Consider the following 137718-nt stretch of genomic DNA (forward strand, 5'->3'; position numbering starts at 1 on the left):
CCGACCTAGATTACCCCTGTTTGAAGTCTCAGGGTAGTCTTATTATTGTTTTTCTAGAACAAACAAAACAGGGTATGAGGTAGGATACCTCAATGTTACATCTAAGGAGTCTATGACTAATCTCTCTTCTGCATTGCAGCCCGAGGATTTTAGGGATCAAAACCAGGCCCGCGCTGACATCTGGTGGTTGTGTGGTGGTAACAGACTGTGGCCCAAGCTCCATGCGAATTGGACTGGAACCAGTGCGTTAGGCAATGCCTTTCACTCTCATCAAACAATCTCACATGTCAAAGACTGGTGGGTTGTCGCGTAGAAAGCGAGACCTCCTCCCGGGATCCTTTGATGAGAGGGTGGATATCGATGGGATAGGAGTACCTCAAGGGGTTCCAGAAGAATTCAAAGCTAGGAATCAGATCGCAGCTGGGTTTGAGTCAAGTATTTTCTGGTGGTCAACAATTAAGAAGAATGTGGATTGGATAAATTACATCTACTACAACCAGCAGAAATGTATTAACCACACTCGTGATGCGATAAAGGGATTGGCTGAGCAGACAGCGGCAACTAGCTTAATGGCATAGCAGAATATGATAGCTTTAGATATGCTCTTGGCTGAGAAGGGTGGGGTTTGTGTGATGTTTGGATCTATGTGCTGTACTTTTTTCTCCAATAATACAGCACCTGATGGGTCAGTGACCAAGGCTCTTCCGGGACTCACCACGCTGGCGAACGAACTGGCTGAGAATTCTGGCATTGACAACTCACTAACTGGTTGGTTTGATAACATGTTTGGAAAATGGAAAACTATTGTAGTGACTGTGTTGGCGGCGGCTCTGGCTGGGATGTTCATGTTGATGTTATGTGGATGTTGCTTAATTCCGTGTGTGAGAGGTCTTGTGTTTAGGTCACTGGAGAAAGCAGTGACCCAACAGATGGTGAGGTATGGACCCGTTCCAGACTCAGACCAATGGAATGACGACCTATATCCTCCCGCTCCGGTGGACGATGCAGAAGATTTCAATCCTGATTAACCGGAATTGGATGAGACAATTATTAATGTTTAGTATACTATCTTTTCAATGAAGATCATAACGAAAATCCTAACAAGAAGTGTTATGATTGGAAGTAAAATTTGGTAGTATGCCAGGCAAATTGTGTTATTATAGTGTGTTTTGTACTAGTGATTCATTTTATATGCAAACAAGTTATATGCTTCGATGTGTGTGTTTCATTTTATAACAATGTATATTTTGAGTGTATGTGTGTAATTTTTAGTGAAAGGGTGGATTGATAGAAGAATTTGGTAATGACTAATTATTACACCCCAAAACTATGTGAAATGTGTTAGAATCATAACACTATAATCTGATAATGTGTGTAGCTTAGAAGTACAATGAGGCAGTTGTCTTATTTTTGCATCTATGTAAGCAGAGTGCAGTTGTGAAACCAGTAAAGGAAGACTGTGTATGTGTGACCTGATAATCAAGAAAACAGAAGATAACTACATGAGCTAAACCCAGGTGTGAGCTTACAAGATGTGTACAGTGGAAAAATACAGCCCGCCTGAAGCGGGGTGGGATTTTTCCTCTGACGTGTGTGTATAAAAAGACTGTGCGCCCATTTTGGGGCAGAGATCTCATGAATAAAGACTGATCATTGCAGAAAGGGGACTTTGTTTAATTCATTATTTAACTAGAGATTTACAACCTCTGGGAATGATTCAAAGATTTGAGAAGTAGTTGACTTTAACCATTGAGATAACAAAATGCTTGTGACAACAAGCTTGGGACTGGCATTAGGGAGTTCAAAAATACAGGCCATAAACATGAATAAAACGGCGGTAGAAATCCTGAGTGCTAGTGTAGTGTATTAGGATTATGTCTTTGTTAATGGTTTTTAAGTGGAACTGAAAGAATGTTTATTCTAGTTCAAAAGTAGCCATTTGTAGGGTGACGCCCCAGGGGAGACAGGTGATTGGACAGCAGAGGGAGCAACCCATATTTTTGCATTGTTTATAAGTATATGCTGGAGGAAGAAGAGGTTAGAGCAGCCATTGCAATCTGGGACGTTGCTCTCCGGGTGATCTTGACACCTGTAAAACTTATGCTGAAAGCTTGTGATATGAATAAACTTATGATCAAGGTTCAGTATGAGCGGACTCCTTTGTTTATCAGCAATGACTAGCAACTTTTACTCGATACCACACTAGGTATCCCCTACACAAGGGAGAAATAATAGAAACATCTAAAAAATGGGGAAAACGCACCAGGAAGATGGGCACCAAATGGCCAGAAGGAGGAACGTTTGACGTCACAGTGTGTGAGGAAATGGATAAAAAACTATAAAACAAAAGACACAGGAAAGAAGAGAATGGCCAAAAGAGAAAGAGAAAAATAAGTACTCAACATGTTTAAAATAGAGGGAGAAGGACTGCTAAAGAACATACAAGAAGCTAGAAACATGTTGAGAAAGGATGATGAGAAAACAAACAGAAAGAAAGTGGACTGGTCCACGGGACCTCCGCCATACACCGGTGGACAATATCCACAGGTGTCCGGAGTAGTATCAATAAAAGGAGAAATAGAAATAGAAGAAGAAAAAACTCCTTTACATCTTCCCAAAGGAGAGAAAAGGACCCGAAAGAATCAGGAAGAATCAAACAAAGGGCAGAAACAAAGCCAAACAGATTGGACTGCTATGGAGAGCTAAGGGAGGCCTTGGGAAGAATGAAGATGACAAAAGAAGACGATGGGAATCTCCGGATGAAGATATGACAAATATCGAAGCAACAAACGAACTAATAGGAAGAGAAATAGACAAAATGACGAGAAAATTGAGGGAAAAGGAAGAAAGGGAGAGAGAACAGAGCTGGGTTAGACAACAGACTGACAAGGAACTAGAGGAGGAGGAAGAAGGAGCAGCGGCTGAAATATGGGGGGGAGCCTGCGACCAAGAAGTAAGGGAGGAAAGAGTGCGGACTAGGAGAACACTGAAAAAACCTGAAAAATATGAGGGGCAATATCCAATTTTAATAAAAGGTACACAGGCACATTATGTTCCATCGGGGTCGCAGGACCTGGAAGGATTGGTTGCCCGTCTGGCAGATTTGCATGATGGGGCAGGAAAATTAATAAGGACCTTTGAGGAATAAACCATGGGGAAACTGCTGGCTGTGGGGGATCTGAAGGCACTGTTGGCAAGGGTGGTAGGAAAGGCAAAAATTGAGGATATACTGGGGAACAGTGACCTGAGGAGAGAAGTGACAGACCCGCAAGGAGATGGGATGGACTTTGACTCACATCGCCCTGAAGTCTGGCGAGCACTGAGACTGGAATATCCGGCGAGAATTGACCCCTAGAAGTCACTAAAAGGGGGGACACTGGGGAAACTGAGAATCCAGCTGCCTATCTACACGAACAGATGAAACGATTGAGACTGGAAACAGAACGAGACCCAGAAGGGGACCCACTAATGAAACGAAACTCAGTGATAGAGGCCATGCCCCAGCCAGTGAAAAGCAGGCTGGAGGATGTGGTAGGACTAACCTCAAAGTCACACAAAGAATTCTGTGACCATGTGATACATGCAGTAGAAAAACACAGAAAAGATTAACAGAGACTCACAGAACAGGGGAGAGACATTCAGAGAAAGCTAACTCAACTCCAACTGGAAGAACTGACAAACAGACGGAAGAAGAAAATCCAGGCTCCAGTAACAGCACCTATGACTGAGACAGGAATGGTGGCTGCAGTCTCCTCCAGAGGGCCACATCTGCTTCCCGTGCCACAGGCTCAAGTGCAACCCACACCACCAGTAGTGAATGTGTATGCACAACAACCCCAGCAATGGAACAATAGACAACAAAAACCTCTGCAAAATAATCAAAAAGGAGGAAACCGGGGCCCATAAGGGCCACCTGGAATCTGCTGGGGATGCCAACAGTCAGGGCATACCAGACAAAACTGCCCCACAAACCCCTGGCAACAACAGGGGAACAGAAACCAAAGTAATTGGAAACAAACTGGCGGCTGGCAACAAAATCAGAAACAATTCCAAGGTCCTGTGAACCCATGGGCGGGGCCCAATCAGGTGTATTAGGGGTGCCCAGAGAATCCTACAGGGGAGGGTCAGTTTCCAGTGTTAACTACGCGAGCTGATCAAGAACCTATGCTGCAGGTTCAAACAGAAAACAGAGGCACACCCATGATGATAGATACTGGAGCCACTTACACTTGTGTAAATCCAAATTATGCCTCTCACCTCCCCATGTCTGGCAAATACGCCAAAACTGTAGGATTCTCGGGACAAACGCAGTTAATTCCAATGACAGCTCCAGTTCGCCTGAAAGCGGATGATAAATCCACAACCCTCCCTATACTCGTATCAGAACACACCCCTGTCAACTTATTAGGAAGAGATGCCCTATGCAAAATGGGTATACAAATTCAGTGTTCCTCTGAAGGGGTAATTATAGATAAAGCAGGGTTAAACTTACAAATGGTAATGACACAGGATACAGAAAATGTATATTGGTTAGGGGGCATTGATACAGAAGTAGATAAGACAGTCAAGAAGTGGGGTAGGTTTATTCAGGCTCAGATACCAGAAGCAGATAGAGGAAAATCAGAATATCATCGCACAATGCAATACGATCCCTATCGTGATGATCTTTTAGAACAGCTATGGTTGTTAAACACAAATGGGAAATCAGTACCAATTATGTCTCAGTACATAGTCATAGGAAAACAGGGAGGAGCAATGGAGGTAACAGACAGGGACGGCTCAGACTTTGTGGCAAAATGGTATAATGTTTATGGTGCTGCCCAACACATTATTTACCAGTAATCAAGGGAATGGAGGCCAAGGATTTGGGCCCCATGATGAAGCGAGCAAAAACAAGTCAATGGAACAAAACAGAAAACCTGCTGATTTATCACTCAAAAGATAAAGCTCTCATTAAGATATTAACTACCACAGTAATGACTGGAGACCCAAGGGAGGTGGAAGTTACAGCCCAACAGCTAATACAGCTAGGGGAAGTAACAGAACCAGAGAACCAGCAAAAACAGGAAATGGAGAGAAACATACCAGATGAGGTATGGTCACAACATACTACAGATGTTGGATTGGTAAAATCAGCAAGTCCTGTATGCGTCAAGACAAAACCAGATGCCAAGCCCCCTTGGAAGGCTCAATACCATATGAAACCTGAGGCAGAAGAGGGTATCAACATGACAATCGAGGGACTAATAAAAGCAGGAGTGCTGATAGAAACACAAAGTTGTTGCAACACAACTCTGTTGTCGGTTCTTAAAGCAGATGGGAAGAAGTGGAGGCTAGTCCATGATTTAAGGGCCATAAATGACAGAGTACAAGACTGGCCTGCTGACGTTCCAAACCCTCACACGCTGCTGACCAACGTTCCCCCAGAAGCCAAGTATTTTACAGTAATTGATCTATGTGGAGCATTTTTTTGTGTGCCCCTGGCGGAAGAATGCAGACATTTGTTTGCATTTACGTACAAAGGTAAACGGTACACATATACCCGCACTCCACAGGGATTTAAGCACTCTCCTCATGTGTTCAATCAAGTGTTAAGAGCAGACCTGGAAGATCTGATACTTGAAGGAACATTGATTCAGTATGTGGATGATCTGTTGATCTGTTCCCCCTCCTTGGAACAATGCCCTGCTGATTCTATGAAGGTTTTAAAGTGATTGGCAGAAGGAGGACACAAGGTGTCAAAAACAAAACTTCAGTACTGCCAATCCCAAGTTGAATACCTATGATGAACAATTGCGCATGGAACTAAGGCAATAGCGCCAGAACAACTAGAAGGAATTAGCAAAGCGTCGCTTCCTCAAACAGTTGCTCAGATGATGACGTTTTTAGGGATGACTGGATTCAGCTCAGACTGGATTGAGGAGTATGCGGTTAAAACAGCTCCTCTGCGAGAAATCATGAAAGAAGCAGGACAGCTAGACCTTAGAGCAAGTCTTGAATGGAACAGTGATGCCCTAATTGCATTTGAAACAATGAACAAAGAGATGCAATCCGCTCCGGTTCTAGCAGCCCCAGATTATAAAAAACCATTCTTGTTGTATGTGGCAAACAGATGTGATAGGTATGCGTCGGCGGTACTTATGCAAGAAACATGCAGTGGAAGACAAAAACAGCCCATTGCATATTATAGTACTAAATTGGACTCTGTTTCCCAGGGATACCCACCCTGCTATCAAGGCTTAGCTGCGTTACAATATGCATATGACAAGACATCCACCATCACCATGGCATATCCAGTAACAATAAACACACACCATAAAATAGTGGAACTGATAGAGAAAGGAACGTTTGTTCTTACCAATGCCAGAACTTTAGAATACATGACTCTACTGACCTATCCAGATGTTTCCATTAAACGGTGCAGTACAGTAAACCCAGCTGAGAGAATTCCTTTGGAATTTGAGGGACAGGCACATGATTGTGTAGCAGACTCCTTGACGTTTACCAGAATTAGACCAGACCTAGAGTCAACCCTGTTGTTTAATGTAGGGGAAGAGTACATAGAATAATATTTTGTGGATGGGTCCTGTTATAAAGATCATATGGGAAATCATGCAGGCTATGCAGTAGTACAAAAACAAGAAAAGGAGTTTAAAGAAGTGATAGCAGAATACTGTCCACAGCCATGCTCAGCCCAATAAGCTGAACTAGGAAAAAGAAAGACAGTTAACATTTATACTGATTCAGCATATGCTCATGGGGTACAACACCACGAGCAGATTGTAAAATTAATGACAGCGTTAATGTACCCCACAAAATTGGCAATAATAAAGTGTCAGGCGCATAAGAAAGGAAATTGACTTATAATCAAAGGAAAAATGTGGCTGATGAACCTGCCAAGAAGGCATCTTAATGCATCATCCCAGTGTTAATGGCACCAATGGTCATTATTGAATCTATACCGCAACCAGATGACATCATTAGGATGCAGGAAAGGGCAGGACTTTATGAACAAACAATGTGGCACCAAAGAGGGGCCACCAAAGATGCGACAGGACTATGGAGGTCTCATGAAGGAACCATAGTAGCACTCACTATGTTGCTCAATCTACTGATAACTGATGCACATGGTTTTGACCACTGCGCAAGGGGGGACGTGAGAAGGAAAATTAAAAAACAGGAAAATTAAAAAACAGGGATACTGGTCACCATACCTACAGGCAATCGTAGATGAAGCACTAACAAAATGTGAGGTGTGTGCACAAAACAATGTACGAAAAGGAATAACCACGCCTGTAGGTCACATACCAGTCCCAGAAGGACCATTTCGACACCTAGTCATGGACTATGTAGATATGATAAAAAATGTGAATGGCAAAAGATACATGCTAGTGATCATAGATAGATTTAGCAGATGGGTAGAGGTGGTACCATCAGTAGACCTAGGATCAGCGACAGTAATCACATTTCTAACCACATAAGTAATACCCAGATTTGGAATACCGACAGAAATCAGTTCAGACAATGGATCAGCATTTATTCAGAAAACTGTGAAACAAGTACTACAGCAGTTAAAGATTAAGCAAAGACTGGGATGTGTATATCACCCGCAGTCTCAAGGAATGGTTGAGAGAATAAATGGAACCCTCAAGGCTAAACTAAATCAAATCTGTACCAGTGCAAAGCTCAATTGGGTGGATGCACTGCCACTAGCTTTAATGAGCTATCGCATGCAAACTAACAGAAATACGCAGCTAACCCCACATGAAATGCTTACAGGTCAACCCATGCCAGTGCCTGTTCTGAGAGGGCCATACAAAGGACCCTCATTGGAACAGTTATAGATGGAGCTTAAAGCATATGTAAGACAACCAACTGCTATACATAAAGTGATCTATCTCCAGGAAAAAAGGCGAGAACCGGAACCCGGACCAGAGGAACCAGGACCGGTGATTCCAGGAGACCAAGTTTACATCCGAGTGTTTCACAGAAAGTGGAACGAGCCCAGGAGAGAAGGACCATACACAGTGATCTGAGCGACGCCCACGGCGATACAGGTGGAAGGAAGTACAACGTGGTACCATCTGAATCCCTCCACCAGGGTCTCGAAGTGAACCGGCCTGCCACCGGCGAGCCATTAGGAAGCTGAGGATGTCGAGGAACCAGGCGGTGTCCAAGAAGAAGAGGAAGCAAGCACGAGCCTTTGCACCAACATCGAAGGCCAGCAAGCACTCCCTACTGAGAATCCGGAGAGTCAGGAGATGGGGCCTGATGAGGTGGGGAATACTGCTGATAGGATACCTGCTATGGCAGATGCCCCAAGCACAAGCAAACGCCCAGGCAATGGAGGGACAACAGGAGATGGAGGGGAGAGTGACTTCCCCGCCATTGAAGAAAGGGACTCCCCTGCCATTGAAGAAGGTGACTTCCCAACAATTGACTTCTCTGCCCTATTATGCACCCCAACAACTGAAGAGCTGTGGAATTGCTCTGACACTAATAGCAGTTAATCTAGGAAAGATGGTAGTGAGTCTGCCCACAACTATACAGTATTCTAGAGCCTTACTGAGCCAGGAAGAGTATCTGTTGTGAACAGAAACCAAATATTGTACACAGGCTGGCCTAGACTAGGTAGATGTCAGATAGAGTATCTGCACTGTTTAAAATAAAATACCTAAAAAATCATTGTGTGGAAGTTAAGCCAGCAATAAATAAAAATGGAAAACGTGTAGGGAATAGGTATGTAAAGATAATGGATATAAAACAAGCCAAACATCTTATGATCTCAACAGTACTTAAGGAAATATAATAAAAATGCAGGTACCATTGGAAACAGCTCGAACTAGTATTTTTATTCCAGCCCAAGAAATGACAGTTACAGAAACTCAAAGAGGATCAAACCTCTGCCAGAACTATCACTTTGTGGGTGGGCTAATCATCAAACAATGGGAGAAGCAATCTGGGATGAATATGGCTGTAAAATAGAAATTGACAAGGGAAACACTACTTGGGAAATTACCTTAGAGGAGTTGACACAAGAGAATGATGCAAAATATTTTTTGGATATAGTCAGCACTAAATGGTCAGAAGGGAACAATATAACAACGATTGATATTACTCCTAATTCCACACGTCAGCCTAGACAGGAAAGAAAAATAGGGACAGATAATGCAACCATGGCAATCACCCAAGGACCGTCAATTATTGTAACAACTAAACCAATAAAGACAGCATTAGAAACAACAGAATCAACTGGGTTCTTTCAAAATGTATGGGAGTCTTTGACTAATTGGGGAAACCAGGAAAATAAACAATTTTAGCTCAGCCCCAGCAGTAATACTGGAAATAATGAAAGCACCTACAAAACTAAGGAGACTATGGGAGGGAGCATTACAAAATGATTGGTACAGATGGGCACAGTATTCAGCCAAAATAATTAATAAGAACACAGATTGTCTAGTATGCTCCCCCTCCCCATTAAAGGAACTGATGGTAATACCAAGTCCACATAGCCACAGGGACTGTGCTGACTTTAAACGAAAATTCTGTCATCTCAAAAGATCAGAGAGACCCTACTGCCCTGTAGAATGCTTATCCTTCTTAGGAAGTCCTGACCATCACAAATACTATAATCAAACAGGGGGGAGTGGTGCAAGAAATTAGATGTCAGAATAGAACCAAGAAAAATGGAAACACCAGAGAAATATCGAATAGATTATGAGCAGAAGTATGAATGCTACAACAAAACAAACGGGGAACATGATTTGGGGAAATGTATGGGAAAGTGTGAGACCACATGGCATTTAGATAATTATATCTCTTGGAATGCAGACACTCCTCGAAGAGCAATCTATCAGGCGGCAGGGTCAAGCACTGGAGTGATAGTTACTAATGGAGGGCCTGATGACCCTGGGGAATGCGAGAAGCAGACACTATCACTGCCACTGATCTCTCCTTATGAGGAGCAATCGGTGGCAGTGGCAGATTTCTTTTGGGTATGTGGAGAACAAAGAATTAGAGCCACTTTGCCTAGAGGATGGATGGGAATATGTGCTAGAGTACAAATGCTTCAGGAAGTAGTTATATCAGAATGGGAGTTAGTAAAAACAACAAATCGGGACGCACAGAATAATGATAAAAGGGTAAAAAGAGCGAATGAACATGACCCCAATGTATATTTGGATTCAATAGGTCAGCCTAGAGGAATTCCAAATGAATATAAGGCAAGAGATTAAATTAAAGCAGGATTTGAATCAATATTTGTCTGGATATCACCTAACAAAAACCTAGAATGGATCAATTATATTTACTATAATCAACAAATGTTTATTAATTACACAGACTCTGCGTTAACAGCTCTGGGAGAGCAAGTACAGGCTACAAGTAGAATGACATGGCAGAATAGGCAGGCTTTAAACTGGCTGTTGGCAGAAAAAGGTGGAGTTTGTGTTATGTTTGGGGATGAATGTTGTACCTTCATTCCCAATAATACTGCTCCGGATGGTTCATTCACTGAAGCAATGACTAAGCTCAAAAGACTACGAAAAGAAGTTAAGGACAATGCTGGGCATGATGCTCACACTTGGGATTGGATGGATTTAACTTTGGGAAAGTGGGGAGCAATGTTTACAAAAATGGCAATCATGATAGGAATAGCACTGGTGGTAATGGGAATGGTATTTTGTTGTGTACTGCCTTTGTTGAAATCACTTTTGATCCAAACCACAGTAAAGCAAATGACTGTACAGACAATTGTTAATAAGTCAACCAAAGAAATATACCCTGTTCAGGGAGCTCCAGGACAGTATGTTAATGAATATGGAAAGCCCTGTAATATTAAAGGAGGACCAATGGACTGCCCATTTGGGAATCCTGAATGTCTGTATGGTGTTGTCCCTGGGGGTGGATGGGCCTGTCATGGTTACAAAGCTCAACAGCAACAATTGGAGGTTAGCTTAGAGGGAAACCTTCCGGATTTGTACCCAGTACCTGACTGGGCTCCTCATCCTCATCGTGATGGGTCAGACAATGAGGAAGATACATTGGTCTGAATATATATTCTTATAAAATGAAATCACAAATGGCAAGGCTAAGAATAAGTATATGCACATGCTTACACTCATTTTATGTTAACTTTTGTTTTATTGGTTGGGACTTAGAAAGTCCCAAAGGGGGAATATATGGATGATTTTCTAGTACATATGTTGTAGAATGAAACACCTATATGCCTTAAATGTTTATGGATTAATAACCAATTAAAGGGTTAAAACAGAGCAGATACATTTCTTTAGTGCAAATGCTGTGCTTCTGATAAAGAATGGTTCCCTCTAACTCCCCGCAGCTGGTCTGGGTAGGTCAATGACATGTGACAGAGATAAAACTTCTCGTTGTGGCTGTGTGGAGATTGGAGTAACAATGGAACTAGTGTTATCACTTGTTTGTGCTTATGACCTGACACGCATAGCCACATGCACATAATCACAAGGAAAAACCATAGTGGCTCAGGGTCCTTGGAGGATGGCTGTTGGGAAAGGCTTAAATGTATGTTATGGATATGACATGTGTAAACCATGTTTAAGTATTAATTGATATGTTTTATAATGTGTTATGAAATGATAAGGGTAAAACAGAATGAACATGATTGATACTTTGTACTCCAGATGCATGCCTGGATAGTGAATATAGTCAATACAGAGTGTGATTGTTCTTTAACGTATGTACAGTGGGGGAAAAAAGTATTTAGTCAGCCACCAATTGTACAAGTTCTCCCACTTAAAAAGATGAGAGTGGCCTGTAATTTTCATCATAGGTACACGTCAACTATGACAGACAAATTGAGAAAAAAATTCCAGAAAATCACATTGTAGGATTTTTTATGAATTTATTTGCAAATTATGGTGGAAAATAAGTATTTGGTCACCTACAAACAAGCAAGAGATCTGGCTCTCACAGACCTGTAACTTCTTCTTTAAGAGGCTCGTCTGTCCTCCACTCGTTACCTGTATTAATGGCACCTGTTTGAACTTGTTATCAGTATAAAAGACACCTGTCCACAACCTCAAACAGTCACACTCCAAACTCCACTATGGCCAAGACCAAAGAGCTGTCAAAGGACACCAGAAACAAAATTGTAGACCTGCACCAGGCTGGGAAGACTGAATCTGCAATAGGTAAGCAGCTTGGTTTGAAGAAATCAACTGTGGGAGCAATTATTAGGAAATGGAAGACATACAAGACCACTGATAATCTCCCTCGATCTGGGGCTCCACGCAAGATCTCACCCCGTGTGGTCAAAATGATCACAAGAACGGTGAGCAAAAATCCCAGAACCACACGGGGGGACCTAGTGAATGACCTGCAGAGAGCTGGGACCAAAGTAACAAAGCCTACCATCAGTAACACACTACGCCGCCAGGGACTCAAATCCTGCAGTGCCAGACGTGTCCCCCTGCTTAAGCCAGTACATGTCCAGGCCCGTCTGAAGTTTGCTAGAGTGCATTTGGATGATCCAGAAGAGGATTGGGAGAATGTCATATGGTCAGATGAAACCAAATACTTATTTTCCACCATAATTTGCAAATAAATTCATAAAAAATCCTACAATGTGATTTTCTGGATTTTTTTTTCTCATTTTGTCTGTCATAGTTGACGTGTACCTATGATGAAAATTACAGGCCTCTCTCATCTTTTTAAGTGGGAGAACTTGCACAACTGGTGGCTGACTAAATACTTTTTTCCCCCACTGTATATAATTTATTTAGTCACGCCACTAATATAATGAGATAAGTGACAGAGGCCCCATTTAGAGAAGCGCACATAGCCCTCGTGAATAAACAACATGTGACACCGAAGGTTGTTAATCATGTACATATAATGGAGTAACTGTGTAGGTTGTATAAGCATGACTATGCATTTGTGTCTGTTTAAAAGGAGTTGCTCCATGGACCAGTTCGGCTTTGTTACGCTTTAATAAATTAAGTATATTCTGAATTCACAAGCTCTGGTTTTTTGAGAGATATTTTTTAGTTAAATATTTCTACCACACCCACCACTTCACGGCTGAGCCGTTGTTGCTCCTAGACATTTCCACTTCACAATAACAGCACTTACAGTTGACCGGGGAAGCTCTACCAGGGCAGAAATTTGACTAACTTACTTGTTGGAAAGGTAGCATCCTATGATGGTGCCACGTTGAAAGTCACTGAGCTCTTTTGTAAGGCCATTCTACTGCCAATGTTTGTCTATGGAGATTGCATGGCTGTGTGCTCGATTTTATACACCTGTCAGCAACGGGTGTGGCTGAAATAGCCGAATCCACTAATTTGAAGGGGTGTCCACATACTTTTGTATATATAGTGTATAAGGATATTCTGGTCCATTTACAAATATTATGTGTAATGGAGGGCTAAAGGACTAAGTATTATTCTTAGGTTTCTGGTTTGGTTTGATTCGCCACTGGGAGTCGTCAAAACACAATGATGGCAAGACACAGCGAACAGTTGGCTAGTAGTTTACTGAAGGAATATGTACAGGGCTATGGCTTGATCACTAGGAAGGCTACTGCCTGTACCACTGATCCATAACTGTGGATGGGGAAAGGTGATAGTGCTTGTGTGTGGTTGTCCTATCAGAAGAAGTAGAATGCAGAGTGCAATTAATATCATGAATAATATACAGCAATTATACAATGACATTACTTACAATATAAACTATAAAGGGATCACTATAACAGTTTACTACACATAAAGGGTCTAATCTAAAGCACCACTAGGTGGAAGTAGTAACACATTAATGACTTGGGCATTACAACATAACTGAATGGTGGAATCTCACTGAATCCCATATGAAACCGGAAAGGGTGGGGCATAATACTGAAGTAACATGCACTGTCGCCATTTTAGGCTTAACTATCTAATAATCACTTACTCTCATAACAGGCCTAATACACTAAAAAAGCCCACTTCAGTGCTATAATAACCAAAATAGTCTACATAAGCATCCACAAACATAATACGCTGGGTGTACTTTGTTAATTCCCTGACCAAGAAGACAACTAGACACCGGTTCACTGCACAAGGCATCAATGCGTTACAGGTAATGATTACTGTAATATTGTATGGTACAAACTTGTAGCTGACAAACCTGCTGCCCCCCTTCTACCCGTACCAGCCCCTGGAGTGCATCGTGAAAGAGACGGAGGGCAAGCTGAATGAACTGGGCCAGAGGATCTCAGCCATAGAGAAGGCCCAGCAGCAGAATAAGAAGATGATCCTCAATGAGCAGTTCACCAAAGAGTACATTAAGGCCAAAGGCCTGAAGGATGACCCGGGGCAGCACCTGCAGACCAGCTTCATACCTTGGCAACCCAGCAGTCTTTAATATGGCAGACTACCCAGACAGCTCCTGCCCTGACCTGCTGAGGCTGATGGTGAGCCAGCAGGAGATGTTGGGGCAGCAGTTGACAGGCTTGGGACCGGGACATCTCACCCAGGCCCCCGACAAACTCATAGTGGCCTTCTCTGCACAGGACGACATCATGGCATACTCTTAGAAAAAAGGATTCCAAAAGGGTTCTTCGGTTGTCGAGATAGCGCCTTTTTTTTCTAAGAGTGCAGGTATATGAGCAGTTTCGGTAGAAGCTGCTTCTTCACTTTCCTTAATTATTCTAATAACAAAAAATAGGGAAAGTGTTCTGTCCCCCATTATTTTCCTTAATGCTGAAAATGGTTTCATTACATTTTCAACATAATTCACAAATCTTAAATTCTAATGTAATATGATGTATACTGAACAAAATTATTAACGCAACACATAAAGTGTTGGTCCCATGTTTCATGAGCTGAAATAAAAGATCCCAGAAATTTTCCAAACGCACAAAAAGCATATTTCTCAAAAACTAATTGCACAAATTTGTTTACATCCCTGTTAGAGAGCATTTCTCTTTTGCAAAGATAATCCACCCACCTGATAGGTGTGGCATATCAAGAAGCTGATTCAACAGCATGATCATTACACAGTTGCACCTTGTGCTGGGGACAATAAAAGGCCACTCTAAAATGGGAAGTTTTGTCACACAACACAATGCCACAGACATGCTGACTGCAGAAATGTCCACCAGAGCTGTTGCCAGAGAATTGAATGTTAATTTTTCTACCATAAGCTGCCTCCAACGTTGTTTTAGAGAACTTGTCAGTACGTCCAACCGGCCTCACAACCGCAGATCACTTATGACGACGCTAGCCCAGGACCTCCACATCCGGTTTCTTCACCTACGGGATTGTCTGAGACCAGCCACCCAGACAGCTGATGAAACTGTGGGTTTGCACAACCAAAGAATTCTGCACAAACTGTCAGAAACTGTCTCAGGGAAGCTCATCTGCGTGCTCGTCATCTTCATTTGACCTGGCATCATAACCGACTTCAGTGGGCAAATGCTCACCTTCGATAGCCATTGGCACGCTGGAGAAGTGTGCTCTTCATGGGTAGATGGCAGACAGTGTGTATGGCGTCGTGTGGGCGAGCGGTTTGCTTATGTCAATGTTGTGAACAGAGTGCCCCATGGTAGCAGTGGGGTTATGGTATGGGCAGGCATAAGCAAGGTAATGATTACATTTTCTCGATGGCAATTTGAATGCACAGAGATACCGTGACGAGATCCTGAGGCCCATTGTCATGCCATTCATCCGCCGCCATCACCTCATGTTTCAGCATGATAATGCACAGCCCCATGTCGCAAGGATCTGTATACAATTCCTCGAAGCTGAAAATGTCCCAGTTCTTCCATGGCCTGTATACTCATCAGACACGTCACCCATTGAGCATGTTTGGGATGCTCTAGATAGACGTGTACTACAGCATGTTCCAGCTCCCGCCAATATCCAGCAACTTCGCACAGCCATTGAAGTGGAGAGGGACAACATTCCACAGGCCACAATCAACAGCCTGATCAACTCTATGTGAAGGAGATGTGTCGTGCTGAATGAGGCAAATGGTGGTGACACCAGATACTGACTGTTTTCTACCCCTCTGTGGACATCGATGCATGTATACTGTACGTTACACTGCATAGTTATATTTTTATTAGGGCTGTCAAAAATAGCGCGTTAACGACGTTAATTAGTTGTTTGCTGTTAATTACGTCAATTTTTTTAACGCATTTCACGCATGCGCAGTGTGACAAATTATTCAGGTCAGGAAAGTGGTTGGGAGCTAGAGGCGAGATGGAGCAAGGTGAGCAAAGTGGGCCTATTGACGGATTCAAATATAAAAAGAATGATGATGGTACAGTTACCAAGTACAAGGTTATTTGCAAGATTTGTAAGAAGGAGTTTCAATTTCACCGGAGCTGTTCAAGCTTGAAGTACCATGTCAACGCCAAACATGCGTTTGCTGGGCCGTCAGATTCAGCAAGTGGTTTGCGCCAGACCACGCTGAATGTTTGCAGGCAATTAACAAAATCAACCTCAGATAATTTGACCAACACAATAGCAAAATGGATTGCAAAGGATTGTAGACCCATTAGCATTGTAGAAGACTCAGGTTTCCTTGATGTTTTGCAAGTGGCGTCTCAAGACTCATTCTATAAGCCACCGTCAAGAGCCACAGCCAAAGACAAATATTATGGTGTGTAGTATGTTTCAGCTTGATTTAAAACACCATTATTTGGCTGTGTTAATAAACAGACATAATATGAAAATTATGTATCTGTGTCCTGTTATTTATCTTTTGGTATGCATTTCAGAAAAAAAATGGTTAGGATTCAGGTGTAATTGCAAATAGTGATTAATCATGATTAATCCACTGAAAATTCTGATTAATTTGATTAAAAATTTTAATCATTTGACAGCCCTAATTTTTATATGTTCATTTTTCAGGGAACTTCACAATTTATGTGTAGAAGTGAGAGTCTGTATCTGTGTATAATGTAATCTGTCTGTCCCCAGGTTCCATTCCTCTAATCCTGGCTGCTACAGCAGTTCATGTTGAGGTGGAGATCCTGCTGGATAAAGGAGGGGAGTTCGAAGCCCAGTCTGAGAGAACCAAAAACACAATATTGTTGATGCTCTCAGTATCACTGAAGGTCTGTCACGCCCTGGCCTTGAGAGCCCGGGTTTCTTTAGTTGGTTTGGTCAGGGTGTGAATTTCTATGTGTAGATCTAGTTATTGTAGTTCTATGTTGGCCGGGTGTGGTTCCCAATCAGAGGCAACTGTCGATCGTTGTCTCTGATTGGGGATCATACTTAGGCAGCCATGTTGCCTACCTATGTTGTGGGATCTTGTTTCTGTGTGTTTGGCTTGTTTGATGTTTAGCCTGTAGAACTTCACGTTACGTTGCTTTTGTTGTTTTGTCTGTGTTTAATGAATAAACGAACATGTACGCATACCACGCTGCACCTTGGTCCAATCCTGTTCTCAACGAACGTGACAGAAGATCCCACCACCAACGGACCAAGCAGCGTGCCCAGGAGGAGCAAACACCCTGGACACAGCGGGAAGCAACATTGGTAGATGTCCTCCTCGGTTGGGGGAAAATTACAGAGGAGGAATCCGTCCGTTACGGTGAGGTAATGGAGGAGGGCTGGAGTCCGGATCAACGGCGACACCAACGGTGCCGACGACGAATGAAGCCCGAGAGACAGCCCCAAGAAAAAAATAATCCTCGCACCAGACCAGTGGTGCGTGTTCCCAGCCCGGCGCGGCCCGTGCCTGCTCCTCGCACTAAACCAGTGGTGCGTGTCTCCAGTCCGGCGCGGCCCGTGCCTGCTCCTCGCACCAGACCAGTGGTGCGTGTCCCCAGCCCGGTACGTCTGGTGCCAGAGCAGTCCGCTCCACCGGTGCATGGTCCAGCTCCGGTCAGCTGCTCCACTCCAGTGCCAGAGCAGTCCGCTCCACCGGTGCCTAGTCCAGCTCCGGTCAGCTGCTCCAGTCCAGAGCCAGAGCAGTCCGCTCCACCGAGGTCCAGTTCAGCTCCGGTCAGCGGCTCCACTCCTGTGCCAGAGCAGTCCGCTCCACCGGTGCCCAGTCCAGCTCTGGTCAGCTGCTCCAGTCCAGAGCCAGAGCAGTCCGCTCCACCGAGGTCCAGTTCAGCTCCGGTCAGCGGCTCCACAACAGAACCAGACATCAGTCCCTCTCCAAGGTCGGGGCCTCCCACACCAGCATTACATGTTGACTACATATTTTGTTATCCTTTCCTGATATGATTTAATAAATCCTGACTGCTGTCTCTAGGTTAGTCTTGTCTGGCAAAAACACTTGTTGCTGAATACATTGCTAACACTGCCCCTAAAGCATCACCATTACCTTGCTATTTCATTATGTGTATCTCATTAATCATTTACATAAACGTCTGGGTGCTGCGTTGTGGTATTTGTTCCTGTGTTGATTGTTGCAAAGGTCAAAATAACAAGCATTACAAATGTACTTATACCTTTTTTTTCCTTTGATTTTGGCTTAGGTGCCAATTCCCACATAAGTTGTGTACTCTGAAGGGTTTTCTCTATATATAATATTACTTTTTGATGAAAAGGAAATCATATGTATATGTAAAATATATCTATGTAGCTGTAGAGGGATACATGTGTTGACCTATGCCACTCCAGGTTTAAACAAGAGCATGGGGAGCTTGCCTATTAATACAGTACAATGCAGGTTCTTAGATCTGGTGGGAGCTCACACTGTTTCACCCAAGGAAGAGGCTGAGACTGGAATAACTTTGTGGAATTTATTTCAGACATTGTCACCTTTAAAAGGTAGAGTCAGCAATATGACATAGATGACATAGATGTGTCCATTCTGGTCAAAGGCAACTTAACATGAGTTGAGCTAACACAAACAAAGGGGTGGGTTACTAGCATGACATTGTGTATTAATGTTATGTGATTTCCCATTTCAAAATAAGAGTCCCTCGATTTGTCATGCTAAAATAAGTCCTGCAATTTCCTATTTCAAAATAAATCCCTCAGTTTGTCATGCCAAAATAAAAATCCTGCAATTTCCAATTTCAAAATAAGAGTCCCACAATTTGTCATGTATGTTTTTTTATTTCTATTTTATTTCATTTCAAGAGTAATATAAAGCCCCAGAGGGGAATGTCATAAAATTAATTGTCAAGGCACAGATATGCCTTGACAATTAATTTTATGACATTCCCCTGCTGCGGCTAGTCTCTGGCTGCATGGAGATTAACCCACGGATACTCTGTGCCACAAAATGAGTGACAAAACGTTACAAAACCTGGCCAGATCATTTCAAGTCATCAGTCTCAAGTCAAAGTTGAGTCCCGAGTCTTGAGGCTCCAAGTCCAAGTCAAGTCATTTTATTTTCTATTAAGTTCAGTCTCAAGTCATCAAATGTGTAACTCCAGTCAGACTTGAGTCCAAGTCATGTGACTCAAGTCCACAACTGTTAATATGCATGTTTATTTATATTATTCTATAGAAACCACAAAAATCATTTCTGATGCAAATGTGTGTGTGTGTGTGTGGAACAGTGTGGTGATGACTAAGTGGATAAAACTCTGGATATGGACACATCTGCCTGGTTCTTGCCAGACCGCCTGTAGTGGGTCAGACCAAAGTAGAATCAGCATTAAGTCACTAGCGGGTGAGGGCTCAGAAGCCAACCAATCAGACGGCTCCAGTTGGCCGTTTTAACACAGGTACACAGCGGGAGCGACACCAGTAGCTAGCTACAGTAGATAGGACAACAGGAGTGTCCTTCGCCCCAGCCTGCCGAACACTGCTTTCCCGCAGTTCTGTTAACGTTACGGCAAGGGCAGGTGCTCGGCAGGCGGGGGCGAATGACACTGTGAGCTAGCTAGTATTTCGGTAACGTTACACAGGCGTTCTGTTAACGTTATGGGTAGGGCGTCTGTGTCTGTTTATCACAGCTTTTAATCACAGCTGATAAAGAGAGGGGTGGAGTGGCTGGTATATCTGTTACATCTGCTATCCAACGCATCAGCAGATTGCACATTAAAGGTAGACTCAGCAAATAAACAGCATAGTGGGTCAATTTCCGCAACAACTAAGAGCGTTGAAACGCGAGGCTCAATTTCTACGCTGTGAAGCGAACCCGTGCACATGTGCAGATACTGTGTGACTGTGTGAGCGAAGTCTTGCATCTCACTCATCTCAATATCTGCAGTGTTGCTCATGGCAGTCATTTTCTCTGTCTACCTTTAATTATACTACAATGATGGCATAGCCTAAACAAAAAACTCAGATAATATTTTTATTTCCCTTTTGACCCACATTTTAATCACATAGACAATCAGGGGAAATCCAGAATGCAGGAATACCGAAATGCTGGAACACCCCAAATTGCGGGCCGCAATCACACACTATTGACTCTGCAACACACTATCACAGATTATTATGAAATAGACACAAATTACTTATTAAATTGTTTTAACAGTCACACAAAAAAAGTATAGCCTACTGCCTTCATCTGTGATTGAAAGCACTGAATTAAAACATTTAGGTGAACATTGTTTTTTAAAAACTTTTTCCTGTGTATTTCAAAATAATTTGTGATAGTGGGTTGACATTTCCCAAGGGAAAAGTACATTCATATTCAAGAAAACAATATTATCTAATGAGATTGACCATATGACTGGATTCTGATCACTGAATATGATAATTGACTGTTAAATGTTACCTTTCAGATATTTTAAATGTCTGTAATGTCTACTTGTCAATGTTTTTGTAATGTCTGTAAGGTATTTTTCCTTATGTGTCAGACCCCAGGAAGAGTAGCTGTTGTCATGGCGTCAGCTAATGTGGAGCCTAATAAAATCAAGTAAAATCAACATACTGACATACTGTGCCTCAAGGCATCATAGATTATGGGAATAAAAGCAAGATCAGGCTGTACATGCACATCCTCAAACATTTTGTTCAAAAATGCAAGTACTTTCTGTTGTGTGCCAGCACTATTTAGGGTGGGTACCGCTTTGTGGCACTATGCCACCTAGTGAATAACTGTCAAGACAACCGTTTTGAATAATGAAATACTTATTAAGGGAAGTTGTGAATATACTGTAGGTGATTATGTTGGAACTTGCAACCCTATTGACAGAGCTGAGTCATATTTACTCACCTAAGGCATCATTTCATCAGACCTTTCAGTTTTTTTGATCTTTGCATTCTGTGTAGGCCAATGGCACCTTGTGTCCCTAGTAGGCCTTGACCTGGGTAGGGCACAACGGATGTGTGTGTGGGGTTAGACAAGAATAGGGATATACAGTCACAATGTTAGAGATTGGGCCAATTGCAACCACTATTGACCGGTGTATTACAGTGAGGTGATCCATTAATATGGGCTAAGAGCACCCACACAGCTGATCTCAATGATTCTAAAATGTTCACTGCTCCAAAGCCCCCTTTATAGCTTACCTGATGCTATCATGCGTCCTTTGTCCTGATCTCGTCCATATTCTGATTGTGCCCACATTTTTAGACAGGTGTAAATTATAAAAATACTCATTGTGATCCTAACCACCTCTGGGGGTAGTCAGGCACACATGGTCTGGATATCTTTACAAGTGTAGACCGATCTGGACAGAGAAACCATTTAAATCATAATTATCCCTCCCTCTAAAATCATGGGCAGGTGGCACCATTGACTTATGGCATCAATGTGTGTCTTAAAATAAATAAAAACATTATTATGAAAGAATAGTATTCAAATATTTGGATACAGGGAGGGACCAGGAAAAACTGTGCAGACAGTGGATGGTTGAGACACATTTTAATACCATGCGTAGATACATTTCTGAAAATGTGGACAGGGATAAACCAGGTATAAACAGGGCTCAAAACCTTTTTACCCCCCTTTCTTCCAAATCATTTTCGCTCTAAAACAAACCCTAGTCTAGATGATGGGAATAACAGCTAAACAGGCTGTACATGAACATCCTCAAACTAGAGTAAGAACATCTAGTTCCAAAATCGATCCTTGATACCTCATTGTATGCAAAACTCCCCCTCACATGTCATGACAATGATCTTGGCATGCCAACTCCTTAATCTCCTCCTTGAGGATAATTTCATAGTTTCAATTTAATTAAACATGAACACAAATGAACACAGATCATGATCTGTGATTTTTACTTCCGTGAGGATCATTGTTGAAGACATCATGTGTAGAGAGAGATGTAGGCCGACTGTATGACACATGGCACCAGGACAATGGATATAATGGGGAGTTTTGTTATAAAGCTGATATGACATCCTATCTTCAACCCTGTAGAATTACCATTACTCTTCAAAAAGGCAAAACAGCATAGCCAATTGAATCAAGAGGAACTACAATGCTACCAGTAACTATGAATGTATGCTGATGTGAAGTGATCCTACTAGATGTTATGAGGAACATAAAAGCCTTACATACAGTGTATGAAAGTTATCTGATAAGAAATCAGACAATGATTAACCATTAACTAATAAAGAATACACTTTCTAAAATGGACTGCTACACACATTCCTAAACTACCCCCTAAAGGAAATAAGGAAGGACATTACTTCTTATTACGGTACCAATAGTATGCTCCATATTGTCACGTAATAAAGCTGAACTAAACCAGAAAACACTATGGACAATAAATAGACTACATTTTGTTTAAAATAACAATTTCTATAGAAAAATATCAGGAACTGGAACAGAATGACTGATGATACATTTATTACAAATTTCTTGGACACATCAATGATGTTCAGTGACAAAAAAACAAAATAATAACAAATCCTCTGATAAACAAACCAAAAACATGTGACAATAACATAGGCCTATAAAACAATTAAAACTGTGGGTCAGCTTGTTTTCTTCATACTGCATTGAGCTGACAGTAGCAACCCATTTTCATTGGTAAAGCAGTCAAACCAAAACCAAAAAGATTGTCTAAAACCGTTCAAACATTACTCAGTTATCAGTGAAAACAGTGACAGTCGGCTTAAATAGCACAATCATTTGTATTGATCATTTAGCGCATCATTCTTACAAACACACAACGCTTTGTCATTACATTAAATTGTATCTACGCTTACATGGCACCTAAATCATCTGTTTAAAAACACAGATCAGCAAGAGACACTATGCTGGCTGATTCTTGAATTTGATAGGCTTATGGCTGATAATGCACAGCGGAATGTACTGTTGTCCATTGGCATGGCATCCGATGTGTTCCGAGGGTTATAGCTACAGCAAGTGAGCCATTTCAGCATGCTTTGAGAAGCATAATTTTACATTTTAGTCATTTAGCAGACGCTCTTATCCATAGCGGAATCGAACCCACAACCCTGGCATTGCAAATGCCATGCTCTACCAACTGAGCTACACGGGGCCATAATAACTGGACTTATTTACGCTCTTATCCAGAGTGCATACATTATTTTTTATACTGGCCCCCCGTGGGAATCAAACCCACAACCCTGGCGTTGCAAATGCCATGCTCTACCAACTGAGCTACATCCCTGCCGGCCATTCCCTCCCCTACCCTGGACGACGCTGGGCCAATTGTGCGCCGCCCCATGGGTCTCCCGGTCGCGGCCGGCTACGACAGAGCCTGGATTCGAACCAGGATCTCTAGTGGCACAGCTAGCACTATCGCAGTGCCTTAGACCACTGTGCCACTCGGGAGACTTATGCATTATCATAGTAACCATACACCAATGTATTATTGAACCACTGCATATAAAGTTATAGGATATACATTATCTATCTCATTGTCATTTTGGACCACTACAGTTGAAGTAGAAAGACACATAAGCGGCAATATAATCAATTTAATATTAACAATATGACATACCTTTTTTTTCTTAACATTATCAGATCAGCAGGTGCCACTCTGACAGCAGGTAAGTTAAGTGTGATCCTGTAATGATTATGTACACTATACACCAGTGTTGGGCTCGGTTGAATTTCAATTCAGGCAATGCAGGAAGTAAACTGAAATTCCCATTCCAATTAAAAATGTTCTCAATGCTTTTCAATGAGAATAAAATAGTGAATTGGAATCTACTTCCTGAATTGACTGAATTGAAATGGAATTGGCCCCAATCCTGCTACTAAACACCCCGTCTCTTATAATGACCTGTGGTAAGGCAGCAGAATTTGACTTAGGGCTAGTGCTACAGAACAGCGTAAAAGAGCTCAGCACAGAGACAATAATCAAAGGATAAATAATATAGAGAAAGATTGTGTAAGAGAGAGCAACAGTTCACATTCCCACCCAGAGAGACACTCAAACACTTAGAAATTGTCATAGGGGACAAGTGGCATTTAAGTCCCCAAAGCCCCATGAGACTTTGGTTCGTTTAAATGCACAGTTCAGTCAAAAACTAGATTTTCCTGTGTTTTATATATATTTCCAGGTTGGAATAATACTGTGAAAATGATGATAATGCTCTTTTAGTGTTTGAAAAGACTGCCTGACATTTCTGCCTGTTTTGGTGGGATGGAGTTTTGGCCTGCCTGGTGACATCACCAGATGGTAAATTAGTTAATAGACGAATAAGAAAGAGTTCCAAACCTCTCTGCCAATAACAGCTAGTTCAGTTTTCCCCACCCCAAAAACCACTCCCAGACAATCCTAGACAATTATTTGCTAAGAAGCTTTTTTTTCTTCTTTTTGACAATTTTGATGAAAACAATCACCCAGAAATGATTTGATATTGAGATTAAAATGGCTGCATTGGTCCTTTAAATCCATGCTTCATTATTAGCCTAGGCCTGGGCCTTCCAGTCTACTGGTCGAAGACAGATCCTACTCACTATAGTATATAGTTTGATGCTCTCTCGCACCTTTTAGTTGTTAGAAACTAATGAGGATTTGTCTTTCCAGCAGTTTCATGAAGCTTTCCATTCCTGGGAAGACTGCCAGACAGACCACACAGACAAACATCCCTCTCGTCACATCTCAGAGGAATCCTCATGTGAAACCCTTTGAGGGTCTGTGCACTCAGAAGTGCAGTGAGCAGGAATATAATGGCCAGTTACAATGGCATTAATGTTGGTGGGACACCATAACTAAAGTTCCCTATTGAGACAGTTCGGCCCATTCTCTCCCCAACTATTGGCCAGTTAGCACATTCTCTCCCCAACCATTGGCCAGCTAGCACATTCTCTCCATGACTATTGGTGAGCTAGTTTTGGGATCTTGGGCTGGGCTGGGCCGTCAGACAGCCACTGGTACCCCATAGGTCAGCTATCACACTAAGACACTAGCATGGTTCAGATCGACCACTCAGGGGCAATGACACTGAAACAATATGGCAACCAACAGAGCGAATATGACATGATGTAGCTAGAAGGCGACAAATTAACAAAAACGACAAAAAGACAAGAAAAATATAAAAAGTAGTTCCCTTGTCAGGGTTGCTATGGCAACAACACAGCAGGGCCAGTGTCCGTTCATATGCATTCCGTGCAGCGGGGGAACTGTGTTACCGTAGCGGGGTATTGTATCATAAAACCAGACAGTTTACAGCTTATACAGTCAGTCTATGGACAAGGTTAGGGTAGGGATCTTCCCCAGCCCCAGCCCAAACATTGTGCTTAGTGGTGTGGACAGCAGCAGGCCAGTGCAGAGCGAGTGTCTGTGTGCTTCGCAGCACTACATCATACACATGGCCTTTCTCTCACCCCACCCTCACCCTCCTCCTCTTCCTCTTCCTCTTCCTCATGGGTCAGTAATCAGTACAGGCTCCAGGCCCGCTGATGCTGGTTGTACGATGAAGAAGAGAGAGGTGAAGTGGAGGAGGAGAAGTCTGTGGGGCGTAGCTGCTTTCCACACGCACACATTCAGTCCATCTTCTCCTTCTGGACCAGCTTGGGCGCGTCTACGAACTCCCGACCGTTGAAGAGGATGACGCCGGCCGTCACGAAGCTAGCTGTGCCCCAGAACAGCACATAAGCCAGAGTCTCCGTCCAAGTGTCACCTGAGGGGGGACACTGAGGGTCACTATGGGTAATAACTAAGTACCGAAAAAGTACCATTGATATCACATACTTGCCTAGTCAATACCAGTTTAGTACCAGTGGAAACAGTACAAATTAAGTGCTGCAAAATGTCTTTACGGACCAAATCCTAACTTGAGATCGGTGCAGGTGTAACTAGAATTTTCATACAAATTCGATGCATAATTTACAAGGGAGTCCACTGCTGTCTTACCAGCCATGAGGAGGCAGATGATACACATGGAGAATGCCACAACCATGATAATGGGCAACTAGAGGGGGAGAGGGGAAACAGGAGATTAAATAAGATACAACGGAATCTCAATGTACCGCCTGTGACTGAAACCAACACATAATGTAGCCAATCAATATACATAGCACTGGTCAAGCCTAGCCAATCAGATCTCACCGTGAGGAACTTCCAGTCTTTGGGCTCGTGAAGGGGTGTGGTCATGTCTGCCTCGTCAATGGCATAGTTACCCAGGAACAGATCAATGGAGTCCTGGGGATCAGGAGAGAGGTCTCAATTATCAGTTACCACACACACTTCAAGGATTGTTATTAGTCACATTTACAAAAAACATGACTAATAACTGGCACACATGCACACACCTGTCTGAAGCCGTCTGAGAAGTTGTTCTTGTAGTATCTGATCATGGAGTTCCAGCCGTCCATCACCAGCCCCCATTGTGTCCTCTTCCCTGTTCTGAGACATGAGCACCGCTTCAGTCATCATTGTCATAATCATCTCTCTCTCACACACACTACAAATAATCATCGTCGTCATCCTCCACCCTTTCCTGAGCACGCTCTTGCTCAGAGTTTTCATCCTGGTTATCACAAAGGTCACTAGCAAAACATCCTAATCCTCCATGTTCTAAGATAAGGGCAGCAGTCCATTCAATATGCATCACCAAAACCAGTACAATGTTTTGATGTAGTGCACAGACAATTATGCATGGCCAACTTCACGGTTGTGTGGGGTGTGACTGACAGTGGGATGGGTACCGTGCCAGCAGAAAGACATCTAGTTAATTTCATGGGTGTGTGTGGGGTGTGACTGACAGTGGGATGGGTAATGTGCCAGCAGAAAGACAACTAGTTAACTTCATGGGTGTGTGTGGGGTGTGACTGACAGTGGCATGGGTACTGTGCCAGCAGAAAGACAACTAGTTCTCTGTCATTGTATAATGGACAAGTTCTATTCGAATCCATAATATCCTCCTACAGCCAGATGAACTCAGTGACTTCCTGATGGAATGGAGTGTGTTTCTATGAAGAGAGCCAGTCCTGTGCCCTAGCTGGCTAATCACCAGATTAGCAAGAAGCACGTGAGCCCCTCTCTCTCACCTTGTGAAGTCTGTCTTCAAGGCCCCTGTGCCGGCGTACTGCTTGGCACACGCATTGGCATTGTCTGCCCACGCTGCAGAGAGCAGGGGTGAGAGAGGGAAAGGGAGAGATGGGGGGGAGGGGGGGGTGGAAGAAAGAGAAAACAGATTTAGTCAGTGGAAAAAGGGGAGGATTTCAATCATGTTTAAACCATAGTGTTGGAATAATCTCATAAGGAAGAGAATGATGTGCTCATTCTGGCACAGGGGTAGGAAAGTGTTCAGATTTCAGCTGAGGTTCACCATTTTTGTAGATCTTCTCGAAGTCGGCCTGATCTTCAATCCTCTGGCCCATGTGGAGAACTCCAAGTCGCTGCAGATAAACAAAGAAGTGTGGTGAGATACTGCAGTGGCCTGACCATAGGGGGCAAGGCGGAACCAAGATGGTCGCAATCAGATTCAGGGGAGTGGCTAGGTCTACACCTTTATTGAACAGTAAAACTCCTGATGGTGGGACAGAGAGGTCCACGACATTGCTCATTATGTCAAAGACAGATAGAGTGAGTCTAGATGTGGTGGAAGTGTATAGATCAGGGATGTCAAACTCATTCCATGGAGGGCCTAGTGTTTGCTGGGTTTTGGTTTTTCCTTTCAATTAAGACCTAGACAACCAGATGAGGGGAGTTCATTACTAATTAGTGACCTTAATTCATCAATCAAATACAAGGGAAGAGAAAACCCACTGCCACTTGGCCCTTCATGGAATGAGTTTGACACCAGTGGTCTAGATGGATGTGGTAAGAGTGTCTAGAACTAGTGGGAGTGTCTATATGTAATGGGCGTGTCTAGTCAGTGTGGGCGTGTCTGATTGGTGGTTCCCACCTCCAGCTGTGACTGCAGTGAGCGTCGTGCCAGCAGACTCTGGATGACGTTGGTACGGTCCAGACAGTCCATGCAGTTACTGCGGAACATCCCTTCCTGTTGCACCAGAACGTTCCCATCCACATCAACCAGGAAGTACCTGACCAACCAATCAACTCAGCCAATCAAACAATTTGATTCCTAAATATAGCTCTTTTTACAATAACATTTGTCACAAAAACAAAACAAATCAGCAAACCACAGACAGAGATGAACACCCCCCAAAAAACAAAGTACACAAACACAGAATAACATAGACTAAATACTTACCCATACTCATCTTGCATCTCTGTCACCATATCGACTAAGATCTGCAGGCGATGCCACCTCATCCGACTGCATTCCTTGTGGAAGTCAAACGCTATGTACCTAGAGGTGCACAGTACAGGGAGAAAAGTTATGTAAAATCCAACTAAATAATTTTCTTTAAGGGGTTATATGGAGTTCCATGCCTTTAGACAGAACGTTAACCCCTAAAAAAAGACATGGATGATGTTAGAAGAAGACGTGCATAGTGGGATCAGAATGAACGATGGGGAAAAGCTATAGTCCTTACTTAACCATGCCGTTGCCCAAGCTGGACACCATTTTGTCAAAGGCCTGTTCCAACTGCTTCTCTGAGCCTTTCTGGTCGATCAGATTTAAAATCACTTGCTTTCCATAAATGATGATCTGCGAGTCAAAATGCCTTTGGAAGCCATCCAGCTGTGAAAGCAGGACAGTAAAGGTAAGAAAGAATTTATGACTCAGTATAGTAATACTCAATATCACATACCTCTACTGTAATTAAATTACTACTACTGTGCATTAAAATGTTTTTACATTTGAATATGAAATATCATTTAAAATTATATGAATATTGTAACAGGTAGCTTACATGGTCGATGGTTTTGCTGATCTGAGGTTTTGGTTTGTACTTGAGGTTCGGTCTTTGGGACCAGTAGAAGGGGATGGAGCCTCGGGTCTGTACGAATGAGGCCTTGCCCCCGTTGTACTGGACAATCTGCTCTGTCTCCACAAAGTTAGCTGCATGACCCTCTGAGTCGATGCCTGAGGGACCAAATAGACATTATGTAATCATCCGTCTGAGTGGTCAGAGTGAGGAATGTTTGACAGTAAACATATAAGAAGTGGACAGGCCAATATTATCTGCAAAGGGCTGGTGTGTGTGCAGGGTTTCGTTCCAACCAGCTGTAAAACACCTGATTCCACTAATCAAAATATTGATTGAAGACCCAGCTAGCATATAAGGTTCTGAGAATCATATTTCTTAGAGCTTGATGAGAGTGTGGTTGTCCTATGGTTATTTTGCAAACAACCTTCCCACAACTTTCTGGGAATGGTGCAGGATAGTCGCTTGGCTTTGGAACATTCTCAGCACATTTAAGGAACTTGACAAAAAAACAAAACCTTCTTTACTTGGTATTTCATTACTTTAACAGAACATTTCCTAAAAGTTCAAACATGGTTACATTGCATTTTAATGTTTGTAATGTCCTAGGAATGTTCTCCAAGTGGTTTGACATTGCGAATAATATTAATTATAGACTAAAATGAACAGCTCTGTATTTGTAAAAAAATATATGGCACACTAGCTCCATCCTGGTGGCGCAGTGGACTAATTACATGGATCGAGAACGGAACAGCATAGGTTCAAATCTCCCTGACACCATGCCACAATAAAAAAAGAAAAGTGTTTGCATAATTAATGCCTAAGCATATTAATTTCCATGTGTCCTATGTGTGCTAAAAACAGTTAACCCAAACTAAGATCGCAGTGTTAAAAGTCTTATTGAAACATTTGCTCAGAACCTTATTTAATTACCTTCAAATAACCTATAATTTCCATTCTCATCACGTTAATAAAACCTCCCAGGAAAACTTTCAGGGAACCATAGTAAAACGTTCGCAGAACCTCCCTGCAAACAAAAAATGTATCTTCCCATAACAGGCAACATTTTTACTTCCGTTCTCAGAACGTAAAAAAAAAAACGCTCAGTTTTACCGATCAGGAAACGTATGGCTTCGTTCCCAGAACCAATGGGAAACCAAAAACGTATGTTCCCACAACTTCAACAGGAACCAAATGTACTAGCCGGGGACTGACTAGTTGACTAAGGCTGTGTTTACACAGGCAGCCCAATTCTGATATTTTTTACACTAACTGATCTTTTGACCAATCACATCAGATCTTTTCGCATCAGATCTTTTTCAGAGCTGATGTGATTGGTCAAAAGGCCAATTAGTGACAAAAATAACAGAATTGGGCTGCTTGTGTAAACTGAGCATATTTGACTCAGATGTATGTATTACTGTTTGGCTGGAACAAAAACCTCTGCACCCACACCGGTCCACTATGGAAAAGATTGTCCATCATCCCTGCTCTAGTCAGAAAGCTCCAGTTAGACATGCTGGTGGATGTGGAGTCAGTCACCTCTGACGTAGTAGCGTACTCCAGCCCTGAAGCAGCTCCGCCTGGAGATGATGTTCCAGTCAAAGATCTTCCCATTGATGCAGCAGGACTTCATAATGATGACTGGACAACACGTGGTTAGGGATAGCACAGTCTTAACCTTTAAAGCCTAACTTTACCTTCTGAATTCAACCTTTCTCTGCCTCCTTTTCAGAAAATGCTTTGGAGTTGGGAGTGTTGTGATGCTTAGAAATGTGGGCTTCATCATATTATGTCAATGGATCCACTTTACATTGTCTGTAAATACAATATCCCTAATTTCCCAATTTTAATACGACCTATATGAATCTCTAGCTCCCCCTTGTGGCTTAAGGAGCAAACCGCAAGTTCACTTCTACTGATATACATGGTCTGTCAAACAGTTTTCCAAGTTTTTCTCAGGGAAAAGAATGACAAGACTAATCCAGTGTAATCAATAGCTGCTTTACATCCAAGCCACTCAGACAGCTAAACCCCAAGGATCAAGGGGAAATATGAATGTGAAAATGACCATGTGATCTAGTGTGTTGTGCACACGTGCAACTGATCACATCAAGGGTAGATTTCCAACCAATTACAGATTACAGGGTTTAAACTGCAATGCTGTTTAACAGTTCAGTCACTCTAAACAACCGCCACGTGAATTACATATCTCACATGGGCAATATTTGTTGTCTTACAAGAAGTGGTAATGAGGTCTTCCTGTTTATGAGAACTGAAGAGCGGGAAAAGTCTTCATCTGGAGTTTGCAACAACAACAAAAACATGAAAGGATACAGCCATGGACAACTGGGTAAGCAAACCTGTGCAGCTGTCAAGAGAAGATCAGAGACAATGCAGTTTAGAAAGATCATAAGACCTGTACTGGAGCGCATTCATTTTATATTTACCAAAAGTGGTTAACATGTGTCATTTCTGTCCTTACCTCTGGCTGTGCCATGAATTCTCTCAACAGGTGACCATTCCACACAAACCGTTGGTCTGCCTAGAAACGAGGGCAAGAAAACAACACATCTTTATAATACCATTCGACGTGTTTCCGCATGCCCTGCATAGGAAATGTCTGCATCTGTATAGGACACAAGTACAAACACATTACTCGTGTTTTAATGAGTATCTTCAAATGGAAACAAGTTTTTACACTATTTTCCTCCCTCTATATCTCTCTTTCCATCCACTCATTCTCTCACCCTTTCCAGCAGGCTCATCTCCTGGAACTCAGGGCTGGTGTTGGCCAGTCTCTGCAGAGTGTGGGTCAGGTCGTAGTCTGTGGCAAAGTAGAAGCCGTCTGTGAGCAGAACACTGTTGATCATGGACAAGAAGGCTTTGTTGTCCTGCATCTGATGGGGTCAGAGGTCAAAGATAGGTCAGGAGGCAGATTGAAGAAGGAAAGAAAAGAGGTCGAAGGTGAGTGCTCAGGAGGCAGGTTGAAGAAGGAAAGCAAAACAGAAATTAGGTGGACCCATGGTTAGACAGTATCGGATTACCACTATTTGTATAAAATAATATATACAAGGAATCTAAATTGATATATATATATATATATATAAAATAACATCTCCTCCACCAGTATTGCAACTAGAAGCCAACATAGAGATGCCCACTAATAGAGACACACTTGTCTAGACTTGGGGACAGAACAGAGTGTTCTTGTAACAGCTACATGATGATGACACTGTCTGAAAGCAGTACTTGTTCTGTCTGTGAGAAGAGGTCTCGTTCTCTGACTGACAGACAGCTTTGCCCTTCACATACACTTGACTGTCTACAGACACACTGTCTGTCGTTGACCGGCTCCATAGCCAATTCAACACAGGGCATCTATGTCAGCTCAGATGCCTAGCATTCTCAGTTCATTATGCTTCTTTCGTTTTGGTCACATACAGTAGCGAAGGCAAGTGACTTCAGCAGCTAGCTAATCTTAGAAAAATAACCCAGAGTATCAGGCTAGGGTTTCGACTCGTCAGCATCCACATCAAAACAACCCACTGTCATTAACAAGGAATCATTGTGAAACGCCCTTGGCCTGAAATGCACCCAGGCTCTACATGACTGTGGACTTGTGGGCTGGCACTGGGGCCCCAACTCACACCTCCCTACCTGGTTGTCTGTCAGGTGCAGCACAGTCTTCTTGTAGGAGATAACGTCAAAGTCCATAGCCTTCCACATGGCATGGCCCAACAGGTCACCCACCTTCTTCTTCTTTGTGATAATGATGAGGTACGTGCCTGGGGAGGGTAGGCAGAGGGGCACAGGTGTCACTAAAGTAAACACTCACCCTGTTGAGAACAGTTGTGTGTAACACAGGTAAAGTCTTCTCAATGGACAATTTTACTGGAGAGTCTGAACTGACTCTTGTTGACAGAGTGTAAGACTGAACCTACCTGCCACCAAACGGATAGTTCCCATGATGCCACATATTGGCCTGGTGACCGCATGGGGAGGAATGTCCTTCCTCACTAGAGGGACAAATCATCATCATTTTTTACATTTTAGTCATATAGCAGACACTCTTATCCAGAGCGACTTAGTGAGTGCATACATTTTCATACTGGTCCCCCATGGGAATCAAACCCACAACCCTGCCGTTGCAAGCACCATGCTCTACCAACTGAGCCACATCATTTTTTTATTGCCTTTATGATCACAAACCACCATTGACTTTGGTCAGCATAAGACAGCATCATGCCACGATAACACACACAGTCTAACATAGGCCTACTCAACATACCGGTGAGGATCATTTCTGTGGACACCCTGTCAATGGACAGGACATCATTGGAGCCGTCATCACAAGCCTCAATGTAAAACTTCTCTGGGGTAGTATGCCTATGGGGGGAGAGTGGGCACAGAGGATGGAGATACAAAATCAGTGACCTTGGTAGACGAACATCTGGCATTGTGAACCGCGCCTTATACATAGGGAAAACATTGGCTTGATTTGGCAAAGCTCAACTTAGTTAGTGGCTAACGTCACCACCAGCTCACACATACTAGCTACTCGCTAGCTGGCTCAGGCTAACTAACGTTAACAGCTAAGCTAACTGTATTTTCTAGCTATTTAGCTGCTTCATCAACCAGATCGATTGCATTCTACCACTCATTCAATCGAAAGGCAGATAGCTCGATAAGTACTGTTACAGACAACACAACTACACATCCTTGACATAACTGTAAGCTAGTTACAGTACTGTAAACTGAAACAAATCCCGCATACGAATGACTGCAGCCAGTAATTGCAGTTGAATGTTAGCTAGCTAGCTTATCATATGCTAGCTAACGCTAGTCTTACACCTACGACAATATGGCATTTTTTCCAGAAAAGTTGTAGTAGCTAGCTTTTGAAAATAAAAGACTGAAAACGATATATATTTTCAAGACTTACAGGTTGAAGCTCTCGTAGGCGGTCGCCATCTTTAGAGGAGGTCTGACCTAGTGACGTGTCAATGAACGTGCACATCATTGTATATGGCTGGACCGGAGTTCGCGTCCAGGGTCGGACATTTAGATCGTAGTAAATTAGGAAACTATGATAAACTATAGGCAGCAACATATTATGTAGCACACAAAAATACATTATTTGATCAAAGTTACAGTTCATTAATCGTACTATTACTGTACGATTCCTCATATCACAGCATGAAAACTTTATACAACGACAGTCCCTGTGCTGTTTTCAGCGGGCTAGTGGCGCAATGGATAACGCGTCTGACTACGGATCAGAAGATTCTAGGTTCGACTCCTGGCTAGCTCGGCTTGTTTTTCTCTCCGGATCTTCTCGGATTTTTATTTATTTATCCTAAGATTAACACATAGGTTGTTTGTTGTCATGAGAAAGGCATGGTTCTCTGTTTCGATGGGATCATGAGTTGTTTGATTGAGTTCAACTCTTGGCTGACTCGGTTCCTCTGATTCGGACCTTTTCCTCGTCTAGGGGCTACTGAAAAAAAATCTGCCCTGCCGCGAGTTTGTTGAAAAAACATTGCTGATTGGCCTAACGTTACTGCACATATTACAGTTGATCAAACTTTTGTATTCTATATGTTTTTGTGTGTCCTAATAGCCTTAAAGGGGCAATCAGCAGTTGCTATATCCATAAACTAATGCTCTGTACCCATTGATTCTTGAATAATATAATTTATAAATGCCTCGTGAACTTAGTTTAACTGTCGGACCCCATCAGAACCCAAAATATAAGCTTGTTTTACTCAATGTTTGTAAACAAAGTAAATGTGAACAAACACTGTATAGCCTCAAAACATGGATAAAACTATCATTTTCCATCCATAGCTATGAATATGAGAGGGATTACATTTCTCCAGCCCAATCCCTCATCTTTTTACTGAAACAGTGGTGAGGAGGCGCTTTGTTATCGTTGTAACTGCTGATTGGCCCTTTAAGGCTACACTTATTTGGATTATCCTAAATACCTATGTAAAGATATACCTACTACAGGTGTGCAAAAGCTTTTGTTGTACATAGGCTACTTGATCATGAAGAAGAGACAGACAATTTGACAATCTATTACAATGAATTTTTTTTGTTTTATATATTTCATTTGGACATCTCTCAAATAATTTTTAAATACAGTAAGCTACTGGAATACTTCACATACTTCATGTACTTTGAACAAGTGATTAATGATCATTGCATTTTTTTTTAAACAAGCATAAATATAATAAAGCATGAAATATGATAGACTAAGCCTACTGAAACTTAATCATTTAGAGTCACTTTTTTTATCACTGCAAACCAAAATGGGTTATCAGGGGTTGTTCATAGATATTTCATTCAGGGGTTTATTGGAATAGAATAAACCTAGCTATCTACCTACTTAGGTGGTAATTGTGTGCAGGGATTTTGGAAACACTGTTGGCTTTGGGTGCAGCACTCAGACATAACATAACTGACATATTTGGGTTAATAATGCAATAGAAAGTATATTCTAGGAGTGGACAGAGGACATTAGGAATATTAACCCAGTATCAGTGTTGGGAACAGAACATCCAGGGTTAATTTAACAATAGAAATGTAATACTAATACAACATGATTCCCACTGACATGGAATGATAAAGGACCCTGTACAGTTTGTGTTTTAAAATGCTAACTTTGACTTTCTAGACACTGCCTGTATATTAACTAAAATGAGGAAGGAAAGTATTTCTAGTATAAAATGTAATGTCATAACCCACACACAGAGACATACAACAAAATTGGGACATTTCTCTATTAAGCTATGCAAACTATTGCTACTGTATCAGTATCTACAAATACATTGATTAAAACTGAGCAACTGAAATTGATGGCACATAAAGGGGAAAATGAAGATCAAGATATTTACACAAGCACATGAAATGTATACTTATTTACACAAAATGCACCTAATTGAGACTATAAATTGTATTGTTATAATTCCATGCTTAATTGTTTTGGTATCAGTCATCAAAATATAACTGTGCTTTGGCATTGGTATTTAAATATATATATATATATATTTAGGATAAAAAGTTAGTTATTTCCAGATTATTAACATTCGTGTCAGATGAAAGTTCAACACCTTACAACTAATAAACACTGTCTTCAATAGAGAAATAGATTTTTACATCAAAAATAATAACAGGTCTATCTCAATTACATGCACACTCCCACACACGCACACACACACGCAATCAATCAATCAATCAATCAATCAACCAATCGCACAATTAACCCTAACAGAGACCTCACTTACATCAGAGATGTACAGTAAAGGCATACATTATCATTCCAACCATTATAGACAGCTTTTTTTGGCAGATTGGTTGTGGTAGATTATTGGCAGTTAGTTCAGAGGGCCACCTGGTGGCACCATGCACTAGATCCTAGGACTAGAACTGGTGCTGGTAGGAGGCAGCGGTGGGCGAGGCGCAGCCCGGCTCAATGTGCTTCAGGTGGCAGGCATGGCAGAGGAGGTGGCCGTCTAGCGGGTAGCAGCGGTGCCCCTCCTCGTCATTCAGCTCCATCTGACAGTCCTACAGACCAACACAAGGGGATGAGATGTGAAAAGCCTTTAAATAAATCTAATAACACTTGAACATTACCCCAAAAGGTTTTTGTTTATTTACATAACATTTACATAGAATTACATCTATGTGATTCCATCTACATCTATCCGATTCTATGGGATCTGAACTGCTACATTTGTATTCAAAATGCTGGTTTAAAATACATACAGTACCAGTCAAAAGTTTGGACACACCTACTCATTCCAGGGTTTTTCTTTATTTTTACTATTTTCTACATTGTAGAATAATAGTGAAGACATCAAAACTATGAAATAACATATATGGAATCATGTAGTAACCAAAACAGTGTTAAACAAATCAAAATATATGTTATACAGTGGGGAGAACAAGTATTTGATACACTGCCGATATTGCAGGTTTTCCTACTTACAAAGCATGTAGAGGTCTGTAATTTTTATCATAGGTACACTTCAACTGTTAGAGACGGAATCTAAAACAAAAATCCAGAAAATCACATTGTATGATTTTTTAGTAATTAGTTTGCATTTTATTGCATGACATAAGTATTTGATACATCAGAAAAGCAGAACTTAATATTTGGTACAGAAACCTTTGTTTGCAATTACAGAGATCATACGTTTCCTGTAGGTCTTGACCAGGTTTGCACACACTGCAGCAGGCATTTTGGCCCACTCCTCCATACAGACCTTCTCCAGATCCTTCAGGTTTCGGGGCTGTCGCTGGGCAATACGGACTTTCAGCTCCCTCCAAAGATTTTCTATTGGGTTCAGGTCTGGAGACTGGCTAGGCCACTCCAGGAACATGAGATGCTTCTTACGGAGCCACTCCTTAGTTGCCCTGGCTGTGTGTTTCGCATTGGAGATGGGTCGTGGCTGGGTCTTCCAACATGACAACGACCCATCTCCAATGCTCTTACTGAGGGAAGGAGGTTGCTGGCCAAGATCTCGCGATACATGGCCCCATCCATCCTCCCCTCAATACGGTTTAGTCGTCCTGTCCCCTTTGCAGAAAAGCATCCCCAAAGAATGATGTTTCCACCTCTATGCTTCACGGTTGGGATGGTGTTCTTGGGGTTGTACTCATCCTTCTTCTTCCTCCAAACACGGCGAGTGGAGTTTAGACCAAAAAGCTCTATTTTTGTCTCATCAGACCACATGACCTTCTCCCATTCCTCCTCTGGATCATCCAGATGGTCATTGGAAAACTTCAGATGGGCCTGGACATGCGCTGGCTTGAGCAGGGGGACCTTGCGTGCGCTGCAGGATTTTAATCCATGACGGCGTAGTGTGTTACTAATGGTTTTCTTTGAGACTGTGGTCCCAGCTCTCTTCAGGCCATTGACCAGGTCCTACCGTGTAGTTCTGGGCTGATCCCTCACCTTCCTCATGATCATTGATGCCCCACGAGGTGAGATCTTGCTTGGAGCCCCAGACGAGGGTGATTGAGCGTCATCTTGAACTTCTTCCATTTTCTAATAATTGCGCCAACAGTTGTTGCCTTCTCACCAAGCTGCTTGCCTATTGTCCTGTAGCCCATCCAAGCCTTGTGCAGGTCTACAATTTTATCCCTGATGTCCTTACACAGCTCTCTGGTATTGGACATTGTGGAGAGGTTGGAGTCTGTTTGATTGAGTGTGTGGACAGGTGTCTTTTATACAGGTAACGAGTTCAAACAGGTGCAGTTAATACAGGTAATGAGTGGAGAACAGGAGGGCTTCTTAAAGAAAAACTAACAGGTCTGTGAGAGCCGGAATTCTTACTGGTTGGTAGGTGATCAAATACTTATGTCATGCAATAAAATGTAAATTAATTACTTAAAAATCATACAATGTGATTTTCTGGATTTTTGTTTTAGATTCTGTCTCTCACAGTTGAAGTGTACCTATGCTTTGTAAGTAGGAAAACCTGCAAAATCGGCAGTGTATCAAATACTTGTTCTCCCCACTGTATTTGAGATTCTTCAAATAGCCACCCTTTGCCTTGATGACAGCTTTGCACACTCTTGGCATGCTCTCCACTCTTATTAATTGTTTATCTGGCTTCCACAGTGGAGCTATTCAGAGAGAGAGATCCCTCAAAAGCTCTCGTCTCCACACGGCTCACTGCTGTTTGTTTTCAAGTGCTCTCAGAACTCCATATGCCAATCAAATGCTATTGAGGTGGGAGTCAGGAGAAGAGGCACTTGAGAAGAATCATCAGACAGTATTGAAGAGCGAAGCAAATTAGCATGTGCTTGAGCTCCTCTTTCTAGCTCGCAATTAGTACCAAGACTGTAATTAAGCACTGGGACCACCTTGTCTATGGTCTGTGTGCAGTAAATAGCTTTCCAGAATATGTGACCATGCGAAGTGAGACTATTCTCCCGACACTTTTTCCTTTTAAATTCTGTTTACTTTATGACAACTAATCTCAGAACCCCGAACCAAATCTCTCTAACATGTATTTTAAAAGACTAAATGATGACTGAAATATGGAGTTCTTGATATGATGAGAAGGCTGACATATGGTATAGGATCTACCCCCTGGTATTTAAGCGCATTCATGTAGAGAAATAATGAGGCGTTTTATAGTGGATATACTTACTAAGATGACAGCTTTAACATTTAGTCTTGTCACCAACAACACAGAACACCCAGTCTCTACAAGGATATAGGAAAACAACAAGCGAATCTGTATCTTAATGTTTACCCACCTCACAGTGATAGCACTCCACGTGGTAGTCTTTATCCATGGATACCACTCGGATGGTTTCATCAGAGCCCTGTGGAGACAAACAGACAGCCTTTTCAGTGTCCACTGAACCCCAGTGTCTATCAGTATAGGCTGGATCGGTTCATTTAAAACAATTAAACATGGCGTGCTTGGCCCGGACAACTCTCACATTTTTGATACGGCCAATGTCAGGTATGGGAGAAACATGTGACAGGTGGCTCTGTTCAGTGGACTTTTTAAAGTAAAAAATATATAATAATGTCTTGACATTTAGCAGCCTCTCTTATCCAGAGCCATTTATAGTTAGTGCATCTTAAGATAGCTAAGTGAGACCATAAAGATCCTATTAAATGATTATATGGGTGAGACAAACACATATCACAGTCATAGTAAGTACATTTTTCCTCAGTAGTTGTCAGCAAAGTTTTTTGTATTCTTTTTAATGGACAAAACCATAAGTCGATTTTGGCAGTAACAGAGTGCATTCAAATCAGTGCACTGTTCATCTTGTGCAGGTGCAGGTGACAGTGGGAAATGTGTCAGACAATCAGAGTCCTGTAACCAAAGAGATCCTATTCAAATGGGATTCTATAGGTTGTTATCAATAAAACGTCACAAGGTGCAGAGCGTTCAATTTGCCTGCTAAAACCATTGACAACTGCATGCCGTTTTCAAGGGATTGTTAAATAAATGTTATAACTATTTGGTTTTAATATCACCTCTTGAAGAGCATAGTCAGAACTACACATTTCAGATTATTCCACATGTAGTTCTATCATCAGAGTTATACAGCAAGTAACTGCATGCTTTTCATGATCAGTAAACATCAATTGATCATGTATTTTCAGATACGTAAGGGTAGCCTATCATTTGGCATGTAGCCAGCTGTTGAAGAGGGGATAATGTTAGCTAACTTCACTAGTAGGCCTACATTGGTTGGAGAAAAAATTACATTAGGTAATTACCCCTATGTTTCGCCAACTGTACAAAGTTTCTACCGGTAGCTTGCAAAGTAAACATTATCAGTTAACAGTACATCGGCAAATGCACCCTTCTGCTGTTTGACAGGCAGAGCCCACAAAGGACGGGAAATTAACTTAAACCACTCATCCTTGTCAGGTATAATTCACTTTTATTTCAGATCACCCAAATATCCAATTAATGGTGGCCAATATTGAGAGATATCATGAGGCTACCCTCACGTATCTGAAATGACTCCTTGCCCCCCAGCAGACAAATCAAACACTCTACATCTTATTGTGATGTTCTATTGACAACGACCTATATGTAATGCTGTGCCTGTAATAGCATGTATTATGATGTCACAACACCAAAATTATGGAATCCATCAGTGACATAATCATAACAATGACATAAGTCAACACTCAAATCTCCACCTTCAGAGAGGACTGTTGAGCTCCTTAGATAGCCTACAGTACATTTGTTTTTACATGCTGAGCGTCCATTGATAAAATGATCCCTTTCCGTTATAGGCCTGTCCATTGCTTTGTCATTTAGCCTCATTTTTTTTGGGGGGGGGCTATAGTTAGCTGTGATTGCTAACAGGTACAGTAAGCTAATTACTGCTGATATATCAACCAGCAGGCTAGCTAACTAGGCTTTATCCTGACATCCATTTGTGTCCTTTTACTTCCAACGTTTACAAACTACAGCATTTGAAATAGGCCTACTAATAGGCCAAGATTGGCAAGATGGTAGTTCTGTAGAAACGTGTCCTTTGGCCAACACCAGCATTCTGGACAGTACTGTGAACCTTCACCTGAGAAAACAGCCAGGTGTCAAAGACCAAGGCTAAACCAACAGTCAGCTTCTGATAGACAGTCTGGGTTCAGCCTGCTACAGCTTCAGAGGGCAGGTACTACAGCTGGAATGTCCAGTATGTATCAGACTTTCACCAATTATTACCATCATCACACAAGCTATTCATCATGGTCATGTGGTTATATATAATTATTAAGTGATAATAAAGTAAGGCTTGTCAGAATTGACATTATGATAGAATTAACTATTCAGTTAACTGACTTCTTATATTCTATATCAGCCAAAGGATCAGCAGGAGGGTATATGGAAGATGTTCTGCTATCTATCAACTCATTTAAAACTAGTTATACACGTTAAATAAAAGATATTCTAAACTCTCCCCCTTGTACTGTACTGTGGTCCCTTCTACAAACCACCTGCTAGTAGGCAGGAATTTATCTGGCCTTTTTCATGACAACGTACATGCAGGTGTAACACAAACTACCCCCTGCTCTGAATTCTACCCTTCCAGCCTCAGTGAGGAGGGGCAACATTCCTGTAGAGTCAACTCTAATTTTGGAGAAAAACAATTTGAGGGAGGGATAACGTTAAGGGCAAAAGTAATGCACTGAGTGAGGCGTAGGGTGCAGTGCCTGCATCTGAATCACACACCGAAAAATGCAACTAACACCGCTCCCAAAACCACCCCATGTAGGCCTACACACAGAGGTCTCAAATAGAAGCCCAGCCCTGAATCTAGACCTCAGTGGCTGGTGTCATAGTCTGGCCTCTGGTTCAAATAGTGCTCTTTCAGATACGTTGATAGTTTGATTGAGCCTGAATGGAGTGCCAGATCAGCTGAGTTTGCTCTTTTGGGACAATTCCATTGGTTCCATTGCGCCAGCTCAATCAAGCACTAAATAAATAAACATTTTGGGGGGGGGGGGGGCGGCTGACCTGCGTGTAACTATGGCAGCCATTACAACAAGAGATGTTCCCAGGTCTGCTATCAGGTTGGTTTATTGCTTCAGCCCAGACCTTAGACTGAGTAAATAGCTGTGAAAATTGATGTCTTCCTGAATCGTGACTGCAGCTTGCTTGGCTCAGGAGAGAGCGAGACTTCAGAAATGAGTTCCAAATGTTTAAAGAGGGAAAGCTGATCATCATGCCTGCGATCCCTTTCAAGTCCCTCTACATCCAAACAGTTGCTTAAAGGGATACCTGCTCATGTGCAACATGTTAAAACACAGCACAGCCCTTCCCCCTCCTCCTCCTGCACTAGAGCCTGACCTAGGATAGTAGCATACTTGATCGTTTGCTACTGCCTCAGTAGGATACTTGATCGTTTGCTACTGCCTCAGTAGGATACTTGATCGTTTGCTACTGCCTTAGTAGGATACTTGATCGTTTGCTATGCCCGAGAAACTCTCTCCTCACATCTGGCTCCAGTCTCAGTTCAACACTGGGGTTGGTAATCAATCTTTACCCTGAGGGAATCAGGTCAGGGGTTGCAATGTGACTGTCCATATCGGCATTGGACGGGAATGGATGTGTTTGTATCGTAAACCATAATATAGGAAATGCCTGAAGATTTTGATTATCATTCATTACTAGGGACAGGAGTTCTTCCTGTTGAAGTCACTTTGCAGACAGGAACCATTCCAAGCCTTGTTCATTATATTATTAGTCAACCGATCAACTTGGTATTTTTGTCATACATGACATGAAGATGATCAGAAAAACACATATTTTATGGTTTTAAGTCCTTAGTCTATTACTTGAAGATGCTGTGTTCAAAGAGAGATTACCTCTGAAGGCAGGATGGGCTGGTTACATGCTGCACATTTGGGGGCCAAGACCCTGAGAAAACGAGAGAACAAGATAAATCAATTGATAGAAATAGTAACAGTTTCAGACGGAAAATGTATGTCTGGTTTATATTGGTTCCCCACAGAAAGACCATCATGCTTGATATAGATACAGCACTTGCATCTGTTACTCTTTTCTGGTTAATACTTCTTCCTCTCATTCACCAGCCCCCTTTTCTCTCCTCCTTTCCCCCTCTCTCCCTTCAGTGTGTGTGTGTATGACAGCGTTGAGACTGCTAAGGAGAGATGGTGAGTCGCCAGGTCTGCAGATGTGCTGGCTCAGCCTCACACGTGATTCAACCAATCCAGAAAAATACATTCATTCTTTCCCCCCACATACACACAGACCCACACACAGCTGGCAGCTGACTGGCACCTGAATGTCTGAGTCTGTAAAACAAAGGCCCTCTCAGCGTAGTGGGCATGACTAGGTCTGATTAAGAAACCACACACATTTCTTATCCTAGATATATGTTAGCATGTGGAAGCAGTGCCAGGGAAATTAAACCAAAGCATTGATTGATGTCATACCTTGTTCATAGACTGCCTATAGGTTAAGGAAACCAATGTGTCATTTTGTAATTTGGGTGAAGTATCCCTTAACTCAAAGCAACCTACAAATCAAATCCAATTTTATTTGTCACATACACGTGTTTAGCAGATGTTATTGCAGTATGCTAGTGAATGAATGCTAGTGACGATTCACCATGATTAGGTGGGAAAAGACATCTGGTGGTTTCAGTACAGTGAGCTCTGATTGCTCTAACATAAGGCCCATGGCTCATAGTTCCCCCTGGTTCTGTCAGTATACTGGGCTGTTGCCCTGGTCTGGCCTGGCCGGGTGCTGTGGATTCCATTGTGACCAGATTCCTGATTCAGTGTGTTTGTTGTGCTTGGCTGAGGTGACCCCTGCTGCTCCTCCCTTTGCTCTTCCACAGGACACTCATCCCTTCCTACCTAACATCTCCTCTCTCCTCTCTTCCCCTTCCTCTCCAGTGTCAGAAACTCCTCTCCACGTGGCAAAAACCTGATCCTGCTATGTCCAAATGGAACTGCCGCTGACTTCTGTTATAGCAACATGACTTCAATCAGGCCTTATTGCTAGCGCAAGTTAAACTAATATATTTATGTTTTGCAGTGTTCATAATGGTTGTACCCACGTACCTGTGGTAGTCTTTGACACAGTAAATCTTGTTCTCTGTGTCCACAGTGAAGGGCACTCCGTCCAGACTGTCGTTGCAGATGACACAACGGAAACAGCCAGGGTGGTAGGACTTCCCAAGGGCCTGCAGGATCTATAGAGGTGGAAGGAGGGAGAGAGAGAAAGAGAGAGGGGTAGAGAGAGAGAGAGAGAGAGAGAGAGAGAGAGAGAGAGAGAGAGAGAGAGAGAGAGAGAGAGAGAGAGAGAGAGAGAGAGAGAGAGAGAGAGAGAGAGAGAGAGAGAGAGAGAGAGAGAGGGAGAGGGAGAGAGAGAGAGAGAGAGAGAGAGAGAGAGAGAGAGAGAGAGAGAGAGAGAGAGAGAGAATTTCAATGCTTTATCATATCTAACAAGTAGTGGATCACTGATCACTCATCCATGGAGCATAGAGTTGACTTAGTAGCTGAGGGAAGCAGTGTGTTGGAGAGCGAGACAGTGATAATAATAGGAAAACAGATCTGTCCCCCCTGCTACAGCTCTGAATAATAGGAAAACAGATCTGTCCCCCCTGCTACAGCTCTGTATGGTTAACATGTATAAAGCCATGTCATGGTAAATCCTTCATGTGTTACTACACCTGCTGATGACTACTGGACTTGGGTTTTACATTATCTCTATGTGTCCTGGTTTTACCCTAGTGTGTGTGTGTGAGTGTGTGTGTGTGTGTCCTGAAACCACCACTTCCTCCTAAGCTTTCTCCAGATGTGCCCACAGGAAGTTCTATGAGGGAGGAGTGACTCCATGTTTCTGCTGCTCAACACACTGATGGAGAGCACACACACACACACACACAAACACACACACACACAGGCAGCAGAAACACTCACCATGTCCATGATCAGATGTCCGCATGCGTTACACTTGTCTGCAGACTGCTGGAATCCAGAATACTGGAACAGACAGAGGAGAGGGGAGAACAGTGAGGTTACTGCTGCTACATCATCTCATAGGAAACTGGTGGCATCTTAGACTGACTCATAGTCTTCTTCTCATATGAGCCCAGTCTACCTCATATGATACATGGGGGAATTCTCCCACATCAATTTAATGTTTAATTAATGATAAATGTCCAGAAATAGCCCTCTAATACCAGGCGAGGTAAGTTAGACTCATTAGCAGCACAGAGACTGTTCGCTGCTCTGGCACCCCAATGGTGGAACAAGCTCCCTCACGACGCCAGGACAGCGGAGTCACTCACCACCTTCCGGAGACATTTGAAACCCCACCTCTTTAAGGAATACCTGGGATAGGATAAAGTAATCCTTCTACCCCCCCCCCCAAAAAAAAAAAAAAAACATTGTAAAGTGGTTATCCCACTGGCTATAAGGTGAATGCACCTATTTGTAAGTCGCTCTGGATAAGAGCGTCTGCTAAATGACGTAAATGTAAAAATGTAAAATGAGACAGTAGGACAACTGATTTAATCGACTAATTACAGACAAACTGTAATGTAATGGAGCGTGTTGTTGTGACAGGGCAGCTGAGGTTAACATGGGGCGTCCTGCTGGTCCTGCTTTATACAAGGTGTCACTGTGCAATGCCCAGTGGCGTATGCCTCTAAAATAAGTACTATCTCCAGTTACCCGACCCCCCCTCCCTAATGCCCCTACGGGAGTAAACTGATCCAGAATCCCTTAGAAACCTGAACTTGGGCCACGAGGTGAAGAAATTAAACTCAAACTATAATCTGGAGTCCAGAGGTCACATATAGTCACGGTAGCACACAGTGGAAGGCACATACATGCTGCCAAACATTTAGAAAAATAGATAATACCCTATTCACATACTGCTAAACTATGTAGGGTTCTAGATACAGTATCCAGATGGACTACTTACCAGAAAGTCCTCTTCACAGAACACCTTCCCACCGACGTAGTAAAATGCTTTCCCCCGTAGCCTTCTGCCTGGGACGAAGAACAGAGAGAAGAGATGGGCTTTTAGAATATTACGTAACTTAACTGAAACAACACTGAACAGGCTGGGCTGGGCCCAACCATGAGACCAAACTGTCTGACCATGATTAGACCAAACATTACTTTTACCAAATTGCAGCAGATCACACGGGAGGCATCTGGGAGTATTCAGAGAGATATGTGAACTCATATGAAAACCTAGTCTAGTGTCAGATCTATTCGACGGCACAAACTGATCTGAACCAGGCTAATGAGCCCTATACATCTCCCCTAAGTCACACCAGAAGAATGCCCAGAAGCACTGTGGTAACTTCTATCAGTTTAAAGGCTCCAGAACGTCAGACAGAATCCATTAGGTCTTGCTAATTCCCAGACACCAACTCAAATAAACACTGAGTCTAATACTGTAGCAGCCTCTTGATTTAATCTGCTTCAGAGAGAGACTGGCCTGGTTGGGCAGCTTTCTGCTGCACTGGGAACTACTGGGAACACATCTGGGGCCTCGCTCAGACAATCACTACCACATGAGGGAAAAATTGTGTGATTGAATACAATGACTAAACAGAGCGTAACTGATTAAAACAGAGTTCTCTAATGGTTTGCTTCACATGGCAAAGAGAGAGAGAGACAGATATAGAGAGAGAGGGAGAGAGACCCAGGCCTCAGACCCAGAGGCAGCACTAGCTCTCCTTCTTTCCCTCTTCTTTCCTGCTTTTTGTCTGTTCTCTCCAAGATCGATCCACACACCGAGAGCACTTCCTGTCTCTGTCTGTCTGTCTGAATCCCCTCTCCTTCATAATATACCCCCTTCTCTCCTCCCCTCCCTCCATTCCTACAGCCCATGTCCCACAGGAAGGGGAAACATTCCACACATTTTCAGGGAGGAGGTGAAGGAGGGAAGAGGGAGAGAGGAGGGAGAGAGAGAGGAGTGGGTTAACAGGTACAAAACTGGCCCTTAAATAATCATAATTTAATAACCCTATTTTCCCCTTCATTTCCCTCAGGAACTAAGAAAATAATGATGGAGGGAATGGGGGATGAAAGTGAGATATGAACACTTCTTCACATTCCTGTCTTTTTGGAGAGAGAGAGAGAGAGAGAGAGAGAGAGAGAGAGAGAGAGAGAGAGAGAGAGAGAAGGCAGGGAGCCTTGTGAGAAGATAAGATTAATGAATGTCAGAAGAAGTCTGGGCTGGCAGTAATGAAAGACTTCCAGAAGAATTACGACTATTTCACCCCTCATATAAATAATAAATGCCTAAGAGAAAGAAAGAAAACACAGGTTTGGGCCGTTTTCTAATGAAAATATTATTTAATACCTCAAGGTTGATTCTAAGATCTATCTGTGCACTTCTCCAACACCTTTCATTAATTATTTATGACCCTGTCTATTACTGTACTATAAATACTAGCAATCTAGGAAGAAAATCACAAGAGCTATGTGAGAAAGCACAGATCAGATGCCATCACAGCAAAAGAGAATGGACCACATTTCACATGTGCTGAAAACGTTCATAATACCCATAACCCATTCTTCCTTAGAAAAGCTGTAATGGTTCTCAACAAGTATGTGAATTTAGATTCATTTAGTTTAATCCTATCTAATCCTTATTTCCCCAGCACAATAACATGTGTCCAATAGGGTTTAAGTGTTTATTTGGAAGAAATTGTTACTCACAGCAATGTCCTCCCTTACTCAATCACATTTATCAGATCTAGAGTGTGGACACCGGGACAGGGTAGGGTGTTTTAGCTTCACAAACTATCCACCATCTAAGAGTGCCAGCATTCAAATCACAGCAGTTTTCAGATCACTAACGTCACAGCCAATCCATGTTTGTGTTCTCCAGAGGCAGAAGATTAGTTGGAGAGGCTGATGTTGTAAGGTGGGTTGGGATTGGTTGGGCTGAGGACACAGCAGGGCCTGTTGTATCCTGACCTGATAGGTTCACAACAACAATTACACTTCTGTTCTCACAAAAAACCAACCCACCTCCAGTCTCACCTCAGCCAAATGCTCTAGTCCACACACACTACGCTACTCTCCGCTTGATCAGATCATGCCAAATGAAGTTCCATTGGGAAAAGTTAGGAGATGACTGCCTAACTGTGTGTCGTGAGGGCAGATTTAGACTCTACGTTTGTGAGAACAGGCCCTCTTTATTGAGGGAGACATTGCAAAGACAACACTTTTTTAGACGCAAATATCTCTGCTATTAAAGGTGCTCCATTATCTCTGGTTCAAAGTTCTGAGTATGATGAGCATTTGAATGAGAATGATGGTGCAAAATAAATAAAGGTCTTAAAAGGAAAGTAAAACATTACAATTCATGGTGGCAAAATTATCATAGGCGTCATGGCGACCAAAACCACTTGCTGCCCATGTCATTTCCCGTCCAGGGCGTTTCCCAGCCGTCTAGTCTGCTGATCTGCTCTGAGGCTGAGATGTGTAATCCCCCACAATCCTTCCCTCTCATTCCCACCTACTCTAGGCTTTAGCGTCCTGCTGGAGCTTTGCTGTCTCCGCTCACCTTCTGCTTTCGTTGCTCCTTCTAACAGCCCTTTGTCTTGACCAACAGATTATTGTCATAGACTACCTAGAAGCCCACTCTATAGCCCACTTGAATAGACCTGTAAGCCCTTCTCCTCTTTTACAAACAAGCCCATATCTCCCCTGGGTGAAGGGGAGTTATAGGGCGTTAAAGGGGGTTGAGTGCTTTGTGGTGGTGTTTTAAAGAGGCATGCTTGTGACCGTTCTAGAAGAGTCAATAATTAGCTGCTCTAACTGGAACCTTCTGTGAGCGATGCGTCTTCTGTCTTCTGTCCTAGACATGCAGATTGAACTATCCTCCTACCTATCAAAGGATGCACCCACTGCCTCCCCCCTGCCTCCACCCTACCTCCACCCTGCCTGTCTCCCAGGCACCTTGTGGAAGGGGGGGATATCAAAGGATGCACCCACTGCCTCCCCTCTGCCTCCCCCCTACCTCCACCCTGCCTGTCTCCCAGGCACCTTGTGGAAGGGGGGAGACATTCCCCTTTAAGTATTTTAAGTTCAGGGTCATAAAGATTCTGTCATGCAACAAAAGAACCATGAAGGTGGTAGAGGGGGGTAGAGGGGAGGGAGAATCTGCTTAACAAGACAGTTGCTGTGTGTGTGTATGTTTGTGTGTGTGTGTTCCGGCGTAGGTGGAACTTGCCAGTGTGTGGTGGGTAGTTCTGAATGGTCCTCCTGTCTTGCCCCGTGCTCCCCTACCTCCCTGTGTCCAGCTGGCATAACACCACTCTGTGTCCTCTCCTCGGACTCCCACCCTGAGGCCCCTTACGCCTGCATTCCTCCCCGGCCCCTCTCCCCGTGGAGCCGGCCGCAGCCTCTGTGCCCTCAGATGGAGAAGGGTATGGGCGGTATGGTGTATCCTCCTAACTCCCCCCAGTTTACACCCCACCAGCTTCCCTAACTCTCTCCATTCCGTGGCTCTTCTTTTTAGTGCCTTCACAGTCACACTCTCTCTCTCACACACACGCACAAGCACACACACAAACGGTTGGGCACATAAACAACAACACAGGGTGTGTTAATCAGCGATGGTAGAGCATGAGCTTTCAGGTCAGGGGTCAGGAGGCCTCACACTGCCCTCTAATTGGCATGGGCAGAGGTCAGAGATCATCTCCAAAGGGGGATTTTAATTGGTCGACTCATCTATAGATACTAAAGCAGCAACCATCTAGACAGGATGGCTCTGGAATCCCTCTGAAGTTCTAGTAAGGAGATCACAGTGAAAACACAGGGCCAAGCTCATCTATGGGAGATGCCGAGGTCAGGGGAGGTGAGAAGACAGAGGCCAAGGAAGGGGAAGCAAACTTGTTGCAGCCAGGGAATCATCCGAGCTGAACATCACTAAATCAGTGAGACACTGAACCATAAAGTCGGTGAACTACTGAATCCCTGAGTAACTGAATCACATCGATTGATTTGTTGAATCTATGAGCCACTAAACTGCAGCTGAACTATGGTGATCTAGCTTCATGTCCCAGGGTCTGTGTGTTCTGATGTGGCATTCTCTTCTCTTTGTGTGGGCTGTTCATTTAGTAGAACAGGAGCTCAGAAAACAATACAACTCACAGCAACATGATCTGCCATGAGGTGCATGGGGGCCTTCAACACACTGGGTGGAATAAGTCAGGGTTTCCCAAATTCGGTTCTGGGGCCCCTACGCCTGGGTGCACATTGTGGTTTTTGTCCTAGCACTACACAGCTGATTCAAATAACCAACTGATCATCAAGTATTTGAATCAGCTGTGTAGTGCTAGGGCAAAAAACAAAACGTGCACCCAGAGTCACCTAGAACCGAATTTGAGAAATCCTGGAGTAGGTGACTCTGTGTGTGTGTGTGTGTGTGTGTGTGTGTGCGTACATGCGTGTACACAGAGGGTGAGGAAAGAGTGAGTGAGGCAGGTTTTGTTTGTGTATATAGATCAGTAAGTTTGGGGGGTGGCTGGCGTGGTAGTGGTCGTGGTAGTGGGCGTGGCCAATGGCGCAGTCTACATAAAAAATTTTAGAGGCTGAATTTTAGATGCTGTCCTCTTGGCCGCAGAGACAACATGTTGCTGTTTTATAGCTAATTTACTGCAATTATACACATTTTGCCATGGGGCACAGAGAACATTTTTACCGTTTTAAAACTAGTTTCCTGCAATTCTACACATTTTGTCATGGGGCTGAGAGACAAATGTGCAGTTTTAAAGCTAATTTCCTCGCTAAGTTCTTATGCTATCTGAGTAACTAAAACATTATAACAAAATCAATGGGGGCCCCATGCCATGACATTTTTAGAATTTTAGATTCTCCCTGTCTAGTTTATATTTTGGTGATTGTTAGTTCTCAAAAGATGATCTTATTTAAAAATATATAGCTCCATTATATTTTCTACATACTTTATATCTTGTTTAAGTCGTTTAAGTTTACACAGAAATCGCTTCACCATCCATAAAAAAAAAAAATATTATATATATATTAATACAGGGGAAACAGTGGTAGGTTACTTGCTTCAGGTGAAGTAGGTGTCATGTTAGAGGTAAGGAGAGAGTAGGTGAGGTAGACAGGGTTTACTGTATAGAGTGTTTCATTAGTTAGTGTAGTACTTACTGCAGGCGCTGCAGGTGAAGCAGACATCATGATAGAGGCTTCCCATAGCCTGGCAGGCCTGAGTGGCTCCGTACACCGCCTTGTTACACTTCACACAGCTCCCTGGAACACAACACAACAGCCAGGTCAGAGACATGAACACACACACACGCACACACACACACATTGTGCAGAAATAACTATGCTACCGTCATGTACTTGGGCACTACCACTGTCTCAGTCATAAGCAGTTGTCCTGTTAGAATAGAACGTTAGAATTGTACCCATTCCATAACACTAATGAGAACTGGATCCATAACAAGCAGACTGATAAAACCAGACACAAACAATGGAATGAAAAAAGCCTAACAACAGTCAAAGGAAATCAGTTAGCCATGCTGTATCATTGAAGGGGAAATATATTCCAATCTGCTTGTTTGGTTTGGCTCTGGCCTAGAGGAGTCTGTCACATGAACACTGTGATAAAAGACCCAAGTGTTCCTACCAAACACGCACACACACGCACACACACACACACACACACACACACACACACACACACACACACACACACACACACACACACAGCTAATCATGCAGTACAGTGTCTTGCAAAAGTATTCATCCCCCTTGGCGTTTTTCCTATTTTGTTGCATTACAACCTGTAATTTAAATTGATTTTTATTTGGAATTCATGTAATGGACATACACAAAATAGTCCAAATTGGTGAAGTGAAATGAAAAAAAATAACTTGTTTCAAAAAATTCTCAAAAATAAATAACGGAAAAGTGGTGCATGCATATGTATTCACCCCCTTTGCTATGAATCCCCTAAATAAGATCTGGTGCAACCAATTACCTTCAGAAGTCACATAATTAGTTAATAAAGTCCACCTGTGTGCAATCTAAGTGTTACATGATCTGTGTCAAATGATCTCAGTATATATACACCTGTTCTGAAAGGCCCCAGAGTCTGCAACACCACTAAGCAAGGGGCACCACCAAGCAAGCGGCACCATGAAGACCAAGGAGCTCTCCGAACAGATCCAAGTTGTGGAGAAATACAGATCAGGGTTGGGTTATAAAAAAAATATCCGAAACTTTGAACATCCCACGGAGCACCATTAAATCCATTATTAAAAAATGGAAAGAATATGGCATCACAACAAACCTGCCAAGAGAGGGCCGCCCACCAAAACTCACGGACCAGGCAAGGAGGGCATTAATCAGAGAGGCAACAAAGAGACCAAAGATAACCCTGAAGGAGCTGCAAAGCTCCACAGCAGAGATTGGAGTATCTGTCCATAGGACCACTTTAAGCCATACACTCCACAGAGCTGGGCGTTACGGAATTGAGGGCAGAAAAAAGACATTGCTTAAAGAAAAAAATAAGAAAAAATGTCAAAAGCCATGTGGGAGACTCCCCAAACATATGGAAGAAGGCACTCTGGTCAGATGAGACTAAAATTGAGCTTTTTGGCCATCAAGGAAAACGCTATGTCTGGTGCTAACCCAACATTTCTCATCACCCCAATGTTTTTAATCTGCAGGGACTGGGAAACTGGTCAGAATTGAAGGAATGATGGATGGCGCTTGAGGGAAACCTGTTTCAGTCTTCCAGAGATTTGAGACTGGGCCAGAGGTTCACCTTCCAGCAGGACAATGACCCTAAGCACCCTGCTAAAGCAACACTCGAGTGGTTTAAGGGGAAACATTTAAATGTCTTGGAATGGCCTAGTCAAAGCCCAGACCTCAATCCAATTGAGAATTTGTGGTATGACTTAAAGATTGCTGTACACCAGCGGAACCCATTCAACTTGAAGGAGCTGGAGCAGTTTTGCCTAGAAGAATGGGCAAAAATCCCAGTGGCTAGATGTGCCAAGCTTATAGAGACATACCCCAAGAGACTTGCAGCTGTAATTGCTGCAAAAGGTGGCTCTACAAAGTATTGACTTTGGGAAAAATGCCAAGGGGGGTGAATACTTTCGCAAGCCACTGTCTAATCTAGTCAGCTGACAGGCAGCGGAGGTGGAAAGTTCCATGGAGAGAAAGAGAGTGTAAGAGAGCGAGAGAGAAAGAGTGAGATAAAGAGAAAGAGTGAGAGAAAGAAAGAGAAAGAGAGAGAGAGAGAGAAAGAGTCCAGTGAAAATAGAAAGAGCTCGTGTCATGTGTCCTGTGAGGTGTTTTGTGTGCTGTGGTCTTCTGACTGAGCTGAGAGGTTAGCAGTGTGCTGAGAGAGATGTGGTAACAGAACAACATGAGCCCACAGCAGCATGGCATGGCACAGTGCTGAAACAACAGTGTGTTACACACACACAACATTCCCCAGGGGGACGAAGACCACGCCAGGGACAGTACCGCCTCGCCTGGCCACTGACAAAGCAGCTTCTGTCTCTGGCCTGCTCTCCTGCAGACAGACATCACAAGGCACTACGTCTGTCTGCCTCTTCCCCTAACACACTGTCAGCGTCCCAAATGCCCCCCTATTTCCTACATTGGGAATAGGGTACCATTTGCAAAGCATCCACTGTCAGCCACAGACAAGCGACAACATTAAGTTCACCTCTTCATTCTGTAACACAATATAGAAATGAAGGAGCTATACACAGTTTATAAGGTACACCCCCTCGTTCACGAAAATGGTTCGCTCCTACAGACAATTAGTCACGTGAACGTGGCTTGCTATATAAAGCAGGCAGACAGGCATCGAGGCATTCAGTTACTGTTCGATTGAACAGGCAAAACGTGTGACCTAAGCGACTTTGAGCGTGGTATGATCGTCGGTGCCAGGCGCGCCGGTTCCAGTATCTCAGAAAGGGCCGGCCTCCTGGGCTTTTCACGCATGACGGTGTCTAGGGTTTACCAAGAATGGTGCAACAAACAGTCAGCGACAGTCCTGTGGGAGAAAACAGCTTGTTGATTAGAGGTCGAAGGAGAATGGCAAGAATTGTGCAAGCTAACAGGTGGGCCACAAATAACGGCGCAGTACAACAGTGGTGTGCAGAACGGCATCTCGGAATGCACAACACGTCTGTCCTTGTCACGGATGGGCTATTGCAGCAGATGACCACACGGGGTTCCACTCCTATCAGCTAAAAACAAGAAAGCCGGCTCCAGTGGGCACACAATCACCAACACTGGACAATTGAGGAGTGGAAAAACTTTGCCTGGTCCGACGAACTCCTGTTGCGTCATACTGGTGGCAGAGTCAGGATTTGGCGTAAGCAGCATGAGTCCATGGCCCCATCCTGTCTGGTGTCAATGGTACAGTGGTGGAATGGTGTGGGGAATGTTTTCCTTGCACACATTAGGTCCCTTGATACCAACTGAGCAATGTTTCCATGCCCCCAAGAATTCAGGTTGTTCTGGAGGCAAAGGGTGGTCAACTGATTATACAAAACATTAAGAACACCTGCTCTTTCCATGACATAGACTGACCAGGTGAATCCTGGTGAAAGCTATGATCCTTTATTGATGTCACTTTTTAAATCCACTTCAATCAGTGTAGATGAAGGGGAGGAGACAGGTTAAAGAAGGATTTTTAAGCCATGAGACAATTGAGACATGGATTGTGTATGTGTGCCATTCAGAGGGTGAATGGGCAAGACAGAAGATTTAAGTGCCTTTGAATGGGGTATGGTAGTAGGTGCCAGGCGCATCGGTTTGTGTCAATAACTGCAACGCTGCTGGGTTTTTCCACGCTCAAGAATGGTCCACCACCCGAAGGACATCAAGCCAACTTGACAAAACTGTGGGAAGCATTTGAGTCAACATTGGTCAGCATCCGTTAGGAATGCTTTCAACACCTTGTAGAGACCATGCCTCGACGAATTGAGGCTGTTCTGCGGACAAAAAATGAAGGAGTGGGGGGGGGGGGGGTTCAACTCATTATTAGGAAGGGGTTCCTAATATTTAGTATACTCAGTGTATATACCGAATTGAATCAACCTCTCCTGTTAACTACAACACAGTCCTCTAGTCTGGCCTTATAACCTGTGACTGGCTTCAAGCCATTTGTCCTGCCTATCATGACTCTACCGCCGATACTGTAACACAATATAGGAATGAGCTATATATACCTGTATGAATCAACCTTTTCTGTTAACTAAACTCAGCAAAAAAAGAAACGTCCCTTTTTCAAAGATAATTCGTAAAAATCAAAATAACTTCACAGATCTTCATTGTAAAGGGTTTAAACACAGTTTCCCATGCTTGTTCAATGAACCATAAACAATTAATGAACATGCACCTGTGGAATGGTCGTTAAGACACTAACAGCTTACAGACGGTAGGCGATTAAGGTCATAGTTATGAAAACTTAGGACACTAAAGAGGCCTTTCTACTGACTCTGAAAAACACCAAAAGAAAGAAGCCCAGGGTCCCTGCTCATCTGCGTGAACGTGCCTTAGGCATACTGCAAGGAGGCATGAGGACTGCAGATGTGGCCAGGCCATGTCCGTACTGTAAGATGCCTAAGACAGAGCTACAGGCAGACAGGACGGACAGCTGATCGTCCTCGCAGTGGCAGACCACGTGTAACAACACCTGCACAGGATCGGTACATCCGAACATCACACCTGCGGGACAGGTACAGGATGGCAACAACAACTGCCCGAGTTACACCAGGAACGCACAATCCCTCCATCAGTGCTCAGACTGTCCGCAATAGGCTGAGAGAGGCTGGACTGAGGGCTTGTAGGCCTGTTGTAAGGCAGGTCCTCACCAGACATCACCGGCAACAACGTCGCATATGGGCACAAACCCACCGTCGCTGGACCAGACAGGACTGGCAAAAAGTGCTCTTCACTGACGAGTCGCGGTTTTGTCTCACCAGGGGTGATGGTCGGATTTGCTTTTATCGTCAAAGGAATGAGCGTTACACCGAGGCCTGTACTCTAGAGCGGGATCGATTTGGAGGTGGAGGGTCCGTCATGGTCTGGGGCGGTGTGTCACAGCATCATTGGACTGAGCTTGTTGTCATTGCAGGCAATTTCAACGCAGTGCGTTACAGGGAAGTCATCCTCCTCCCTCATGTGGTACCCTTCCTGCAGGCTCATCCTGACATGACCCTCCAGCATGACAATGCCACCAGCCATACTGCTCGTTCTGTGCGTGATTTCCTGCAAGACAGGAATGTCAGTGTTCTGTCATGGCCAACGAAGAGCCCGGATCTCAATCCCATTGAGCACGTCTGGGACCTGTTGGATCGGAGGGTGAGGGCTAGGGCCATTCCCCCCAGAAATGTCCCAGAACTTGCAGGTGCCTTGGTGGAAGAGTGGGGTAACATCTTACAGCAAGAACTGGGTTGGGTTTGTTTAGCTCAACTTTAGTTTTCCAAAACGGAGAATTTTATGATTTTCTACCAGAGTTTAAAGTCACAGTTGTTGTTTGTAATGTACATTCCATTGAAACTGTAAAATGCACTGAAAAGTAAGAGGGATACATAAACAACCAAACAAACTGCTTCCTGTTTAGGACAAACATTCTTAGTTAAAGAAGCAACATTTTCCTACCTGATTGAACAGCAGCAAAACTGTGTTCGGCAGAAGTCCCATATTCCAAAACCCCTGTGATTTTATAGAGAGCTCTTTCTTTAACGGTTGCGAGAGCATGGGTGAAGGGGGAAGGGAATCAAAACACAGAGCCAAAACTTCACCCCCCATCCTCCCCCTCACCTCAACCCCCACACACCAGCCCAGCTGTCAAAACTCCCAAAACGTCTGCCTCTACTGCTGCCTAATGGCGCACAACAAGCCTCTTCATATACCTCCACAATCGCTGATAACAATTGACTGACAGGAACTTGATATTATGGCAGTTGACTTGTCATGTTAGAACCCAAACAAGACTATTGCACTTAGTAATAGTTATTATAGTAGTCGTGTAATATTATTTTAAACATTTTTTCTGTGTATCATATGGCAGAATCCAAGGCTAGGACATCATGAAATCACATCAACACTGGTCCCACCCAAAACAGCAGCCTAACATCACAAAAGCATTCTTTCACTACACGAACACACACACATTTACTTAAACAACCAATCAAACACTGAAGCAAGGACCCAGGCCCAGACACAGAGAGAGATAAAGATGGAGGAGAAAGAGGAGAGAGAGAGAAATGCACACACACACACACACATACACAAAGGCTTCCTGCAGGACTTGTCAGGGGTCCAGATTGAGTGCCAAAGCAGAAGCCAAGAAACCCTGGGAAGAGTTAAGGTAAACTGTCCAGTCCACAGACAGACTGACAGCCTGATGGGAGAAAGCCATCCTTAATCACAACACAAAGCAAAGCACTCAACCTCTACTATCTATGTGTGTGTGTGTGTGTGTGTGTGTGTGTGTGTGTGTGTGTGTGTGTGTGTGTGGACAGGGATCCCCTCCACCCTCTGTCCTGTCCCACCACTCGCTCTTCCTCTCTGACCTCCCACCCATAAATCTGCTCTCCGCTCTGCCTCTCTCCCTGCTCTACCTCCCTCCCTCCCTCCCTCCCGCTCTCTCTCTCACGGCCAAAGACGTGACAAAACGTTCTATAAATTAACCCTAAGTACCTTCTGCTAATCTAATCATTTATGAAACTAAGTGTGCTCCCCACCCCCTCTTTATATTCCTCAGCCCCGTCCTGTCCTCCAGACATTCCTCTGTGTTCCCCCGGTGCAGCCTTTTGGCACCAAACTCAGTTTCCCAGAACCTCGAGCTTTTGCTCTGCCAATCAGAGCAGAGTGTATATGATATGAGAGACCCCAGCCCTAGCTGGCTAGAACTCACTAGGCATGCATCTCAAATGGCACCCTATCCACTATATAGTGCACTACTATATGGGCCCTGGTCAAAGGTAGTGCACTAAATATGCAATAGGGTATCATTTGGGAGGTGACCATATGAGCCTTTAGTACAGCTACACTAATCTCCCTTTTAAAATAACCTACTAAATCACTAGGTATATGCCCCCAGTGTAAATGTGGCTTACATACTTAATACTCTATAGTCAAATTGGTCAATAATATACTGTATCATACAAATTAGGCAATCCTTTAATAAATGACACCAAATATTGAACTGATAACCCTGGAATAGGTCATCATTCCCATAGTATTATGGTTCTTTACATAGCTATAGAGCTTGGTAGAGAGGAGTAACTCAACACAATCTGGTCTTAACGGCCATGTACTCTTATAATCTTCACCTGACACAGCCACCCCTCGGAGCCTGGTTCCTCTAGGTTTCTTCCTAGGTTCCTGCCTGTCTAGGGAGTTTTTCCAAGCCACTGTGCTTCTGCATCTGCATTGCTTGCTCTTTGAGTAGCCAAGCCTATGGTTCAGGCTAAGAGAATACTCCTCTCCTTTCAGTGGAAAAAGTAGGTCAGGAATGGAGCTTCTCTTTCTGTTCAGTATGTAGAACAGGCCAGGAACTGCACCTGTCCGCCACGCAGGCTATTTTCTGGCATGACAGCATGACGCAGAAAATGAGTGTGTGGTGGGTGTGTGTGCTGTGCGTGTGTCAACATTACAGTATTGTCATACGCAAACTTTATACCATCTTCCACTGCGGCCCCCCACAGCAATCTCTATAACATGTTAACATGTGTGTTTATGAATCTGTGTGTGTGTGTGTTCACCATGACAGTGACATGCCCCAGAACATCTTCCCTTATATACTGAATTAGTGGACTCTGGGGGGCTGGGACGGGGTTTTTGAATTACAATCCTGACTGACGTTCCTTGTTCCTGCAGGAAATTCCTTTTATGAGGCGGCAGAGGGATGCTTTATGAGCGCTCGACAAGTGCACGAGAGATCTCTCCTCTCACGCCATCTCACTCTTCCTTTCTCTCTATCTGTTCCTCTCTCTCGTTGTTCCTCTCTCTCTCTCTCTCTCGGCTGGACGTCCCGTTTTGACGACTGGCCTTGCCTCAACATGCCTAACCCAAGCATGCATGTGAACTAAACTTTCTCCCAAATCAACATTGTCAGTCACACCCAAGTCTTAATAATGACTGTACATAAATGGTAGTGTACATACTTAGGACAAGGAGTTATAACCTTGTCATAACCTATGACTACTAGCGTATGTAGTTTTTCCTGAAAGGGTCATCTGGTGAGGAGGAAAAGCTCCTGGCCCTACCTATAGGACATATTTTCCATGGGTACCGTGTCAGTGTGAGTAACAGAACTAGACTGGCACTGGGCTCTCAGAGCAGGGTAATAAACACCTTGTCAACTGGTCTATCTGCAGCACACAGAGTACAGGTCTGGTACAGTACAACAGTACAGCAGTATAGCTGGGGGAAAGACAGCCAAGCACTTATTTCCCCCCCTTACCTCCACATAACAATTTCCAGAGAGCGCGCAAACTGGGTGCTGCGTGGCACTAGCTTAATAAAAGGAACAGAAAGCAATGCTCTTGGGCCCTTTACGAATCTGTTTCTGCTGACCAGTTAAATTCCTCCTCCTGCCCTACCTCTTTCTCTCTCACTCTCTCCTTTTCTATTTTTCTCTTCCTTTCTTCCTCTATGGTTGTCTCATCTGTAGATCAGCCCCACCAAACATGTGCTCTTTCACTTCCATGTCTCCTGTTGCACACATTGGGCACAAATGTTGTATTCAATAGTTATTTCTGCATTAATAAAGAGGAAAGTGTCAATTTACTCGTAACCAGTTATATATTAATCTGTACTTAAATTAAACTATACTAGAGACTGATGTCATGTATCCCAGGGCAGCAACAGGCTACATGAAAAAACACTAACAGGTGTTGTTATTCAGTTGTCATTGTCTGTATTCCCCAGACTGTGGCTGCGTACAAAAGGTGTGTGTGTGCATGCCTATGTGTGTGTGTGCGTGCACATGCACATGGCGGTTTAGAGCAAGAATGTGCAAGCCCAGGTCTGTGCTCTGCAATGTGATGATGTTATTTGGAAAGACTGAGTCAAACAGCCAAACACATGACAAGAGAATGGATGTGATCAGAGAGAGAATGGATGTTTTACAGAAGATGATGAAAGCGCAGTGCTGATCTAAAAGAAAGCAGCCAATATCCTGTTACTAATTAATGATGTTATTGATGTGACCTCCACTTAATCCACCAGCCGTATTACAGCTGAAGGGAGGGGAAAGGAGAAGACAACCTTCTCCTGGTTGGCCCTGGGCCGAGCCTCAGCCGGAACTATTAAAACGTTTGTTAATTATTACTGAGAGGTAGGCGGGCAGGCAGGCAGTGACATACACAGACGGGAGGATTTAAGGAGAGCGAGAAGAAACAAATTAGACAATTATTCATTCTAGACTAAAAGACGGAGAAGAGAACAGAAGAGAGGACTCTGGCTAAACGCTGTCTGTCTGTCTGTCTGTCTGTAGAGTTCAACACTGAACAACAGCATCAGCCATGATGATCAGAAACATACACAAAGACAGAATGACCGCTAGGACCCCCTCACAACTATGCCACTTGATCTGGCATGAGTGAACCAACACACACACACACACACACACACACACACACACAAAGACAAGGTTAAATTAACGTGGTGAAAAGTTTTGAACAGCGGGCCATTTTCGCACTCAGTGACCCACACAGAGAAATAGTACATTTAAATAAAGAGAGATCTGGTCGATCAAAATGTCAAACTAAGCTTACCGAAGTAGTCTGCCTTTGGCTGGGCGTCCATTTCCTTCTCTAGACGCTTGGTCAGGGCTTCTAATTTGATCTCAGCGGCAGACGGCCCCTGCTCCGGTTGGACATGGAGAGTCTGGCAGGGCAGTTTGAGAGCTCTGGGGGGGCTGGGGGCTTCATACTGGGACTGGGGCTGGAGCTGGCAGGCCTCACCACCAGAGGACAGCTGGCTGTCTAGGGCAGAGGGCACATCCACCCCCATGGCCACTTGCCTGCCCTGGGCCTGGCCTACACCTTGACCCTGGCCAAAGCTTCTAGAGACACTGGTTCCAGAGGGAGAGGCAGAGGCAGGAAGGTAAGCCCCAGCGGTGGCTTTGGGCTGGGCTGGGGATGGGACAGCCACAGGACTCTGAGAGAGCCCGTTCTGGCATAGATTTCCCTGGTTGGTGGTTGGTCTTGGGGCCATGGAGTGTGCTGCAGAGTAAGGGCCTGTTGGCGGTGTAACATGGGCAGGTTGGGGAGACAGCTGCTGGTACAGGTCAGCTCCGCCAGTGAAGGCACTCAGAGGGAGCGGTGCTATCAGGTCTGGGTTCCCCAAGCTCCGCATCCAGTCTGCTGCAGCCCCAGCATCAGCCACCGTGGGGGGACTCTGCCGCACTAGTGGGGTGGCAGCCTTGCTCTGGTGCAGTCTAGTGGGGCTTGGAGATGGTAGGCTGTCGGAGAAGGAGGGAGATGGTGAGTGGTGTTGGGGCTGCTGAGATGAGCTGCACATAAGGCCTGATGATCCACCAGGGCTGGAGGATCCTGGGGAGGCCTGGCCACCCCGGGACGAGTAGGAGGCCCAAGTGCCCGAGGGACTGGCAGGGTGACCAGAGCCATGTGTGTGTGCGTTCCCAGGGCTCAAGGCGTGGTGGTAAGAATGCGGCTCAAAACGCTCCTTGTTATCGTAATTGTTTCCGTAGCCGTATGCCTGTTGACTGGGTGAATGGTGTTTCAGAGCGTCACAGGGCGCGTACTGACTCGCGCCACTGACGGTGCCTGGCATAGGGCCAGATAGTATGGGAGGCTTGGCAGCAGCTTCTCCTGCCTGTCTGTAGCTATTGATAGGCGGCCTGTCTTTGGTGTAAAACGTGCTGTCTGTCGCTCTGTTGTGACCCCCGTTCATTCTCACTGCCAAATTGTTTTTGGCAATTTCCTCTTGCTGTTTCTGTATGTGGATTTTTGTCATTTTGGAGGCAAAAACTCTCCTGGTTTCTTCAAAGTCGGAGTTGTTCCCTGCATCCCTCTTCATTCGGAACAACCCGTCCCTAGATGCCTCATACATATTGAGGTCTTCTAAAAACTTACTTGCCTCAAGATCCAAATCGTCGTATTTATCCATGTTGAAGTGAATTACAAAATGTGTATAAACTATGATCTGATTCAAGGTTCAAGCCACAACTTTCACAAAAAAACGATGTGTCAAAAAAAAAAAACGTAGGCTAGCCAATTAAAACAACGTTAAACACAATAAACAACTGAAACGAAAGGATTAAAATCCAAACCCTCCTCACTCCCAAAGTAAAAGATTACCACAGATTTTACTGTCCAGTCCAGGCAGCGGAGAGAGAACACTGTCACGGGGTATTCTGACGTGGAGATCCCGAACCGAAGTTGAAGTACAGTTTCTCCCGTAATGTGTCAGCTATCCCGCGGAAGCAATTATGCCTAGGCCTACTCCAGAATGGATAAAGATCCGAATAATAGCGAGAAGAAGCTCCGTCCTCTCCTCGGTGGGCCAGTTGACTCTGCTCGCAACAGGATGCTGTCTGGTTATAAAGTCAGATCAGACAGCCTACGACCCCAGCCTGCGCCCCCTTTCCGAACCTCACTGTGGCTCTCAGCACCGAAGCCTCCATTCAAAAACGTTGTTTGCAACTTTGTAGCATGAGTTCCAAACTTTTCCCGCAAGTTGCTGAACAAATTCCAGCGTGGTCCTCTCACAACGCTAACTTAGTTCGACTATAATTAAACGGTTATTACAAGTGCGTAGGCAAAACATACTGAACGAAAGCAAACCTCTTGATCCGAGTATGGATAGTGTGGAGTCGACCGTGGGACTGGGTAGCGCTGTTTGTTTTTAAAGGCGCAGTGTTCACTTCATTCTGGGGTAGATTTTAAGTCATGATATATGGACCCCCAGATAACTCAAGGCACATAGCATAACAAACATTTACCTTTAGGCTATGCTCTTTTTATCACACATTGTTTATTGATATACTTACTTTATACCCACAATCTATTTGGCTACCTTGTTGGTGCTGGACAGACTGAATTAAAGTTAATTATGAATCAACAGTGTAATTACTAAGGAATCACGTACATTTACATGTACATTTTCGTCATTTAGCAGACGCTCTTACCTTATCACCTTATGATAGCCAGTGGGACAACCACTTTACAATATATCCTTTTTTTTGGAGGGGGGGGTGTATAAGGATTACTTTTATCCTATCCCAGGTATTCCTTAAAGAGGTGGGGTTTCAAGTGTCTCCGAAAGGTGGTGAGTGACTCCGCTGTCCTGGCGTGGTGAGGGAGCTTGTTCCACCATTGGGGTGCCAGAGCAGCGAACAGTTTTGACTGGGCTGAGCGGGAACTGTGCTTCCGCAGAGGTAGGGGGTTCAGCAGGCCAGAGGTGGATGAACGCAATGCCCTCGTTTGGGTGTAGGGACTGATCAGAGCCTGAAGGTACGGAGGTGCCGTTCCCCTCACAGCTCCGTAGGCAAGCACCATGGTCTTGTAGCAGATGCAGGCTTCAACTGGAAGCCAGTGGAGTGTGCGGAGGAGCGGGGTGACGTGAGAGAACTTGGGATGGTTGAACACCAGACGGGCTGCAGCGTTCTGGATGAGTTGTAGGGGTTTAATGGCACAGGCAGGGAGCCCAGCCAACAGCGAGTTGCAGTAATCCAGACGGGAGATGACAAGTGCCTGGATTAGGACCTGTGCCGCTTCCTGTGTAAGGTAGGGTCGTACTCTGCGAATGTTGTAGAGCATGAACCTACAGGATCGGGTCACCGCTTTGATGTTAGCGGAGAACGACAGGGTGTTGTCCAGGGTCACGCCAAGGTTCTTTGCACTCTGGGAGGAGGACACAACGGAGTTGTCAACCATGATGGCGAGATCATGGAGCGGGCAGTCCTTCCCCGGGAGGAAGAGCAGCTCCGTCTTGCCGAGGTTCAGCTTGAGGTGGTGATCCGTCATCCACACTGATATGTCTGCCAGACATGCAGAGATGCGATTCGCCACCTGGTTATCAGAAGGGGGAAAGGAGAAGATTAATTGTGTGTCGTCTGCGTAGCAATGATAGGAGAGACCATGTGAGGATATGACAGAACCAAGTGACTTGGTGTATAGAGAGAATAGGAGAGGGCCTAGAATTGAGCCCTGGGGGACACCAGTGGTGAGAGCACGTGGTGCGCAGACAGATTCTCGCCACGCCACCTGGTAGGAGCGACCTGTGAGGTAGGACACAATCCAAGAGTGAGCCGCGCCGGAAATGCCCAACTCGGAGAGGGTGGAGAGGAGGATCTGATGGTTCACAATATCAAAGGCAGCAGATAGGTCTAGAAGGATGAGAGCAGCGGATAGAGAGTTAGCTTTAGCAGTGCGGAGAGCCTCCGTGACACAGAGAAGAGCAGTCTCAGTTGAATGACCAGTCTTGAAACCTGACTGGTTTGGATCAAGAAGGTCATTCTGAGAGAGATAGCAAGAGAGTTGGCTAAAGACGGCACGCTCAAGAGTTTTGGAGAGAAAAGAAAGAAGGGATACTGGTCTGTAGTTGTTGACATTGGAGGGATCGAGCGTAGGGCTACAAAGTGGGATTTGCAGTCTAAATTGTTCCCTATAAAAAAAAATGGGGGAGGAGAGGGAGGGCAGGGGTCGTGCTAAGATCATAGACTGTATGAACCTGATCTATAACCTGGCCTATCAATGGATTCCCATAAGAAATGCACAGTGGTGCTTTGTGGCTGGGAAGTACTGTTGTACTAACTGTGTGTGGAAAAGGAGGGGGGGGGGGGGGTCTTTCTCAAACTGACAAGTTGGGACACATCTGTATTTTTCTGTGTCCTTGGTGGGGACTTTAAGTACTGTGTATAAATCCCATTGTCTGTGGAGCCGAGCTGTATACATAGAAGCATGGAGACTGTGAGAGGCCCTATAGACTGGTGGCTGGCTATAAACATAATGTTTATAAGGCACAGTCAGTAACCATCTGCACATTAAGGAAACGGACACCACAAACAGCCATCCTCAAAAAGGAGCTTAGTACACTTGTTTATAACATTCTCACGCAAATACCCACCAACAACAGGCAGGCACTACTTTGAGCTAATTAAGATTGTGATGGAAATCTTGTTGGAGAAAATCATGTGGTTTTACTACTCGGATTAATGAGCTCTAACAATTAGAATATGGATATTTATTAAGGCAGAGCTCTCCCTTCCCAGCAAATGGTACAGTTTCTGGCAACAACCAGTAGCGGTGTGTGGGTAAAATCACTGGGAAGCCAAGCCAGAAGAAAAAGCCATATTACAACCTATGTGTTGTGATAATTGGTTGTTTGATCTATAACCTGTTAGTTCATATGCCTTGACACCGTGATATACAGTGGGGAAAAAAAGTATTTAGTCAGTCACCAATTGTGCAAGTTCTCCCACTTAAAAAGATGAGAGAGGCCTGTAATTTTCATCATAGGTACACGTCAACTATGACAGACAAAATGAGAATTTTTTTTCCAGAAAATCACATTGTAGGATTTTTTATGAATTTATTTGCAAAATATGGTGGAAAATAAGTATTTGGTCAATAACAAAAGTTTCTCAATACTTTGTTATACACCCTTTGTTGGCAATGACACAGGTCAAAGTTTTCTGTAAGTCTTCATAAGGTTTTCACACACTGTTGCTGGTATTTTGGCCCATTCCTCCATGCAGATCTCCTCTAGAGCAGTGATGTTTTGGGGCTGTCGCTGGGCAACACGGACTTTCAACTCCCTCCAAAGATTTTCTATGGGGTTGAGATCTGGAGACTGGCTAGGCCACTCCAGGACCTTGAAATGCTTCTTACGAAGCCACTCCTTCGTTGCCCGGGCGGTGTGTTTGGGATCATTGTCATGCTGAAAGACCCAGCCACATTTCATCTTCAATGCCCTTGCTGATGGAAGGAGGTTTTCACTCAAAATCTCACGATACATGGCCCCATTCATTCTTTCCTTAACATGGATCAGTCGTCCTGGTCCCTTTGCAGAAAAACAGCCCCAAAGCATGATGTTTCCACCCCCATGCTTCACAGTAGGTATGGTGTTCTTTGGATGCAACTCAGCATTCTTTGTCCTCCAAACACAACGAGTTGAGTTTTTACCAAAAAGTTCTATTTTGGTTTCATCTGACCATATGACATTCTCCCAATCCTCTTCTGGATCATCCAAATGCACTCTAGCAAACTTCAGACGGGCCTGGACATGTACTGGCTTAAGCAGGGGGACACGTCTCGCACTGCAGGATTTGAGTCCCTGGCGGCGTAGTGTGTTACTGATGGTAGGCTTTGTTACTTTGGTCCCAGCTCTCTGCAGGTCATTCACTAGGTCCCCCCGTGTGGTTCTGGGATTTTTGCTCACCGTTCTTGTGATCATTTTGACCCCACGGGGTGAGATCTTGCGTGGAGCCCCAGATCGAGGGAGATTATCAGTGGTCTTGTATGTCTTCCATTTCCTAATAATTGCTCCCACAGTTGATTTATTCAAACCAAGCTGCTTACCTATTGCAGATTCAGTCTTCCCAGCCTGGTGCAGGTCTACAATTTTGTTTCTGGTGTCCTTTGACAGCTCTTTGGTCTTGGCCATAGTGGAGTTTGGAGTGTGACTGTTTGAGGTTGTGGACAGGTGTCTTTTATACTGATAACAAGTTCAAACAGGTGCCATTAATACAGGTAACGAGTGGAGGACAGAGGAGCCTCTTAAAGAAGAAGTTACAGGTCTGTGAGAGCCAGAAATCTTGCTTGTTTGTAGGTGACCAAATACTTATTTTCCACCATCATTTGCAAATAAATTCATTAAAAATCCTACAATGTGATTTTCTGGATTTTTTTCTTCTCAATTTGTCTGTCATAGTTGACGTGTACCTATGATAAAAATTACAGGCCTCTCTCATCTTTTTAAGTGGGAGAACTTGCACAATTGGTGGCTGACTAAATACTTTTTTCCCCCACTGTATACGCCTAAGGCCGAGACAATAAGAAGACACAATGGCAGAATAAATTCAACAATGCATTTGTTTCATCACAGAACTGGAGAGCAACCTCTGTCCGGTGAAGTCCACAAAGCATATTGCGTGTAACAAACAGTTACATGACCTACAGCATGGCTGCACAACCCTCTTCCTGGAGGTCTACTGTCCTGTAGGTTTTCAGTCCAACCCTAATTTAGCATATCTGATTCAGCTAGTTAAGGTCTTGTTGAGCAGCTAATAAGTACAATCAGGTGTGTTAAATTAGGGTTGGACTGAAAACCCACCGGACGGTAGATCTCCAGGAAGAGGGTTGGGCAGCCCTGACCTACAGCATGGTCAAGCAAATCAATGTTTCCAACATTTTCGGACTACTAAACAACTATTGATTTAGAACCACAGAGAGTTACCGCAAGTCCCAAAGAAAACAGGAGCTGCCGCCATTATTCCAGCACCATTTCAACAACATCAAATCACCTATGCTTAGTCTAATACAGTGACATGTAAAAGATACCAAAAACATTTTAGTCCAATTAATGTAAGCTATATATGATTTGGCTGTCCATGGTTCTGATTTATTTGTGTGTGTGTGTGTGTGTGTGTGTGCGTGCATTCTTGCAAGTAGAAAAAACATGTTGTCTCACCCTACTTGTAGAGAAACGCCAATGCCATCCTCCTCTCTTTCATGTTGACAAAACGGTCTATGACTTTGTCATACAGTACACAGTTTTAGTTTTTGTTGTCCTTGGCTACCTGGCTAAAATGCTTGCTCGCTAGCCTAACTTCCTTTCATGGAGAATGATGAGCCAGCTAGCTAACATTAGCCTACTACATCTAGCTACATATTCAACTTCCATCTTCTCAGGCCAGGGGTACAATGTATGAATTTATGGTTGAATCAGAATCACCGTTATAATCATTGGCCAGTACGGAGAAATAAGTAAAACCTCAAGTCCAAATCCCTATCTCCATCCATGGCTAATTTAGGAAAGGGACAATTTAATCTATAGTAGCTAGCTAGCCATCGGAGGACAACAACACAACGAGATGCAACAATTCAATTTTTTCTGTCAATTACATTTTGCTCTCGATGTGATGTGATTGGTGAGAGCCAAATCCAAACTGGCTTCCCTTGAAACTTTTTTTGGGTGTGCCAGGACCATTCACAGTTGAGCTCACTCAGTTTAGCTCAACTCTGATTGGCTATTATTTTATACTTCTTTATCAAGGGAGGCCAAATGCTCGCTGGCTTCCCTTTCATTCAATGCTACGGGTGGCAACAATGTCATACTCTTTTTGACCAGACAGCGTCAGATAGAGGGTCACTGTTTCGCTCGCTCGGATGCTTTCTCCGGTTAGATACAGTCAGCCTCTTGCGAATTTAAGGAAAATTATGAAACACAGAGAGATGAAAGATCAATTATTTTATATGTTTTTTTTCTCTGTCAATGTTTTGGGGAAGCCTGGCTTCCCTTGGCTTCCATGAATAAGAGCCACTGGCAACAACATTGCTGTTAGGTTTTCATTAGGAAAAGGTGAAATTAGCAATAGAACTGAGAGCTTTTTTTCATAATGTATGTACATTTAAAGAATATGAAATACCAATGTACAGTTAAAAACATTACATTGGAATGTAAAAGAACTTGAGCCAACCTCCTCAAAGTGATGTGTTGCTATGGAGAGGTAAACAACAGAATAACTGGCTTAATGTGGTCCTTTACCAGACATACCAATGCTTTAGCTTTATCCCCAAAACAATTAAATATAACAGACAAACCTCATTGTGCAATGGAGGCATAGATAATATATCATGGAATGACCAAATTACCAGATTTAGTACAGTCTCTGAGAAAATTAGCCAGCTCCTGTGTGTTTTTAGCCTTGTACAACCACACTGATTTTGCGAGCTTACATATAAAGCTTGTAAGATCAGTCTGGTTGTACCAGGCTAGTATGTTTTATCTCCTTCGAACAATTAAGCAGGCTGTGAACAGCCTAGTGAAATGGAGAATGCTTGTGTGATTAGCCCTCATACTCCACCCTTGCTCACACATACTCCACCCTTTAGTTTCCACCAAGTCAAGCTCAGGGCGGAGGGAAACTTTCAAACCCATCAAAGACTATGTTAATGTAGGCCTTCTGTAAGTCTTTGGAGAGGCCCTGCTGTGGTCTTGGTCTGGTAGTTGAGTCACAGAGGAATATTGTTGCCTATTTAATGACTTACAGTAGCCATGGAAACAGCCGCGTTTATGAAGGTGTCAAATGTCTCTGGGGCTATTGCTGACACAATTAAAATGTGTGTTCAGGGGAATTTGGGTGTGAACTGTGTCAATACACTATATGATAACTGGCCAATAAAATGTATTTATGTGAGCATAAAGTAATACCAGTTTTTTTATATCTCTATTGACTGTCACAAGCCTTCCTCTGAGACACTAGCTATGTTTCCATTCAATTGTCCCGTGATTTTTTGTCGACATTTAGAAAGTTTGCATAGAAAATAGATGCGACAATTGCCAGCTAGGGTGCTTTCTTATTTAAATATATTGTGTCGATAAAACCGCTGGACGTAATGACGTCATACATAAAAAATAAAAACTATCTAGCAAAAACCTATATTGTCGAATAAAATGTAGTGGTTGAAGTGTTTCCATTTCCAATTTAGGCAAATTGCGCATTAATAAATTGGCAACAGCCCATATGTCCTGACACCTGTTTCATGTCTAGGTAGCCCGCGAAAGCCAGCATGAATAGAATGCAATATGTGACTATATTTGCCATATTCTAATTTCTCATGTGCCCACGTATCGCCATGGTCCGTGCCATTGTGAAACGTGCACTCCTGTAGATCTGAAATAATTGGATGGTGAAACTTCCCAGCCAACCAGAAAAGCAAAGCGTAGCAATTCAGGCAGTCTTGAAACTCAGGACAATCATTGTCCTGCAAAGCAAATGTATTTAGCAAGCAGTAGGCTAAGCATTTATAATGAAATGTGGAGTGGAGTTTATAGTTAGGCTACGTGAGGACATCACGTGCCCCGCGTACCTTCAGAATTATTCGGCAATCATCATTTATTCAAAAAACTGCGTTTCCATCATAATTTGTAACAAAAGAAAAGAAAAAAAAGTTAGACAAAATAAATCCACACCTGTCGAACGGATAAAAATGTTGTCGATCTTTAGAACATTTCTATATCTGCCGTTTCCATGACAGATGTCGCAAAGAGTAATTTTTTTTGACAATGCTTTTGTCGAATAAACCTGGGTCAATGGAAACCTGCTTAGTGTCGCTCTCCTGCACGAAGGCAGTGGGCAGGGAGCTCAAAACACCATGAGAAAACTGCTGAAGTTGGCTAGCAAGTGTGTTCATTTCACGACATTTGTGTGATATTCAGTGTGGATTCCAGGCTAGAACACCTGTGGATCCAGAGAGAGAATGTAACGGTGAAGGAGCAATAACAACACTGTGAGAGAGAAGGGGAGGGAATCAGGTGGCTGATAACGATTCACAACCATCGCCCTCATATCTCCCACACAGCCCTGAGTCATGTCTCAGCAGTGTGAAACAAAACACACCACATGTGCCAAAAGAGAAACACTGATAGGACTGAAGGAGAGTACAGTAGCCATAATGTCTCTTTGTCTCCTTCCCTCTCTCAGTGGTGACGGGTCATTCAGGGCAGGTGGGGAAGAGGCCCACATTTTTAGCTTGCCTGTTTTGCATGTTATTTTTGCATTAATACGTGTCACATATCAGTTTGTAAACAATGTAAAAAAAAAAATAATAATAATAATTGAGTTAATAAAGCCGCATACAAACATGGTCTCTTTTTTTATTTATTGAGTAAGGCAGCTCCAAAATGCAGGTGTTTCAGCCTAGCTCAGTGCTTTCTGTGGTGGTGGGGCAGCCAACGGAAAAATACAGAGCGTAGGTGTTGGTAATGTTCTCAAGTTGCGCCGTGATTGGCTCAGTGTTCTGTCACTCATGGGCACACTACTTCAGCCAAGTCTAAGGTTAGAGCTCGAAAATTCAAGCCCCTTGGGTGCTGCCATAGAGTTACATTAGAAGTGCCCATACAAGAAGGCTCAAGGTCATTGACCACAGATAAAATGACGTCAAATCACGTTATATCTACAGTAGCTTTGATTGGACTGATCATGTCAACATCATACTTTCAAAATCTTAGCTAGCAGTCATCATCATGAATCAAGTCGACAATCTACTGGCAAATCATTTTGAATCCTTATATGTAGAGAAATAATGAAGAGAAATGATCGATAAAACGTATCGCTGCTCATCGGCCATTGGACATAAACATTACACAACAAGTTGGAAATCGCAAATTCAACAATGAGTGGTTTGGAAGGAATCAGTGGCTAACTGCAAGCATTGCAAAGCAATCACTAGCCTGCTATTCAGTGGAGTGGCTGTGTGGTCCCAAATCTGGGATTAAGGGTCTCTTTTCCAAGTTTAAAATGATAAACATTCAACATTGGCCATGCTGTCAATGAAGAATGATTTGTGCCGCGCACAAAACAACTATTAACTCGGAACTGCGAAATCTGACTTCAGTGAGTTCAAGACAACTGGGAACTCGGAAAAAACGAGCTCCGACTGGGATAATACATTTGGAACGGTCATCCAACTCGGAATTGTAAATCCGGAACTCTGGCCTCTTTCTAGAGCTACGACCTGAAGATCACTGATGTCATCATGATTCAACCTTGTTTTTTCCCCCAGAGTTTCCAGTTGTCTTGAAAGCACTATAAATCCAGAGAATGCCAGACTTTGATGACAAAGTTTGATGACAAAATTTGCCCATGAAGGACCGCCGCACCACCATCCTGTTCAAGTGAGCACAGCACAACAAGATGAGTCCAAAAATGTCTTGTATGCTGCTGCATAAATTATGTAATATGCCAGGGAGATACAGTGGGGAAAAAAAGTATTTAGTCAGCCACCAATTGTGCAAGTTCTCCCACTTAAAAAGATGAAAGAGGCCTGTAATTTTCATCATAGGTACACGTCAACTATGACAGACAAAATGAGAAGAAAACAAAACCAGAAAATCACATTGTAGGATTTTTTATGAATTTATTTGCAAATTATGGTGGAAAATAAGTATTTGGTCAATAACAAAAGTTTCTCAATACTTTGTTATATACCCTTTGTTGGCAATGACACAGGTCAAACGTTTTCTGTAAGTCTTCACAAGGTTTTCACACACTGTTGCTGGTATTTTGGCCCATTCCTCCATGCAGATCTCCTCTAGAGCAGTGATGTTTTGGGGCTGTCGCTGGGCAACACAGACTTTCAACTCCCTCCAAAGATTTTCTATGGGGTTGAGATCTGGAGACTGGCTACTCCAGGACCTTGAAATGCTTCTTACGAAGCCACTCCTTCGTTGCCCGGGCGGTGTGTTTGGGATCATTGTCATGCTGAAAGACCCAGCCACGTTTCATCTTCAATGCCCTTGCTGATGGAAGGAGGTTTTCACTCAAAATCTCACGATACATGGCCCCATTCATTCTTTCCTTTACACGGATCAGTCGTCCTGGTCCCTTTGCAGAAAAACAGCCCCAAAGCATGATGTTTCCACCCCCATGCTTCACAGTAGGTATGGTGTTCTTTGGATGCAACTCAGCATTCTTTGTCCTCCAAACACGACGAGTTGAGTTTTTACCCAAAAGTTCTATTTTGGTTTCATCTGACCATATGCCATTCTCCCAATCCTCTTCTGGAGCATCCAAATGCACTCTAGCAAACTTCAGACGGGCCTGGACATGTACTGGCTTAAGCAGGGGGACACGTCTGGCACTGCAGGATTTGAGTCCCTGGCGGCGTAGTGTGTTACTGATGGTAGGCTTTGTTACTTTGGTCCCAGCTCTCTGCAGGTCATTCACTAGGTCCCGCCGTGTGGTTCTGGGATTTTTGCTCACCGTTCTTGTGATCATTTTGACCACACGGGGTGAGATCTTGCGTGGAGCCCCAGATCGAGGGAGATTATCAGTAGTCTTGTATGTCTTCCATTTCCTAATAATTGCTCCCACAGTTGATTTCTTCAAACCAAGCTGCTTACCTATTGCAGATTCAGTCTTCCCAGCCTGGTGCAGGTCTACAATTTTGTTTCTGGTGTCCTTTGACAGCTCTTTGGTCTTGGCCATAGTGGAGTTTGGAGTGGGACTGTTTGAGGTTGTGGACAGGTGTCTTTTATACTGATAACAAGTTCAAACAGGTGCCATTAATACAGGTAACGAGTGGAGGACAGAGGAGCCTCTTAAAGAAGAAGTTACAGGTCTGTGAGAGCCAGAAATCTTGCTTGTTTGTAGGTGACCAAATACTTATTTTCCACCATAATTTGCAAATAAATTCATAAAAAAATCCTACAATGTGATTTTCTGGATTTTCCCCCCTCAATTTGTCTGTCATAGTTGACGTGTACCTATGATGAAAATTACAGGCCTCTCTCATCTTTTTAAGTGGGAGAACTTGCACAATTGGTGGCTGACTAAATACTTTTTTCCCCCACTGTATGTATACTGTAGCTAAGAAAGTAATTATAAGTGTTTGTTGTGTAGTAAGCTGTTAGTAGCCCATGTGCCTCAACCTAATAATTTGGTCTATTTTCCCCTCTTAATTTTGCCTACTGTTCTGACTTGGTGGTGCACATGTAGCCTATAACCTATTTTAGAGAAATGTAATTATCGAATATTGTAAAAGCTTTCATTGTCTGCTTATATGCCCCCTTTATTTATCCTACGGTTCTGACTTGGTGTTCAGGGAGAACACTAAGAACGGCCCATGTTCTGAATTCTGTCGCTGTACATTTCAAAAGTGCTGAACAAATAGCTATATTCACTACGTCCGTCCTAGCTCGCTCATTAACGTCTTAATCGAAATTACGGATTGCCTTTTATATGCTTGTCATCCCCTTATGCCATAGTTTGTACATCTCAATTGTCAGTATGTTTTTTTTAAAGGCAGTAAATGAGGCTGGATGAACTGTTTCGCTGCCAGACAAGACTCCGCTGATAGCCAGGTGTAGCAGTGGTAAGGTGTTGGGACTGCTGTTGGGACTCTGCTGTTGGGACAGCTTTATGTAGGCCCTAACAGTTTGTGGGCACTGTTTGTCACCGTTCTAGTGCAGTTAATGTATTGTTTAGTGTTGTGTTGTGTAGTGGCTTTGCTGGCATGCATCCTACTTTTTTTTATTTCTTTGCCCCACCAAGATTTACATGCTAAAATCGCCACTGCTCTCTCTCTTTACTTTGTGTTTCTCACTCAAACACCCACATGGGCAGCTACACACAGCCCCCGAGCGCCGCCCCCCTTCCAATACAACTGTTGGATTTTCAAATCCAAACAACGAGAGGTTTCAACCCACCAGGTTTGAGAGAACCAATCAAAGCTCAAGCCACCTTCTGTGCGAAAACTGCACTAACGGGCTCCTGTCCTGTCCAGACCAGTGTGTCACAGCTCTCCCTCGCATCAGCCAGACTACATTACTGCAACATTAGGATAACACCTGCTTATTGTTTTCTAAAAGGCCATTGGTCCTTAGCTCCTCCCCTAATTCCTGGTAAATTCCTGGACATTTTTCTAACTTCCTGTTATTCTGTCTCTCCTGTGAGTAATTTCCTGTCCACCTGATGGTCAGAGATACACGATGGAATGTCCAGGGGGTCTGGGTCAAAGGTCAGGGGCTCACTGAGGCAGAAAGGCTTCCTTTAGTACACCGCTCAGCCTCTGTTATTCTTTAAAAGCAACCATCTCCCCCTTCCTTTATATTAATCTGTCTCCCTTATTCCCTGTAATTTAAATGTTCCACCTGATCACATTTCACACTGTCCAACCGTGTCAAATCTAACACAACAACATCATAATAGAATGACAGACAGGGTTCTCCTCCGAGCTGACCCAGAGTTTCAGGCCATACATTATAAGGTCTGTATATCAATTACATACATACAATGAACATTCACACACTAGGAGCCGAAGTCACAAAAAGAGTAACAGCAAAACAGACATAAGGCTATACAATTCATATGAAAGGACCATAGAAGGTCAGGATGGATCAAGAGATGGGCACTGACAGACTGATCTTGAGACTGGCACATCACATAGAGTGCGGAATCAAATGACCACTTCCTGATTACTCAGAATGCATGTCTAATCCTGGTGAAGGGAGGTGTCCATTTGGTGGTGGACCCTTTTAAATGCTACTGGAATAAAACATCCTGCCTGCCAGCAACATGATCTGAGTGACTCACTTAGAACCAGTAATGGGTCTAGCCAGTAGATATTAGACAGAGGACTCTGTGCTCAGTCACTGGGGTATAAATGACAGGGAAGGGAAGAGGAGTTATAAATGTTGTGAAGGAGAGTCCCATTTACAAGCCATGAGGTGGCTCACTGATAGATGATGTTAATGACCGGCAATGAATGGGCTGTGGTAAGGGGTGACTGGATTCAAATATCTCGTGTCCCCTTCACTTCAAGTACCGCTGTCCCATTCCTATGACCTCATCAATCCAACCCAGCCCCAACCTGTGTCCATTGGCCAATACACTGATGACATCATCAGTCAGACCAGAATACCAGCTGTGATTCCAGACACCAGTCAAATTCCTCTATGTTCTCGTAGCGAGTTACAGACTGGACTTCAACACCTTTCAGTCTGTTCTCTGGTCTGGCTGACTCACCCTGTCCTGAATCCTGCTTATCTGTCCTGTCCCTGCTGCTGCTGCAGTCTGTCTCAACAACATACATGAAGTTCTGTGTGGTTATGGAATTGGTGTTCTGAATGGAATGTGATTGTGTTCCCACTGAGGCCGCAGGTCCTGGTTCTGGAATGTTCTGGAATGTTCATCGTCACTTCTGTTGGAACTGGAAGCCACTGATGGAGAGGCCAACATGAGTGGGACCTAATCACATCCCAATATCAGTATTTATCAGTGAACTCCATGTGGCTTAACCCTCACTCACAGGTTGAATAGCTGGGGAGAGATGTTAGAGACACACTGGAGCCATGTCACCTCGTAACCATACATGACAGTATGTTGACATGGTGACTTCAGATTGCAAAACAACCTCTGCACTGGAGTAGGGTCTGGTGTCACCATGGTGACAAGGGGTAAGTGATACACATGTCATCCACTCTGAACACACTTCCAGTCTGTGTATGACTCTTGGTATCACAACTGGCAGACGAATGCCCCATTTCACTCATCAGCTTTTTTAATGATGCTAGTTTCAACACTATGTTCTGTAGGTTCTATAGCCTACACAGTGTGAGCACAAACACCACACTTTCCTCTTCAGCTTTATACTTTTCACACAAGATCAGATCAAATGTAAAATATTTATTTGATTTGTTTTACAAAAATGTCTGTTCATACTAGTTCTTGTTTTCATGTTCAAATAAATAGTCTTAAATAGTCCTTCCGTACATATGATGTCCCCGCCTTCAAGTCTGTGAGTGGCTGCGGTCTTCTGATTGACATGACAGTCCAATCAGCATCCAGGACTGAGTGGTCACTCCTCTATGAGGAAGTTGATGAGGGCGGTCCTAGGGGACAGAATGGCCTTCTTGATGGTCCTGTCTCCTAGGAGACGCTGTCCCAGCTCGCTCCCCAGAACCAGAGCCCGTACCTGCTCCGTATCCTGGGCCACCTGTCGAGGCACCAACACCGTCCCACACACCTTGTTGTTGATCTGAGAGGAAAGGAGAAAGGGAGAGATGGAGCGAGAAATTGAGAAATGGAAGGGAGGAGGAGAGAAGAAAACCCAAAAGGTTAAGAGTAAAAACCTGAATACTTTGACCTTCATCCCATGGCTAAAATACTCTACATTGCTAGTTAGCATTGAGTGACAGCAAACTTAGGTCCAGACATATTAAATAATGTACACTGACTGAGACAACTCTCAGTGGAGGCTGTGGCTGCATCCAAAAGCTCTCTAATTACATCAGGGGCTACAGAACATGCATATGCCATTCCTCCGCTCCTTTCAGTAAACTGTGTGTGTAAACTGAGCTGTCTAAAAACAGCCAGCTTGTGGTGAAAATGGGCTGGGCAGTCAGATCCTCTACAGCTGAGAAGGAGGAACCTTTATTCCTCATTTCCAGTCTTTGTATGTTTGTGTATCAGTGTGTGTGTCTGTGGGTCAAGTCTAAGCTTTCTCCCAATTATAAGTTTGTGTATTATGTGTGTGTGTGTGTATGTATGTACGGTATCTATTTGTGTGTGTTAAGATACGCTCATATTAGTTAGTGCATGTGTGCACGTGTGTGTGTGTGTGCGTGTGTGTGTGTGTTGGCCTGCTCTGTGGGACTAACCCAGGACTCAGTCTGTCATTAGAGTCCCAGTGAGAGTGAGGTTAGCACCGCTAGGCTGTGGAAACACACATCAAGGCCTCAGACCAGAGCCCAACCAACACCAGCATCATCATCATACATCATACAGGTGCCAAAGGGTCAATGGGAGAAATGGTTTATGTGTGTGTTACTGTGTCTGTGTGTGGGGGATGATCGTGTACCGTGGAAAGGCAAACGGTTGTGTTTCCTTAATGTGTGTTAATGTGTTTCCTTAATGTATGGTTGAAAGGATTACAGGTCCCTCATAGGACAGGCCACGAGAGGAGGAAAACATCTACTTCAGATGAGCGCAGTCTTTAGCTGGCTATGATCCATTATCGTAGTCAATGTTTGGAGGTGTGTGTGTGTGGACTCTGATTCCCCCCAGCAGGGATCTCTCAGAGATATTGATATTTGAGCAGCTGACTCTGTGACCCCACCCACCACAGCTGGACTGCCTGCTGAATGCCTAGGCACCCTTGGCTGCGTGCACACACGAGCTAACGCATGCACACACGTGTACACACTTTCCCTCTCAAGCCATATAATCATAGGTTCTGTGTAAAGAGAGTGAGTGCATGAATGGGGCTACAGCTGTTTTGGTTCAAGGGAGTGTGAGTGCAATTTTGAGTATATACAAGAGTATGCCTGTGTGTGTGTGGGAGTGTAATTTTCTTTCAGTCTGTATAATTTTCTGTAGGGGCGTGTGTGCCTTGGCATGTGTATGGGCATGTGTGTGAGTGACAGGGTAGTGAGTGTGTGTCAAATCAAATCAACGTTTATTTGTTGTGTACACAGATCAGCAGATGTTAAAGCAGGTGCAGTGAAATGCTTGTGTTTCTAGCTCCAGCAGTGCAGTAAGTGTCTAACAGTACAACACTAACACACAAACCCTCCAAAAAGAAGAAAGGAGCAATATCACAACGAGCAATGTCAGAGTCCGGAATATAAATATGTGGTGTGTATAGACAGTTTGAACAATATACAATGTATAAGTAGGAAGGTATGTACAGCAGTAGTTATATAGGATGAGCTATGTGGAGAATACAGTATGTCCCTATAAAGTAAGTAATCAATTTGCTTAATTTCTCAGCGATCAAAATAAATGATTTCAGAACAATAAACATTATATGAACATTATTAAAGTGACCAGTGTTCAATGACTATGCACTGTACATAGGGCAGCAGTCTCTAAGGTGTAGAGTACCGGGAGGTAGTGTGTGTGTGTGACAGCCTCACCCGTACAGCCAGCTCCAGGGTATCAGGGGTCTCCAGGTACTGGGGGTCTGGGGTGGGCCAGGGCTGCTGCAGCACGTCTCCTCCGCGGGAGAGGAGAGGGCTCAGGGGGTTCCTAACTTGGCTCAGCCCTGAATGGAGGAGAAGACAACAAGTCACAAACTAGAAATCAACCAATCACATTTGATTTATATAGCCCTTTATAGTACTTTACAGACACCCAGCCTAGACGATCCAAGCGTCAGCATCAGCCACTACACAACTTCACCACTGCAATCTCTATGGTCATGCCTCATGTGATGGGTGACATTCACACGTTTGAAAACTCTATGGAGCATTACAGGAAAGCTGTCAAGAGCTCAGCACAGATCGAGGATTAACAACAGTCCTTCTGTTTGTCCACCCACCGCCTCCTGATGCTAATGTGGGGGTGACCCACAGGGGGCTTCCAGGAAGGATATTAACTTACTCTAGTCCTTTCTGTCTATGAGGGAGAGATAAAGAGAGAGAAAGCGAGCGAGCGAGAACCACACACACACAGTTTATCCTGTCCATGCTCATCTCTCAGATTCCCTGACTGTGGCTATCAGCTGGAGGATGTTGCCTTTTCCTGCCTGTTTCCAAAAAGCCTCACTCCTCCCTGCCCCTACTCCCGGTCCCAGCCCCCCACTCCTCCCAGCCCCCAGTCCTCCCAACCCCCTAGCCCCTACTCCCAGCCCCTACTCCCAGCCCCCTAGCCCCTAATCCCAGCCCCCAGTCCACTAGCCCCTACTCCCAGCCCCCCAGTCCTCCCAGCCCCCTAGCCCCTACTCCCAGCCCCCAGTCTACTAGCCCCTACTCCCAGCCCCCCAGTCCTCCCAGCCCCCTAGCCCCTACTCCAAGCCCCCAGTCCACTAGCCCCTACTCCCAGCCCACTAGCCCCTACTCCCAGCCCCCAGTCCACTAGCCCCTATTCCCGTCTCCCAGTCCACTAGCCCCTACTCCTAGCCCCCTAGCCCCTACTCCAAGCCCCCAGTCCTCCCAGCCCCAGTCCCCTAGCCCCTACTCCCAGCCCCCCAGTCCCAGTCCCCTAGCCCCTACTCCCAGCCCCCCAGTCCTCCCAGCTCCAGATCACCAGTCCTACTCCCAGCCCCTATTTCCAGCCCCAGCCCCCAGTCCCTCAGGAGAGGGCTTGTTTCTGTGTATTTGACAATAGGGGGATGTTCTACTGGACAGTGCGGGGGCACACTTCCTCTTCTGGCCATTTTTATACCATCAGGTCACATGGTCAACCTTTGTCCTGACTCAGCATCAGTTACATTGTTCATGTGATAGGGCTGGGGATAGGGCTGGGGATTCTCAGTTTGGGTCAGGGGATATTTAGTCACAATCACATTCTGGAGGAGATTTGTGTGAAACTATTGTATACTGAACTCCTAGACCTTGACTCTGCATAGGTTTTCATGTCAATTTTGGTTAATCAACTCAGATTCTTGAAGTATCCACATGGGTACACCACACACAAACAAATGATCTCAATGGACTGTGATGACATCACCAGGGCGTTGCAGAGCGTTTTGTGTGTTAGATAAGAGGCACCATCAACATGACACCGTGAGGTAACTTCCTGTTGGGTTCTTTCCAAACCCACATCATCATTCCAGACAGTCCTCTCATCTCCTCTCCAGTCGGTCTCTGTCTCACTAGGAGTGTAGTAGACTATTCGTTTTCCCACTCTGGGATGGGATCATCATAGCAACACTCACATGACAAAATATCATGTGACACATTAATCTTTTGATAAAAACTAATATCATTCATATTATTGTCCATTATTTATTTATTCATTCATTCCCTTCCTCAATGTGTGTGTGAAGCCCACCTGCCCACAGTTCGGAGGCCAGGTGTGGGGCCATGGGAGCGGTCATCACACACAGAGTGGCCAGAGCTTCCTCAAACTCCACACTGTGCTGCAGCACGCGAGGCGACACGTTCTGAGAGGGACAGAGAAAGATGTCAGAGGTCAGATCGAACGCGCACACGCACACACACACACACACACACAAACACAAACACACACACACACACACACACACACACTGTCCACTCACAGAGAGTGTGTTGGTGAGTCCCATGAGTCGAGAAATTGCTGCATTCAGGAGGAAGTCCTCTGTGAAGTGACCTGTGACCTGGAAACACAAGACAGGTTGGTCACAGTGGCATCATATCCAGCCATACTGTCTCTCTCTGTGTGTGTGTGTCTCTCTCTCTCTCACTGACTGACTGATCAACCGCCTGAATGAACAACCCACTCTTCTACAACGCCTTAACTATCACACACTCTGCTCTCACTCTCTCCCCCCCTCCCTCTCTCCCTCCAATGCTTCAGTAAAACAATGTTTCCCTATGGTAAGGGATAGTATCAGGAAGGACCTCCCAGCTGCCTGTGATGGTTCATGGTGATGAATGAAAACAACAATAGGACCAGAGGATAAAAGCTTGTTCTCCATGTCATCACTATAAATGGTTCTGATAACTGGTTGGCTCACAATGTGTTTAAAAACAAGAAGGCTGTGCATGTGAACATTCCACAGCTAAGTCTTCTGGGAAGGAGAACCCTTTTGGGACGGGCTTTTGGGAGGAGGTCAAAGACAGAGGGCAGATCAAAGGATGGCCGTGGCTTTGGGGGGGGGGCTTAGGGTGGGCCGGGCCATACACACGTGAACATGCACAGAGCCCTTTAACAGCACGGACTCTGAAGGGTGAGAAGAGAATCAAACCCCACCGACCGCACTGAGGGACTCGGAACAGATGCCGGCTATTTATAAAGTGTGAAAATGTCTCTATTGGATTTCAAATCAATTTCCATTCTCCTTATACCCGCTAGGCTGCTCTGGGCTACCAGACCTGACTGTGGTCTCAGGTTACCATATAGATCCCAGGATGAAATGACAACAGCAGCGTCTCCTGTTATGCAACGCTGAGGCTAAAATGCATAGTATGGGTGAAGCCTAGAATTCCTCATGGAATCGTGCTATAGTTAACACAGTGTCATATTCACACTTCAAGTGAAACCTGCAGCACTAATTGAACATTTGATGACAAGCTCTGCAGTGGGAACATAAGAGAGAGACTAATACTGGTATTACAAATACCCATTTCAGATGTCACACGTAAGAAGACTTGGATGATACAAATATTCAATGCATTTACATATTCAGGTATAAGGTCTGAGTATGACAAGGCAGTTTCAGTCATTTACAGTGACTGCAGTTAGTGACACCTACTGGTAAAGGTGGGTAGTACAACCCTAACAAGAGAATAATGAAACCACGACTTCTCTGTGTTTAGGAATGTTCAGTAACATTCTGAGGGTGTTGATATGTAGTATGGACATTCTACCTGTTCCACAGCATAGTTCTTGTTCTCCCAGATTTTCCTGGCCTCTGCCTGCTCCTTCCTCTTCAGCAACAAGGTGTTGGGGACGTCCCCATCCTGCCGAGCCCCCCTCAGCTTGGTCACCAGCCCCCACAGACGAGACTGCCACCGCAGCACCCCGGGCAGAGCGTCCGCTGAGGGAACAACACACATACACTTTACACCACAGACAAGACTGGCAAAACACATGATAAACATCAGTGCTGGACCAATAAAACCTTTTAATTAAACTCCCCCACAACACACAGTAATTTGATTGCAAAATAAATAATGCTACGCCACACAGTCTATTGTTGGTTGGGTAGAGGTGGGGGTTGGGGGTCACAGGGTGTGTGTAACTCACTCTTGACGTCCCAGAGGATGTCCTGTTCAGGGGGAGCAGAGTAGAGGATGTAAAGGCGGACAGTGTCGATGCCATACTGTTGCACCACCTCCTGAGGGTCCAGGCCGTTGTGTTTCGACTTGGACATCTTCTCCCACGTCACCTGCAGCCCGGCCTTGCTACCCACCTGCACCGGCTCCTCACCTGACACAGGGGACAAGGCAATGGTTAGCACTGGACACCTCTATATATCTCCAGCAGCCTGGTCCTGTCTGAAATGGCACTCTATTACTACTTTTGTAGTGCACAATACAGGATACCATTTCAGATTTGCCTGCAGGTATATGTAAAAAGCAAATACTGACAGTAGAAGAAAAATAGTAAAAATAAAAAAACAAAGCCACTTAAAAAAAATAAGGCCTCCTGACAAACAGACAGATAGACAGGAACGATCTTTCAGTAAATTCCTTGATCAGTCTGTTTACTGAGGGCTAGAACTCATTGGTGTGTGTGTCCAGTGTGGAAGCCCTCAGACAGAGTGATATTTTAGCCTCACCTCTATGAACGGAGCCAGTGTCCGTGTTTACCCAGTTGCCAAGCAACAGGAAGAGAAAAGGCACAGAAAAATCCAGAAAAACAGTCAGAGAAAAATATGGCTTTTAACCCTCTAGAGTCTAAGCCCTGTCTAAGCTTAGACTTTGAATTTTAAGACCCCTTAAGGTATAAAAAATAAAATAATAATAATAATAATTTTGATGAAACATTGAATTTGGCATTACTGCTATTAGCCAATAGAAACGCATTGAATAACAGATTCACTACATGGAACAAGAGATAGTCCAAAAAAACAACAAAAGGAAGTTGTTTTGAAGTGTCTGTCCTATATCTGTGACATATAAGAAAGATCAGGAAAGGAAATTATTTTGTTATTATTTTTACATGTATTTATCCCCTTATTTTAGGCACTAAAATATTTCCATATACTGTATACTTCCATACATTTGAGCTGGTACCGGGGACCTTCAGACAAGTCTTGTGAGGCTTGTGAGCGTCTTAGAGCAAAATGAAGAACACCACCGTGTTCCTGAGAGTCTCATCATATAGTGGTCATAATAGTTCTAGCTCTCTACCACCTTCCACTGCAGATGCGGAAGGGCAATTTCAGCAGATGCGGTGGATTGCTATGCAAAAAAACAGAAATCTCTAGCTTAAACAGATGGATTTTGATGGGGATTTGTTTATTATGTTCATTCGATTTCCGCGGGGACGCAGAAACTGTAGGCTAAGGGTTAAGGTGGTCCTCCTCAATTCTTTCTTATAGGACCTGACCAGGAAAAACTTCTGAGCAAACCTCAGGAAGCCATCTGGGAGGGATGTCTACTAACTCTAACCTGTGAATGCTGGCGTGTGAAGTCCCCACCCTGCTGTGCCCACCTGTGAAGTCGATATCGTCTCTCTTCAGGTACTGTCCGCTGTCCGCAGCTCTAAACGTCTGGCCCTTGATGAGGCCCTGCACCAGCAGCTTCTTGAAAGGCTCCCTGGAGTGGACATTCAAAGAGCTTACTTCATTTTGCCATTTTTGCCATTTTTCTTTCTGCAGGGGATAATTATACAAACGTTACAAAGACGTTTTGGCAATGGTGCCTTCTTCAGTTTTCAATGTCAATGAGAGACTAAGTGAAAATTCGACTTCATTGGAAGTTAGGATTCACCCCTAAGTGGGTAAAACATTTTGGGACAATAGTTCAATTGATATAGACTAGTGAACAATAGTTGCTGTACCTGTGTTCCACTAAGCCCTGATCCCTACAGAAATGACTGAGGAAGCGTGCGTAGTACAGGTGCATAACAGCATGCTCCTTCCCCCCAATGTACACGTCCACAGGAAGCCAGTGGTCTGCCAGGGAGCGCTCAAAAGGCCTGGGGTGGAGAGAGGGGGGCACAAGTTAGTTTGAGTGAAGTAAACTGTTATCACTCCAATTTATATTTGGTGTTTTCTGTCTACGAACAATTAGTTATTAAAAAATTAATAAATACAGTATCGTGAGAGAATAATAATCATGGGAAGGAATGCACCAATATAACAAGTAGCTCAACTATAGAAGCTGTTATAGTAAATGTGTGTAAGGTGTCTGGTCTTTGATATTATGTGTAGATATATCCTCTAGGTGGCAGCCTGGGCCTTATGCAGGCTAGCATAGGTAGCTACTATAATAGCATCTATCCCACCAATCAGACCAGGGGCATCCTCCTGAAGGCACACACACACGCATGCATACACACACACGCATGCATACACACACACACACGCATGCATACACACACACACGCATGCATACACACACACATGCATACACACACACACGCATGCATACACACGCATGCATACACACACGCATGCATACACACACACACGCATGCATGCATACACACACACGCATGCATACACACACGTATGCATACACACACACACACACACGCATGCATACACACACACACACGCATGCATACACACACACACACGCATGCATACACACACACGCATACATACATACACAAACAAAAATGTATATGCTGATGATGAGTAATCAGAGCTCAGAGAGGAGAGGAAAGGTGAGGTGAGGTAACCCTCCCTCTCAGATAGATCGTTCAGATAGGAATGGTCTGGTTGTAGATCTGACCAAGTCACCAGACAACAATGAGGAAGAGGATGGAAGACGTTCATTTGGCTGGCTGGGAAAACACTGTACCTCGGCTCAAAACTCCCAATGCTCCTTACATAGTGTTATATCACTGTGTGTGTGTGTCTGTGTGTGTGTGTGTCACCTTACACAGTACACACAGTCCTCTCTGCCAGTGGATGATGTCTCAGGATAATTGAACTGGCTAAACGAGTTAGACTCACTGGGCAGAAAATGACTTACCCTCTCCCTTTGTGCTGGCGTCAGGCCAAAAACACATGCACACGCACACCCGTGCACACACAAACACAAACACACTAACCTCTCGTTGGCCCCCACCCAACCAAAACCCCAGCCCAGGCCACAGCAAGCCAACAGGATGCTCAAACAGTTTAATTGCTTTTTCAGTTCCGGCATAATCTGTCCAGCTAAGAAATAAAAGAGGGAGAGGCCAGCACCCTCTTAAAGCAGCTTTACAGCAGGGTAAATCCATTTGAATTCAATCCCTTTTTGACAGCATCCATTTTGATTGAAACAAATCTTTCCATACCTGTTTGCCCGGCACAGAAGTGGTCAGAAAGTGACTTTTTGGACCTGAATGACAAAACAGGTGCTCAAAGTTCACCCATTCTGCATACCCCACCATACCATGAGTCATCCATGTCTTCATCACTGGAAAAGATAAATGGTTGAGTTTGATATAATGTAAAAGCTTACAAACTGTTGTCAAACTATTTTATTATTTCTTGAAAAAAATCTGTTTTTTAATTATGTAATTTTTAAACCTTTAAGTAAATTATCTAAAAACATGTAAACTCAGATGTTTTTTCATATTCACATATGTTGTAGCTCAGAGCATATTTCAAATCATCTGAGGTTTTTGTGTTGTGCCCACCATCGGTTGAGACACAACATACTCTTGAATACAGGGTGTATTTCATTTCAATCATAGAAATAGAATTCCTAGAATGGACCAATTTCTTCAGACCACTGCAATGTAACTGGTACACCATTGAAAATTAAATTGAATTGACATTTTAACTTTAATTACTACCACAAAGATGACCGCCCATTTTAGTACATTTATCAGCCAAAACATGACACCCACCCTGTATTCAAGAGCATGTTGTGTCTCAACCGATGGAGGGCACAACACAACAATTTTAGATGATGTCAAATAAGCTACAACATATGCGAATTACAATTTTAATTTAAAAACATTTTTTCCATAAATTATAAAATAGTTTGACAACCCTGTTTCTAAGCTTTTAAATTATATCAATCTCAACCGTTTATCTTACATTTACGTCATTTAGCAGACGCTCTTATCCAGAGCGACTTACAAATTGGTGCATTCACCTTATAGCCAGTGGGATAACCACTTGACACATTTTATTTATTTATTTTAAGGGGGGGGGGGGGGGGGGGGGGGGTTAGAAGGATTACTTTATCCTATCCCAGGTGTTCCTTAAAGAGGTGGGGTTTCAAATGTCTCCGGAAGGTGGTGAGTGACTCCGCTGTCCTGGCGTCGTGAGGGAGCTTGTTCCACCATTGGGGTGCCAGAGCAGCGAACAGTTTTGACTGGGCTGAGCGGGAACTGTGCTTCAGCAGAGGTAGGGGAGCCAGCAGGCCAGAGGTGGATGAACATAATGCCCTCGTTTGGGTGTAGGGACTGATCAGAGCCTGAAGGTACGGGGGTGCCGTTCCCCTCACAGCTCCGTAGGCAAGCCAGTGATGAAGACTTGGATGTCTCATGGTATGGTGGGGTATGCAAAACCAGTCAACTTTGAACACAACTTTAATCTCTTGAATGTTTTGGCATTCAGGTCCAAAAAGTCACTGGCTGAGCACTTCTACAAATGGGCAAATATGTACGGAAGGTTTGGTTCGAATCAAAACGTGTGCTGTCAAAAAGTGATTGAATTGAAATGGATTTACCCAGCAAGGTCAGTGGAGGAGGGACAAGTCCTGCCGTTGGGAAATGAATATATTTTGTTAAAGCTCTGGGTATTGCCAGAGCCCCAGCAGCTAACGGCCAGGAGTTTATAATCTCCATCAGCAGGGAATACAAGTTAACGGTGTGTGTGCGTGTTTGCGTGTGTATGAAATGTACTGTTTGAGAGGAAGTGTAAAATGGTGTGCTGATGTGTGAGAGGAAAAAACATTTGTCAGTGATTAAATAGACAATGCATATTACATTTGTAATGTTTGTCTAGATTCTCTTTGTCTACAAAACAGTTGGAACATCACTGGTGGAGAGTAGATTACCTAAGATGACTTTTGTCTCTACTGCTATTTCATTTTGGAACAGACCCCCAAAATATAGTCTCTAATCTTTCCTTTTAAATCAATCAGTACCAGGTCCTACAACACTCCCTCTCCCACTCGCTACCCCTCTTTCATGCTGTAGGACCTGGTGCTGACTGATTTAAAAGGAGACATTATATTTTTGGGGGGGATAGGAACATAGATAAGACAAACAGAGAGAGATACTACAGACAGACGAAGAGAAAATCGGTTTTGGCAGTCAGTGAATCTCACCTGTCTTGGTTGTGGGGGTCAGTGTATCTCACCTGTCTTGGTTGTGGGGGTCAGTGTATCTGAAATAGTACCAGGATGAGTCCACGAACGTGTCCATGGTGTCGGTCTCCCTTCTGGCCGGCCCTTTACACCTGACAAGACAACAGGAGAGAGAGGCCAAATAGAATCAGAACAAACTTTATTTAAAGTGCATTTAAACACTGCAACAAATGTAACAGTTAGCGCTTGAACCTAATTTCCACAGGAGGGAGATAGCGCTGGCAGGAGATATGACTCCAAATGTCAATAACAGTATAATGATTGAATATGACACGGCTCAAGTCTTGGTGGATATTTGTCATGTAGCTAGCTATCTGGTTTGAATCACCGTTTCTTATTCATAGTGGCACATGAAATAGGTAAGTGCGCAGTTATTTTAGAAATGAAATGTCTCCCCCATTGTCCTATTGTGAAATGACTTTGTTAGTTTAGTTTTCTTAGTTTAGTTTGTAGGCATAAAGTGTCCAGAGGACTGGCCTGTGTAGTGTGTATCTAATGTGAGCTGGAACCATCTGTCTGTGGAGGTCATGTCCCCTGGAGATGCCACAGTCAGGCTGGAACCACTACACTACACAGCCATCAGAGCCCTGCTCCTGTGCTCTGACTAAATAGCACTGCCAGAGGGACACAAAACCGGCCAGCACCATGTCAGCTTGGTGGGTGAGTGTGTGTGTATGCGCCAGCTTGGTGTGTGTGTGTGTGTGTGTGTGTGTGCGCGTCTGTTGGAAGTGCCATCCCAGGCCCTTTTCATCCAATCCAAACAGAGCTCTCTGTACACACTGCTCATCTGTCAGCCTCACTGAGAGAGCAACACAGGACACTGGCAAAGGCGAGTGACAAAAAAACAACACTTTTTTGTACCTGCTTTCAACATGCACACTGGAACTGTTTAATGAGTCTCCATAGAATACAACCACCCAGTCAGAATCACCGTGTCAGGAAGATAAACAGCAACACTAGAGAACAACACTACAGCACCATACCTGGTCCCCTGTAGCATGACGTTTTTATTGTCACACACAAGCATATCCACGCACGTTCACACTTTTATTCTGAAGGTGAAATTACTCCTCTTCACAAACAATCACTCACACACACACACCCTGCCAGTCTATAATAAGGCAGAGGGGTTGCTTAGCAACAAGGCTAAGGTGTAGCAGGTTAATACCCAGGTGCCATTTCATGAGATCAAAACGCACCATCGTACCTTTCATGACAAAATAGCTAAATAAATGGAAAAACCACACAGAACAGAGGAATTATAGTATTCCAAGAATTCCATGCGGCTGTACACCACTCCCCTGTGGTTTTCCCTCTCTCTGATCGACCATTCAGGGTCCAGATTGTCATTTGACAGACGGACAGTTTCAGACACCTGGGGGGCTGTGATTGCCTGGACACGTGCTATCTATGACTATGGTTCTGTCCTGTCCTGCTGTATATAGGCTGATTTTAGAGCTACAATTTCAACCAGATAGCAAAATGAAACTGAAAGTGCATTGCGGGTGTGTGCGTGCCAGAATGGGGCAGAAGCCTCTCAAACAGATGTGGCATCAGAAGCAAGAACAATGAAGTACCTTACTGTAATAGTTTTGCATTCAAATGGTAAAAAATAAACAAAAATTGCTTTTTTAGCAACAAATTATTTCTCAAGCAAGAATCTAGCTACGACTGTTTGGGAGTGAGGGACCGAATTGGAGGGGGCCTAATGGGAGAGATATGTAACCTGATAACTAGCTGTTATTGGCAGAGAGGTTTGGAACTCTCTTTGTTATTGGTCTATTAATTTATACCGCCTGGTGATGTCACCAGGCAAGCCAAAACAGGAATCAAAACCACTATCCTGGCATTGCAAGCTAGCTGGACTAATCACACACAGGGTTCAACTGAGGGGCCAATTCACAGCAGTAGGCAGACAGGGAGCAGGCCAATTCACAGCAGTAGGCAGACAGGGAGCAGAGGAGCAGAGACAATATCAGCGGTGGAGGAAATTACTTCTCAAGGACGAGACAGACAGTTAAAACTCCATCTCCCCCACCATCTCCCATCAAACACTTTCTGTACACGGTTAATTGGACATGATCGTTAAGTTAAGAGAGCGAATTTCCTCCGACGCCGTCAACAAGAGATGGAGAGACACGGAAGAGGAGGAGGAGGAGACCGTCTCTGGATCTAGCCGTCAGACCAGACGACCCCATCTCTCTCTCTGTATGACGGTCTGGCTGAGCTGTTGAAACAGCATTTCCTAGTTACTGTACCACAATTCCACTTCCAATCATGGAACTATTATTATTTTCAAGGAGGAATCTCCCCATGAAGCAATCCTGTGTTGGTAAAGGTCTTCATCATGAGAAGCTGGGTTTGCCCTGTGGCCTTGGTCAAAGTAGTGCACCATATAGGAAATAGTGTGCCATCTGGGATGCAGCCGCCGTTTAACGAGCAGCATGGAGCATTTTCACACATTTCATTGACAGTCACTGTCTGTCTGTGTGTGTGTGTGTGTGTGTGTGTGTGTGTGTGTGTGTGTGTGTGTGTGTGTGTGTGTGTGTGTGGTGGAAGCGCAGACATGCCCTGCATGTAGCCCCAGCTGGTTTATATAACCACTGTGACATCTGTCACTCATTACATAACCCTGGTCCTGGTGTGTGTGTGTGTGTGGTGGGGGCACAGACATGCCCGGCATGTAGGCCTCAGCTGGTTTATATAACCACTGCGACATCTGTCACTGATTACATAACCCTGGTCCCTGTGTATTAAAACATTTGCCGGTATTCATATCCTCAATACATAGTGGTTGAATGTACTAAAAGTCAGGATAAATGAGTCCAAGGCTAGATCAGCTTTGAGTACTGACACCCTCTCTGTGAGTTCAGAGAGTACACAGGATACATCCGTAATGGCACCCTATTCACTTTATAGTGCACTTCTTTTGACCATGACCCATAGGGCTCTGGTGAAAAGTAGTGCACTATTTAGGGAATAGGGTTGCATTTGGGATTCATCCTGTGTACTCTCCGAAATCACAGAGAGGGTGTCAGTACTCAAAGCTGATCTGGCCTTGGACTCATTTATCCTGACTTTTAGTACAGGCAGAAAGTGAGAACTGATAGAGTAGAAAACTGAAAGCACCAGAAATAATTGCTTGAACCTAAGAGCAAGAGAGAGAGTCGCTGACTAACCATTGAGAAAGATATGCGACCTTGAAAAAAATGATTTGATTTTAATATAAGTGGAATAAAGTGAACTCCATCACTTATGTTTGTGAACTAGCTATGAACTTGCAGTCCAACTTTCAGTACCAGTGTTCACATCCAAACTGGACATTTGATCAGATGGCATTCAATTCTGACCCAGGCCGATGGGCCCTGGTCAAGAGCAGTGCGCTACATAGGGAATAGAGTGCCATTTGGGATCCAACTAAAGTGTTCTCACACCTCACTCAGTGTCAGAGTGTTCTCACCTGGGACAGGTACAGCTGATCCAGTCATCAGCGTGCTCCAGAGGGGATGCCCCCTTCCCCGTAAGAGACAGTAGTTTGGGCAGGGTGACTGGAAGTTGATCCTCAGGGACCGCCACAGGACCACAAGACCCACAATGCACCATGGGGATGGGCGTTCCCCAGTACCGCTGCCGGGAAATAAGCCAATCCCTGAGCTTGGAGCTGGTCAGGTGGCCACCCACTTTTCTCTCTCTGGCCTTCTGGGTAATGGAGTCAAAAGCCTCCTCCCTGCTGAGGCCTGTGAACTACACAGAAGAGGTGGATAGATGGAGAGAGAACAGGACGACAGTTTAGAAGCTCAAACACACATGAATTCAACAAAACTCAGCTACTTGCCAATACTTAATTCAACCATAAATAGGGGTCTTCCATTAATAACCATAAAATCAAATCACATTTTATTGGTCACATACACATATTTAGCAGATGTTATTGCGGGTGTAGCGAAATGCTTGTGTTCCTAGCTCCAACAGTGCAGCAGTATCTAACCATTCACAACAATACATACAAATCTAAAAGTAAAAGAATGGAATTAAGAAATATATAAATATTAGGACGAGCAATGTCTGAGTGGCATACAATCTGTATAATGACTGAAAAGCTGGTTTTCTGGTAACGATGTGTAGAGTGACAGTGTGTGTTGCTGTGTGTCCAAACAGACCTCAGCAGAGTTGAGCAGTGTGTGCGTTCCATCCTCCTGGCTCTTCAGGACTGGGCTCCAGCTCAGACCCAGAGCCCTTGCCACAGAAGCATCCTCCACACTGCTGTCAGGGATACCTGCCAGGTACACACACGTGGTACATTTGTCACACACACGTGCACACCAGCATGCACACACACAGTAAACAACTCCACTTTAGGGAGCCTATCTGTTGAGAATGAGGTGTCTCAGGGGCCGTCTTTACCTAGAACAGGGATTGGCAACTTGATTGGGGTGGGGGCCACAAAAACGGAACTCATCATGAAATTGCACCTTGTGTATTGTATAATTCTAACTCTCAACAGTAAGTTGAGACCCCGACTGAGTTGAAATTGGTCCACGGGCCTACAAATGGGGGGCTGCGGGTTGCTGGGATATGACTAGTTCTTCATGGGTATTGCCTCCTTGTGGACAAACACCCAAAGCACCAAGCAGGGAACTCCTTCTAGAGAGTTAAGGTTACATCATTGTACAACAGCAGCCGGACGCCCAGAGTATGACAGAGACACACTGCAGGCTCAAGGACACACTGGCACAGTGACATCTACAAACATGTACAGGACACAGGGACAGGCTGAACGTGATTCATGAAATAGAGAGACGAATAAAAGCACAAGAACAAAAGCTCAAAGGTCAATAATACACAATGAGTACATACTGTATGTGCAAGCCATGTGGACGTTCAAACCCACACACACATCCACGTACCTATGACCGTGTCTAGATGACCCTCAAACTCCTGCTTGCTGGAGATGACCAGGGGAAGTTCCTGACCGGTAAATAGGTTGTGGGCGGTGACCTCTGTCAGGCAGTCTGGGGGTTAAAGGTCAGAGTTCAGGAGTCAGCGAGGGAGAGCTTCTCCCCTGGTGCCTCATTATCAACAATCAGAGAGAGAAGAGATCAAGAGAGAGAGGGATAGATAAAGACAGACAGCGTGACAGTGAGAGAGACAGCAAAAAAGAGAGAGAGGATAGAGAGAAAGAGAGAGCATAGATTGAGCGAGACAGAGAGGGAGAGAGGTGGGGGAGTGAGAGAAAGAGAGGGAGAAAGAGAGAGCGAGAAAGTTTGATAAAGATAAAGAGAGAGATTCAGGGGAATCCCAAGTAAAACACACAGAGGCACCGGGAGAAGAGCAGCAGAGAAACACATAACATATCCTGGAGGGTATACCCATGCACAACTGTCTCTCTACACACACACACACACGATAAGTGCTGCTCACACACATCTACACCAATACCTCTGGACATAACCTCCAGAAAAACCAAATGTATGTACCTGTGTTGCACTGTGTTTCATTTTAGCGTGAGCAAGCACTAAACTCAACATCAACATCCAAAATCAACTACTAACAGCCAGTAATTCTCTATAATACACTGAACAAAAATCTAAACGCAACATGTAAAGTGTTGGTCCCATGTTTCATGAGCTGAAATAAAAGATCCCAGAAATGTTCCATCCACACAAAAAGCTTATTTCTCTCAAATGCTGTGCACAAATTTGTTTACATCCCTGTTAGTGAGCATTTCTCCTTTGCCAAGATAATCCATCCACTTGACAGGTGTGGCATATCAAGAAGCTGATTAAACGTCATGATCATTACATAGGTACACCTTTTGCTGGGGACAATAAAAGGCCACTCTAAAATGTGCAGTTTTGTCACACAACACAATGCCACAGATGTCTCAAGTTTTGAGGGTGTGCAATTGGCATGCTGACTGCAGGAATGTCCACCAGAGCTGTTGCCAGAGAATTTAATGATCATTTCTCTACCATAAGCCACCTCAAACGTTGTTTTAGAGAATTTGGCAGTACATCCAACTGGCCTCACAACCGCAGACCACGTGTATGGCATCCTGTGGGCGAGCGATTTGCTGATGTCAACATTGACCATACGTAAAAATGTATGCACACATGACTATAAGTCGCTTTGGATAAAAGCGTCTGCTAAATGGCATATTATTATTGTGAACAGAGTGCCCCATGGTACTGGTGGGGTTTTGGTATGGGCAGGCATAAGCTATGGACAACGAACACAATTGCATTTTATCGATGGCAATTTGAATGCACAGAAATACAGTGACGAGATCCTGAGGCCCATTGTGAGGCCCATTTCTTTTAAGGCATCTGTGACCAACAGATGCATATCTGTATTCCCAGTCATGTGAAATCCATAGATTAGGGCTTAATTAATTGACTGATTTCCTTATATGAACTGTAACTCAGTAAAATCTTTGAAATTGTTGCATTTTGATTTAATATTTTTGTTCAGTATACTTGATCAAAAACGTGGCATTGCTCTGACAGAGTTACAATGGGCCACATATAATACATATTTACTGTAAGCCACTTTGGATAAAAGCACCACTTAAAAAATGACCACAGACTACCAGGTCTGGACAGTGGTTCCTTCTTACCTCTGCCTGTCTGCAGGGCTCTCTCCAGGGCTGAGCGGACTGGGCTGGTACCATGGAGCAATCTGTGGGAGGGGAGGATGGACAGGTAGGCAGCCCCAAACACTGCCTCTGGGCTGGAGGTGTAGCCTGCTAGAGTCTCCCCCGTCTCCTCCCCATTCACCTGCATGGAGGGAAGGATAGACAGAAACACACACAGTTTATGGATAAATACATGACAGGACAGTAACTTTGTTACATTTGTTGTTGAGCAGGGTAAAGCAGGACACAGTTCAAAAACCAAACATAACACTAGTTGGTAAGAAAAAAAGAAAAAAACGTAGTGAGGTGTGTGTGCAATATTTAGCAATTGATCATGTTTTTAACGTTAATGCGTTAACATGCTATCGCCTGACAGAAATCCCATTAAATTGTCACCAAAAATACAGAATCATAATACAGATCTTAAGTAGCTACTCTGGGAGTCATTTAGTACAGAACACCCTTGACAATGTTAAAGATGTAATGGGACTGGTTCCTGCTTCCCATCTACAAAACGACCGCTGGCACTACTTTTAATTACCCACTCTGCCAGGTTCTGACTGATTTATGAGAACCCCCCCTCCTACACACACACACATGCACACACGCACACTCAGAAAGTCATAACCACCCCCTTTCCAGAAATGTGATAACGATTTTAATAAGGAAGGAAGGCATCAACTAGCTGGCCTAATACATTTCCTCCATCTGTTGCAAGGAGAGTTCGATGACTGGGGTGACTGGAGTTGTAATAATAATAATAAAATGGAGTTCACAGTAGGCTTTAAGCAAAACCATTTTAGAATGTCAATACTCTTTCAACATTCTAAAAGTGCATTTAGATAGTTCAATGCAAATAAACACACAGCCACACAGTCACTATGTTTGAGTAAATTGCTGCTTGCAGAGGGACGACGCGTGCTGCTTGCTGAATGAGAATGATGTAGCCTATCAGCAGGTGAGAATCTCAGTGATAATCCTAGTGATAATCCTAGTGATAATCCTAGAATACATTCAAATGTTTATACCTGGAAGACTAAGTAGTCTAAACTAAAGCAGGATGACTGACAAGAGGGAACGGATGAGAGATGTGAGTCTAACCTTGAGGTGGAAGTCGAAGTAGCAGCCGGTGCAGTCTCCAATCCAGTTGGCCTGCATGGCCTTGACCCCATACCATTCTGGCAGCTCTGCTAGGGCGTCCAGCAGGGGCTGGGAGAGAGAGAAATACATAATAAATAAAAAATCCTGACATAAGATGTTAAATCATATTGTAATGTCAGATGAAGATACTGTATACGTTTGGAGAACACTCACTGGGTTCAAGTCCCAGATCAGCACATCATTGACTCTTCCTCTGTATCCTGAGAGGCTCTTCCAAAGCTCAGCCAATCTCCTGGCACAATAACACAGTCTGCCTCGTGTCACATTATGCAGTCAGAGGGATTTTAGAAATCCTGACCTCCACCCGGCCTACTTTTCCGTTTATCACAAAGCAATCACTCATGACTCCCTCACTCATTCTCAACAACAGTTTCATAACGAGAGAGAGAGAGACAGATGTAGAGAGAGAGAGAGAGAGAGAGAGAGAGAGAGAGAGACAGACAGACAGATGAGAGAGACAGAGAGACAGATGAAGAGAGAGAGACAGATGAAGAGAGAGTGAGAGAGAGACAGATGAAGAGAGAGCGAGAGAGAGAGAGAGACAGATGTAGAGAGAGAGAGAGAGACAGATGTAGAGAGAGAAAGAGAGAGAGAGAGAGACAGATGTAGAGAGAGCGAGAGACAGATGTAGAGAGAGAGAGACAGATGTAGAGAGAGACAGATGTAGAGAGAGAGAGAGAGAGACAGATGTAGAGAGAGAGAGAGAGAGAGAGAGAGAGAGAGAGAGAGAGAGAGAGAGAGAGAGAGAGAGAGAGAGAGAGAGAGAGAGAGAGAGAGACAGATGTAGAGAGAAAGAGAGAGAGAAAGACACACACATACTTCTAAAAGGAAGCTATGCATAACAACAAGGGGCAGGCCAGAAAGCCCCAGCTGGGTTCCTCTTCTGTCTGAATGGAGAATATAAAAAGGCAACAGCACCAATTTGATATCCCTCTCTCCCACTGTCACAACCCATTACCTAGCCACCCTCTGAGATCTCTATCCAACACACTGTAATAACACTAATAACATAAATACAACCAATACTAACAACGGAGATAAGGATGATTGTAATTGCAGTGTGTATCACTGTTATTTCACTGTTTCTAAAGCATGGATGGAGAGAGAGAGAGAGAGAGAGAGAGAGAGAGAGAGAGAGAGGGAGAGAGAGAGACAGAATCTGAGAGAGTGAGAAAGAGATGTCTTGCCATAAATGCTGGTGTCTTTGTGTCAGTCAAGCAGCCTAGCAACAATGCCAGTGTGAGCGTACAGCCTGGCTGCCAGCAGGCTGTGGTGTCTGAGACACCCCGCCACGAGGTGTCACGGCATTGACACCAAAAACAAACCTGCTGAGGGGAACTGAGGTGAGGTGGTACTCTGCTCAAATCATGAGATGAAGAGAAAAAAAATAAAAAATAAAATAGTGTCTGTCTCCAGAAAAGAAGCGACATCAATGGAGCCACATAAACCTGAGGGTTTAACCAGAGATGTAGGCCTATGGATGGGCCAATTCCAAGGGTATCCATGGCAACCTAGCAAAGCTATAAAATGCTATATCAATAAAGTGAGGGTGGCTAAGGTTTTTTAGTGTGTCCGTGTCAATGTCTGTGTGTGTGAGTGTGTGTGTGGGTTTCCCTGCATCTTTTGGAGCATCTCTCCTACATGCGTTCATACATGAAATATTTTATCACCCTAACACATGCATGTGAATATATCTCAGGCTGCCTACGGAACAATCTAGCAAAGCTTAATAGAGTGTATATGTTTGTATGCTTGTGTAAAATGATGAATGTACTGTATGTGTAAAGTCTGTGTGAGGCTGGTAATTGAAGTGAATGCCACTGTGTTGATTTACATGACACTACAGTGTGATGTGTTCAAATGAGTGAGTCCATGAGTGTGTGATTATGCATGAAATAGAAAACATCTATTGTCAATGTAATTATTAATTGTGTTCATCGTGTGTGTGTGTGTGTGTGTGTGTATGTGTGTGGTGTGTGTGTGTGTGAGTGAATTTCAGAGATAAAGTGCAGTTACTGGGTCATACAGTTGAAGCCTGCTGGTTAATGTGTGAGCGACAAGTGTATGTCTTTACCAGGGGCCAGGGGAAGTGGGGGAACTGGAAATGGTACCAGCAGCACGCACACATCAATCAACCCTTATCAATCAAGGCTCTAGCAGCATGAATCTATCAGCATAGGGAACCTGACCTTCTGGCCCACCAATCAGACAGGTTTGGAAGGCTTCCACTCAGAGCCTCTCAGTACCAACCATTCCTCATCTGGAGAGGTTTGAATCAGCGCACCTCCAGTTACTCTCGCTCCATGTGCCCAGGTTCAAGCTGCCTGTGTGTGTGTGTGTGTGTGTGTATGTGTGTGATTGCGTGCGTGCACGCTCTTCAGCCTGTGAGTGCGCTGCCCAACCCATGAGTGGAATAAATCTCCAGAGAGGGTAATTTCAAACCAGAGTGTAGCTGGTAGTGGCTGGTAGTGATTATGAGACCCTGCTGCTGGAGACGTGGAGGTTTCTCATCAGTCAGACTGGCCAGGACCGGCGAGGCCAGCCTGGGAATGACATTCTCAGCAGGCTGCTGATTACACAGCCAGGGCTGGGTTCAGGTAGTAATAATTTTTTTTTCAAATACTCTGAGCATTTGATTGACCCAGTCTGAAGTTCCAGATGGGTGGGCTTTGCAGTTTGGAACTAGTCCATTGGTTCCATTGTGCCAGGTAAGATCACTCAATCACAGCTAAAGTATTTGAAAGAAAACAAATCCTACTTGAGCCCAGGTTTGTTCCATAGCCAGGGCTAAAGCTGCTGCCATGGTGTCTGCAGTGATTGACATCAGAGGGGTCTCCCCCCCTTCCATTCTCACACAGCCTCTAATGTAGCCAGCCAATCAGATTATGCCAAATGGCGCAGGTGGCGAGATTGATGTGATAGGACGCCCTTTGACCCTTATTGCTGCTGACGGGCTTATTACCAACACACCCGCAATGTGCACGAGACACACACACACACACACACTTACCTTGGCGTAGTTGGTTGTCTTAATGAACCACTGCCTGAGTAGTTTCTGCTCCACCAGAGCTCCAGACCTCCAGGAGCGCCCGCTCTCATCCACCTGCTCATCAGCCAACACCGTCTGGTCCACAGGGTCCCAGTTCACCACCGCCTGGAACAAACACACACACACATGCCAATTACTACAAATACACACAGACACAAAGACAGACATAAGCCAACATCACAGAAGCTGATCCAATCAAAGAAAGAGACAGATGTTTCCTGATATGAGTGCCAAAATAGCTTGTATCTGATTAAATTACATGACCCCTCCACTACAGCACAGATTTTCCGATGGTCTGTAATCTACTAGACAAAATATGTTTTCCTCACAAAGCCACAGGAGGCTCCATAGTTACTGAAGACTGTTCCCCAGGCCTCTGTGAGCCTCTGTGGCCTGCCTGAGTCATCCTCCTGGGGTGTGTCTCCCTCATCCTGCCTCCCTGGAGCTCTACACAGGCCCATGACAATACCAGGGGCATGACTGCATCACATTAGTCTAAAGTATTGTCATCTCCTCGTCAGCAGAGATGGAAAGGAGATGAAGAGAGGTAACCCACTTTAGACTATTGAGACACAGCCAATGACAAGGATTGGACAGATTCAAGGCCACTGAACCTACCTCTTTCTGATAGGCCAGTCCTGCCTTGAAGAGCTTGACGAACAGCCACTGGGTCCACCTGTAGTAGTCTGGCAGGCAGGTGGTCACCTCCTGGTCAGAGGAGAGGGATCCACAAGATGATTCATACACACGCACGAGAGAAAAGAGAGTCATCCACCCACACAGAGCCTCCCACTAGAAGGTTGGAGGTGGTGCTCAGCTCCTCTCATTACTCACCTTGTCCCAATTAAAGCAGAGCCCTAGGCTGTCGAGCTGCTCCCGCATGGACTGGATATTACTGGGGACGGAGACAGACAAGGGAGAGGAGGGACGTTAGGGGGAATGAGAGAGAGAGAGAGAGAGAGAGAGAGAGAGAGAGAGAGAGAGAGAGAGAGAGAGAGAGAGAGAGAGAGAGAGAGAGAGAGAGAGAGAGAGAGAGAGAGAGAGAGAGAGAGAGAGAGAGAGAGAGAGAGAGAGAGAGAGAGAGAGAGAGAGAGAGAGAGAGAGAGAGAGAGAGAGAGAGAGAGAGAGAGAGAGAGAGACTACCAATTAGGATCTGGCTATCAGTTATAGAACCCATAGCCCTTTATGGTTATAAGGTCTGGGGTCTGCTCACCAACCAAGAATTCACAAAATGGGACAAACACCAAATTGAGACTCTGCATGCAGAATTCTGCAAAAACATCCTCCGTGTACAACGTAAAACACCAAATAATGCATGCAGAGCAGAATTAGGCCAATACCCGCTAATTATCAAAATCCAGAAAAGAGCCGTTAAATTCTATAACCACTTAAAAGGAAGCGATTCCCAAACCTTCCATAACAAAGCCATCACCTACAGAGAGATGAACTTGGAGAAGAGTCCCCTAAGTAAGCTGGTCCTGGGGCTCTGTTCACAAACACAAACAGACCCCACACAGCCCCAGGACAACAACAACAACACAATTAGACCCAACCAAATCATGAGAAAACAAAAAGAGAATTACTTGACACATCGGAAAGAACAAACAAAAAAACGGAGCAAACTAGAATGCTATTTGGCCCTAAACAGAGAGTACACAGTGGCAGAATACCTGACCACTGTGACTGACCCAAACTTAAGGAAAGCTTTGACTATGTACAGACTCAGTGAGCATAGCCTTGCTATTGAGAAAGGCCGCCGTAGGCAGACCTGGCTCTCAAGAGAAGACAGGCTATGTGCACACTGCCCACAAAATGAGGTGGAAACTGAGCTGCACTTCCTAACCTCCTGCCAAATGTATGACCATATTAGAGACACATATTTCCCTCAGATTACAGCGATCCACAAAGAATTCGAAAACAAACCCAATTTTGATAAACTCCCTTATCTACTGGGTGAAAAACCACAGTGTGCCATCACAGCTGCAAGATTTGTGACCTGTTGCCACAAGAAAAGGGCAACCAGTGAAGAACAAACACCATTGTAAATACAACCCATATTTATGTTTATTTATTTTCCCATTTGTACTTTAACTCTTTGCACATTGTTAGAACACTGTATATATACATAATATGACATTTGAAATGTCTTTATTCTTTTGAAACTTCTGAGTGTAATGTTTACTGTTAATATTTATTGTTTATTTCACTTTTGTTTACTATCTCCTTCACTTGCTTTGGCAATGTTAACATACGTTTCCCATGCCAATAAAGCCCTTAAATTGAAATTGAATTGAAATTGAATTGAATGAGAGAGAGAGAGAGAGAGAGAGAGAGAGAGAGAGAGAGAGAGAGAGAGAGAGAGAGAGAGAGAGAGAGAGAGAGAGAGAGAGAGAGAGAGAGAGAGAGAGAGAGAGAGAGAGAGCGAGAGAGAGAAGTGTTTGTGTCATATCTTGTATTGTACCTCTTAGTCCATTCCTCTGGGTCAAGGCCTCTCTCGATGGCAGCATTCTCTGCTGGGAGTCCAAAAGCATCCCAGCCCATTGGGTTTAGCACCTAAAAACACAGTTATACAGAAATCAGTTACATATCACACATGGCTGTTACACAAGATAACAGTTCAATTCAATGTAAAAATCCTTTATTTGTCCCCTTTTAGTCAAGGCAATTACTAATACAGCTATAGCTGTGCTTCAGACACAACAAACCGGCACAGAGACCATACGTGAACATATCACACCTGACTTTTCAGTATATCCCTTTAACACAGGCCTGTTTGAGAGTGCTCAAGCACTCCTCTGTAGCTCAATTGGTAGGGCATGGCGCTTGTAACGCCAGGGTAGTGGGTTCGATCCCCGGGACCACCCATACGTAAAAATGTATGCACACATGACTATAAGTGGCTTTGGATAAAAGCGTCTGCTAAATGCCATATTATTATTATATTATTATCCCTAGTAAAGAACATCAACTACAAGGCCCGAAGGCTGTACAAGAGCATTTGACTGTAATACAGTCTTGCATGCATCTTTAAACATGCACAGTGTTTACCTATCCCATCTCATTATCCATAATCTCTGTTCTATGCCAGAAGGCCTGTACTGTACGTACAAGCTGTTAAACACAACCAGAGTGTAAGGCAGAGAGGTGAGGGAACATTTAAACATCTAATGCATGTGTGGCTGTGCACAGGCCCATAAAGGCCTAATGTGAGTTAAACATTAGAATGGGAGGGAACATACTGGCGTTGGTCTGATTGGATGTGTTAAGTGGAGGATGGTAATAGGAATCAAGGCCTCTCTGTTTGGATCATCATCATCTATATTTCATTCACATTCAGTATGGGGATGTTGTGTTGTAAGGCATTGTACTTTTCAGCACTGACCGATGTGATCAGACGTTTACACAGGCTCCCAGCTTTTGCTTGCTTGCAGTCAGTCTCCCCCCCCCCCCCCCCCCCCAACCCTCTTTTCTATTCAACCCTTACTTGTTTTCACCCCTCTCCTCCTCACAATGTGTTTTCTCACTTATTTCCCTCCTTCCCTCCACTTCTCACAATACTATTAAGAATTGATAACCCCTTCTCCACCCTTCTCTATTCCTTCTTGATCCTTCGCTTTTCTTCCACCCATACACTTACTGAAGAGAAAGAAAACAGAGGAGAGGCAATAAAGGGACAGGAGTGGAGAAGAGAGGAGAATGGAAGAGAAGCAGAGAGAGAGAGAGAGAGAGAGAGAGAGAGAAAGAGAGAGAGGGGGACAGGAGAGGAGAGGAGTGTGCATCGACTAACGAGTCAGACGAATCGGTATCCTTGGTAACTGCCTGGGTCTAATTTGTAAAGCTGAGTGCTAGATGTTATTAGTCTAAGTGAGCACCTGCGTGCCAAGGTAAAATATACAGACATTGACCAGAGAAATTAGTACCTGTAGATCTATAAATATAAATACGTCCCTACGATCATTAAAATAGATGTGCTTGCCGTGTTAATACACCGTTTTTTCGGTTTAAATGTGCCCATTATCTAATGTAGTGAGGAGGACCTTTAGCAGACCTGTTGTAGAGAAGAGAGGAACTCCTGACGGACAGGACAGGCTGTCTGCCTCGGTTCATTTCTCAAAGTTACATCAGCCCAAAGAGACTATGTCAGAGACAAACCATCATCCCTTTTTAACAGTCGATGCTCCACAACAACCCCAGGCCCAAAGTCAAATCTCTAACTCCCCCACTACGACTGTATTGCCTACATTTAACCTATGGATAACCAATGGTTCACCTATGGATAGAGGAGGAGCTAAGAGAGCAACCTGTCTACAGAGTGGAGGACTTAGATGTATTTTAGGGAGTGACTTGTCCATCCAGACCAGCAGGACAGCCTGAAAGACAGGAGTCCCAGGGGAGGTGGCTGATTTTGGGCATGCAACATATTGGCACGGCTATGCTAAAGTGTATGTGTCCACCCACACACAAATCCCAAAAGCTCTGGTTCCATCTGTGAAGAGACGAGTTGTAGGCTGAAAGCAGAACAGAGCCACAGACAGTCTAACCACTAAACATCACACCACAACTAGGCTACAGGGAAGGGATTTTACTAAACATCACACCACAACTTTGAAAAATGTATGCACTCACTAACTGTAAGTCGCTCTGGATAAGAGCGTCTGCTAAATGACTAAAATGTAAAAATGTAAATAACTAGGCACCAGGGAAGGGATTTTACTAAACATCTCACCACAACTAGGCTACAGGGAAGGGATTTGACTAAACATCACACCACAACTATGTCAAGATCGTCAGAGTGAGTGGACCAAGGCGCAGCGTGATGAACGAACATACTTCTTTATTTAATGAATGCACGAACAACAAAACAATAAACGATACCGTGACGTCCTATGTAAACCAAAAGGAACACACCGAAAGGAACAAGATCCCACAACTAATGTGGGAAAACAGCCTCTATAAGTATGGCTCCCAATCAGAGACAACCAGCAACAGCTGACACTCGTTGCCTCTGATTGGGAACCACTCTGGCCAACACAGAAATACAACACATAGAATCCACACACCCTGGCTCAACATATAGAGTCCCAGAGCCAGGGTGTGACAGTACCCCCCCCTAAAGGCGCGGACTGCGACTGCGCCTAAACATAAACAAACCAGGGGAGGGCTGGGTGGGCATTCCTCCTCGGTGGCGGTTCCGGCTCCGGGCTTGCCCACCACCCTCCAATAATCCCCCCGTAGCGCCCCTGGTCCGGTCTGGCCCCGCTGGCTGGAGCTGGACTGGACATCGTAGGAGCGGATTGCTTAAGCTCCGGTGTGGAGCAGCTGACCGGTACCTGACCAGGCACCGGTGACCCAGGCACGGGTTGTGCCGGACTGACGACGCGCACCCCTGGCTTGGTGCGTGGAGCAGGAGCGGGCCGGACCGGGCTGACGATGCGCACCCCTGGCTTGGTGCGTGGAGCAGCCACGGGCCGGACGGGGCTGACGATGCGCACCCCTGGCTTGGTGCGTGGCGCAGGAACGGACCGGACCGGGCTGACGATGCGCACCCCTGGCCTGGTGCGTGGAGCAGGAACGGGCCGGACCGGGCTGGTGACGCACACCGTAGGCTTGGTGCGAGGAGCAGGAACAGGCCGGACCGGCCTGGCGACGCACACCGTAGGCTTGGTGCGAGGAGCAGGAACAGGCCGGGCCGGGCTGGCGACGCACACCGTAGGCTTGGTGCGAGGAGCAGGAACAGGCCGGACCGGCCTGGCGACGCACACCGTAGGCTTGGTGCGAGGAGCAGGAACAGGCCGGGCCGGGCTGGCGACGCACACCGTAGGCTTGGTGCGAGGAACAGGCACAGGCCGGGCCGGGCTGGCGACGCGCACCGTAGGCTTGGTGCGAGGAGCAGGCACAGGCCGGGCCGGGCTGGCGACGCGCACCGTAGGCTTGGTGCGAGGAGCAGGAACAGGCCGGGCCGGGCTGTGGAGACGGATAGGAGACCTGGAGTGAAGAGCTGCCACAACCCGTCCTGGCTGAATGCCTACCTTCACACACTCTGTGTGAGGCATCAGCACAGGACGTGCAGGGCTGTGTACCCGTACTGGCATAACAGCACGTGACACTGGCGCAGGATATCCGGGACCGAGGAGAGGCACTGGAGGCCACGAGCGCTGAGCCGGCACACTCCGTCCTGGCTGCATGCCCACCTTCGCACGACACGTGCGAGGTGCTCGCACAGGACGTACCGGACTATGCCGGACCACTCGTGGCACAGTGCGCAGCTCCGCATACCCCGGAACCTGCCCAGCCTCATGCTGCCATGCCTGAGTACGGGGAGTTGGCTTTGCTCTCCATCCAGGCTCCGCCAACCTGCCTTCTGGCCCCCCAAACCCGGTGGCCTCCTCTCCTAATCTCCCAAAACGCCCTGTGGCAGCCTCCTGCTGCCCCGTCGCCCATGCCGTGTGCCCCCCCCTAAAAAATTTCTGGGGTTGCCTCTCGTCCGTCCGACGACGACACTGTTGACGCCGTTGCTCCTCTCTCGCCAGGGCCTTAATCTTTGCCCATGGCCCTTTGCCCCCGAGCATGTCCTCCCAGGACCACAATTTGCCCACCTGGGCCATCGCCAACCTCTCCAGCTCCTTTCCCGGCGCTTCCTCCCATGTCCAGGCCGCCTGCTCCTGGACACGCTGCTTGGTCCTGGAGTGGTGGGATCTTCTGTCATGATCGTCAGAGTGAGTGGACCAAGGCGCAGCGTGATGAACGAACATACTTCTTTATTTAATGAATGCACGAACAACAAAACAATAAACGATACCGTGACGTCCTATGTAAACCAAAAGGAACACACCGAAAGGAACAAGATCCCACAACTAATGTGGGAAAACAGCCTCTATAAGTATGGCTCCCAATCAGAGACAACCAGCAACAGCTGACACTCGTTGCCTCTGATTGGGAACCACTCTGGCCAACACAGAAATACAACACATAGAATATACACACCCTGGCTCAACATATAGAGTCCCAGAGCCAGGGTGTGACAAACTAGGCACAAGGGAAGGGATTTTACTAAACATCACACCACAACTAGACTACAGGGAAGGGATTTTCCTAAACATCACACCACAACTAGGCTACAGGGAAGGGATTTTACTAAACATCACACCACAACTAGGCTACATGGAAGGGATTTTACTAAACATCACACCACAACTAGGCACCAGGGAAGGGATTTTACTAAACATCACACCACAACTAGGCTACAGGGAAGGGATTTTACTAAACATCACACCACAACTAGGCACAAGGGAAGGGATGTTTACTATGTGGTCCTCTGTAGCTCAGCTGGTAGAGCACGGCGCTTGTAACGCCAAGGTAGTGGGTTCGATCCCCGGGACCACCCATACACAAAAATGTATGCACGCATGACTGTAAGTCGCTTTGGATAAAAGCGTCTGCTAAATGGCATATTATATTATTATTATTACTAAACATCACAACTAGGCACCAGGGAAGGGATTTCACTAAACATCTCACCACAACTAGGCTACAGGGAAGGGATTTGACTAAACATCACAACACAACTAGGCACAAGGGAAGGGATTTTACGAAACATCACACCACAACTAGGCACAAGGGAAGGGATTTTACTAAACCTCACACCACAACTAGGCACCAGGGAAGGGATTTTACTAAACATCACACCACACTAGGCTATAGGGAAGGGTTTTTACCTAACATCACACCACAACTAGGCTACAGGGAAGGGATTTGACTAAACATCACACCACAACTAGGCACAAGGGAAGGGATTTTACTAGACATCTCACCACAACTAGGCACCAGGGAAGGGATTTTACTAAACATCACACCACAACTAGGATACAGGGAAGGGGCTTTACTAAACATCACACCACAACTAGGCACCAGGGAAGGGATTTTACTAAACATCTCACCACAACTAGGCTACAGGGATTCTACTAAACATCACACCACAACTAGGCACCAGGGAAGGGATTTTACTAAACATCACACCACAACTAGGATACAGGGAAGGGGCTTTACTAAACATCACACCACAACTAGGCACCAGGGAAGGGATTTTACTAAACATCTCACCACAACTAGGCTACAGGGAAGGGATTCTGCTAAACATCACACCACAACTAGGCACCAGGGAAGGGTTTTTACTAAACATCACACCACAACTAGGCACCAGGGAAGGGATTTTACTAAACATCACACCACAACTAGGCTACAGGGAAGGGATTTTACTAAACATCACACCAAAACTAGGCTACAGGGAAGGGCTTTTACTAAACATCACACCACAACTAGGCTACATGGAAGGGATTTGTCTAAACATCACACCACAACTAGGCTACAGGGAAGGGATTCTACTAAACATCACACCACAACTAGGCTACAGGGAAGGGATTTTACTAAACATCACACCACACTAGGCTATAGGGAAGGGATTTTACTAAACATCACACCACAACTAGGCACCAGGGAAGGGATTTTACTAAACATCACACCACAACTAGGCACCAGGGAAGGGATTTTACTAAACATCTCACCACAACTAGGCACCAGGGAAGGGATTTTACTAAACATCACACCAAAACTAGGCTACAGGGAAGGGATTTTACTAAACATCACACCACAACTAGGCTATAGGGAAGGGATTTTACTAAACATCACACCACAACTAGGCACCAGGGAAGGGATTTTACTAAACATCACACCACAACTAGGCACCAGGGAAGGGATTTTACTAAACATCACACCACAACTAGGCTACAGGGAAGGGATTTTACTAAACATCACACCACAACTAGGCTACAGGGAAGGGAATTTGTCTCTACAAGTGTAATCTCCTTGAACGAATGAACTAGTTGAAGACAACTTGTTCTCTCTCTGGTGTGTGTGTGTGCACACGTGTGTGTGGACACAGTAAATGGATTATCTTTCTCTCTGACAGATGCTGACAGTAAAATATCCCCTTGGGCAGTACCGGATAGCTGTCAATCCACTGAAACAGTGGCTGGTCCATACAACAACTAAAATAATAGTGGTTAGGAAGACAGCATTACAGCCTTACTGCTAGTAGCCCAGATGCAGCCTACCTGCTAAGAAAAAGAAAGTCCATATGAAGACAGAAATGTAGCCAACACTGTGACCCTGTGAGTGGATGAGTGTATTTGCTGAGTAAACAACCAGCAGGGAAAAGCTTTGAGCAGCAAACACACAACAAACACACCTGCAGATATATTCAGTCACAGTCACAGCTGCATGGCATACAGCAGGTTGTTTAGGGATTGCTAAACACTGAGGGCTTATTGACTCAAGTGTGATGGATGAAACATCTGGGTTGTGTTCATTAGGGCACGCAACGGAATACGCTTTGCAACGGAAAATGAACATTTCTTATTGGACCAGTCCCTCCCTGCTTCAATCTGTTTTCTTCCGTTAGGTGCCTAATAAAATGAACACGACCCAAGCAATAGTGGTCATAATTACTCAACTCCTCCTCTGTCCCCTCTCTGCTTGTCCTGAACCTGTCTCTCTCCAACCTCTATCCATCTCTCTCGGAGTGGGAGGGAACGAAACCCTGCTGCTTACAAAACAATGACAGGCCCGTTTTGCCACACTCATACAACACTGACAGCACTTTGTCAGGCTATATTAAATCATCCCCTGAGGATTCATCCAAAATGTCACCCTATTCCCTATATAGTGCACTTCTTTGGACCAGAGCCCTGGTAAAAAAGCCCTGGTAAAAAAGAATGCACTATAAAGGGAATCTGGTGCCATTTGGGACATAGCCTGAGAGAGGAGGGCCTACAACACAACACACACCAAACGAGGCGCTGCCTGTCTCGCCAAGGGTGGGGGGGGTGGGGGGGGGGGGGTTGTTTTCATGACAAAGAGAAGAATGGATGGAGTAATGGTTTAGAACAGTATACAGAGGGAGGGAGGGAGAGTAAGAGAGGGGGAACAGAGAGAGGGGGGAGGGGGAGATAGAGAGAGAGTGAAGAAGATAGCCAAAGAGTGACAAAAATAAGTGAGGGTCACAGTGAATGAATTAGTAACCATGTCAAGCTATGGGTGACTGGCTGCATTATGGGACACATAGTGACAGACAGTCCCTGGTCCTGAATGGTGTCTCTGGGGAGTCATTTGTCACCACTGGTTTATAGGACACCAACGGTCTGATCATCATATATCTCCTAAACACATCTCTCACACTTTTCTATGAGGAGGAGAGTCGTCAACACATTAGAATGGATAGGGGGAGCTTGCTTCCCTCCCTGTCTTACCCCTGCAGAAACACTTAAAGGCAGATGTCTTAGAGGGGCTCACCAACTTAAAGAGTAATTGTTTTGACATGAATCCTTTTTATGCCGTAATCATGTCTGGTAATGTGCCATGCGTAGGTAGTCCCATTGAAAAGTGGTCTTGTGGCTAAGAGCACTTAGGTAAGTGCAGTGTAGCGTTGGGCCAGGGACAATGGGAGCACTCTTAAAGCTACAATATGCGATTCCTTTTTCAGCAAAATGGCAGCCCCACCACTTGTTTTTGTATACAACTGAAAGTTGAGGCTGGGGAAATGTCCTTTGAAATGACAATTGAACTCATTCCCAGATCCCAGATTGCACCTTTAAGAGCTGAGTGAGAAGGCAAAGGAAGAGCCGCATCTCTCTTAGTTTAAACAACCTCCACACAAGCCTCCTGCAGAACAGATGCCAACTGTGATTCAGACTAGACAGAACATCAAGGCCGTAATGACGATGATCAGGGCTTCCACTCCAGAGAAGATGTAAAGAGAGTGAGAACGGACGGTGGCCTTGAGGACTGCACACAAAGTGCTGCACAGCTGTGTGCTTCTACGTGACTAACCTGGAGTCGTGACAGTACAGTTTGTGTGCATGTAGAGAGAGAGAGAGACAAAGCCATAGAGACAGACATGCATAGAGGAGTGGAAAGGAGATGAAGAAATTATAAAAGTTACCAGTATGGGCAGCTTAGCTTTTCACAATGAAAATGTTCACAGTTGAACCTCCAGCTACTATCATGGCCAGTCGCTTTGGATAAAACCGTCTGCTAAATGGTATATGTTATTATTACCTGGTGGCCCCTCATCCTCTGGAAGTGTCCGATGGTATCACTGATGGTGTAGACCCGTACATGGCCCATGTGGAGACGGCCAGAGGGGTACGGGAACATAGAAAGGACATAAAACTTATTCCTACGGGAACTCTGGGGAAGACAACAAACAAATGCTCAGGGAAATAGACTTCATGAGGCTGCGAGAGCCTCGCAATCAATAATAATACAAAATGTTTGACAGGAACTAGCCCTACAAATCTGTGTCTGGCAACATGTGATTAGCGCAACTAACATTGTAGGAATACCAGTCTTATAGCTTACTGTACGTTCATGCCAGTGTTATAACAGTGCTATAGTCCTAATAGTTATATAGCCTAGGTCAGTGCTAGACTACACTCCTAGCTCCTGGATTCTTCTGTCTGTATGTCGAAGTGCAGCTGTAGCAGGTTTCCAGAGTGTGTGAGGCAGCAGTTCTTTAATGATTCCCAGTGTCTTTGAGAAAGGCAAGCCAGGCCAGATAGATGGCAGAGTGAGGGGCTCTCTGGACTGCGTCCCAAATGGCACCATATTTCCTACGGGCCCTAGTTAAAAGTAGTGCAATAAATGCAGGTTAACGTTTTTCGTCATGAAACTTGTTCTGGAGGCAGCTCTGCAGAGTGGTCCCTAGCTGGCACAGCCACAAAGTCATAGAATCAGATGTTAAACCTAATCCTAACCTTAACCCTAACCCACACTGCTAATGCCTAACCCTAAATTAAGACCAAAAAGCACATTTTTGGTTTTCATAAATTTTTACAAAACAGCCAATTTTGACTTTGCAGCTGGCTTATCTAAGGGGCAATCGCTCAGTTCTGCCTCCATGACAAGACTCATGACAATAAACATCAACCTGCGCAATAAATAGGAAATAGGGTGCCATTTGGGACTTCACTCTGTATGAATCACCCAAGGTCAAGAGATAGCTGAATAACTCAATGAGCTCAGACTGACTAAACAACCTTTATATAGGCAAGAACAACGGCTCAAATTATCTTGGAGCTCATTGATGGACTGAAGACTTTTGTGTGGAAAGCCTGGGCTGAATCATGATGCATTGTGGGTTTGTAACAATGTCGTGACACAAGGTTGGATGTCAGGGCCATCTACAGTGCTATTTGCCTTGGAGGAATGTTGATGGTTGTGACAACAGTAATCAAAAACAGAGACGGACAAACAGGAGACTGTGAATAGGTTACTTCATTACTAAGCATATTACGCCTATGAGTCAAGAATATTAGACAGTAAGTGAATGATTTAGTGAATGTTTTAGAGTTTACGCAAACCAGAAGGCCTCCCAAAGGGAACACTAAACAGGGTTCAACCAGACAGACGCACACATATAAACATAGCAATAGGCCCAGGTACTAATGCCACATGATGAATATGGTTATTCTGAAGGATGCTTAATTACCAGAGTATGGTTTAATATTAGGCTAGATTATAATTGGAAATAAAGCCAGGGGTGTTTTAAAATATTCATCTGACAATCTTTCCCAGAAGCCTCTACTAAGGGCCAACAGAAAGCAAAGAGAGAATTTAAGAATTTCTGCCATCTCACCTCCTCCAGCGTATCCCTCTGCCACTGCTCCATGATACGGGGGTGCCACCACTGCTCCACCCTGCGTCTGGTGTCTGCTTTATAGTCCCTGTCCCAGACCCCTGTCTCGCTGAACAGGGTCCGAGCCCCGGCTCTGGGGCAGGGGGAGAGGAGGTGGGGCAGGGGGGCCATGAGGGCACGGTCAGCCCTGGACCTGGGTCTGCCCAACCCCAACCTGACCAGGCCACTGCCACGCGGGCAGAGAGCCACTCTGTACGCTGCCATCTGCATGGCTCTGTTATCTAGGCAACACAAGGACACAGTTCTATTAGTCAGGGCTCTGCTCACAAGAAAAGACAGCAGCCAAAGCCTCAGTCAGCTCATCCCCATTCTTAAGGAAAATAGGCTGCTAGGAACAGGATGAAAATATCAGTCTGGAGTTTGATTCTGGTTAACAATAGTTGGTGAGTAATACCTGTTCATTAACACAGTAATAGATGTTCAATAACACCTGAAGACATCAGATCACATAAGGCAAAACTGAAAAAAGGCACACACATACACATCGTACGCACACACACACACAAACACAGTCACCAAGATAACCCAAGACATTATAGGGTAAATCCATTTGAATTCAATCACTTTTTAACAGCACTCCTTTTGATTTACACGAAATCTTCCATACATATTTGCCCATTGTAAAAGTACTCAGAAAGTGACTTTTTGTAACTGAATGCAAAAACATTCCTGAGATAAAGGTGCTCAAAGTTGACCCATTTTGCATACCCCACCATACCATGAGAAATCTATGTCTACATCACTGTAAAAGATAAACGAGATTGATATCATTTAAAAGCTTACAAACAGGGTTGTCAAACTATTTTATAATGTCTGGGATTTATTTTATTATTTTATATTCGCATATGTTGTAGCTTAGACCCTATTTTACATCATCTTAGGTTTTTTGTTGTGCCCGCCCTCGGTTGAGACAACACTCTCTTGAATACAGGGGTGGGTGTCATGTTTTGGCTGATAAATGTGCTAAAATGGGTATAAATCTATTTTAAACGTTCAAATGGTACCACAAAGATGGTTGAAGGTCCACACATCAGAGACCGTTGACTTGAATGGGAATATCAGTTGTTTTATATTATACTGTCAATCCTCCATAGGATTGGGGCCCCGTGTAGCTCAGTTGGTAGAGCATGGCGCTTGCAACGCCAGGGTTGTGGTTTCGTTTCCCACGGGGGGCCAGTATGAAGAAAAAAAAACATGTATGCACTCACTAACTGTAAGTCGCTCTGGATAAGAGCGTCTGCTAAATGACAAAAAAAACAACAACAACAACAAAAAACCTATTGAAATCATAGAAATATAGATAACAGAATAGCCATGACCATTTAAGTTGACATTTGACGGTGGGTGGACTGGCAGTCATCTTTGTGGTAGTAATTAGATGTTAACATTTTTATTCTATTTAAAATGTTAATGGTGTACCAGCCAAATTGCAGTGGTCTGAAGGGATAGGTCCATTCTATGAATACTATTTATATTATTGAAATCACACCCACCCTGTATTCTAGAGCATGTTGTATCTCAACCGATGGCAAGAAGAACACAAAAATATATATTTATTTGCGAGAAAAAATATATATATGGGAGATTGGAAGTGATGCAGACAATTACATTGATGGAAGTTACAATCTGCAATATTAAAGCTGATCTACCCCCCAAAAAATATACAAATTAAATTAAAAAGAAGAACACAAAAACCTCAGATGGTGTGAAATAGGGTCTAAGCTTCAACATATGCAATTCAATTTTTTTTTACATCTGAGTTTAGGTGTTTTTTTTAAATAATTGACGTTAAAAGTTAAAAAAATGACCATTTTTATTCAAACATTATTTTCAAATAATTAATCAAATAGTTTGACAACACAGTCTGTAAGCTTTTACATTATATTAAACCCAACCGTTTATCTTTTCCAGTGATGAAAACACAGATGTCTCATGGTATGGCGGGGTAGGCAAAATGGGTCATTTTGAGCACCTTTATCTCCTGAATGTTTTGGCATTCACATCCTAAAAGTCAAAAGTTTGGACACACCTACTCATTCAAGGGTTTTTCTTAATTTTTTATATTTTCTACATTGTAGAAAAATAGTGAAGACATCAAAACTATGAAATAACACATATGGAATCATGTAGTAAATAAAAAAGTGTTAAACAAATCAAAATATATTTTATATTTGAGATTCTTCAAATAGCCACCCTTTGCCTTAATGACAGCTTTGCACACTCTTGGCATTCTCTCAACCAGCTTCACCTGGAATGCTTTTCCAACAGTCTTGAAGGAGTTCCCACATATGCTGAGCACTTGTTGGCTGCTTTTCCTTCACTCTGCGGTCCGACTCATCCCAAATCATCCCAATTGGGTTGAGGTCGGGGGATTGTGGAGGCCAGGTCATCTGATGCAGCACTCCATCACTCTCCTTCTTGGTAAAATATCCCTTACACAGCCTGGAGGTGTGTTGGGTCATTGTCCTGTTGAAAAACAAATGATAGTCCCACTAAGCCCAAACCAGATGGGATGACATATCGCTGCAGAATGCTGTGGTAGCCATGCTGGTTAAGTGTGCCTTGAATTCTAAATAAATCCCAGACAGTGTCACCAGCAAAGCACCCCCACACCATAACACCACCTCCTCCATGCTTTACGGTGGGAACTACACATGCGGAGATCATCTCACAAAGACACGGCGGTTGGAACCAAAAATCTCAAATTTGGACTCCAGACCAAAGGACAACTTTCCACCGGTCTAATGTCCATTGCTCGTGTTTCTTGGCGCAAGCAGGTTTCTTCTTATTATTGGTGTCCTTTAGTAATGGTTTCTTTGCAGCAATTCAACCATTAAGGACTGATTCACACAGTCCCCTCTGAACAGTTGATGTTGAGATTTATCTGTGACTTGAACTCTGTGAAGCATTTATTTGGGCTGCAATGTCTGAGGCTGGTAACTCTAATGAACTTATCCTCTGCAGCAGAGGTAACTCTGGGTCTTCCTTTCCTGTGGCAGTCCTCATGAGAGCCAGTTTCATCACAGCGCTTGATGGTTTTTGCGACTGCACTTTAAGAAACTTTCAAAGTGCTTTTTTTTTCCATATTGACTGACCTTCATGTCTTAAAAAGTAATGATGGACTGTTGTTTCTCTTTGATTATTTGAGCTGTTCTTGCCATAATATGGACTTGGTCTTTTACCAAATAGGGCTAGCTTCTGTATACCCCGCCTACCTTGTCACAACACAACTGATTGGCTCAAACGCATTAAGAAGGAAAGAAATTCCACAAATTAACTTTTAAGAAGACACACCTGTTAATTGAAATTCATTCCAGGTGACTACCTCATGAAGCTGGTTGAGAGAATGCCAAGAGTGTACAAAGCTGTCATCAAGGCAAAGGGTGGCTATTTGAAGAATCTCAAATATAAATTATATTTTCATTTTTTTGGTTACTATATGATTCCATGTGTTATTTAATAGTTTTGATGTGTTCACTATTATTCTACAATGTAGTAAATTGTAAAAAATAAAGAAAAACCCTGGAATGAGTAGGTGTGTCCAAACTTTTGACTGGTACTGTAAGTAAATGGATATCCCGGGGTGAGAGAAGGACGATATGACAATCTGGATACCGCCCAACCCTACTTTCTATCCACTTCTTCCATGCCGGGCAAACAAGTATAGATAGTTTTGTTTAAATCAAAAGGGAAGCTGTCAAAAAGGGATTGAATTCAAATGGATTTACCCTATATTATTATAATAACATAGCAACCTTGGCAACAGAGGACACACTCACACATAGACACTTGAGTGACACAGATGCTGCTGACATGACACATCATGAAAATATTTCCCAAGAAGTGTTCCATCCCACACAGCATATAAGTCAAGGCCCTTGGTAACACAAGTGGGTCAGACGTGTCAACCTACAATTGCCCCTTGCAATTGTCTCTAGTAAAAAAAAAAGGGGGTATTTTCCTGGTCACTAAATCATCATTGCAAGACTGCCATCGGTTTTCACTCTATACAGTAGGCTAGGTTGTATCCCTGAGCTGATGAGGTGTGCCTATGGAGGGACTGCCTGGGAACCTCTCTAAAGAGCCTATAGCCTAGTGGTTGTTAGCACGTCCATATCCATACAGAAGGTGACACATTGACACACTCAATGAATTTGTAAGCCTACTGACATGGATAACTTGAAGGAGTTGGTTTTACATAAGCTATCAATCTTTGAGAATTCAGCTAAATGTTAAGTACCTCCAAATATGACAAACAACTCACAAAAAATCACTACATGCATGAACACTATATGTTAGTATCTTTCATGCACGACCAAGTTAATAATATTGAAACATTTGACATGATGATTGTGTGCAGACTGTAGAGCAAGTGTCACTCGCTCATCAGCCAGCAGCATTCATTCTCCTCAAACACCCACTCAAACCATAGATGGAGACATCTGCTCTGCTGTAGCCTAGCTACTCTATAGTCTCTATGGGACATCAGTGCAATACCACAAATACACTATCCTCCAGCTAGAGCAGAGAGAGAGATATATAGAGAGAAAGAGACATACACAAGGTTGTGTCTGTGCATATGAGAGTGCGTGTAGGAGAGAGAGATAGAGGATAAGATGTTTATATGGTTACACTGACCCTTGTGAATGCCATATCTTTACCATGGAGAGCCTTGCATGCACCTTGAAAGATTCAGGCGATGCAAATCACGTTGTTCCAAGTTCACAGGGTAAATACATTTACATTTAAGTCATTTAGCAGACGCTCTTATCCAAATACATTAGAATTTGTGTAATATACTAGTTTTATGTGCTTGTTAGTTATTCAACAAATGAATCACGAATACCGTTAATAAGAAAAATAGCTAGCTAGTTAGAACGCGACTCGAGCTATCAATTCTTGAAATGACAGCCACATTAGCTAGCTAGTGACATTTGTAAGCTAGATGTTGCATGTTGAACGTCAGTGAAAAAGTAGCTTTGATCACAGGGTTTGAAGTTACTCACTGTGTTCAATTTCCAAATCCTTACGTTAAGCGATATGGCTTTTATCATGATCCATTATCTATATCCGATTCAAAATGTTATTGTGCACGTAAAGTCGTTGTATTCACCCTGTTGTCATGGCTCACACCTCCTCAATGTGCGCCGCCATGTTTGTTTTTACAAGCTTTATTGACAGCTTCCTCTTAGAACAGCGTAACAGAGCGTGTGTGTAGCATGTTACATGTCATCTGTGTGGCACACTTTTGCGGGACCCTAGACTTGATTTTATACCCAACAGTCGTCCAAAACTGGTCGGGTCTGTTCCACAACTCAGCTGTATAGGCAACCAGGTGAGTTAGGGGATCTATCTTACAGTGTGTGGCTAACTCTCTCTGCAGCTATGCTCATATATTGATTTTGTGTGTGACTGTGTATGTGTGTGTGTGTGTGTGTGTGTGTGTGTGTATGTGTGCATGCAGGCAGGCATGTGAGTTCATCTGAGTTCCTTTGTGTGCCTACCTGACAAGACATCTTGTCATTATCCCCAAAATGAAAAAAATTTGTTAACTGAAACCAATCAAACATGACGGATGAATGTAAATGCAAATGTAAGCATTTTGTATACTAAGAAATAGAAAAGTCTATTTCAAGCTTCGGATGAAGTTGAATGGGATAGGAGTGAGACTATTTTCTCAAGGTCAGCCTGTCCTAGTTGCACAGTCAGCTCTACTTCTCGTTTGTTCATTGTTGTCACAATGTGCTGTGAATGTCTTTCAAACAGCAAAACTTTTCTCTGTTTCAACGTCATAACAGATACCATACCCACTGATACAAATTCAGTCTAGACATTCTCAGTGTTGCCTTGATGCAATCTTTCCCATAGTTGTGATCTCAAAGGGAAAAGCTTGCAGTTGCATTCTCAAATGGCATGGTTTCTGCCCACATTGTCAACCTGTGTTGTTGCATGATGATATCCTCAGGCACTTACTGAAAGAAATACATAATCACATTGACAGTACCAGTCAGCAATGACCAAGATATACTGTGTAGTCAACCCCAACTTCTGTCTTCTAATTCAGTGAGTCTGTATTACATTCAGTGAGTCTGTATTACATAGGTTATGGAGTATTTGGTGTCAATAAATGGAAATTGTTGACTTTAGGCTACACATAAGTTATTGTTCTCATAAATTACTTGGATCTAACAGCTAAATATTGAGCTGTACATGTTAAAAGTTCAAACTTTAGACTACCAGCGTTTGCTTTATTTTATTAATTGCAATGGCTGGCAGGCATGAGACGGTTCTGCTGGTTACCTTAGCAACCCTTTAATCTCCACACCAGATTGTTTTCAGTTAAAGGATTTCGATTTGTGGAACGGGGAGTTAGGCGAACCAACAAACACACACGCACTCACACACACACACACACACACACACACACACACACACACACACACACACACACACACACACACACACACAAAGGCTCTCCTTAAACTTGTTACAGAGGGAAATATACAAAATCACTAACTACTAAACAAAAACTGAAAGACCTTCTGTTATGTCTTGCAGTAGCACGTGCCTCTTTGATGTCGACTTCCATGGTAATATGATGACTGGACAGAGTACAGACTAGACTGTTTCCATGCACTCCATCTCCATCTCCATTACAGAGGAGATAGATCCAATGTGGAGGAGGATGCCTCATCTAATCAGAGGCATTTCTCTATGAGAGATCCCCTGAGCATGCACCTTTGATCTGACTGACTCGCAGACAGAGGGAAGGAACACAGAAAAAGGGAAAAATAAGTAAAAGATGGAGACGGGTGGGTGGGTGGTGGAGGTGTGGTGTGGTGGGGTTGGGGGGATAGTGAACGGCAGAGAAACAGCACAGAACCGAAAGGCTCTGTACTATCCATAATCTGACGTCAGTGTGCTAAACTAAACCTGGGGTGCCGTGGCCGCTCTCCTTTCACGTTGTATATCAGAGTCAAGCGGACCACGTCCCTTGAAATGGATGGAAGAAGGAAATGGGTTTTTGACAGTATTTAGACAGAGTTTCCTCCTACTGCCCTTTTAAAGAATAATCTTCATTCAGCTGATCACTGATGAATGAATGAACGAACAGGACAGTGGGCACATACGCACAGTACTTACAGTACCTTGCAAAAGTATTCATCCCGCTTGCCATTTTTCCTATTTCGTTGCATTACAACCTGCAATTTTAATAGATTTTTATTTGGATTTCATGAAATTGGACATACACAAAATAGTCCAAATTGGTGAAGTGAAATGAAAAAAAATAACTTGTTTCAAAAAATTATAAAAAATAAATTACTGAAAAGTGGTGCGTGCATATGTATTCACCCCCTTTGCTATGAAGCCCCTAAATAAGATCTGGTGCAACCAATTACCTTCAGAAGTCACATAATTAGTTAATAAAGTCCACCTGTGTGCAATCTAAGTGTTACATGATCTGTGTCAAATGATCTCAGTATATATACACCTGTTCTGAAAGGCCCCAGAGTCTGCAACACCACTAAGCAAGGGGCACCACCAAACATGCCGCATCATGAAGACCAAGGAGCTCTCCAAACAGGTCAGGGTCAAAGTTGTGGAGAAGTACAGATCAGGGTTGGGTTATAAAAAAATATCCGAAACTTTGAACATTTACATTTTTGTCATTTAGCAGACGCTCTTATCCAGAGCGACTTACAGTTAGTGAATACATTTTTTTTTTATACTGGCCCCCCGTTGGAAATGAACCCACAACCCTGGCGTTGCAAACACCATGCTCTATCAACTGAGCTGCATCCCTGCCGGCCATTCCCTCCCCTACCCTGGACGACGCTGGGCCAATTGTGCGCCGCCCATGAGTCTCCCGGTCGCGGCCGGCTGCGACAGAGCCTGGATTCGAACCAGGATCTCTAGTGGCACAGTTAGCACTGCGATGCAGTGCCTTAGACCACTGCGCCACTCAGGAGCACCATTAAATCCATTATTAAAAAATTGAAAGAATATGGCACCACAACAAACCTGCCAAGAGAGGGCCGCCCACCAAAACTCACAGACCAGGCAAGGAGGGCATTAATCAGAGAGGCAACAAAGAGACTAAAGATAACCCTGAAGGAGCTGCAAATCTCCACAGCGGAGATTGGAGTATCTGTCCATAGGCCCACTTTAAGCCGTACACTCCACAGAGCTGGGCTTTACGGAAGAGTGGCCAGAAAAAAGCCATTGCTTGAAGAAAAAAATAAGCAAACACGTTTGGTGTTCACCAAAAGGCATGTGGGAGACTCTGCAAACATATGGAAGAAGGTACTCTGGTCAGATGAGACTAAAATTGAGCTTTTTGGCCATCAAGGAAAACGCTAGGTCTGGCGCAAACCCAACACCTCTCATCACCCCGAGAACACCATCCCCACAGTGAAGCACGGGCGGCAGGTAGCTTAGTGGGTAAGAGCGTTGTGCCAGTAACCGAAAGGTCGCTGGTTCTAATCCCCGAGCCGACTAGATGAAAAATCTGTTGATGTAAGTTGCTCTGGATAAGAGCGTCTGCTAAATGACTAAAATATAAAATGTAGCATGGTGGTGGCAGCATCATGCTGTGGGGATGTTTTTCATTGGCAGGGACTGGGAAACTGGTCAGAATTGAAGGAATGATGGAAGGCGCTAAATACAGGGAAATTCTTGAGGGAAACCTGTTTCAGTCTTCCAGAGATTTGAGACTGGGATGGAGGTTCACCTTCCAGCAGGACAATGACCCCACGCATACTGCTAAAGCAACACTTGAGTGGTTTAAGGGGAAACAATTACATCTCTTGGAATGGCATTGTCAAAGCCCAGACCTCAATCCAATTGAGAATCTGTGGTATGACTTAAAGATTGCTGTATACCAGCGGAACAGCTGGAGCAGTTTTGCCTTGAAGATTGGGCAAAAATCCCAGTGGCTAGATGTGCCAAGCTTATGCACGCTCAAGTTTTCTGTTTTTTGGTATTATTTCTTGTTTGTTTCACAAAAAAAAGATTTTGCATATTCAAAGTGGTAGGCATGTTATGTAAATCAAATGATACAAACCCCCCAAAAATCCATTTTAATTCCAGGTTGTAAGGCAACAAAATAGGAAAAATGCCAAGGGGGGTGAATACTTTCGCAAGCCACTGTATGTACTTGATACATTCATGAAGGTCAAAAGTCTCCTGAGGGCTCTTCGATTAATAAACAAGGCCTATTGGAGGATTGTTATGAAACTATAACAGGATTGCCTATGAGTTGTGTAAATAGACAATGGATTGTATTTAGAATATTGAGAATAGGATGGGTTTGTCTGAGGGTCACTAATCCTAAAGTCAATCTCCATTGATGTGCTTTGATGTTTTGGTTCAATACAGCCCCTTAGCTAAAGACACAAGGTGAAACAGCCTGGGAGTTCACATCACAATGTGAAGGAGTTCTCTGTGTGGGCAAGGGATTTATCTTCCTGGACTCTGTACTGTTAAAATAGAAAGACTCAAAACACCATCATTGTGTAGTAAAATCATAAGGAGTAGTGCACTGAGATCTGGTGTTTGGAGGGTGTTTGAATGTAAACCCAATGTAAGTGTTATGATACACTGAATGTATTTCAAAACAGAATGGAAGTACCCTGAAACACCCAAAGTGGTTCTTCAATCTGAATAATTGTGTTTCTAAGAGAATGTTGTGAAAACACTTTTTGGTGTTTCAGTGCATGTAAAAGGCAGCATCAAAACACAACAATAATGTTTTGTTAGACTGTCTCTCATTCAATCAAATGGTTTTACATTTCTAATTGGTTTATAGCATAAATATTGATTGCTAATTTTCAGTCAATATTTTGATTTAACATTTTAAAGACTGGGAAATGAATATTTTTCCTAGGGTAGACTTTGGGACTTATTATAGGCTACAGTTGCCAGGCCCATTGTGAGATTATAAATAATGTTACAATCAAAATGTTTAGGGCTATGTAAATTATAGCAGAGGTAACATGTGTAAAGTGGGCCTTCATCACTGGTATTCATGTGAGAAGGTGGATGTGAAACATCGCCTTAGTTCATTTTAACAGTGTGGGAGGTTATATGAGATCAAAACAGGAGGACTGTGGGTTATTTCAATGGCTGCAATGAACCAGGAATGTCCTTTTATTGTGGTTGTTGGAAGGTTGTTTTTGGTTTGGAGGAGGCACACAGGGTAAGTGACTCAGTGGTTGGGATAAGACTCTCTTTTACCCTTAATTAATTTTTCTCTCATTCTCTCCATCTTAGTTTCACAATTATTACATGATTCCACTTCTTTAATTTGCAATTTAGTAATAGCTCACAAATCAATATTGTAAAATAACACAGCCATCTATTCACCCATAATTACTCTGGGATGAGCTAATGACTGACAGCTTTGATCAGCTCCCTCTTTGCCTTTGAATGTCAGTTCAAACACTTTCTCTGGTGCCTGTTTTCAAACTAATGTAATCTATTCTGCAAGCAGAAGTAAAGTCCACGACCGAAAGGAGGGAGATTACAGTTCACACACATTCACACACATGCACAGAACCAGATGACAAACGATCACACCGCATCGGAGAGAGAACGTTCCTCCTCTGTGTGACTGGGTAGAGGAGAGGATGCGGTGGTGTGGTGGGTGAAAGGTGGTGGTGGGGGGCTGGTCTGTCCCCATCTGTCAAAGGTGACCTTTTGGGGGACGGTCGTGTGATTCACGTCCATGTCAGCCACGGTGAGAAGCAATCTCACACCATCTTGGCTCCCAGGGTCCAATGAGGAAGGGCCTGATCAGCCTCTGCCTGTGATCATTGTTCAGAGGGTCTGATAAGTGTGATGTTATTTCCAGGGCCTATTTCACATTGACGGCCCCTCAGCAGGTGCTGGCCGTGCACTGTCTGTGTCCTTCATTGATATTTTCACAGAGGAGACAAAAAGAGGAACACGGTGGTATGGTGAAGACGAAGGGTTCTGAAAGGCAGAAAGAGTAGAATTGTTAGTTAGAGACCATAGAAACGTCAGGGACACCGACATCCAAACTCATTACCGTGTCAACTGTAACATTTCCCTTGGTTTTCAAGCAAGTGTGACCCTGGTGTTCTTATTCGTCAGGTGGAACAGCAAGATCAGTTCTATTTTGAGAACGATTACTTCTCAGAAGCGTTGTTATACAGTTTCTTACTTTTCACTAACAGTGGTATGCATTCTGACAAGCCATCATAGTACTGTAGGAAGAAACTGCATAACAATAAACTCAGATACAAAACTGAACGAAAAAGTAGTTTGGTACTAGTGCCTATACATCACGTGCCAATACATGAGAAGTTTCTAATCAAATCCATAATTTACCACAAACTATATTGCCCCATAGTAATCCATCTAGCCTTCAACAACCACTGAATCTCCTGAGAGGCCTTATTAAGAAACACACAGACATTATAGTTCGTATCATTCCTCTGATCTTACCCAGTGCCATTATAACAGGTCGACATGGGAGTTCAGATTCACATCGTCTTGTTTTAAATCAGTGTTTTGATGGTGTGTGTCTAATACACTGTGTTGCTTTGCCTCATCAAGGCTGATAGTTCTCCTTCCTGTGAGAGAGATGAGCACTTCCACATACAGTACATAACAACACAACGCTTCCTTCCTTCCTCCGCCCACCATCCCGCCCGGCTCCAAACGGGACTCCTCGGTAATTAACGCTACTAATTAGTGCTCCTCTCTCCTATGGATCCCTCTGCAGTCTCACAGACACTGGGGGTAGGGGGAGGGAAAAATGTGTGTACCCCGAAACATTTTGTTACTCACCACAATCAAGGTATATGTTGGGGGCATTTAAGTCCACCTGTCCAACACTCACTCTATATTGTAATCCATTTGATTTGATTTGTTTATTTGAATCCCCATTAGTTTTCGCAGGGGCAGCAGCTATTGTTCCTGGGGTCCACAAAAAACACAAAAAGTAACAAAACAGTCACACAAATGTAAAATACATTGATATACAAACAATACAACAACAACAACAACAAAATAATGTATGTCTTAGAGTGTCTGTGTGTGTGTGTGTTTGTGTGTCCGTCCCTCATTTATATTGTTGTTGTCGTTTTTTAAGGCATGTACAAATGTAGTCATATCAAACCTCTCATTCACTGTATGAGTACACACACAACCACACCAGCCACATTGTCTCACGTCAAATGGCATCACTCCTCCACGACGCTCGTCCCTCAATCGGTGCAGATGGAATTGACATGCTATCTGATGTAAGACAATGCACCAGCCATGCAAGTAGCTATAGAAACTAACATAAACCCTAACCTGAACACACATCCTACCCAGAGGCACTTTTCAAGTTTCTCCTAAAGATGGAATCAGATGGACATTAATAATATTATTCCTCTCTAAATCTCTCCACTTCTAAATTGTCCCTCATCTCAACCAATAAGTAAAGGTCAGCTGGTTACCATGGTGATGGGTCAGGGGACTTGCCATTGTTGGAATGAAAAGGAACAGCGGAAGTAAGAAGAATCAAGGGACTCAGTCACAAGGCTCAGATCCACAAAAGGAGTGAGAGCATGGAGGATGTGGAGACAAATTTGTCCAATAGCCAATATCTAATTAAACAGGTTGTCTGTGTGAACCTATATTACAGAGTAATAGTGCCTGTCTGCTCCTGCACAGTGAGAGTGGATGGAGGACAGACCAGAAGCCACGATCAGGTCTCTTTTTTAGCAAGGTGCCCGGTAAAAAAACATTTTGAGAAAATGAATCTTTTATACATTCTCCTTTGGCACAAGAGATACTTTTATCTCTGTCTATTAGCATTTTTGGCGCTGAAGCAATTTACATTTTTATAGCATAATTAATGAACAAGAAAGTAATTTACATTTTCGCTCCATTCGACGGGCACATTGTCTGTCTGGAGCATATTTGATATTTGGAGGGGGCCAGTACTAGGGAATGTGTGGGCGAGTTTGTGTGTCAGTGTCTCTGTATTTGTTTGTGTCGATCAGTGTGTCAAGCAGTGTGTGTGTGTGTATTGGGGGAGGAGTGTGTGTGTATTGGGGGAGGAGTGTGTGTGGGAGTTTTCGAGGAAAAGACAGAACAGAATAGGCCTTAATAAACAACAGGGGAGGAATAGAGGAGGAGAGGTGTTTTCAGGTGCAAATTGAGTCCAGAGGCGACCGGTCTTTTATTTCAGCTGGTGCTCACATCAAAAGGGTGGAGGCAGTCCTTCACAGCAAATTAAACCATTCTAGCGGCTCAAAGGGAAATATAATTCATACAAGTATCATACATATTCCAGAACAAACATAAAAGAAACTGTGTCATTATTGTTCACCCTTTTTCCCTCTCCAAGTTGATGACCCTTGTGACGGTTAACCCTGTAAGGCCTGGCTCTTATCTTTTGAAAATGGCTCTCACGTTGATAGGGGTTTTCTGGCTTAAACATGAAAGGAAAGTTAGAATAAGGAATATCCCATATGACATTAGTGTATATCACTGAAAGAAAGCGACCTGGCTCTACGTACTTTACTGGTTTGTGACTCACTGACATCGCCCCCGGTTAGAGGGGAATAAAGCAGCCCAAGAGTTAACACACAGGAACTTTATTTAAACACACTGAGGCAGATTAATATGGGGATGCACATGGGAATGTACATGGGGATATAAAGTGGGAAAGCTAGTGGAATGGTACACTCTTAGAAAAAAGGGTTCCAAAAGGGTTCTTCGGCTATCCCCATAGGATAACCTTTTTGATTCCAGGTAGAACCCTTTTTGGTTCTAGGTAGAACTGTTTTGGGTTCCATGTAGAACCAAAAATGGTTCTTCAAAGGGTTCTCTTGTGGGGATAAGGTTCTAGATAGCAGCTTTTTTTTCAAAGAGTGTAGTAGTTCTGTAATGGACAGAAACAGTGGTAATGAATACACACATACCGAATGAATACACCAGGGCACAAATGCATACACTAACAATTAGGGGTTCAACAGGGGTTCTTCTAAGATCCTGAAAGTTCCTTGAAGAATATTAGGGTTCTTGGCACTGAAAATTGCCCCCAAAAGGTTATTCCAAGAACCCCATAGGAGGTGGGGTTAATCGAGGAACCTCCTTAGTTGGTGGGGGTTCTTGCAGGAACTTAACTGCCCAATTGAAACATTTGGATTTGAATTTGAAAGGACAGCAGGTGCAGGCACTTAACTGAAACATTTCAAGATCTCCTCAATTTAAGGAAAGGTTTGTCCCTTGTATGATCTAAATTGATATTGTTTTATGATGATACCATCTATCTTTTCATATTTGTGCAAATCTTGAGGGAGACTGCAAGTATTGTGTGACCTGCAGAGTCAAGAGGATGGGCAGATATCTGGCCCCCTAGTAACCTCCCTAGAAATCTATCAGGGCACAGGTCACACAGGTCGGAGAGAGTTTGAAAGGCAGGTTTATGTTACCCCCTAGACCAGGCCTGGGCAATTCCAGTCCTCGGGGGCCTGATTAGTGTCACACTTTTGCCCCAGCCCCAGCTAACACACCTGACTCCAATAATCAACTAATCATGATCTTCAGTTAAAAATGCAATTAGTTTAAATCAGCTGTGTTTGATAGGGATGGGGCAAAAGTGTTACACCAATCAAGCCCCCGAGGACTGGAGTTGCCCAGGCCTGCCCTAGACTCTCAGGCTCCGGTCGTGGGGGATGGGGGGTGGAGTGTGGAGCTTAGAGTTGTGAGGTGCTGATAACAGTCACCGGCAGGGAATTCGTAACAATCATCTTTAGTTTATTTGACCCTGCAATGAATGTGATTTATGCATACCTGTGGTCTAAATTATAAAGTGTTTTGTGGGGTAAATTATCTCTGTTTTGAAACTGTCAACTGCAACAAGACAAGCCGTCAGGATGTGTTTTCTTCTCTTCAGCCAGGCTTCAAGCCAGACATGGGATATAGACGTCCAGGGGACATTTTCCATTGAACTCTGTGACACAGCTGTGTGTGTGAGCGTAATCTAATCAGGTCTGTGCAAAACCAGGAGACACAGAACAGAACAATAGCCTACATCGTGGCAGAGGGGAGGTTTCGGACATTGTCACATGCCAAAATAGAACAGGTGTGCTAGTAAAATAAAAGCCCTGCCAATACTGCAGCCAGCTGTCCCCCCTTAATGTGGCTGTAATTCAATCAGGTTTCCCCACTCACAAAATGGAGGTGTTCCTAACACATTGAGGTTCGGTGTACTTTCCAACATCAAATACACTCAGGGAGCAATCCTATGTGTCACAGAACAGCTGAGTCACACTCACAAGGTGCCCTACCTATGCTTATAGAGAGAGACAGATGTTTACTGATGTGCCTGGCTACCCATAGCTACATGTCCCAGTAGAATGTGCCAGTAATGTGCCTCCATAACAGCTGTCTGTCACAAACTGATCCCAACACTTGGCATTATTGAGTCTGTTGGTGGTGGTGGTGGTAACACATCTAAACATGCACTCTAAGCAGTCTGACTGGGGCTGAAATATAAATAATTAAGACTAAATCTATTATCATAAAGAGAGAGCATCTAACTTGATTAATTCCCATTAAGGCAATTCATTTCCGGCACCTGCTTCGATTTGATATGTCTTGCTCCTGGCATCTTAAGGGAGATTTCACTGCCATCTTATGCTTGTGTAATTACCATCAATTGGTCTGCACACAGACTCACCCTGAAGAGGCATTTGAGGATAATCAATGGATTGACTGATTCTATTGAATGAGCCTTCCTTCTCATAGAAAGGAAGAGGTAGCGACAAGCCAGGAATCACTGATGGTGTGGCTGGGATTTAAAACAAACAATGGAGAGGTCTATTTTTGTTTATTTGCAGATGTATTCTCTATTATTTACTATAATATAGGTTTATTGTTTTACATATGGCTGAACAGTCTAGCATGGGGAGCCTTCCACCTTCAGGCCTTCTTCTTAGTAAGGCCTTCCGATTTGTAGGGCTTCTTGGAGTAGGGCGAAGACAAGTTGGCTCTTGACGCTGATCCTGGGTCAGTTTAGCATTTTTCCCACCAACTGGGTTGGGGAGGGGAAGCTGATCCTAGGTCTGTACCTAGGGGAAACGTCACCCTGGAGTGGAATTCTCCCAGTCCATTGTCCAGCGGTGCTGAACTGTGGAATTCATGGGTTGCTGTCCGCTTCAATGGTGCTGAATCTCGAATCCGAATAGCAAAATTGAACTCTTTTGACAAAGTCAACATTTGAGTCATAAGGAGCCTTTGTGAATTGTATTTTCCCCCATCACAATTCATATTACAGGCCTAGGGACTCAGTTGGCCAAATAGAAAGCAATAAGGGTAATATGTTTTGACACAATCAAACATTACGCAATAACTTATCCATCCCAGGGTTGGAGATTTTCTTCAGGGAGGGAGGAAGAGGAGGGGGAATGCCTTGTATTTGCGCACAGCATCTTCCACCCACCCTGATCCTGAAGCCGCGCACGCATTACGTGAAGAGAGGCGCGAAGGTTGCAGTGCATGTTCCCAGATAGGGCTACTCCTCCTTTCCTTCTTCACACACCTGAGAGAGAGGGAGCATCAGGGTCCTCGCAGCACACCACCGCCAATCTCTTGCAAAGTAGCGCCCAGTAGCAGTTTGGCAAAAAGCCAGATACTTTGGGAACCAACTCGAGGGAGGGGGCGAGCACAGCGCGTGTGACGGGCATCTGACGTTTCCAACTGTCCTCTGGGGCAACGGAAGATGCACACTATGGATGATTGTGTAAGCGCTGGAGACGGCCGTTTTCTGTATTTTATTAACGACGGACACGCCTCATCAGTTTACTTGCATCCCCACTGAACATCATGCGAGTAGGAGCGACGCACCCAATGCCATGCTGAGCAACTCCCCGAGTTTTCTGCTGGCCCTGACCACCGTAGCCGGACTACTCCAGCGGTGCCACGGCTGGAGCGACGAGGACCTCCTGTTACCCCCCATCAACTCCACCAACAGATTCTTGGCCAACTTGGAGGTGGACGTGCGCTACTCGAAGAGATCGGTGGAGGAGAGCGAAGCCTCGTCGTCAGACACTTCGTTACAGCCGTTGCCACAGTGCAACGTCAGCGTGCAGAGACTTTTCCCCACCTCGCTGGTGGCTCGTTGGGACAGCAACTTCGGTTTCCAGTGCGATGTGTTTATATATACCGCCAATAACCATGGAAGGGCTTTTTTCTCTGCTGCTATCAACAGAGCCATCTCACCTGTTCTCATCGAACACCTCGGAGTCACCGGCGGCCAGCAGGAGTTTAGATTGTGTGTTGGATGTGGCATGTCACGATACCGGCGATTCGGCAAGTCAAAGGTTCAGCAGACGGGGGATCCAATCAATTTCTGCTGTGTTGACTTCAGCCTTGACGAACTAAATGGGGACAAAAGTTGGAGATTGAACCGTAAACCCATCGAGTCAACTCTAGTGGCTTGTTTCATGACTCTAGTGATAATAGTGTGGAGTGTTGCTGCCCTCATATGGCCGGTGCCTATCATTGCAGGATTTTTGCCCAACGGAATGGAACAGAGACGGCCGAGATAAAGAATTATCAAATTCTGGAGATAAGCCCCCAAGCCAATAGGCTAAAAATATTGTAGAAGACATATTTCAACTTTTTTTTCACACTCTACCCATATCAAAGAATGTCCGTTTCCAATTTTACTGTTTAGAATGAAAGAGTGTATTTATGGTTTTGGGCTATTTCCTATTTATAAGAAGACCAATAGTTTTAAAGGTAGGCTGTGTTATTGTAAATCTAGCCTATGTATTACATTGGCTATATAATAGGTGCATATGTAGAGTGTGTTAACAACATTTCACTGTAAACAGTGTTTGTATGGTTTTAAATCTTTGTAGGATTATTGCCTATAGGCCTGTCAGTGGTGTAGTGGTGCCTGAAGAAGTGCGTATACTCTAATTTTGCAAAAAAATTCCCAAACAGCCCACCCGGCGAAGGAAAGGTGCCCTGTGTGAAAAAATATACGAGAAACAGTGACATACACTACCTTTCAAAAGTTTGGGGTCACTTAGAAAAGTCCTTGTTTTACATTTACATTTTAGTCATTTAGCAGACGCTCTTATCCAGAGCGACTTTTTTTCATGAAAACATACATGAAATGAGTTTGAATAGGAAATATAGCAACTGCATACGAAATGTGGTCATGACAAGGTTAGAAAGAATGATTTTTAATTGAAATAATAATTGTGTCCTTCAAACTTTGCTTTTGTCAAATAATCCTCAATTTGAAGCAATTACAGCCTTGCAGACCTTTGGCATTCTAGCTGTCAATTTGTTGAGGTAATCTGAAGAGATTTCACCCCATGCTTCCTGAAGCACTTCCCACAAGTTGGATTGGCTTGATGGGCACTTCTAACGTACCATACGGTCAAGCTGCTCCCACAACAGCTCAATAGGGTTGAGATCCGGTGACTGTGCTGGCCATTCCATTATAGACAGAATACCAGCTGACTGCTTCTTCCCTAAATAGTTATTGCATAGTTTGGAGCTGTGCTTTGGGTCATTGTCCTGTTGTAAGAGGGAATTGGCTCCAATCATGCGCTGTCCACAGGGTATGGCATGGTGTTGCAAAATGGAGTGATAGCCTTCCTTCTTCAAGATCCCTTTTACCCTGTACAAATCTCCCACTTTACCACCACCAAAGCACCCCCAGACCGTCACATTGCCTCCACCATGCTTGACAGATGGCATCAAGCACTCCTCCAGCATCTTTTCATTTGGTCTGCGTCTCACAAATGTTCTTTGTGATCCGAACACCTCAAACTTCGATTCGTCTGTCCATAACACTTTTTTCCAATCTTTCTCTGTCCAGTGTCTGTGTTCTTTTGCCCATTTTAATATTTTATTTTTATTGGCCAGTCTGAGATATGGCTTTTTCTTTGCAACTCTGCCTAGAAGGTCAGCATCCCGGAGTCGCCTCTTCACTGTTGACGTTGAGACTGGTGTTTTGCGGGTAATATTTAATGAAGCTGCCAATTGAGGACCTGTGAGGCGTCTGTTTCTCAAACTAGACACTCTAATGTATTTGTCCTCTTGCTCAGTTGTGCACCAGGGCCTCCCACTCCTCTTTCTATTCTGGTTAGAGCCAGTTTGCGCTGTTCTGTGAAGGGAGTAGTACACAGTGTTGTTCGAAATTCTTCAGTTTCTTGGCAATTTCTCGCATGGAATAGCTTTCTTTTCTCAGAACAAGAATAGACTGACGAGTTTCAGAAGAAAGTTATTTGTTTCTGGCCATTTTGAGCCTGTAATCGAACCCACAATTGCTGATGCTCCAGATACTCAACTAGTCTCAAGAAGGGCAGTTTTATTGCTTCTTTAATCAGCACAACAGTTTTCAGCTGTGCTAACATAATTGCAAAAGGGTTTTCTAATGATCAATTAGCTTTTTAAAACGATAAACTTGGATTAGCAAACACAACGTGCCATTGGAACACAGGACTGATGGTTGCTGATAATGGGCCTCTGTATGCCTACGTAGATATTCCATTAAAAATCAGCCGTTTCCAGCTACAATAGCCATTTACAACATTAACAATGTCTACCCTGTATTTCTGATCAATTTGATGTTATTTTAATGGACAAAAAAAATGATTTTCTTTCGAAAACAAGGACATTTCTAAGTGACCCAAACTTTTGAACGGTAGTGTACATTCTGTATTACCTAAAATTATCAATCCTATATTGGTCTTTCACAGTCAGGCCAACCCAAGCTGTACTGTGCAAGTAGGCTAATAGTAGGTCTACTATTGAAACAGATACATTAGGCTGTCAACTGAGTCAGAAAATAAAGGTTATATTTAGTTTTTCTTCAGATTTTCACTCTCAAAGTCACACTTTGTTTTATAGAAAAACAACAAAATTGGATGTTCTAAGTCCATAACAATGCTTAAACCACATCAGGAGACCACTTTTGAGGTCTGGGAAATATCTAAGATAAAACCATGTTTGTGTATTTACCCTTTAATTTAAGTGTGCAGGCACCTAGCACTGTTGTTTCGTTAGTGGTGTTTCTGTAGCACATGAGATGGAGTTTGCAAGACAAATGGCCACTGGATTAATGCAAATAATCATGATATCATTATGCCATGTAGGCACAGGCTACTTTGTAGCTAGTTAACATTAAATTGAGAAGGTTTCTGGGAAAGCCAGAAGACAGTTAGGCCTATCATTAGCATCGCTATATTTGTCCTGTTCCTTAATTGTTTGAAACCTGGACGTTTTACTTCATATTATGAGGCATGTCTTACCATTGCTTCAAAGTAGCCTATAGCCAATATCCCACCATAGAAACATGGAGGCAATTATTTTATAAAGACTTCCTCATTTGCGTTCTCCTGTTCTACTGGTTTTCTTTAAACTTTGTTTAATTGTCTAGCAGCCAAAGGCATTATCCTACTCATATTAGCAACCAATGATGGTTGTTGCATCTTTAGATCTCCCCGCTATCTACATTTCTAATGGATATTTCAAGTTCTGTCAATGAAACCGCTCACGTGCGGTGTGCATTTTAGAATGGTGTTTTCCTGCTAATTGCATTTTGGAACATTCCTGTGTAGGCCTACCGCCGTGTGCCCATTGCTGCATCTAAAATGTGAACAAATAATAGTTTATCAACATTTTAAGCTAAACATTGTGATCTGTTCCATCAGCTTTATTAATTGATACAGCGTATACCTCCACTACACTACTTTTATAGCCTATGCATTGTGGGGATTAAGAAGTATACGCAATGCCCACAAAAAAATAAGTGGGTATACAGTGTAAACCTGCACATACCCTCCACTACACACACCACTGAGGCCCGCTATTTGTAGTGTTTATATAGAGAAATTATAGTTTTTCTCATGAACTTGAATTAAAAAGTGTGCTGTAATAAGTGGTGGGTAGATCTTGTCAATAATAAATGCATAAATGTCATAGGCCTACCTGAATTTATTTTGACGTATAGGCAACCCCTCTGTGATATTGTTTAATATTGTTTATAATGTTAGATTTAGCTATATAACACAATTAAAACTAAGCTGATAACCTATTTGTATTCATTTGTATGAGATTACATGAATGAATAAATAAATAAATAAATAAAATGTATTTGTTTTACATAATACAGACGTGAGGAGACCTATTTATTTTGAACTAACTGCTAAGTGATATGGGCCACTGATAGATCAAATAGGATGTTGATAAATATATTAGACTTTCAGCATCCGCAGGGTTTTTCAGCATTTTCATCAGTGAGTTGCCTATACATGCCATAGGACTTAAAGCCTTGGTTGTGAGTCATTTTACCTCCTTGTTTATGTTGTCAGTAATCCAAGTTGGCCCACAACAATGATTAAGGTTGAACCCTAATAGTCAAGAAGAAAATCTACCATAGATAGACTGATTAGTCAAGAAGCTAATTTACTGTAGACAGACAGTCAAGAAGCAAATCTACCATTAAGGTCTACAGACCGATTACGCGAATAGACTGGGTCGGTTAAATGTGCTATGGCCTGTAACTGAAAGAGAAACCACAATGCTCCATTCTCTGTTTGAGAGAGCTTCTGGGAATAGCAGCTGGGAATTTGCATTCATCTTTCAAATGTGAATAGGTGATGAGAATATTTAGGTAAGCAAGTTGATGTGCTTATGTGTTTCTGAGTAACACACAAACCACTGGGCACAAACTGGATGAATCAACGTTGTTTCAACGTAATTTGTCAACATATGGTGACATGGAATCTACAGCTATTGTTTCAATTCAACCCAGGGTTAAACAAAAAATAGACCATACATACAGTATAGGCATAGGGTTTCAAGCTTTGGTTTAGTTCAAATTGAATCTTCAAGTTAATCATTAAAATGTTGGACTCATGTCTCCATCTCAACCAAACATCATGGATAAAGAATAGGACTAAATCAAATTAAACTTTAAACTTTGATTAGATTATATTTAGTCCTATTCTTTAATTTAGATTTTTGTTTGAGATGGAGACATGAATCCAACATGTAAATTATTAATTTGTATACAAACTGGACATTGAATTGTGTTTGGTTGTCAACGCAACCAAATATCAACATTTGAAGGACATATATATTCTGCTTGGATAGTTCCATCTGTGCTACTGAATTAGTCTGCCTTTAATTCCAGTTTGTCTACAAATTAATAATTGATATGTTGGATTCAAATCTCCATCTCAACCAAGAATCAAAGGTAAATAATAGGACTAAATCAAATCAAACTTTAAATGCACTTTAAATAAAGTTTTATTTGATTTAGTCCTATTCTTTAACTTTGATTCTTGGTTGAGATAGAGATGTGAATCCAACATATCAATTATTAATTTGTAGACATTTACATTTACGTCATTTAGCAGACGCTCTTATCCAGAGCGACTTACAAATAGGTGCATTCACCTTATAGCCAGTGGGATAACCACTTTACAATGTTTATTTTTTATTATTATTTTTTTTTGGGGGGGGGGGGGGGGGGTTGGGGTAAGGGGGGGGTAGAAGGATTACTTTATCCTATCCCAGGTATTCCTTAAAGAGGTGGGGTTTCAAATGTCTCCGGAAGGTGGTGAGTGACTCCGCTGTCCTGGCGTCGTGAGGGAGCTTGTTCCACCATTGGGGTGCCAGAGCAGCGAACAGTTTTGACTGGGCTGAGCGGGAACTATGCTTCCGCAGAGGTAGGGGAGCCAGCAGGCCAGAGGTGGATGAACGCAATGCCCTCGTTTGGGTGTAGGGACTGATCAGAGCCTGAAGGTACGGAGGTGCCATTCCCCTCACAGCTCCGTAGGCAAGCACCATGGTCTTGTAGCAGATGCGAGCTTCAACTGGAAGCCAGTGGAGTGTGCGGAGGAGCGGGGTGACGTGAGAGAACTTGGGAAGGTTGAACACCAGACGGGCTGCGGCATTCTGGATGAGTTGTAGGGGTTTAATGGCACAGGCAGGGAGCCCAGCCAACAGCGAGTTGCAGTAATCCAGATGGGAGATGACAAGTGCCTGGATTAGGACCTGTGCCGCTTCCTGTGTAAGGCAGGGTCGTACTCTCCGAATGTTGTAGAGCATGAACCTACAGGATCGGGTCACCGCCTTGATGTTAGCGGAGAACGACAGGGTGTTGTCCAGGGTCACGCCAAGGCTCTTCGCACTCTGGGAGGAGGACACAACGGAGTTGTCAACCGTGATGGCGAGATCATGGAACAGGCAGTCCTTCCCCGGGAGGAAGAGCAGCTCCGTCTTGCCAAGGTTCAGCTTGAGGTGGTGATCCGTCATCCATACTGATATGTCTGCCAGACATGCAGAGATGCGATTCGCCACCTGGTTATCAGAAGGGGGAAAGGAGAAGATTAGTTGTGTGTCGTCAGCGTAGCAATGATAGGAGAGGCCATGTGAGGATATGACAGAGCCAAGTGACTTGGTGTATAGCGAGAATAGGAGAGGGCCTAGAACTGAGCCCTGGGGGACACCAGTGGTGAGAGCACGTGGTGCGGAGACAGCTTCTCGCCACGCCACTTGGTAGGAGCGACCGGTCAGGTAGGACGCAATCCAAGAGTGATTCAGCAGGGAGGAGAATGTGGCAAAGAGCTTCCTAGGGTTAGAGGCAGATGCTTGGAATTTAGAGTGGTAGAAAGTGGCCTTAGAAGCAGAAACAGATGAAGAAAATGTAGAGAGGAGGGAGTGAAAAGATGCCAGGTCCGCAGGGAGTCTAGTTTTCTTCCATTTCCGCTCAGCTGCCCGGAGCGCTGTTCTGTGAGCTCGCAATGAGTCATCAAGCCACGGAGCTGGAGAGGAGGACCGAGCCGGCCGGGAGGATAGGGGACATAGAGAGTCAAAGGATGCAGAAAGGGAGGAGAGGAGGGTTGAGGAGGCAGAATCAGGAGATTGGAGGGAGAAGGATTGAGCAGAGGGAAGAGATGATAGGATGGAAGAGGAGAGAGTAGCGGGAGAGAGAGAGCGAAGGTTGCGACGGCGCATTACCATCTGTGTAGGGGCAGAGTGAGTAGTGTTGGAGGAGAGGGAGAGAGAAAAGGATACAAAGTAGTGGTCGGAGACATGGAGGGGAGTTGCAGTGAGATTAGTAGAAGAACAGCATCTAGTAAAGATGAGGTCAAGCGTATTGCCTGCCTTGTGAGTAGGGGGGGACGGTGAGAGGGTGAGGTCAAAAGAGGAGAGGAGTGGAAAGAAGGAGGCAGAGAGAAATGAGTCAAATGTAGACGTAGGGAGGTTGAAATCCCCCAGAACAGTGAGGGGTGAGCCATCCTCAGGAAAGGAACATATCAAGGCGTCAAGCTCATTGATGAACTCTCCAAGGGAACCTGGAGGGCGATAGATGACAAGGATATTAAGCTTAAATGGGCTAGTGACTGTGACAGCATGGAATTCAAATGAGGAGATAGACAGATGGGTCAGGGGAAACATTGAGAATGTCCACTTGGGAGAGATGAGGATTCCTGTGCCACCACCCCGCTGACCAGATGCTCTCGGGATATGCGAGAACACATGGTCAGACGAGGAGAGAGCAGTAGGAGTAGCAGTGTTTTCAGTGGTAATCCATGTTTCCGTCAGCGCCAAGAAGTCGAGGGACTGGAGGGTAGCATAGGCTGAGATGAACTCTGCCTTGTTGGCAGCAGAACGGCAGTTCCAGAGGCTGCCTGAGACCTGGAACTCCACGTGGGTGGTGCGTGCAGGGACCACCAGGTTAGAGAGGCAGCAGCCACGCGGTGTGAGGCGTTTGTGTAGCCTGTGCGGAGAGGAGAGAACAGGGATAGGCAGAGGCATAGTTGACAGGCTGCAGCAGATGGCTACAATAATGCAGAGGACAAAATGGAATTAACACCAGACTGTGGCACAAAATATAAATCTCCTTCAAATAGTGATATGTGGTTGCGTTGACAACAAAACACAATTCAATATTACTTTTGCGATACAGTAAAAAGCCTATTAACTTGTCTCCAAGTTAACAAATCGTATGTTGGATTCACGTCTCCAATCTCACAATTGCTATAATAGTTTGCTATAATAATCTGTGCAGACTCTCGAACAGCATTGATCACTTGCACTATGTACTTTTCATGTAATCTCAACTGCAATCCAGGTCATTTTGGCTGTGCTATGAGATGAAGCACAATGATAACACATTAAATGTTGTATAAATACAAAATATCTGACATTGCATTCCCATTTGAACTTTGTTGTGCTTTTAAATGGTTGAAAGTGCAGTGATAACACATTTAAATGACAACTAAATGAAAAATCAGACATCGTTTTTTCATTGGAATTTGGTTGTGCTTTTAAGATGGTTGAAAGCACAGTAATACGTTGGGAATTCAAACAAATTCTGGCTGTCTTTTTGAGTGGGTGAATAAAGATTGAAATCTCATTGATCAACATCTCAACCAAATATTACCCACATTTCCACGTTGAAATGACATGGTGTGCCCAGTGGGAAGCATCCTTGTGTTATGTTATGTTTGTGAAAGGAGAGAATAATCCCTCTCAACAAGCTCATTGCACCCCCTTTTGTTGATCCTCCTTACTGCTCCTGTTCACAGTCATTATCCCCTTCTTCATAGCTTCTCCTTGCATGGAACACTCCTGCATCTCGGGCCCTCACCACCATCTCTCTGGTGAATTCACGGGTGGTCAATCACATTGCCTGTTCAATCTTGTTTCTTTCACTGTCAGTCACAATCCCCTGAACTTTAGCTATTGTAGTGTCGAGATAACGATGCTAATTATGCTGTGATGACAAGGAATCCGCTGACACTGTCCTTGATTATAATGGTTTATTACATCAAAGATGTCAGCGTCAATTTACAGACTCCTGCAGACATCTGGAGAACAACTGACCCAATCTCTAATATGTTATATTCTCCCCGTCCTTTGTTTCAACCATGGTATTTATAATATGTAACATGATATGGGTGGTTCTCCTACAGACCAATCCCAGGCCTTCACATAACAGACTCTCCTCTGTTTTAGGGGGCCCCTATAGTAATGCTTTCCAGATGCTTCCGCAAGCTGAGTCAACTTCCTCTAACACACCATTTGCAAAAGTCAGCAAAGTCATAAACTGTTTAGACACTACACTATTGCATTGTCTAGGTGTGTCAGGTGAATTCAGCACATGGCTCTAATGTATAGATGTAATGTGTGCTATATTTTCCATGTGTGCTTGGGTGTTAAAGAAAAATGGCTTCTGCTCTGCTGGACAATCTAAGATGGCATTATTATTGAGTTATTACATAATAACAAGTAATTGATTTTGACTTTTGAGCACCAAGTAGTCTAATGATGATCACCCTATTTTCAATCAAGTTTAACTTGTTTGGTAAGAAAACCAACAGTTGATG

At 44.0% G+C, this 137718-nt stretch overlaps 4 protein-coding genes across 4 annotated transcripts; 1 reads left to right on the top strand and 3 right to left on the bottom strand.

The window, feature by feature from the left end:
- Positions 1-23768: 23768 nt before the first annotated feature.
- LOC311123426 (phosphatidylinositol-3-phosphatase SAC1-B) lies at positions 23769-34099 on the bottom strand. The gene is made up of 18 exons (XM_084158179.1): positions 34043-34099; positions 33389-33486; positions 33042-33116; positions 32758-32885; positions 31848-31997; positions 31583-31642; positions 31435-31468; positions 30640-30741; positions 29083-29255; positions 28762-28910; positions 28476-28574; positions 28167-28305; positions 27588-27657; positions 27307-27379; positions 26569-26662; positions 26366-26458; positions 26171-26228; positions 23769-25937 (listed from the first exon to the last, which is right to left on the bottom strand). Exons 1-18 carry the CDS (start codon positions 34069-34071, stop codon positions 25801-25803), a joined length of 1761 nt encoding a protein of 586 aa, XP_084014305.1. The 5' UTR covers positions 34072-34099; the 3' UTR covers positions 23769-25800.
- A 1124-nt stretch (positions 34100-35223) lies between these two features.
- On the bottom strand, positions 35224-62925 carry LOC311123738 (LIM domain-containing protein 1-like). The gene is made up of 8 exons (XM_084158214.1): positions 60901-62925; positions 51281-51382; positions 46059-46126; positions 45050-45112; positions 44189-44319; positions 42965-43016; positions 39376-39444; positions 35224-36669 (listed from the first exon to the last, which is right to left on the bottom strand). The coding sequence occupies exons 1-8, from the start codon at positions 62255-62257 to the stop codon at positions 36526-36528; spliced, it is 1986 nt and encodes a 661-aa protein (XP_084014340.1). The 5' UTR covers positions 62258-62925; the 3' UTR covers positions 35224-36525.
- Positions 62926-76487: 13562 nt separating this feature from the next.
- On the bottom strand, positions 76488-116466 carry LOC311106628 (putative leucine--tRNA ligase, mitochondrial). The gene is made up of 21 exons (XM_084149016.1): positions 116332-116466; positions 111266-111546; positions 109687-109818; positions 101036-101127; positions 99409-99469; positions 99193-99282; positions 98536-98679; positions 95466-95573; positions 94347-94506; positions 92638-92742; positions 91891-92006; positions 91191-91474; positions 87724-87822; positions 84252-84389; positions 83904-84007; positions 82491-82673; positions 82112-82281; positions 80821-80898; positions 80592-80703; positions 78734-78861; positions 76488-76854 (listed from the first exon to the last, which is right to left on the bottom strand). The coding sequence occupies exons 2-21, from the start codon at positions 111533-111535 to the stop codon at positions 76675-76677; spliced, it is 2754 nt and encodes a 917-aa protein (XP_084005142.1). The 5' UTR covers positions 111536-111546; positions 116332-116466; the 3' UTR covers positions 76488-76674.
- Positions 116467-128102: 11636 nt separating this feature from the next.
- LOC311117783 (transmembrane protein 158-like) lies at positions 128103-132408 on the top strand. Its single transcript, XM_084157563.1, has one exon. It carries the CDS (start codon positions 128206-128208, stop codon positions 128899-128901), a length of 696 nt encoding a protein of 231 aa, XP_084013689.1. The 5' UTR covers positions 128103-128205; the 3' UTR covers positions 128902-132408.
- The last annotated feature ends 5310 nt before the right edge of the window (positions 132409-137718 follow it).

The sequence above is a fragment of the Coregonus lavaretus genome (assembly GCF_964263955.1).
Source record: "Coregonus lavaretus genome assembly, chromosome: 3".
Lineage (NCBI taxonomy): Eukaryota > Metazoa > Chordata > Actinopteri > Salmoniformes > Salmonidae > Coregonus > Coregonus lavaretus.

Excerpts from the sequence above, each read along its gene's own strand:
- LOC311123426 (XM_084158179.1), bottom strand. The coding sequence starts at position 34,071 with ATGGCGACCGCCTACGAGAGCTTCAACCT. Across the intron at positions 28,911-29,082 it reads TCAGCAAAACCATCGACCAT|CTGGATGGCTTCCAAAGGCA; the intron begins GTAAGCTACCTG and ends CTGCTTTCACAG. Across the intron at positions 26,459-26,568 it reads TCTCAGACGGCTTCAGACAG|GACTCCATTGATCTGTTCCT; the intron begins GTGTGTGCATGT and ends CCTGATCCCCAG.
- LOC311123738 (XM_084158214.1), bottom strand. The coding sequence starts at position 62,257 with ATGGATAAATACGACGATTTGGATCTTGAGGCAAGTAAGTTTTTAGAA. Across the intron at positions 51,383-60,900 it reads GCCAAAGGCAGACTACTTCG|GGAGCTGTGTGAAGTGTAAC; the intron begins GTAAGCTTAGTT and ends GTTGTGTTCCAG. Across the intron at positions 43,017-44,188 it reads TGTGTCAAAGACTACCACAG|GGTCTTGGCCCCCAAATGTG; the intron begins GTACGTGGGTAC and ends TCGTTTTCTCAG.
- LOC311106628 (XM_084149016.1), bottom strand. The coding sequence starts at position 111,535 with ATGCAGATGGCAGCGTACAGAGTGGCTCTCTGCCCGCGTGGCAGTGGC. Across the intron at positions 92,743-94,346 it reads AGCCCTGCAGACAGGCAGAG|ACTGCCTGACAGAGGTCACC; the intron begins GTAAGAAGGAAC and ends TTTAACCCCCAG. Across the intron at positions 84,390-87,723 it reads GACCCCCACAACCAAGACAG|GCCTTTTGAGCGCTCCCTGG; the intron begins GTGAGATACACT and ends TCTCCACCCCAG.
- LOC311117783 (XM_084157563.1), top strand. The coding sequence starts at position 128,206 with ATGCTGAGCAACTCCCCGAGTTTTCTGCTGGCCCTGACCACCGTAGCC.